The sequence below is a fragment of the Coregonus lavaretus genome (assembly GCF_964263955.1).
Source record: "Coregonus lavaretus genome assembly, chromosome: 37".
Taxonomy (NCBI): Eukaryota; Metazoa; Chordata; class Actinopteri; order Salmoniformes; family Salmonidae; genus Coregonus; species Coregonus lavaretus.
Window position 1 is genome coordinate 12,945,445 of NC_140024.1, and position 144,179 is coordinate 13,089,623.

Consider the following 144,179-nt stretch of genomic DNA (forward strand, 5'->3'; position numbering starts at 1 on the left):
CTATTACATTGTGTATGTAACTACTTCACACAGCATGATAATGCAGTCATTAGGGCAGACTGCTTATCTGCTACAAGGACACCACAACATTGGCTCAGACATATCAGCCTATGGCCACTGGGCAGTGTTCAGTGCCAGCAGAACAATACAATTTAGAGATCATCCTTATCGCTGGATTACTGCTAATTATGTGTGGGCTTCCAGTTTCCCAAACTATTAATTACGTTCCTGTTGGATAGAAGAGAGAGTTTGTGTTGGATGGAGGGAGGGGCTTAGCAAAGAAACGGACAGAATAGAGAGGACAGAATTGGTTACTTGTTACTTGCTGAGGCCCTTATACTGTAGTTTATGTAACCTAGCACAATGTAGAACTATGGTTGACTGCTACTGAAGGTCTTTGGCTAGCATGAATGGGCTTCTTTTCAGACTTTTCAGGAGTGGATTTGATCAGTTTGTGCTCCTTGACGCCTCCACTTCTGTACATAATTCCCTTTTTGTCCCATATATTACAGTCTCCTGTTCAGTTCAAAATGTCTATAATATCATTTTCTGGCAATAAAAGATGTGTGCCACGCTGATGTACAGTGGGGGAAAAAGTATTTAGTCAGCCACCAATTGTGCAAGTTCTCCCACTTAAAAATATGAGAGAGGCCTGTAATTTTCATCATAGGTAAATGTCAACTATGACAGACAAATTGAGAAAAAAAAATCCAGAAAATCACATTGAAGGATTTTTAATGAATTTATTTGCAAATTATGGTGGAAAATAAGTATTTGGTCACCTACAAACAAGCAAGATTTCTGGCTCTCACAGACCTGTAACTTCTTCTTTAAGAGGCTCCTCTGTCCTCCACTCGTTACCTGTATTAATGGCACCTGTTTGAACTTGTTATCAGTATAAAAGACACCTGTCCACAACCTCAAACAGTCACACTCCAAACTCCACTATGGCCAAGACCAAAGAGCTGTCAAAGGACACCAGAAACAAAATTGTAGACCTGCACCAGGCTGGGAAGACTGAATCTGCAATAGGTAAGCAGCTTGGTTTGAAGAAATCAACTGTGGGAGCAATTATTAGGAAATGGAAGACATACAAGACCACTGATAATCTCCCTCGATCTGGGGCTCCACGCAAGATCTCACCCCGTGGGGTCAAAATGATCACAAGAACGGTGAGCAAAAATCCCAGAACCACACGGGGGGACCTAGTGAATGACCTGCAGAGAGCTGGGACCAAAGTAACAAAGCCTACCATCAGTAACACACTGCGCCGCTAGGGACTCAAATCCTGCAGTGCAAGACGTGTCCCCCTGCTTAAGCCAGTACATGTCCAGGCCCGTCTGAAGTTTGCTAGAGTGCATTTGGATGATCCAGAAGAGGATTGGGAGAATGTCATATGGTCAGATGAAACCAAAATAGAACTTTTTGGTAAAAACTCAACTCGTCGTGTTTGGAGGACAAAGAATGCTGAGTTGCATCCAAAGAACACCATACCTACTGTGAAGCATGGGGGTGGAAACATCATGCTTTGGGGCTGTTTTTCTGCAAAGGGACCAGGACGACTGATCCGTGTAAAGGAAAGAATGAATGGGGCCATGTATCGTGAGATTTTGAGTGAAAACCTCCTTCCATCAGCAAGGGCATTGAAGATGAAATGTGGCTGGGTCTTTCAGCATGACAATGATCCCAAACACACTGCCCGGGCAACGAAGGAGTGGCTTCGTAAGAAGCATTTCAAGGTCCTGAAGTGGCCTAGCCAGTCTCCAGATCTCAACCCCATAGAAAATCTTTGGAGGGAGTTGAAAGTCCGTGTTGCCCAGCGACAGCCCCAAAACATCACTGCTCTAGAGGAGATCTGCATGGAGGAATGGGCCAAAATACCAGCAACAGTGTGTGAAAACCTTGTGAAGACTTATAGAAAACGTTTGACCTGTGTCATTGCCAACAAAGGGTATATAACAAAGTATTGAGAAACTTTTGTTATTGACCAAATACTTATTTTCCACCATAATTTGCAAATAAATTCATTAAAAATCCTACAATGTGATTTTCTGGATAGTTGACGTGTACATATGATGAAAATTACAGGCCTCTCTCATCTTTTTAAGTGGGAGAACTTGCACAGTTGGTGGCTGACTAAATACTTTTTTTCCCCACTGTATGATAAGATCTAATGAATTAACCATCCCACCTCCTCCACTTGCAAACATTTATAGAGAGAATAACAAAATGAGAACACAGACAGTGATGTCCTCATTTGATTCCTCCATGATGACATCTGTACCCTGTGCTGCTGGAGCTCTTTCAATAATGCAGGTTTGTCGTTCCGCCTCAAAACACGCACTCACACACACTAACACGTCAGTGAGTGACAGGAATCACCATCTGATTGACAAACATGATGCACTCGGTGCTCCGTGACAAAGCCGGCAGACAGCAAGGCGTCCTGATGGGCTCAGTCCCCCGGAGAGAGGATGTCAGGACTAGTTAGCATTTAATAATCCAGGTCCAACACCTGCTGCTACTGCTCATCCAATGATCTTCACTAACAACCCCATCAACTAGCAGAGGGCTTGTCATGTTATACATCACTCAGCATTTCGTCATACCTGCCATTGGAAATGGAGAAGCAGAAGATAAGAACCCACTGGGTACAGACGTCAGTTCAACGTCTATTTTGGATTTACATTTGGTTGAGTTGTCAACTAATGTGAATTCAACGTGAAATCAGCCAAACATTTCACCATGACATTGGATTTGGGTTGAAAGTTGGGTGAAGGAAGGGCGAAATTCCCTTACATTGATGACTTTTTGCAAATCCAATCAGTTTTCCATGTTGATTCAACATTATCACATTTAATTGTTTTTGTTGAAATGACGTGGAAACAATGTTGATTCAACCAGTTTTTTTTCAGTGGGAAGTGACCTTTGTCTATTCCAAATGAATCGTGATCTTCACTACACCCCTTTGTCATCTAGCTACCTCACAAGAAATCCATCTGCCTAGATAAGAGAGAAACTCCATGTCTTCATTAGTGATGCGGCACCCTCCCAAGAGGGTAGACGTTCACTTTGCGCTCTGCCAGTTTGTTTTGTGACCTGAATTTGCACTGCTCGAGCAAATGTTCCTCGTCTAAATAGGTTTGACATTTCAAAGATGTGTGTGTTTATTCCTTCAAAAGGGATCTCGTAGAATGGTTTTGTTAAAGCCTCAACATGAAAATAATGCAGACTTCCATAACTGCCATATGGACATTCTGCTTTAGAAGATACACTAGATAACTAAGATGCACTTAATGTGTTCATGCATACGGTTTGTTATCCTCCAAAGTCTGTCTCTACCCCTCTCTATCCCTACCCACATACATACTGTATTACCTCAATTACCTCATCTACTTGGTACCCCTGCACATTGACTCAGTACTGACTCCTTCTATATCGCCTCGTTATTGTTTTTATTGTGTTACTTTTTTTATTTAGCAAATATTTGTCTTACTTTTAATTAACTTTGTACTGTTGGGAATGGGCTCATAAGTAAGCATTTTGCTGTAAAGTCTACACCTGTTGTATTCAGCGCATGTGACCAATAATATTTTATTTTATTTTGATTTGAAAAGGTCTCGTATAGCTACCAAAATGTATCAGATTCAGTTAGTAGCATAAATCAGAATCAGGCATAACATACAATGCCTCATGTACACATGATAGTGTCATTGTTGTTCGCAGTGCTTGACTTGGACTGAAATAGGTTCCGGTACTCATTTTGGCTGCAGATACTATTTATATTTAGGTGCAGGAGCTTCACAGTACTTTGAGCTAATATTCTATAGTAGGAACAGGAGCTCAAGCAGAACATATGAGGTGCCGGTGAGCTCCTGCCCAAGTCAAGCACTGGTTGTTCAGTTCAATAATATCCCCCATGCACATGGGTCAAAACACTAATAATCTGTTCATGTAATTCTATCCCTGCTCGTGGGTCTATCTTTATTGTGTTAGTAATTCAGAGACTCAAAAAGCATCAATCTAATGGGCTAAATCATTAAACTGGCGAGGAGAATCCTCACAATTGATTTTCCTCTTAAGTGTTACTGCTATGCCTGTACTTAGATGCTATTACCGCTCAAACCCATAGGCTATTAGATTATCAAAGACCATGGTGACCTGATCAGGAAATACAGTACATTTCTCAGGAAAATGCTATTGTTGTTCAATTCTCCCATAGCCACTTGGTCACGATCTGTATCCTCGAAATGGGATTTTCCTTTAGAATTGCATTTAAATATACTCACCATGGCTACTGTGTGTTCAGTCAAAGACAAAGTGTTCTCTTCACACAGATTTGTAAAAGCCTCAGTTTTCTGCTGCCCACAGAGAACATGGAGATAAGTGACAGTAACAAATTGGTAAGAGAGATGAAGTGGCAGACACAAGGACTAGAAGGCGGGCGGCAAGCACCGACCGATAGGCTGTCCTAAAAGCTTTTGTTTCACGAAGGCGTGTTGCAGACTTCTTAGTCACAGTTCTCAAGCTTTACAAGCTTTCCACAATATGTAAAGAGCTTTTCAACAGCAAGCTAGCTAATCACCATGCCGTGGTGATTACAAAGAGACTCACTCAAGATAAATGAGTGATATCATCTATAATATTGTCAAACATTTATATTAATATGCTATATGGACCTTATCTGTATGTCATTAGCTTTATAGGTCTATGGAGAAATTAAAACAAGTTCCGCTGAGAAGGATCTGAGTCACGGTGGATGCAGCAATAACAGTGAGGTACAGCTTTATTAGAACAATTTTACATTTACCCTGACCCCTGGGTGCCTAGAAATGACTGAGGTAAGATTTAGGAGTGAGATAGGGTAAACTTGACCAGGGCCTTGGAAGGTCACTCTCAAATAGGCCTAGTGTAAAATATCTGGTAAAAATGTATTTTCGCCCTTGTGGAGATAGCGATGCATTAGGCATGAGGCAGAAGTGTTCCTTTCCTGTCTAAATGTCTCTACTCTATAGAAAACCCCCATGCAGTCATCATCACTGACATGATGACCTATCTCCTAAAGAGCTCCTCTTGACGATGGTCATTTCCTCAGATGAGGCCAATAGGGGTCTGAAGAGAGGTCAGGGACTGATGATCATGGGAGGTCAGGAATTAGACCCTGATCTACTCTGACCACATGATACCTGGCTGCTCCTTGCACTGCTGATACGTGACTCACCGCTCACCCTGACATGTTAGTGAAAATGTGAGAGGCAAAAGTACATTCAAGAGCAGACTGTGTCCTCTTCTCAGAGTATTGTCAGTGCTCTTCTTACTGTATACCCCAGAGAAATGGAGTGGAATTGCTGCCTCCGCCTGCAACTCCAACTGAAAAAGTGGGGCAAAGGGATTTTCTCCCGAGTATTAGTCCACTACTATTATCATGTTATTATTGCCACTTTCTGGTTACTGGGAGAGAGCAGAGCAGAATTTTTACAACATTTGGGAATGCAAATTTCGCATTAACTCATGAACGGCCATAAATGGTAAAGACCTGCAGTATCAGCAAGAACCACAAGCTATAAGCACAGCAACTATCTATACATAACATTCCAGCATTGGTGATGACTGAGAAGGGAAGAAAACATTATATCCCAACTAAACATGTGCCCTCAGCAAGCCAAGCTTGATCCTATTTTCTAACCTCATGGATGTAAGTTATGTCTCATATTGTAGTTCAAGAAGAATGTTTCTCGAAGTCAAAATGTATTTCAGGTTTAGCCTGGCATCATGTCTCTCTCTGTCCTCAATTTTTTTTTCAGCAACTCAGAGGGCTTCAAAAATGTTCAACTCAGTCAACTAGGATTAGGGACTTACCTTATGAAATGAATGAAATAAAGAGACCATTATGATTCGACGTACTTTGCTGCAGCATTGTCCCACTAACTCGAGCACAGTGATAAGTTATCCTTGTTTGACTCCTGACTGCCTGCAGAGAGAAAGGCCCCAGACTTTTGTTCCAGGGGACCCAACTATGCCCGTTAATCTTATTACCTCTCAAATCCCTGCGACATCACAGACAATTCTCTTCACATATTAATTTTCCTGCCTGTTGTTACTCCTTGTTTCCTGATTATTTTCCAGAATCAGAAGCAATTATTTTTAAAGGCTCACATCTGGCCCCACTGAGCTTTCCTAGCATGCAGCATGATGAGAAAATTAAAACATGTCCCCTGCTAACTCCCCCTCGTTGGTGACCTACAGTGTCTGTTCCTCCTGTCTGAAGGCCTCTGTTTCCCTCCATTCTCTGGGCCCATTTATTGTGAATGTATCTGATGCCAGTGAAGTCAGAAGAGACTGGCCAAGGGCAGGAAATGTAATATCCCTGTTCCACCTTAATCTCATCTGTGACCACCCATCCGACGGGTCATCAGAATGGGGCACGGACAGTAATGAAAAACAAACAGACATTCTCCTCTGGGTCCATTTACAGCTTAGAACCAGATCAAGTAAAGTTCAGAGCTCTGCCTCTGATCCTATTATAGACTTATGACATGCATGTGAATTTTGCATAAAAAAACATATCTCTAAACATTGCAACAGCAGTTTACAAGTATGCCAGGCTTCCAAAATACACATACACACACACACACTGTACTATACTGTCCAAAGAGGAAATTGGAGTCCATCTCCCAAAGACCTACCATAAAGACCAATAAAACTGCTTAGCTATTCAAACACCCTGCAGATCTCTTTAAAGGTTTTAAGGAAGATACTGTATAAAGTGAATTAGTTATGTATGCCAAATGCAGCGCTGTAATCCCTGCAAACGCACTAAAGGTACACAGAGCAGCTGCCTCCTTCCTGCTGCCTTTAAGTTTTGCACGCTGTAATAACCTGTGAGCTCATTAACATGGAGCTGTGTGTTTGTGTTTACTATTAAGAGGATCCATTTCAAATCTTTAAAACCTCCATATAAAACCCTAGTCCACTCTCAACAATTAATATGCACAGTGTGGAGACATTTTGAAAGAATGATTCAAGCTCCTTGAGTTTATGTATTTCATCTGTGCCTGTGGCCTGTAAACTGTGTGGATTGTGCATGCATGCAGAGAGGGGATTAAAAGCATGAGTCCCATGAATTATTCTACAAATCACCCCACCACCACATTCCCTAGCTAAGAATCAATCGCTTGATTACTAGAGGGACTCATGGGTCCCCAGAGCTTCCATCACAGTGTTGGGGATGCCATAAACCGTCAAAGTATTGATCATGGAGATTGGCCATCACTGAACATTTTCTGACATGATAACGGAGTATGAGCGTTCTCTGGGGCTCAGATGAAGGAGAGTGTCTGCAGACCAGCAGCCAGAGGAATACATTTACATCAGCACCGTTCACATCAGTGGGACTTATCAAGTATCATACTGTCAGTGGTGTAAAAAGTACCCAATTCTCATACTTTAGTAAAAGTCAAGATACCGTAATAAAAAATGACTCAAGTAAAAGTGAAAGTCACCCAGTAAAATACTACTTGAGTAAAAGTCTAAAAGTATTTGGTTTTAAATATACTTAAGTATCAAAAGTAAATGTAATTGCTCAAATATACTTAAGTATAAAAAGTAAAAGTATAAATAATTTCAAATTCCTTATAGTAAGCAAACCAGACTGCACGATTTTCTAGGTTTTATTTTATTTTACAGTGTCACGGATTCTGCCGAGGCTGCTCCTCCTCCTTGCTCGGGCAGGCTTCGGCGTTCGTCGTCCCCGGAGTACTAGCTACTGCCGATCGATGTTTCGGTGTTTGTCTTGTTTTGTCTTGAGTGGTTACACCTGTTGTCTATTATGTTTGATTGTAGATCCTATAATTACCCTTGTCTCACGTTTGGTATTTGTGTGTTATTGTTTGTGTCTAGGCGGTATCGGCATCGCTTTTGTCATATTACGTGTATGTTGTTTTTTCCCTCCCGGTTCGGAGGTTTTGTTTTGTTCTTTACTATTAGTAAAGTACGTCTGCTAGTATCTCTGTGTCCTGCGCTTGACTTCACTCACCGCATACACGTCGCTCCTGACAGAATAACACACCTCACCATGGAGTCAGCAGGATCAGCGGTGCCAACGGGATCACTGGAGGAACGTGTAATCCACCAAGACGCCATGATCCAGAAACTGGGCACCGCCATGCAAGATGTAATGAACACCTTGAGCCGATGGGAGAGAGGAGGTTTGCCCACACCTCCTCCAACAATACCACCACCCTCAGCCATACCCATCGTTCCATCTCCGGAGTCCAGTGGGATTCGGCTCTCGCTCCCGAGGGCTTATGATGGCCAGGGGCACACTCCAACACTCAGACATCATTTACAAATTAAGCATTTGTGTTTAGTGTGTCCGCCAGATCAGAGGCAGTAGAGATGACCAAGGAGGTTCTCTTGATAAGTGTGTGAATTGAACCATTTTTCTGTCCTGCTTTGCATTCAAAATGAAATGTGTACTTTTGGGTATCAGGATAAATGTATGGAGTAAAAAGTACATTGTTTTCTGTAGGAAAAGTCGATGTTGTCAAAAATATAAATAGTAAAGTAAAGTACAAATACAGTGCATTCGGAAAGTATTCAGACCCCTTGACTTTTTCCACATTTTGTTACGTTACAGCCTTATTCTAAAATGACAAAGCGGAAAAAACACATTTTTATTACATTTTTTTCACATTTATTAAAAATAAAAAACATAAATACCTTATTTACATAAGTATTCAGACCCTTTGATATGAGACTCGAAATTGAGCTCAGGTCCATCCGGTTTCCATTGATCATCCTTCACCTTCGAACAGGATAACGACCCTAAGCACACAGCCAAGACAACGCAGGAGTGGCTTCGGAACAAGTCCAGACTTGAACCCAAACAAACATCTCTGGAGAGACCAGAAAATAGCTGTGCAGTGATGCTCCCCATCCAACCTGACAGAGCTTAAGAGGATCTGCAGAGAAGAATGGGAGAAACTCCCCAAATACAGGTGTGCCAAGCTTGTAGCATCATACCCAAGAAGACTCGAGGCTGTAATCACTGCCAAAGGTGCTTCAACAAAGTACTGAGTAAAGGGTCTGAATACTTATGTAAATGTAATATTTCAGCTATGTTTTTGCTTTGTCATTATGTGGTATTGTGTGTAGATTGACGACGTGGGGAAAAAACGATTTAATACAATTTAGAATAAGACTGTAACATCACAAAATGTGGAAAAAGTCAAGGGGTCTGAATACTTTCCGAATGCACTGTACCCCAAAAAATGACTTACTTTAAGTACTTTAAGTACTTTACACCATTGCATACTGTAGTTTGACAAGCATATTTTAGTTAAGTAGAGTTCTGTGTCTTGCAAGACTATTTAGTTTTGTAATATTCCTCTGTAGCAATTATTCACAAAGAGGAAATTAATTTCAGCTAGAAGCACTATGGGTTGAGTCACATCCATCTTTGTAGGCTACAGTTCAGATTGCATCCTTGGTACTTAGACAATAGACATACAACTTCCTAAATCCATTCACAGTGAATCATTGTTCTCTCTGCAATGTAAAGACTCTATAAATATACAGCACCTTCTCCAGTGTAAGGTTTGTTGATTAATAGACCCTGTCTTTACTGGCTTAGTTTCTCTGGACCCCCGCAAAGTCGTAGTCTCTGTGGGAACTGGGAGGCTGCTAGTGCTAGCTACTGCATAACTAGGCCTACTAGCTTCCACCTGCGATGGTGTTTTGTTAGACGAGGATGAGGGTTAGACGAGGATGAGGTGGTAGCTTTGCTTTGCTGATGTGGTTATCTTCTGTAATTTGGCACGAGCTTGATCAGATAAAGCTTTTTTGTGGAGTTTTTGTGCACCACTTTGTCTTGCCTTTTGTTTATCCATCTTGAACAACTCACTCACTCTCCATCTGAGTCAGACCTGATTCACCAAACCTCTTTGAACTTGATAGGCAATTAGGTAATGAGGCCGAGGCGGGCTGCCGCCGGCGCTGCTGAGAAATAGGCTAATTAAAGATTCATGAAAACGATATTGTCTGACTCACGTACTGTAGATTGGACAACACAAAAACTCTGCTTGCTACATGTGGAAATGAAAAAGGAGGGTTACTGTCAATTTTTTAAATAAATAAAAAATATATACAATTTAGACATAGGTGTGAGATGACGGGCGCATGGGCCCCCAATCTGAGGGCCATCTGTCAGTCATGTCTGTAATCAGAGTGATTAAAGACAGAGAATATCATATTAATAATATGCTGGTCTAAACCCAAGGAGAGTTGCCACCTGCTTTCTATACGCTTTGATTAAAAAGCTAATGGCATTACTTGAAGCAGGAGAGCTTAATGCCAGTTCTGTACCTCGCTACAAACTGTGCAGGGTTAGAAATGAGTTAATAAGCACTTCAACTGACCTGGACAAATCCAAGTCAATGTTTTCAGGATGGTCTGAATACTCCAAGATTTCCAAGACACATACTGTAGTGTAGATAGATATGGCAACGTTAAATTAAAGGAATGGAGGCTGGGCTGGAGTAGTGGGGTTGACATTAATTCTGATGTAAGTGTAAATAAGCAGAGCCAGCTGAAAATAAGCACTGCCATTTTACATCACACCCAGGTAGCCCTACAAACTGCTGCCTCCACACTGTAGGAAATCACAGATATGCAGTGGGCTGTATGCCTGTTAGCTGGGAGGAATGGACCACACTGATCATACTGTATAAGGACGTGATTCATTCTCCCATAAGTGTGAAGCTGATGAGATGGAGCAGCAGAGGAGACCAGTGGTTGTTTGTCATGTCACCTCAGGGCTTACACAGGGAAGGGGGAATGGAAAGCAAATGGATCCCATCTTGTTTATCAAATATATTTCAATAACAATTAATGCCCTCTTTGTTCAAATGTGATGTGATTCTAATGGGATTATAAAGGAATACATTTTATATCAAATGGTAAGCAGATGGTATTACATCTTCTAATTGTGTTTGCATAATGTCTTCCCCTACTGATCCTTACAAATGTCCCATCAATGCAATTGTTCAAGCCTTTTAATTCCCAGAGATGCTGAGGCTGCTTGGTGCTCTCTACTTGTGGCATCCTCGCTCTAATCAGGTTTGTAATCGAGGCCAGCCACAGAGGCGGCCAGTAATTCATTCTGTTCTGGAGAGGCAGGGACTGTGAGTGTCCCACAGCGAAGGTTGAGAGGGCACCCGCCACCTCCCTGCTGTGGCATAAATATGTTTGGTCAAACTCCTTAAGCAATGCAGACGTCTGTAAGGGGCAAAGATCTGTCATAATTATCCGCCTTTAATTCGGTGCTGAAAACACAACTGGCCTGCTGGGGCAACATTCCCCTCCTCTCTTTCATCACATCTATTGTGAGTCTGGCCCTGCTGCCATCTTTGTCTGGTGCTTCTGATGACTAAGACACTAAGTGCAAATTACCCTGTAGCTCTCCTTCAGATCATATTGAGAAATGTCGTTTTAGGTCAGATGCTGATACCTGCCATTTATGCCCATTAGGAATCCTGAGCGAGAGGAGGCACAGAAACCCTGTGCTTTAGCAATAGGGAGCTACACAAAAGTAATGTTCTGGTCACACTGCAACAAACCTGACAAGAGAACCATGGGGCCAGCGGGATTTATGAATACAACGTATAGAGTGGACTGACCTGTAAAAAAAGTATAAATTAGTTCCTCTTGATTGGCGATCGGAAAGGGGCTGTTGGAAGCTGCTGGTATCAGAGGAACACTTGAGGCATTACACAGATGTCTCTCATCTCTAAAAGCAGCCAGCATGAAGAGCGAATCAGAATGGGTGTTGGGGGCGTTTTATTCCAACTGGCACACAAACAGAAAATCCATTGGCCCCACTGCACCAACAACATTATATTCCAGCAGATATGAGAATTACAGCATGGTACTTTGGACTGAGATTTTTACAAAACCCTCTCCACTCTGACTAGGTTCTGCGGAATAAAACCGGCTTTCTGCTGTGCCCCTTAATTGAGTCTCCATCCTCTCCCACAGCTGCAGTGTGCTTGGCACTTACAAAACTGGCACTGAAGCCATTCACAAAGGGCCTGCACTCTAGGCAGACGCAAATACCAATTTTCCAAATTAAAGTTTCATATGACTAGATGATTTGAAATCCATTAACAGCCTCACAACAAAAAAGGAAGCCCAGAAAGGCAATTAACGTACAGTGGGGCATGTCATTCAGGAAGGAGGATGCATTGTTGGAGTGGAGGATGAGGAATGAAGGGACGTGACGGAGGAGGTACAGTGCCCCCAACCTTTATTAGTCTTTCACCTCTGACCAATGTCATATACATAAAGGTTGGATATAGATAGATGAGTCTCATAGAAAAAGACAATGCAAAACCATGCAACAATAAATGGTTATGGTACTTAATATGTTATCTTTGCTTTACTGTAAATCCATTACCTTAAAAAATAATGATGCCATATTGTTCAAGCATTGAATCACTCGTTAGAGGGGAGGAAATAATGGCTTTGCACCAGCACATTTGCATCCCTATGATGCATAAAACCAAAGTCTCAATGTTCCACTGGCATCAGAGATCAATAGCCTTCTCAACCTTACAATACAATATTGCATATCCATCTTCCATGATGCCCCCCCCATTGAGCGGCTGCTGAGATGTTTCAGTGCTTATTACCGTTTTTAGGCCTGAGGGGTGACATTTCTCACATGCTTTCATGTTCCAGAGGAATACAGGGGGGGAGGGATCAAGGCCCTGTCTGATGCACACAGCAGGAGCAACTGGGTACACTGGGTTCCCCCCAGAAGGAGCCACTGTGCATGATGGGGTCAGTTCTAAGGCCACTGAAGGAAGGACTGGGCCAAATGCTTTCCCCATGGTCCCCACCCAAACAGTTGTGGCCTGTTTCAAGTAGGCTTCTCACTCAGGGACACCTAAATGCACACAGCAAAGATTGATTTCTGTGCCATTGTGCAATGAAATATGTTGTTGCGCATGCAGGGAAAATGTGTATTCAAACAACTTTGATTATAGTAATAATGATGATGATTATGAAAATAGGAATGTGTTTCAGCGCCTTATTGTTTTGTCTGTCTGTCTGTCTACTCCACAGTGTCCTCACACAGCGTAACTGTGATGATCAATAGACATGCAGTAATTGGGTTGTCCAGTGTTCCCCCCTTTGGAGAGAGAATAGGCTTAATCTACGAGCAACAAGCAGGATACTGTTATGAGATAAATGTGTTCATTTTCTAACATTAAACTCTCCTGTTTAACTGATGAAGTAGTGTGTGCAAACCCTTATAATACACCTTACCATTTAGGTCCCATTGTCTCTGTCTTGTGGCTTGATAAAGTATTGCAAGTGCTCTCTCATGCTCTACCTCAGTGCAGCATCCTTTGGAAACCAAGTTGAACGTTCAATTTTCAGGGAGAGACACTATAAAAAAAAATAGGTCAATTATTTATTTGGATACAGAAACCATTGGTTGTCAAAAATTACCATAAGCTTGTATGGGGAAATTTTATCACTGATTATGAACAAAACATCACATACCAACTGATTCCACTTTTCAAAATGAGGAGTGCTTTCTCCAAGCCAGTCAGTCTGATTGTCTGCAAAGGTGGCAATATTTAATATGCTGTCATCTCTAGGATATGATTACTAGGCCTACTCTTAGTATGTGACATGTTGTAGATGACAAGAATGCATGTGACAATAAATAAGTATTTGGGAAGAATGTAACCGTCACATTTCTTTATGTAAATTGTAGACTAGGTTTAATCTATTCCTTGATTGAAAAACAGTAAAGTCAAATTTGAATCATTGTATGACTTCTTGGACTGTACCGTAGCCTACCTTTATGTAAAAATAGGAAATTATTGAAACAATTACAGTTAATAATTGTTGCGACATTGTAAACGTGTAATTACTGTCTATTCATTATTATCACAAGTGAAAACTTTCACAATAAAACCCTCCCGCATTCTAATCTAAATGGATAATTGTGGAAATGAATGCACAGTAGCCTATTTCACAATTTCACTATCGTATCTCATTGGACAGTGGTTACACGCAGGTTCCACACGCCTTCTGTCGGTCGGTGAAATCGCGACTGCTGTGGACTTGCAAATAAAGCGAAATAGGGAGCGTTCGTCACCAAGACAATCACCTTTACTTTCCAACGACTGTGATATTTTTTTCATCTTTGACCTACCTATTTGGATTAAATCATAGCCTTCTGCGCGTGAAGGCAGAGTGTGGTTATTGGATCCGGAGGCGCTGGTTGGCCGCGTTTGCAGAACGAATTGCATCGTTGTGGAATTGTAGTAATTTATCCAGGTTGCTCTCAAGTGACGCGCATAGCACATTCTAGGATTTTGGTGGGCGACAGTCGCACTTGTCCTCTGGTGTACTGAATTTCGTTGGCTATATGGAGGGGTGTCGGGATGGCTTGCACAAGGAGAACCAAAACTTTGGTGTCTACATGCGTGATCTTGAGTGGCATGACCAACATCGTGTGTCTGCTCTATGTTGGATGGGTCACTAATTATATCGCGAATGTATACATCAAAGTCCCTATGCCTGTCCCAGTGAAAAAGTTAGAAGGCGACAAGAAGGGGGACACCCTACGGATCATAGAAAGACTTGATCGACTTGAGAATGTGGTCAACCAGCACATACAAGGTAAAGTAACCGCTAGACTGAGCAGTATCCTTTACTTACCATTTGATAGATTCTGAGTTGCATATGTTTAATTGTATTGAATGGATGGTTTGTGATATATTAATGATATCGACCTATTTGAATTAGCCTATATCTCCAAACTCAGCAAATAATTACATTGTTGATTTATAACATAAGATGACCCTAACATTTTCCTTTATGAATAATGTGACCACCATTTGTCATCTCCTTACTTCGAATGGTGTGCCTGTCTGGACCATGTGACATAAAGGACAAAGGACAATGAGAACATTGCAAAGGCCATTCAGTCTCTCTGGAGGCAAAATGTCTGGTAGTCTATGCATTATAATTGGAACAGTGTTGGTGACCTTAATTGCTTCTCCAACCACATGAAATATACATATAATAAATGTACAGCTGCAGTTATATGCAACATAATTGTTCAGCACATGCTGAAGCTTAAAACCTTATTTTTAAAAACCCAAGTCTGTCTCCTTATACATTTTGACATAATTGTATATTTATGTTGCATCTGCTCATCAGTTTTATTATGACTGCCTATTGTGAAACTCTTGAAGTTTGTTTGTCTGTTAGGCCAATAGTAGAAAACTGTCTAATTCTCTCAGACTGTCTCATGAGAACTGTAGTGTAGACTGTGAATGTGAAAACTAGCCCAGAATACTGTACCTATCTGCTACAATGTCATCTATTTTGAGCTATAAACTCAATGTCAAATGTACTGGGACTATATTTTGAAGGATGTTATATCAATGTAATACAGCACACACAGTACATACTCTACCCTAACAGAGGTTTGTCTGTTTTCCCCAGACATTAGCGTTGGAGATACTGTTGAGCTTACAGTGAGTGAATTTCCATAGACATTTATTTTTTTATACTATACTTTATAGTATTATCTCAGAAGCTCAATTGCTACAGAATGGGGCCATTGATTCAATTAATCAAAAAAATACATTTTGTTGTAGATCATATTGAATATCCTTTTGACTTTGGATTAATTAAGGATAAAATAAAATTTGATTTGATTTGATTACTCTTGTGTTCTTGGGAATGTCTGGAATTCCCTTCTCAAAATCCTTCAGGCTTTGCCCCTCGCTACAGCATACAGTTACTCCATAATCATACTGTAATTCTCTCCCTCCCTTTCTGTGTCATGATTTGAGCTTTACTCTTGTCAACACAAGAGAATAATGTTACCCAGGCTCTGATTTGAAACTGTGTAGGACAGGTAGAGTATGAGTTACAGGCAGACAGGGAGGCACCCATCCCTAGGTGGACTTCACTGAGCTGTGAGGCACTGTACATATTCAAACCTGGCTGGTCAGTTGAGTAAACATTCTTTGTGGTGCCAAGACTACATTTCACTGTTTGGCACTGACAGAGAGTAACCTGTTGAACAGCGCTCTGTACGTTTTCTGTGTAAGAGTGTCTGCCTAACTGCCTTATCTCCTCAGGAAATTTTAGGAGTATTTGTGTTACTCAAAAGGGGCAATGTCGCATTAGGTCAGATTGTAAAGATCAATTCAATGTGGCACAGAACACGGCTGGAAGGACAGAATGCCCTCTGTCTATAGCACTATACTGGATGGATGGAGGGTGGACTGATAAAACATGCACTGTAACTCAGCTGTGCATGCATGTTGATTTGGAATGTATCACCAATCAGCCTATTAGAGGTGGGCCTCAGATTTGAGCATAGTAAAACAAAACCACACACACTCCTCATGGAGCTTTGCACTGAGTTTTAGCGCTGCTTGAAATGTAAAGATAAAGCCCCATGTCCCACAGTGTATCACTGCATGTGGGAAGGGAACATTTCCACCGGTGCACAGCAGGTGTGGCATCACCATGTTGGACACAGACAGTCCGTTAAAACATGTTGGACACAGACAGTCCGTTAAAACATGTGTCTGGCTGATGTCACCTCCATACTCAATATAATAAGGCTTGTAAACTCCTCATATCAGTATTTGTCTAAAGAGCGGGATAAGGCAGTGCACACAACCCTTGATTTGTATTACGCACAGTCACTGAATGAGGCTCGCCTGGGTAGCTGACAAGTCCACACACGCCCACCGTAAGTGCTGTTACTGCACTCTACAGCTTTCCTTGTGCTCCCAAAAGCCTGCTGTACTAAATGGACAACAACTTACATAGTCCTCTATTAATAAATACGCTGCCATGACACTTGTTTACCCTGAACAAATGACTATCGTTCTAAGCCAATTAGTATGTGACAACCAAATATGGACGGAGTGTTCTTGTACAGAGACATAGAAATGTGTGTTGCACTGTATAACACTGGGCATCACTCAGGCATCAATCACTCCGAATGATGGTGTTTGTATTGTAAGTAGGAAGTCTTTCCTCCTGCAATGTGTTTACCTGGCTTTTTATGAGCATACCAGCGCTCACATTTCGAGCCGCTCAGTGTTCCTCTACACAGGAAACTGCAAATTCACTTGAGAGGTCTTCCTAAGTCATCAAGAAGTTTATATGAATTTAGACATGACAGATCTCAAAGGAGTTTTCTTCCGTAAAGTACATCTGGGCCTCAGAGACTTTATTATAGATCTCCCCTCTGAACATGAGGAAAGCAATGACAAAGTATGGGTCTATTTAATGGCGATTGTTTTTGTGAGAAGGCTGTGGTCCTCTGGTTGATTTGACCTCTGGGGCTGTATATTACCCCTGGGGATAACTAATAATATGGTGCTGATTCAGAGGGAGATGATGATGCTATTTCATTGGAAGTCCTCAATCAAACAACCCGTCAAATCAATTGAAAAGCCCTCTAAATCACAATGAGTGTTTACTCTTGAGAAGAGGAGCGAGAGAGGGGACAGGGGACGTGTGTGTGTGCACGTGTGTGTGTGTGTTATACACTCCTTGCTGGAGGGCCAGTAATAAATGTTATATAATGGAACAAGAAATGTATAGCCGATGGTCTTGTCTTTTTGCATGGTTTTGGCTATAGAGCACTTATCTGCCTTGTTGCTTCCACTAAAATATCACTCCCCGTATTCTGCCATGCCAAGTTAGTTTGCCCCCACATCCTGTCAATGAAATGTTGAATGACATAATGGCTGCAAGAGGCTGCAGGCATTGACCAAGTGTCATAATAATACGTAATGCTTAACTTGCTGAGTATAGGTTAAATATGGATTGCAAACAAGTGGTTCACTTGATCTAACATTAGGGCTGAACAGGTCGCTGCCCAAAATATTAATCAAATCATTGGCAATGCCAGATTACTTTTGTATTTGTAATCGTTACTTAATGCCTCAAATACTAATATTTGATTGACAGACTGGCAACTCTGTCTGAGAAAGTTTTCAATAGATATTTAGTTAACTACCCTGCCTTGCACTGACAGTCTTTATGTAATCTTAAGGGACCAATGAATATCCTCATTTCAGAGCAGAAATGTGGTGAGTGATTTGAAGGAGTCAGGCGCAGGAGGGCAAATCACAGAATAAAAGGTTTATTCTGTAAACACAGCGGTACACAGCAATGCGTCAAACACTCCAGTGAGGAATACAGGCACACTGGAAAACAACGAGGCACACGGGTGAATATCCCAGCGATACAAAATACAAGGACCTCCACGAGCTAATCTAACCTCCACAATAAACAATCACACACAAAGACAAGGGGGCAGAGGGAACACTTATACAGGTACTGATGAGGGGATATGAACCAGGTGTGTGTAATAAATAAGACAAAACAAATGGAATGATGAGATGAGGAGCGGCAGTGGCTAGAACGCTGAAGCCTGCCCAAACAAGGAGAAGAGGCAGCTTCGGAGGAAGTCGTTACAGTACCACCCCCTTGACGCACAGCTCCAGCAGCGCGCTGACACCGGCCTCGGGGACGGCCAGGAGGACGCGGATCAGGGCGAGCCGGATGGCGACGGTGGAAATCCCGCAACAGGGAGGGATTGAGAATATCCCTCACCGGGACCCAGCACCGCTCCTCCGAACCGTACCCCTCCCACTCCACGAGGTACTGAAGGCCCCCCCCCCAACGCCTCGAATCCAGGATGGAACGGACAGAGTACGCCAGGGCCCCCTCGATGTCCAGAGGGGGCGGAGGGACCTCCCACACCTCAGACTCCTGGAGCGGACCAGCCACCACCAGCCTGAGGAGAGACACATGGAACGAGGGGTTAATACGGGAATCTGGATGGAGTAGTAACCTATAGGTAACCTCGTTGATTCTCCTAAGGACTATGAACGGCCCCACAAACCGCGGGTTCAGCTTCCGGCAGGGCAGGCGGAGGGGCAGATTCCGGGTCGAGAGCCAGACCCGATCACCCGGTACAAAGACCGGGGCCTCACTGCGGTGGCGGTCAGCGTTGGCCTTCTGGCGACACACAGTGCGCTGGAGGTGGACATGAGCAGCGTTCCACGTCTCCTCCATGCGCAGAAACCAGTCATCCACTGCAGGAGCTTCGGTCTATCACACATTGAAATGGTGATAGGTTAGTGGAGGAGTGGCAGAGAGAGTTCTGGACATATTCGGCCCATGGCAACGACCACTCCCCCGGCCGGTCCTGGCAGTAGGACCGCAGGAGCCTACCCACATCTTGATTCACCCGTTCCACCTGCCCATTAGACTCGGGGTGAAACCCAGAGGTCAGGCTGACCGAGACCCACAGACGTTCCATGAACGCCTTCCAGACCCTGGATGTAAACTGGGGACCCCGGTCAGACACTATGTCCTCTGGCACCCCATAGTGCCGGAAGACATGAGTAAACAGGGCCTCCGCAGTCTGCAGGGCCGTGGGGAGACCGGGCAGAGGAAGGAGGTGGCAGGCTTTTGAAAAGCGGTCCACAACGACCAGGATGGTGGTGTTAACCTGAGAGAGGGGAAGATCAGTTGGAAAGTCAATACACAAGTGGGACCATGGCCGTTGTGGAACTGGTAAAGGATGTAACTTACCCGCTGGGAGGTGCCTAGGTGCCTTACTCTGGGCGCACACCGAGCAGGAGGAGACATACACCCTCACGTCCTTAGTCAAGGTAGGCCACCAGTACTTTCTGGTCAGGCAGCGCACTGTACGGCCGATACCTGGGTGACCAGAGGAGGGGGACGTGTGTGCCCAATAGATCAGACGGTCACGGACAAGAGACGGCACGTACTGCAGCCCAGTTGGGCACTGAGGTTGAGATGGCTCTGTGCATAACGCCTGCTCTATGTCCGCGTCCATCGCCCACACTACTGGCATCACAATGCAGGAGGCCGGGAGTATGGGGGTGTTGTCTATGGGCCTCTCCTCTGTGTCGTACAGCCGTGACAGTGCATCTGCCTTCACAATCTTCGTACCCGGTATGTAAGACAGTGTAAAATCAAATCGGGTGAAGAATAGGGCCCACCTGGTCTGGCGAGGGTTCAGCATCCTCGCTGACCGGATGTACTCCAGGTTACGGTGGTCAGTCCAGACGTGGAAAGGGTGTTTCGCCCCTCGAGCCAGTGCCTCCACACGGTCAGGTCTCTGACAACAGCCAACAGCTCCCGATAACTAACGTCGTAGTTCTGCGCCGCCGGGCTGAGCTTCTTGGAGAAGAAGGCACAGAGGCGGAGCTTGGGTGGCGTGCCCGAGCGTTGAGATAGGACAGCGTCTATCCCTACCTCGGACGCATCCATCTCCACTACGAACGGTAATGATGGATCGGGATGGGCCAGTACCTGGGCTGAGGTGAACAGAGCCCTCAGGTTACTGAAAGCCCTGTCAGCCTCAGCAGACCAGCAGAGCCGGCACGGCCCACCCTTCAACAGAGCAGTGATGAGAGCTGCGACCTTGCCAAATCCCCGGATAAACCTCCGATAGTAGTTGGCAAAGCCAATAAAGCACTGCACCTCCTTTACCGTGGTTGGAGTCGGCCAATTACGCACGGCTGAAATGCGATCTCCCTCCATCTCCACACCTGAGGTGGTGATGCGGTATCCGAGGAAGGAGACGGACTGCTGGAAAAACAGACACTTTTCTGCCTTGGCATGAAGGTCATGTTCCAACAGTTGGCCCAGCACTTTGTGAACCAGGGACACATGAACACCAGAATGTCATCGATGTAGACCACTACACTGCGACCAAGCATGTCACAAAACACCTCGTTCACAAAGGACTGGAAGACGGATGGAGCATTCATCAAACTGCACGGCATCACCAGGTATTCGTAATGCCCCGTGGTTGTGCTGATTGCTGTCTTCCACTCGCCCCCCTCTCGGACACGCACCAGGTTGTACGCACTCCAGAGATCTAATTTTGTGAATAAGCGCGCCCCATGCATTGACTCGATTACAGATGGAATGAGGGGTAGAGGATAACTATAACATATTGTCCCCTTGTTCAGTGCTCGGTAATCAATGCAAGGGCGCAGACCTCCGTCTTTCTTCTTCACAAAACATAAACTTGAGGAGGCTGGTCGAAGTGGAGGGACGTATGAACCCCTGGCGCAGGGACTCGGAGACGTATGTCTCCATCGCCTCCGTTTCAGCCGGCGACAGGGGATATACATGACTCCTGGGAGGCACAGCGTCTACCTGGAGGTTTATCGCACAATCCCCCGCCCGATGAGGTGGTAATTTGGTCACCTGCGTTTTGGAAAACGCGTGTGCCAAATCGAGGTATTCGGGGGGAATGCGCACGGTGGAGGTAGTGTCTGGACTTTCCACCGTCGTTGCACCAACGGAAACAGCTAGACACCTATCCTGACACTCTCGCGACCGCCCCATGAGAACCCTCTGCGGCCATGAAAAGGTGGGGTTGTGTAGTGCTAACCAGGAAAGACCCAACACAACAGGGAAATCGAGAGACTCGAGAGGTCTTTTGTGTAACCATCGTGACTGGTGCTGTAACTTCCCTAACGGACCCTGACCCTAATGGTCAACTGTCAAGTGCATTGATGGGCAGTGGAATGGATAGGGGAACCAATGGAATACCTAGACTATGAGCTAAGGACCTGTCCATAAAGTTCCCAGCTGCGCCTGAATCGACCAGCGCCTTACACTGTGAAACTACTGTGTAATCAGGGAATGTGATGTGTATGGTGCAGTGCGCAGCAGAGGGCTCTGAACGAGTGTGGGTTTGCTCTACCTGGGGTGACGCGAGAGTGCCCTGCCTGCCGCCTCCAGACCCGGAAGAACCCTGACGACATTGTGCAGCAGAATGTCCTCTCCTGCCACAAGAGTGACACTGGAGCCGTCGTCCTCCGTTTTCCCGGATCGCTGCACCACCCAGCTCCACCCAGTTGAAGGTGGGTGAAACGGGCAGGCCACTTTCAGGACGTCCTCTTGCAGCTAGCAGGTTGTCCAACCGGATGGCCGTGTCCACCAGCTGGTCGAAAGTCAACATGGCATTCCGGCAGGCTAGCTCCCTTCGGACGTCCTCTCACAGGCTGCACCGGAATCCGTCGATGAGGGCCCGCTCGTTCCACCCGGACCCAGCCACTAGCGTACGAAACTCCAGGGCAAAGTCCTGCGCGGTCCTCGTCCCCTGCCCCGTAGTTGTCCAACGCGGCTCCTCCTTATCTCCAGACCGCGTTGGCCCAGTCCAGGGCTTTCCCCGAGAGGCAGGAGACAAGGGCGGACACCTTCTCCCACTCCGATGGAGCCGGGCTGATGGTTGAGAAGTACATGTACAGCTGCAGGAGAAATCCCTGGCAGCGGGAAGCTGTCCCGTCATAATCCCTTGATCGGGATAGATAAATCCCTCTGGGTGCTAGGGTGTGGGTGGCTGGATACGGTCGCTCAGCTGGTCCCGAAGGGTCGGGTCCTCTCCTCTCCAGGCGTTGGATGACCTGGAGAACCCGATCCATCGCTTCTCCCAAGCTGGCTAGCATCGTAGAATACTCCCGGACCCGCGCCACGACTCCAGGCATGTGCTCTTCTCCTGCTAACTCCATGTCTTGGTGTGTGATTCTGTGGTGAGTGATTTGAAGGAGTCAGGCGCAGGAGGGCAAATCACAGAATAAAATGTTTATTCTGTAAACACAGCGGTACGCAGCAATGTGTCAAACACTCCAGTGTGGAATACAGGCGCACTGGAACACAACGAGGCACATGGGTGAATATCCCGGCGATACAAAATACAAGGAGTTCCACCGAGCTAATCTAACCTCCACAATAAACAATCACACACAAAGACAAGGGGGCAGAGGGAACACTTATACAGGTACTGATGAGGGGATATGAACCAGGTGTGTGTAATAAACAAGACAAAACAAATGGAATGATGAGATGAGGAGCGGCAGTGGCTAGAAGGCCGGTTACGACAAACGCCGAAGCCTGCCCAAACAAGGAGAGGAGGCAGCTTCGGAGGAAGTCGTGACAAGAATGCAGATATTTCTGTAACCCTTTTCCCTCAAAGGGAAGTGGAGATACAGTATCTTATTCTCCCATGCTTCTATTTTACTCTCACAATTCCTCTTAGCAACTCCCACAGTTAATTACCTCAGCAGGTTGTGGATTGGTAGAATGTTGGTGTCAGGGTAACATTGGTGTCAAGGTAACAGAGTAGAAATGTTGAGCATTTCTCTAAAGGGTGTCTGTTCTTTACAGAGCACAGCCTCAATGTATGTAGTGGTTTTAAGATTGTGAACGTACTGGAATGACAATAAAGATCTACCAGTCCTAAGTGAATGTGGTGTCAGTGAAAGTGTGCTGAAGCAGGGGTGAAGTGTGAGAGTGTGGATAGGGAGGGGAAAGGGAGTCTCCAGAATGTTGATTTTCCAGTAATGGAACGATTATTGAATTACAGATAAACAAATGCACTGGAGGACGATTGCAAATGAAAACAATTAATTACAAAGAATCCAGAGGGCAAAAGCATCATGAGGAAAATCTGAATTAATTAGAAATGTTAACCTCCCTTGCAGGTATTTCCCCCTGACAATTTACTCTAAACAGGAAAATATCTCTGGCACTTATTCAAGGCTACTGTGCCATGTTTATTTGAATTAACTGATAAAATAGTGTCTTCATGTAATTGATGTTAGTCACTACTGTGATTCTGAGGTAGATTCATGTCTCATTGCTGGAGAAGTGTAAGGAGGGGGTTATTTTTATGGTTTACTCCGTATCTGCTAGAATATCTAGAAAGCAACGTACAGATACTTCAGGACAGCGTTTAGAAGTGTCCCACTGAAACAAAAGCATTTGACAGCCCTCTCTGGCTATACTGTGATTAAGATGGTCCCATGCAGACTCGGCCTCTCCTCTATACCCCACCATCATCCCAAGCAATTTGTCTCAGTCCCTCATATCTGCCCAGTCTATTTGCTAAGTGCACACATGGGCACAAAGACAGCTTGTGTTCCACCAGACAGGCTTTTTAAGGAAGGCTCATCTCCATGTGGCGAAACGAGGAAGCTGAGTGAAGGTGACAGTAACTTAGAGAAATTGGCGTGCTTTGTTTTTACATGCTAGATTGTCTACCCATATTCATCTGCTGTCCTATTTACTTCATAATTCATAATTCATGCCTCTGAGTAAGAAAGGAACATTTTGGTTTGAGCAGAAAAAAACCTTTTATTTCTGGAGTTCTAGAGTCTTTCTATTCTAATACTGTATTAGTCTTTGATGTATTGATTTATGAGTAGGACTGCTTTCTCATAGAGCAGGAAACATACCAGGATATACTACACAGGGGAAATGCACAAGCACATTTTCTTATTTAGGAATTCATATAGAAACTCCCTGACTGTCATAAGCGTCAGTGAAATGCGGTGGGCGAAGTCAAACGCAGGACACAGAGCTTACTGGAAACATACTTTACTAGAAAGTAAACTGAGTACATACAACCTCCACACAGGGAGGAAAATAACCCGCACACTAACGACTGCCGATGACGAAAATACAATCACACACAACACACAATGAAAGACAGAGGGTTAAATAGGGAAGACAATACAACATAATGGAAAACAGGTGTAGACAATCAAGACTTAACAAGTCAAACACAGAAACATAGATCGGTAGCAGCTAGTACTCCGGGGACGACGAACGTCGAAGCCTGCCCGAGCAAGGAGGAGGGGCAGCCTCGGCTGAATCCGTGACACTGACAAGAATGAAGGAAGAGTTGGCACAGTGGTGCAAATCGAGGTCATGCAGAGCACAGCACAGTCGATGGCTGCATTCGAAAACAGGTCTGGAGATATTTACAGATGTAGGATCTTAATTTGAGCCAGTTCGCTACAGCAGGAAAATAATCCTGCAGCAACAGGAAATGTGAAGTATTATTTGGATTATAATGAATGGACATTTTTGTAGGGGTTGATACATTTTTCGTAAGGGAAAATGAAGTCTGACATTTTTAATGTCAAACTTCAGAAGCCTTTTTAAACCTCAAATACACTACAAGTTTTACATTTCCTGCATTTCAGGAAGGTTCAGCAGACTACAGATGTAGGATCTTAATTTGATCACCCTGTTGCAGGATAACTTTCAAACATAGTGTATCTGAGGTTTAAAAAGGCTTCTGAAGTTTGACATTTTCACATAGACATTTCAGACTGGATTTTCCCATACGAAAAATTTATCAACCTCTACAAAAATGGCTATTAATTATAATACACATAATAATTCACATTTCCTGTTGCTGCAGGATTCTTTATCCACTGTAGCAAATTGGCTCCAATTAAGATCCTACATCTGTATCCTGCTAAAGGTTGGTGTAAACTGTGGATTGATAACCCAGAGACTGTGTCACAAGCCGGGCTAGAACTCCGGTCTCAGATGTGGAAAGCTGGGGGTACTACCCCTTAGCCACAGAGGAGGTGTTGTAGGACCCAAATGAAACACCCAAGGCAATACTCCAGGTAAGTTGATTTAATGTTCCAAAACAGGAGGCAAAACAAAACAACTCCACGAGGGGAGAAAAACAAACTAAAGATAACTTCGAACAGCTTACTAGGACAGACACGGTGGGACACAGCAGGAGACACATAGTCAGGACGCAATAACCAAGTGAGAAACAAGGGGAAAACACACAGCTAAAATACTAAAGGGCAAACAAGGCACAGGTGACCTGGATCAAACTAATGAGGACACACGAGGAAGAACTAAGGCAGAGGGGAACACAGCTGACCTCTAGAGGCCCGGAGACAAACAGGAGAAGCAGGAAGCTGACAGGACCCCCTCCTCTAGGAACGACTCCTGACGTTCCTTCCAGAACACCCTGGCCCCCGGGTGCGAAAATCTCGGATCAACCCTGGGTCCAGGATGTCCCTGACTGGAACCCAGGAGCGCTCCTCTGGCCCGTAGCCCTCCCAGTCCACCAGATACTGCAGAGAGTTCTGGACCCTCCGGGAGTCCAGTATCCGGCGGACTGTGTAGGCTGGCTGGCCGTCAATGATCCTGGGAGGTGGCGGGGGTCTGCGTGGGGGGGCAAAGGGAGAAGACAAGACAGGTTTAATAAGTGAAACATGGAAAGTGGGGTTAATTCTAAGGGAACGAGGGAGAACCAAACGATAAGACACAGGGTTAACCTTTCTAGCAATGCGGAAAGGGCCGATGTATCTCTGGGAAAGCTTCTTGGACTCGACCCGGAGGGGCAGGTTCTTGGTGGCCAACCAAACTCTCTGACCAGCTCGGAAACTAGGGGCCGTCCGGCGGTGGCGATTAGCCTGACTTTGGTATCTCTGGGAGGTCCGAAGGAGGGCACGCCTGGCCTTCTTCCAGGTCCGCCTACAGCGTTGGACAAAGCGCTGGGCCGAGGGAACACCAACTTGCGCCTCCTCCTCTGGAAATAATGGAGGGTTGTAACCGAACTGGCATTCGAAGGGGGACAATCCGGTGGCTGAGGACTGGAGGGTGTTGTGGGCATATTCAGCCCAAATGATATAGGTGGCCCAAGACGTGGGATTACTGGCCGCCATACACCGCAGGGTGGTCTCCAGATCCTGATTAATCCGTTCCGTTTGACCATTAGACTCTGGATGGAACCCTGACGATAGGCTGGCTGTGGCCCCAACAAGCCTGCAGAAGGCCCCCCAAAACCGGGACGAGAATTGGGGACCTCGGTCAGAGACCACGTCCAGGGGAATACCAAATATCCGGAAGACATGGTTCATGAGGAGCTCAGCAGTCTCCTTAGCCGAGGGCAGCTTGGGCAGGGGAATAAACCGGGCAGCCTTAGAGAAACGGTCTACCACCACTAGGATGACGGTGTTGCCCTGGGATAGAGGAAGTCCCGTAACAAAGTCCAGAGACAGGTGTGACCATGGCCTTCGAGGAACAGGTAAGGGATGGAGCAGTCCCTGGGGTCGCTGGCGTGTCGACTTTCCCTGGTTGCACACCGGGCAGGCCTCCACATAGACCTGCACGTCCTTCTTGATGGACGGCCACCAAAACCGCCGTCGGAGGAACTCCAGTGTGCGAGCACTGCCTGGATGGCATGTCAAGGGCGACTCATGACCCCACTGCAAGACGCGGGCCCGAACAGAGAGAGGAACGTACAGGCGACCGGCAGGACCACCGCCTGGATCGGGCTCATGGACAAGAGCTTCTCGTACCCCTCTTTCTAGTTCCCACTGAAGAGGTGCGACGATCCTAGACCTCGGAATAATCGATGCCAGGGGCTTCTCTCGTACCTCGGGAGAATAGACTCGAGACAGGGCATCCGGCTTGACGTTCTTGGTGCCAGGTCGGTAAGACAGGAGGAACTGGAATCGATTGAAGAAAAGGGACCATCGTGCTTGCCGAGGGTTCATCCGCTTAGCCTGTTGGAGATATTCCAGGTTCTTGTGGTCTGTGAGAACCTGGAAAGGGTGCTGAGCCCCCTCAAGCCAATGGCGCCACTCCTCCAAGGCCAGTTTTACCGCAAGCAACTCTAGATCCCCCACGTGGTAGTTGCGCTCGGCCTCAGACAGGCGGCGAGACATGAAGGCACAAGGGTGTAATCTCCCATCCGCACCCCTCTGTGACAGGACGGCTCCCACCCCCACCTCTGAGGCGTCCACCTCCACCACGAAAGGTCTTTCTGGGTCAGGGGTCACCAGAATCTGAGCAGAAGTGAAGCGGCGCTTGAGATCCTCGAAGGCCCCTGCTGCTTCCGGACCCCAGTGAATCCTGGTCCCTCCTCCCTTGGTAAGCGTCGTCAAGGGGGCTACCACCGAGCTGAAATTCTTGATGAACTTCCGATAGAAGTTAGAAAAGCCAATGAACCGTTGAACCTCCTTGACCGTGGCAGGTGTGGGCCAATCGTGGACCGCCTTGACCTTCTTGGGATCCATCTCTAGGTGCCCAGGAGTGACAATAAACCTGAGAAACTGAGTCTGAGAAACATGAAATTCACACTTCTCAGGCTTAACGTAGAGGTGATTGTCAAGGAGCCTCTGGAGAACCCGGCTAACATGCCCCTCATGCTCCTTCAGTGACCTCGAGAAGATGAGGATATCGTCCAGGTACACGAAAACGAACAGATTAAGCATATCCCGGAGAACATCATTAATCAGGGCTTGGAATACTGCGGGGGCATTGGTGAGCCCGAACGGCATCACCCGATATTCATAGTGCCCCGTGGGCGTGTTGAACGCCGTCTTCCATTCGTCTCCTGGCCGGATCCGCACGAGATGGTAAGCATTGCGGAGATCCAGCTTAGTAAAAATGGAAGCCCCTTGAAGCAGCTCAAAAGCAGTGGCCATGAGAGGAAGGGGGTATCGATTCCGAACCGTGATCTTGTTGAGTCCCCGGTAATCAATACAAGGCCTAAGACCCCCGTCTTTCTTTTCAACAAAAAAGAAGCCCGCCCCAGCCGGGGAAGTAGAGGCATAGATGAGGCCGGCTGCCAAGGACTCCTTAATGTAGGTGTCCATAGCTGCGTGCTCGGGGGAGGACAAGGAAAAGATCCGACCTCTAGGAGGGCAGCACCCAGGGAGTAGATCAATGGCACAGTCATACGTGCGATGAGGCGGTAAGGCAGTAGCCCGGGCCTTGCTGAACACTGCCTTGAACCGATGGTAAACACTGGGGACTCGGGAGACGTCAACAGACTCTTGAAACTGGGTACTAGGGGCTGAGGGACTCTGAAGCATGCAGGTGAGTTGGCAAGTGGGACCCCAGCTAAGAATGGTGCCAGTAGGCCAGTCGATCTGGGGATTATGTCTGCATAGCCAAGGGTGACCCAGGATAATAGGATACTCGGGAGAGTCAATGAGATAGAAGGTCTCCTCCTGCTGGTGTTGAGAGATGGTAAGTCGCAGGGACTGAGTCGCCTCGGTAACCTTTCCTGGTTCCAGAGGTCTGCCATCTAAGGCTGTAACGGCCTGGGGTTGAGGAAGTAGTTGGGTAGGGATCTTAAGTTCCTTAGCCAAGGTTACATCCAGGAAATCACCTGCGGCACCGGAATCGATCATAGCCTGGACCCGATGCTGGTGGCCCCCCCAGGACAGAGTGGCTGGAATAGCCAGGACAGCGTTAGTAGGAGGCGCTCTAATTCTCCCCATCACAGCCCTCCTGTAGCTGGGCGGGGACAGGCGTTTCCCGAAAGCTCGGGGCAAGTGGAGCGGAAGTGGCCGGCAACCCCGCAGTAGAGGCACCGACGCTCCCTCATGCGACGTTCCCTTTCGTTGGGAGAAAGCCTGGAACGGCCTAACTGCATGCTCTCCGGGGAATCCTGGAGCAGTTCAGGAGCCGGGGAAGCTCTGAATGACGGAGTCCAAACAGGAGAAACAGAGCTGCTCAGAGGAACTTGGGACTGAGACACCTGACGGCGAGCCGTTCTCCGCTCTCTTAGACGATTGTCCAGGCGGATGGCCAAGGCTATGAGGGACTCGAGATCTCCAGCTGGTTCCCGGGTGGCTAACTCATCTTGAAGGGGCTCAGATAACCCTCCCTGAAAGCAGACCCTCAGCGCTTCATCATTCCATCCGCTCCTTGCTGCTATGGTCCGGAACTCAATGGCAAAATCTGCCGTGCTTCGGGGGCCCTGACGGAGAGACAGTAGGCGCTTGGAAGCCTCCCGCCCACTGACAGGATGATCGAACACCCGCTTGAACTCTTCTACAAATGCAGCGTGGGAGTCACAACAGGCCTCCTGGGACTGCCACACCGCAGAAGCCCAGGCGAGCGCCTTGTCTGAAAGAAGGGTAATGATGTAGGCAATCTTGGAACGGTCTGTGGGAAAACTTGAGGGTTGGAGCTCGAAGGTGAGGGAGCATTGGGTGAGGAAACCCTGGCAAGAGCTTGGATCCCCAGAAAAGGGCTTGGGAGGTGGTAGTCGGGGCTCCGCCAACCGAGAAGGCCGGTCGTCACTGGGGGGTGACCTGGGGGAAGGGAGAGGACCAGGGAGGCGTTCAAAGAGCTGGCGGAGGGAACTCATCATTTCGGCCAGGAGTTGAGAATGACTAGCCATCAGCTCCTCTTGTCGGCTGAGAACGGCTTCATGGCGCTGGAAAGAAGCCTCATGTCGAGTGATCACCGCCAACAGGTCCTGGGAACTGAGTGTTTCTGGGTCCATGAGTGACTTGGTTATTCTGTCACAAGCCGGGCTAGAACTCCGGTCTCAGATGTGGAAAGCTGGGGGTACTACCCCTTAGCCACAGAGGAGGTGTTGTAGGACCCAAATGAAACACCCAAGGCAATACTCCAGGTAAGTTGATTTAATGTTCCAAAACAGGAGGCAAAACAAAACAACTCCACGAGGGGAGAAAAACAAACTAAAGATAACTTCGAACAGCTTACTAGGACAGACACGGTGGGACACAGCAGGAGACACATAGTCAGGACGCAATAACCAAGTGAGAAACAAGGGGAAAACACACAGCTAAAATACTAAAGGGCAAACAAGGCACAGGTGACCTGGATCAAACTAATGAGGACACACGAGGAAGAACTAAGGCAGAGGGGAACACAGCTGACCTCTAGAGGCCCGGAGACAAACAGGAGAAGCAGGAAGCTGACAGACTGATAGAAGTGAGATGGAGAGAGATGATGACAGGAAGGAAGGAAGGAAGGAAGGAAGAGACTCGGTAGGAGGCTGCATCACCAGTGGCCTGCCCGGGGATTCATCACTGTTAACCCTAATTGGGATGTTAATCAAAACGCATATGTCTCATCATGTCCCCTGCTCACTGGCTCCCAGGGCTCATAACACATTAATAATCCCATCACTGATCCAGGAGTGAACCGAATGGACCTAACTAACTGTCATACTGTGGGTCATTGTGTGTTATTCTATAATAGTTATTCATTGGCACATGCGTAGCTGTGAGACTATTGAGGTTGTTAGCTATGTCATTGTTGTTGAACCGTCAGTGAGTGAAACAACTCCCTACTGCATCAGTGTTCTTATTATGGAGTGTACCGAGTGGAGAGGCTTTCTAACTTATACTAACTATTGAGTATATGAAGCAGCTAATTACAGAGGAGCCACTTTTTTTCTCCCATATCTTGAGCAGGGGATTCTAATTAGCGGCAATGGGACCTAATTGCTAGTTAATTAGAGGGAATGAAGAACCTGTGAGGAGCTATGAGTATAGGCCCAATCAGCCAGAGTTGAACATTCCCTGAACCTGACAGAAATTAGCGCTCCACTGCAAACTGGCATGTGTGATGATGTATTGGGAGAGAGTACTACTAATGCATTTCATATCCACAGGATGTTGAAAATCAGCCTCAATTATCACCATGTCTCATTTTATTACTTTTTATCCTGGAACTTAATTACTTTGTGCCGCTAAATTCTCCTGTTATCTAATTGTTTTTCAGTGTTCATCACAAACCACCTGAAGGCAACACACACACCACACAGGTTTATTTTCAGATGTTCATTAAAATCGCTATAGCAATTAGCATCTGGTCACATTCGTCCACTGGGCTGCAACACGTCCTGTCATTCAAAATAGTTATCACCAATCCATATAATCACAATCTGCCCTGTTCACATTAAAACATGCCCCATTCATGCTGTCATGTTTTCTTATAGTGCACATTAGTACAATCAGTTATAGTAATGTGCTTTCCTGTGTAGGCTATCATTATATTGATTCATTCATCATTAAATTGAACATATTCCAAGTAGGGCTGTGGCGGTCAGTGATTGTCAAGCAAATAACTGCCGGTCTCACGGTAATTGACTGTTAATTAATATAAACACGTTTAGTATCTCCTGGCATCCACGCATAGAGTACAAGCCACTGATGCAGACTTTTGGAACATCTCAATTTAAAAAAGTCTAATAAATCCATTTAATATTGCCTACACCATCACAATAAATCCATTATTTATTTTAGACAGGTTATTAAATGTAGTCTATTTCTGAAGAACAGAAAAGCATAATGAGTTGTCCTTCTGTTAGGCCCTGATGTGGCTATACCATATGGCTGTGGGCTACACTAGTTCATTTAGCAGACAAGATTTGCTTAGAATTCCACATAATTTTGTATTATTTTATAGTATGAAGAATACAATTGAACATAGCTGAATAAAATAGAAAGGATATTTTCTCCAAACGATTTCCAAGGAAGTGCGCACATGTGGCTATTCTGTGTTGAGTGGTTAACAAAGAAACAGGTCCTCCTATATGCTTAATTTCAAGTTATTTATGCAACCTTAGTTGTGACACAAACGTTGGCTATATGTTTTGATTTTTAATACATTCTAAGGCTGCATGATGCAACTCTAATGATGATTTGAAAAAAGTTGCATGAAAGGCATGAGCTCTGAGTTGTTTCTTGTGCAGGCTTTACATACTTCATCAGTCTCTCATTCACAATTTGACAAGCACTTGATAATATTCTCACCAGGCCTTATCCCGGCGGTATCCCCCTTGTGTGGCCGTAATGCCCCCTAAAAAATGCCTTTTGCGGTGGCCGTTGTGCCCTTGGGCTGAATATAACAATTGTAATTCCCTTATCCCAGCTCCCGCGCTCCGAAGCACCTCTCACTCACATGGCTCTCTCAAATATCTCAATTCTTATTAGCCAATGCCCGTCACGTGAACGGGTCCTTCTCACAGGCATCTCAGCTAAGAAGTAGGCTACAAGTGAAGACAGACACATCGGGGACGCAACTGCGTGCGTCACTCTTATCAAATTTCCGAGGCCGATATTGAAGATGTTATAAGAACTGTCCACATTTAGCCTACTTTTCGTCAGCCAACAAGATGAGTAGGCCTAACGAACAGCAAAAGCACTAGCCTATGTCAATCTGCTATCCCCCATAGTACAAAAGTTTACCTATTCTATTGGTCAACTTGTCCTTCTGTGCAATAAATAAATATTCCAAACATACACTGGTACAGTTGTAGGATGCGATAGATCCCAAATTAATACAACCACTCGCATCAAAATACCTTTTAAAAGCAATGAGGCTGATGCAACAGATGAGAACGTTTAGCTTAAAATGTTTATAAACTATTAGGCTATTTCTTCACATTATAAGTGCAGCAATGCGCACATGGCAGTAGGCTATAAGCGCAAATATTCCAAAATGCAATCAATTAGCGGGAAAACACTGTTCTCAAAGGTGACCGCAAATGCGATTATGCATGTAATGCTTTATTATACTGAACAAAAATATAAACGCAACATGCAACAATTTCAAAGACTTTACTGAGTTACATTTCATAAAAGGAAATCAGTCAATTGAAATAAATTCAGAAGGCCCTAATCTATGGATTTCACATGACTGGGCAGGGGTGCAGCCATGGCTGGACCTTGGAGGGCATATGCCCACCCACTTGGCAGCCAGGCTCACTCACTGGGGAGCCAGGCCCATCCAATCAGAATGAGTTTTTCCCCGCAAAATGGCTTTATTACAGACAGAAATATTCCTCACAATTGCATAGCCTATAGAAATGTTGCACAACATGAGCTCATGGGCTCTCATGAAGTGTTTGATTTGATTTTCAAAAACATTTGCATTGATGTCAGAGTGGTTAGAGGGACAATAGAGTGCTGAGTACCAGGCAGTTAGCAAATTTGGTAGGCTACTAATGACCATCAGCAGCATCAGAGCTTGGAGAAGCCTAGTTACCGTGACTAAACGGTCACGTGAAATTTGACTGCGGTCATGACCCATGACCGCCGGTGTGGCGGTAATACGGTCACCGTAACAGCCCTAATCCCAAGCATGTTCCACTGTCACTGGGCATTAGTGATGTCCATCATTTTTCATACTAGTTGTATTGACGTGTGGGCATATAGACATGTTGTAGTAAAACTAGTAATGACTAACGTACAGTATGTCTTCTTTTATTGATTGCAGTTTAGACGTCAAGTTGTCATATACTGAAAGGGAAGTTAAAACAGCAGCCTTCTGTCTGTTTCAAGGCCAGAAGTGACAGTTGCAGGTGAAGACAAAGAGTCATTCTGGCCTCATTGTGTCAGAAGGAGTTCTTGGCTGAAGCCAAAAACATTTGCAAGCAACGATGTCCTTTGAAATGCTGTTACAGTCGTAAAAGCATGCAGGTACAAAGCCTGGAAGTGATGATTTGTTTTGAAGCCAGAGAGTGTGTACGGTTGGGTTGACGCCGATTGAGTGCACCCGCTGTTGTTGTTGTTTTTTGTTGTAAACCACAGACGACTCAAAAGATGAACTATGAACAGACGTTATTATGAGGGGGAAATCATCCATGCCTACACTACCAAACCGCTCCATTCCGGCCAGTGGGCATAGGGCAGCAGTTTAGTCATCTCTGTCTCATAGACTGACTAATCTCATAAGGAAGAACAGCGCTGTAGAAGCAGAAAGTGGCCTATCAGACACTACAATTCAGCGTAGCTCTCTCAAGAGGCTGTTGTCTTGAAAGAAAACGTTGGATACATTTTAATAGTTGTGCTTTAAAGATTTTTAAAGCAGTTGTCTATGAATGGTTCAGGTAGGCTTCAAGGCAAGCCCCTAATCTGCTCTGCTCAAAAAGAAGACCCAATGATGTGTAAATCTTCCCACTGTGTAAACTTTGCCACCTGTGTCGGGGTGTTTCCCCTCTGGCATTACCATGTAGGCCCGTCTTGTAACCTTTTAATCGAGAGAAAATTGCTTCAAAGAATATCAACCACTCTCATTATCCCATCCTCTTTTGATTACTTCATTCACCTTGCATCAGAAAGAAACCCTCATTATTTTCACTTTAAGTTGTGACATTACCATGAAAGACAGTAGCCTTAAATTCTTATTTTATGAGAATGATAATATATTTACCCTCCAAGTTCAACTCACTCTTCCTCTTCTCTCCAGTTGAAATTGAAACCCACTGTGACTTTGGCATTAGCATTAGCATTAGCATACATCAGATGTGAGGACAGATAGCAGCTTGTCCTCTGCTGTCTCAGTAAACTCTTAGACTTGGAGTGTCTGTGTCAGATGCCTCATGTTGAAGAGCACAGACCACAGGGCTGGAGGAGGAGAGCCCTTTATATGTCTGTTTTCACAGGGAGCCAATAAGAGATGACTCTGTGTTTCTGTTACTGTAGGATGTGATGCTAGGTGAAGTTATCAGGGCCTTTGAAGCTCAGAGCTTGCACCTGAGTTGCATCAGTGTCACAGGGGACATTTCCACATCTGACTATAGCAGGTGCATCAGCAGAAACAATGTGTGAGTATTTATCATCCACAATATTCAGGAGTATAAAATGTTTTCTGTTTTAAATGTTGTCTGAAAACGTATTTTCAACTTGTCAACACTAGTTAAGTCCTGTCCACCTCTCTAGAGCTGTCACTGTGTCACTGCAGGCAATACCTGAAGGAATGCCCAGAGAGATGAGTGGTGTTCTGAAACATGCCATCTCTACTCCTGAAATAGTCTGAGTGACGTATTACTTGTTCCCACAAATGCCTCTGATACACAAGCATCACAAATGTGTGCACAATCAGCATGAGGTTTTGCACATTTGAGAGGCATGGATCTGTAAACCTCATTACTGATATATTTAGCATGTGTGGTTTCTATACTCCACTTCCTCATGAAACCTTCACATTCTACAGGCGTTCTTTTTGTTTTCTAAACCTTGTCTGTGACTGTTCGGATCTCAAAGAGCTGCTATTCTTTCTATTGATTTAGAATATCTCCTCTGTTCTTCATCAAGGCCATCAGCTTGTATAGAGAAGTAGCCAACGCCAGTCAGAGGCTGAAGTGGAGACATAATCTTTGGTCATAAGAGGAGTTTATGCCTGGAGTGCTCTGCTCTGCTCTGCCAGCCTCTCTCCTCTACTTCTCTGTTCCGCCTCCTCACTGCACAAGTGCAAGCCATCAAATATGCACTGCTGCCTTTAGAATGCAAATGCAAAGTGTAAAAATAGATCCAATATGTTTTAAGGTGGTGATACTGGAAGGAATTAAGTCATTACACATTCTCCCAAAAGATGCTTAAAATGCTGTTTGTATTTGCATCCGACCGCCTCCACTGAATTGTGTGCGGAACTCGAATGAACTCAGGTTGAGCATTCCAACACCAGTAGTGTTGGCTTGCTGCAGTCTGATTCTGTTGGACCCACAAAAGGCTCCTTGAAATGCTAGTGGTGCATTAATCAAAGAGGATAGCCTGAAGTGTATGATGTGCATCTGCTAGTACTTCACACACACATGACATGACCCCTCAGACCTCAGGTCACAGGTTCAGGTTCAGCCTCATTAGCTACTCCCACTCTCTAGCAATTATTCAGAGAAATATCCATGTGAAGACAAATAGCAGGCCATGGAGAAGACTAGAGGAATGTTAAGAACTATCCTGATGCAGGTATTACTTTCTAAAGTTAGTTCCACAACAGCGTATTGTATTCTCTTATTACATGTTTATATCAACTCTGATGTCAATTCCACAATGTAGAAAGGATAGTACAGTACTGCTCTGTAATAAAACAACAGTTTGTCGGCTACATCTGCTGCAGAAGGACAAGAGTGAGCCATGGAAATAAAAGTGCTAAAAACAAAATGGCTGCCTATTTAAAAATGAGATGGAGAACAAGCTATGAAGGAGAAATACTGGAGTTTTGGTGCAGGTACAGCCAACTAGTGCAAAAATAATATTGCGATATATTCAAAACAATACGATACGATACCATATATCATAACATATTATATCCTGATATTTAACTGTATAGATGTTTTCCCCCATCTCTAGTAATAACTCTACAGCAGGCATGATGCACACAAGCACAATGTAAATAATTCCTATTTAGTAACAAGATAATCTTTCTTAAGTCACAGCTTTCAATGTCTTCATGCTATGGTTGGGGAATATTGTCCTGTCCCAGCAGCTTGAGAAGAACAGAAAAGAAAATGGTCTTGAATTGAAAGGCTACAGGACATTGTGTGTTACTTCTGAAAGCTCTAAGTGGATGCTTCTGAGCTGCCTTTTATAAAAACCCAGTTTGAAGCTTTGGAAAACAGATATTCTGACAAAACATGATAGAAGGAATATAGCCACCAGGCAGCGCTTTGTCAGTCTGTCACAGAGGGCAATGGCAGCCGTCAGCGGCCAACCACTCTGTCTGACCTGAGGTGTTAGCGAAGTGGCACAGCGAAAACCTTCCCTCTCATGTGCTTTAGTGGGGCATCTGCAGAGCAGTGATAAGGAGTGGACTGCTAAAAATGTTCCCTCACTGCAGACACTTTCGAGTCAATTAAATCTCTCATAGCACAATCTGGAATTTAAGTTAGGGAAATTGTTTTGTTCAAAATTTATGAATTTGCAACCCCTGTCGTGATAATGATAGCACATGTTGTAATATGATAGCTGGGTTTATTATCATAAACCCCTCAAACAGTAAGGTAAGCATGGATGTGCTTTACTCTGATTACAGAGTTATTGAACATCTAAGCATTTCTTCCTCTCACAGTGTTGGATATGCCAGGAGACTCTGCCATTTTCTTTGAATTAGAGCCACAGTTGAAACTTAATCTTATCGCATTTGAGTATCAGTGTTACTGCCAATTCCACATCCCCTAGTCAATTTCAATTCATCAAGTTCACCTCACATGGGAGTTTTACTCCGTTTAATGATTTTGAAGGTAACATTTCCTTCTTTAATAGTATAAGAATAATGGCTCTAGTGTTTTCTATGCCAGAAGACATAAACAGCATAGACGTGCGTGATGTACAACGCATATTCTCCAAAATGCAGAGACTTCCAGGGACTACATACTGTCGAAAGTTTCATCATTGAATTAGACTGTAAAGCGTAGGCGATTCACCTTAAAGTCATGTCAACAATTAAAATCTATTTTCTTCTTTGGTTATCTATTGTTTTCTTGAGACGTAGGCTGTGGATGAATATAAGCTAGTTGTTTTCATAACTGTTCACAAACTCTTCAGCACTCCCATAATCTAATGCCGCGTTCATGTGCTAGTCGGAACTAGGAAACTCGTACATTTCCGACTTGCTAACAGGTTGTAGTTATACACATGCCGCGTTCAACCAGTTAGCAAGTCGGAAATGTACGAAAGCACGCAAACGTGGAATGAACTGGTGGTCCATGCAGCTGCCGTTCCCTGTTGTGATTCACTCTTAAGAATGAGAATGTGTTGTTTGTGTCTGAGAAAAACTTTGCTAAGCAGAGAGGCCAAACCCTCCAGCTTTGAGATAAATAAAAGCGCTTTGCTGTAGCAAGGTTGTTGAATAGTAATTATCACAAATGAGAAAGCTTTTACCTTGCCATAAATATTTAGAGAGGAAAAACATCAATGAAAAAAATATAAGACATCTGAATGCACATCTTTGTAGCCTCATTGAGTAGCCTTCCACCTCAGGCAAACAAAGCGTAATGGTGTTTGTCTGGTACACATAAGTCAGCCAAGCACTTCTCCCTCTGAGAGGAGCCTAAAGCTCCCTGCTGGATGTCTGTCTCTGCAGCACGCAGACTGAACACGCTCAGGAGCACAGGGCCCTCCAGTCAGTCAGGCCATGTTTAAAGGCCAGTCTCATCCAGTCTCCCCCAGCCTCCTCCCTCTTCCTTCCTGCTTCAGCCACTTCCTTCCTGCTCCAGCCTCCTCAGTCTCCTTCAGTCTTCCCAAGCCTCTTTCAGCCTCACTCAGCCTCCCCCAGTCTCATCCAGTCTCCTTCAGTGTCCTCCAGTCCTGCTCCCTCTGGTTAGAGAGCTAATAGCTTCTGGAAGAGGAGGGGATCTGGGCCTAATTGAGAAGGACGGGCCTTTTCATTTGGGGGAAATGGAAGTGCTCATGGGTCCACTGGTCCTGTCACGTGGTTTCCACAGTCACCAGAACATTCCTTAAAGTGGCTCTGTGGTAGAGGGGAGGGGGCAGGTTCATTTGGAGAGGGGTAACCATTTAAATCCTGCTCTCCTTGTGCCCATATTACTCCCTCAGACAGAGTGGGAGGATGTGGAGGCAGGACTCAAGAGAAAGCTGTTTATTTTCAGACTGCAGTTTAACTGGAGTGGAATGGAAGTGATGAATAAAGGGAAGGGGAGGACAATAGATAACAACAGATGACTGACTTTCCCTTCACTTCCATTCAGCTGTTGTTTGTCATTTCTCATCATACATCTATTCTATCAATGCGTGGGAGCAAAAGGCTGTGACTGTATTCGAGCTGGAGAATAGAACGATGGTGGACATATTTCTTGCTGTTTGCATGTGGGATGGTACGGTACATAAAATACCTCTTATAATAGGTAGGCTCACCATCTATTTTGTATTATTCCCAGGCTCCCATCTTGATGTCTTGAATTTGGTTGGCAGCCTGTTTCCATCATGCACCCTTATGGAATACTTATTGGGCTCTGGGGCTTGTTTTCCACCTTCAATGGCTGGTGACACATTCAGCCAGCTGGTTCAGTTAAAGAGGCTCTGCCATTAAACAACAACAACACTACTACCTCAGGCTATTGTTCCACCCATCCCATCTCTCCCTGATGCAGCACCCCTGTTCACACCGGCAGCAGAACAGAGGAGGCTGGTTCACCAGAGCTGGGTTAGCAGGATATAATGCCAGACAAATAAGTCACACACTTATTGTACTTCCATCAACTCTGTGCTTTGGTGAAGAAGGGCGGTGTACGTGTGATCCTAGCCTCTGCCACAGTGTCATCTATTCCATTAGGAGTTAGGTGCAGCCTAGGAACTTATGTTCCTAGCCTGCAGCCAAAAGCCAAGCTCAAAGAGAGCAGCAGCTTATCTGATTGAAGTACTTGCAAAAGGCTCAGGCTGGACTGACCTGTGCCAGATTCCCATCAACATTCCCTCAGTAAAAATCTGAGCGCTCCCAACGTGAATAATTAATTGAAAACCAACACCAGCTGGAATAACTGTGATGTTATGATGATGAGAGATCCCAGTGTTTGGGCCTTCATTCCAAATCTATGTGGACCTAGTGTTCCAGTATATAGGCCAGTGAAGTCTGTTTTTAGTTGCAGTGAGAAACAACTCAAGCTCAGGAGCACATCACAAGTGGTTGGTGTGACATCTGTAGAATGGCTGTTACTGAAATATTTAAAAAAGCAGATCGAAAGAAACCTTGAGTCTTCTCAAGTTCCTCTTCACTTTATCTACTGGTCTTCATGGATTGTTACGGGTAAAGGTATAGGCTTTGGTGGAGCATGACTTGAATTCTACTCCGTTTTGGAGATTTTTCAGTTTTCTTTCTTTCTGTTGTTCAAAGTTTTCTTTAGAAAATATTATGTTGTCTCGTTTGCTTGATACAATAATTAAGATTCAGATATGGTTTAGATATCATGGCAGACAAGCAGACCCATTATTTAAATGATGTCACTCTCACAAACAAAAAGTTATCAAGCAGCATAAGTCTGTACTTATCATAGATTTTGACCAGATAACTCTCTATTATCATCAGATAGATAAGCAGCTTTAGCCGCCTTGATCTAATTTAATTTGGCTCAGCCAAGTATTTATTTCCTGAATCTTACGATCCAATGTAAAAGGTAAGGGAAGGGGAAATGTTATGGGCATGATAATCATTTTCTGTCTCTTTCCAGCTTCAGAGTCTTATTATCATACAGGAAAATATTATAAATGGAGGCGCATCACACATCTCTCTCTCTCTCTCTCTCTCTCTCTCTCTCTCTCTCTCTCTCTCTCTCTCTCTCTCTCTCTCTCTCTCTCTCTCTCTCTCTCTCTCTCACTCTCTCTCTGTCTCACTCTCTTGCATGCAGTGAAAAAACATTCAAGCATGCGCTGTCATTTGTTATCGGGTAAAATCTTTAACTTATCCTCCCAGCATTATATTACATTGATTAATGTTGATTAATTGGCTATAATTGAAACTTTAATTAAATGTTATGATGTGACATTCAGATTTATGTTCTAAATTTTGAAAAAAAGTGTTTTGAATTCCATTACAATACTTAATTTGTGGCTAAGGAGAAACATTTTCAAGGAGGTTTAGTTTAGGTGGTGAGCAATCAAGGCAAGTAATAGCTTACTGGAAATCAATGTAGTCAAACATTAAGGTGCACACACTATAACTTAATTTGATACAAAGTAAATGTGAGCCATGTTGACTTTTTATAGGTCTTACATTGAGGAATATTCAGACAGTGTGTCCCTAGAGCTTATTGTATGTCATTACACATTCTCCCAAAATAATTGTAATTGCTCTAGCCCTGCCAAACTTGTTAGCTGAGTGATGCGCTGTGAGTCAGACTGTCTGGCAACTGAGGACATTAAATCAGATAGATGATTCCCAACAGGCTAGTATAGATCTTAGCAAATGAGACACAGTATCATTTACATAAGAAATTAGACTTTTGGGGGATATGCCTGTCCCATAAAGTTAGCAGTGTTTGTTGATACCCCTCTAGGTTTGCAGTTTTGTGGAATAGCCAAAGGAAATTAGAGTTTAAAATGTAAACACACCTCCATGCTAATTTGCACTCACTAAAGCATGCTCAGTGCTCGCCATCTGTGACCATGTGACATTTAACCTAATGAATGATTCAAGGAGATATAAATATCACCAGTGCAACAGCTTTTTAACAACGCACACACACATTATCCCACACCATCCATATTTCATTTACATTTTCAATGTACTTCTTTTAAATGTCCTCCTACATTTAGTAGGTAGTAGTTTGTAACATACTCAACTCCTCGTCTCTCAGAATACACTGAGCTGCTATATCTGATATTAGACATAGATTTTGGGGTTATAAACTTCAGACCGGCCATCTGATACTGCTGAATATTTCTTCTTTAGTTTCTAGAATGGATCAATGTATGAGGGTTTTGTAGCAATTTTGTAAGACTGGTCAAATGGTGAAGAAATAGTTGCCTGATTATTTCCTGAAGAATGCATCTGTCACTGTATTTCCTGGTCTTTGTCCTAAAATAAACATGTATCGATCTGAAATACATTTCTCTGTTTGAAAAAATATCACCCGCTTGTTGATTTCTATACAAACATTGATCAAGGGATTTTACTGTGAAAACCTTTGCTTAAGTGGCTGCTCTACCATCGAAAACAGACAAGAGGCAATCATCAATGGTACTTAAGATATGTACTGTAAAGATGCCTGTGCTTAGATAAGAAGATGCACAGTATTTTCATATTGATTCCTGACTATGTCTTTGCCTGCCTTTGGCAACCACGGTTGTTCAGCCACTGTAATGTGTTGCTTTGAAATGTTTTGATTTGTTTCCTGCGGTGGTGAGTTTGTTCCTGAACAGAGGCAATACTCTACACTGAAAATAGAAACCCTTCAGGAGAAATCATGCTCAGAGCGCTGTGCAGATGAGACTCACAAAGCAAAAACAGAATCTCTTTTAAAATCTCCCCTCTTCAGAGAGTGAGCACTAATCCACAGGCACCAAGTGTAGTGGGAGTCAGATCAACATGATAGGAGGCAACAGGAGACGCACCTCCACTGACTGGTTTAATAGAGTGACACATCTAACATCTAGTCTCTCAAAGACTGCTGTCTACCTCATTGAAGAGACTGAAAAATTTACACAAACATAAAAAACTAAACAAGGTTTTTGTGCTGTTTTTTAACATGTACTTTATTTTGGGGAGAGAAAAAGGTCCCCTTCTGATGTTCTCTTGTTTTTTACGTTATTTTTCATTTCCTAGCCTGGAATTGTTGGAATAGGCCATATTTATCATCCGTGAACCACCCATTGGTTTCCTAAGGGATGTCAGGGATGGAAATGTGAGTGCCTTCCTGAAGGGCCTAGTGATTGTATTACTTTAATGAGCAGAAAGGAAGCAGAAGCAGGGACAACAAAAGGTTGTGGGGAGTAGAGGCAACCCTACATCCAAACTCTTCCAGTGTGTATTTCCTCTCTCAGGAATAAACCCAGAGAGTAGGCCTACTCCCCACCACACCCTTCTTCCTCCCCTACTCTCAGAGAAAGAACAATGTCAGGAAGACGTGTCAGCCACTGATATGTTCTAATGAGAGAGTGCCCCCTTTACAGACACAGCCAGAGAACTCTATCAGTCTCCACTGGGCCCTAGTATGACAGAGTACACAGCCTCCCAACCTGTGAGCAAGCTAATTGGCTATTAGCTGTAATATGTGCTGTCAAGCTAGCGGGCGCTGGCACCAACCAAACTACAGTCGTTGAGAGAGAAGTGATACAGTATGTCACGGCACTGAGCTGAGCCGTGTGGAGTTGGAGTGTAAGTTAATTGTGCATTTATTTATTTTCACAGGAGAAGTCTTGTTCTGTGAATATGTGAGTTGTAAAGGGCTTTGACTGTTGACAAGACACGATTATGCAGTACATTAAAATAGCAGCACCATTGGTTCTTTATTTAAGCGGCAATTTAGCATGTTGAAAGTAATAATTTCTGGCAGTGTGCATAAGCCAAGGTATTCCATCTGTCTATCCACACGGTATGCTGACGCTGTTCAATGGGCCAGGTGCCTCTTTTGTCTCAGTAGCAGACTAGTGTCTATTCAAGACCCCAGCTCACCTGAACACCTGCATAGCCAAACACACATATTAAAGGAAAAATCCACCCAAAACCACTCATTCCTTTAATTTACAGTGTTAAATAACACTAATATGTGAGAACAATGTTTTTTTGTGTAGAAATGTTTCATTTTAGCATTATAATAAGGTTGGTAGCAACATGGAAAATCTGTTGTGGAAAGCTTAAGTCAACTACAAAATCCACAATCCCTACCTCTTTAAGGAATACCTGGAATAGTATAAAAATAGTATAAAAAAAACAAAGTGGTTGTCCCACTGGCTATCATAAGTTGAATGCACCAATTTGTAAGTCGCTCTGGATAAGAGCATCTGCTAAATGATGTAAATGTAAATGTAAATAAGTCTAAAACTGTCAAGGGTTTCTGGGTAATAAGGGCTACACAGGAGGGCAATTTATGAGGGCCTAAGGTGTGTACTGAGGGTGGCCATTTTCCTATATTTTCTGTCGACAGGTAAAGATTTACAGTGTTTTTGTCAACACAACTTTGCCTCAGTGAGTTACCATGTATGCAGGGCCTCACCTTGGAGGTGTCAAAGACAAACAGTTCCTGGTTGAAATATGTTCCCCCTGCAAGGCCACCGGTAGATGTAATGTGATTTCATCAGTTTATCTCTTTTCATCTTCAGAGTACTCTTATCACACTTATTCAGATAGGATACTGTTAGTGTTTTGTGGGGGAAAATGTCATTTAAAATGATGGCATGATATGATAGCTTTAAAAATATAATAATACTTGATAAAAACTTGATTTAATTGGGTTGAAAAGGGGATGTAAAGGGTTAATGTAGATCTTCAGTGTGTTTTCTTCCCTCACTCTGCTGGAGAGCAGCTTTAATCCATCCTGGTGTAGATCATCTGATAGTCTTTGATATGGTGCCTCATGGTACAGCAGCACAGATGAGAGCTGTTGAGTCTTAATTACCTATTATACCCCAGACAAGACATTCATCTCACTGAACAACTGAGGAGAACAGTGATAGGCAGGCAAGAGTGGAGCTCTGGTGCAATGTGTCTTATTGTTCTGAAATCCTTGTTTTCCTATAATACAGCAGAAATCCTCCCTCGTACAGTTCGCCCTGGGTTGATTCTGTGTGTTCTGTCATGGAGGTTAGCATAGGGAACACATACTGTTTTGCTGCAGCATACAGACCTGTTCACTGTATCTAACTTTCTCTCCCTCTGCGGTGGACATCCTTTTGTAAACCTCCCCCTCGCCTCTCGTTGCCATAATCCCTTTGCTATATTGTGCTGTTTGCCTTCCTGAACCAGGAATAAAGGCACTTTGTGTGTCCTGTTTCCCTCTTCATGTTGTCTCTCAGCCTTCCTCCTCTGTGGATGTGCCACAGTAAGCACATGGCCCTAACTGACTTGTCCTGATGTGCACACAATGGAGCACACTGACTGACTCACTTCACCAGGCTGGGCTGCTGCTGATAAGCTCTGGGCCTGTGTTGCTGCTCTCTGTGTCGGGAACAGAGCCATCACAGTTTAAAGCAAAACCCCACTGGGTCCCCACTCCTGAGCCCTTCAGAATCCACCGCATACACACACACACGCACACACACACACACACATACACACTCCCACACACACACACTCCCACCCACAGAGAAACAAGCCAGGAGAGAGAGACAGGCAGGGTGTTCCTCTTCCTATTATAGGAGGTGCTACTTAAATGGAACCGCTCAGATGTATTGACAAGTATTAGCTGAGGAACGCTCAACTCTGCTCTCTATATCGAGACGGAGTTGAGTTTTGATAACTGGTCGCGCGATTTGCTATCAAAAACATTGAGCCACCATCAGTCGATACTTGTCCTTCCGCGGGGTGCTTAAATTCATACTTTTAATTGAAACATTTATTGAATACCACCAACTTTTTCCTCATTTGTGTTGCTCATCTCAGTGTGAATGCGCTTGGTAAATCAGTGTTATTGCTAGCAAATCACACGACCAGTTATCAAAACTCAACTCCGCCTGGAAGAGAACAGTTGAGCGTTCCTCAGCTAGACATGTATTGACATGCATCCTCCTTTCCTTCTACTCTCCCTCTCCTTCCATCCTGTCATGTTTTTGAGATACGTTTCTTCTGCCTTCTACATGTTTTAAGTCTTGTTTTGAGGCCAGAGTGCTGTGAGCTGTTGAACTCCGATTGGGACTTGTGCGTCAGAAGAAAGTGGGATAATAAGACTAGCTATAAGCATTTATAAACATATTAATGCATTCATTTATAATTCATTACACAGACTTGGTTCATAGTGTTACTGAGTTTTCAACACTATATTTTGTCTTAGAGGCGATCATTACTGAATTACTGTACCATGTCTGTCAGAGAGCACTGAGCATGCAGCCTTTGAGTGGTTCCTCTACTGTGTTCAATAGACATGAGAGGCTGCCTACATATTTTAGGGGCTTCTGGGTTCTTCTCCCAACAAAAGAGCCTTTGGACGACACACTGCCCAGACTAAGCCAATACAAGTTGCCTAGGTTACCCTGTCTGCAAAACAACAACCCCTGACCCAGCCGGCGCTCTTGCCTTTCACTCCTGAGGAAAGCGTCTCAGAAGGCCTAATTAATCACCAGCACAAGTAGTCACATGAATGAGCCTGGAGGCACGTTTGCTGGGATTGGTAGACTTTTAGAACTTCATTGTATTCTTCTCCCATCAAGAATGGAGGCATTCCTTTCTTCATCAAAGCAACTGAAACTTTCAATGCTGTATGTTTAACTTAGGGTACACAGCTCCAGGCATTACGGTTGCTATCAGTGAACACTGCACTTTGAGTGGCTGACCATATTGTGTTAATTTCAGCAGTTCTAATCAAATCAAATCAAATTGCATTTGTCACATGTGCCGAATACAACAGGTGTAGACCAACAATGCAGTTTTAATAAAAATAAGTGTTAAGTAAAAAATATATAACAAAAAAAACAAAAAAACAAAAAACAAAGAAATAACAAATAATTAAAGAGTAGCAGTAAAATAACAGTAGCGAGGCTATATACAGGGGGTACCGGTACAGAGTCAATGTGTGGGGGCACAGGTTAGTCGAGGTAATTAAGGTAATATGTACATGTAGGTAGAGTTAAAGTGGCTATGCATAGATAATAAACAGAGAGTGGCAGCAGCGTAAAAGAGGGGGGGGGGTGACAATGCAAATAGTCCGGGTAGCCATTTGATTAGTCTTATGGCTTGGGGGTAGAAGCTGTTAGGAAGCCTTTTGGACCTAGACTTGGCGCTCCGGTACCGCTTGCCGTGCGGTAGCAGAGAGAACAGTCTATGACTAGGGTGGCTGGAGTCTTTGACAATTTTTAGGGCCTTCCTCTGACACCACCTGGTATAGAGGTCCTGGATGGCAGGAAGCTTGGCCCCAGTGATGTACTGGGCCGTACGCACTACCCTCTGTAGTGCCTTGCGGTCGGAGGCCGAGCAGTTGCCATACTAGGCAGTGATGCAACCAGTCAGGATGCTCTCGATGGTGCAGATGTAGAACTATTTGAGGATCTGAGGACCCCATGCCAAATCTTTTCAGTCTCCTGAGGGGGAATAGGCTTTGTCGTGCTCTCTGTCTTGGTGTGTTTGGACCATGATAGTTTGTTGGTGATTTGGATACCAAGGAACTTGAAGCTCTCAACCTGCTCCACTACAGCCCCGTCGATGAGAATGGGGGCATGCTCGGTCCTCCTTTTCCTGTAGTCCACAATCATCGCCTTTGTCTTGATCATGTTGAGGGAGAGGTTGTTATCCTGGCACCACACGGCCAGGTCGCTGACCTCCTCCCTATAGGCTGTATCATCGTTGTCGGTGATCAGGCCTACCACTGTTGTGTTGTCGGCAAACTTAATGATGGTGTTGGATTCATGCCTGGCCATGCAATCATGGGTGAACAGGGAGTACAGGAGGGGACTGAGCACGCACCCCTGAGAGGCCCCCGTGTTGAGAATCAGCGTGGTAGATGTGTTGTTACCTACCCTTACCACCTGGGAGCGGCCCGTCAGGAAGTCCAAGATCCAGTTGCAGAGGGATGTGTTTAGTCCCAGGGTCCTTAGCTTAGTGATGAGCTTTGAGGGCACTATGGTGTTGAACGCTGAGCTGTAGTCAATGAATAGCATTCTCACGTAGCTTTTGTCCAGGTGGGAAAGGGCAGTGTGGAGTGCAATAGAGATTGCATCATCTGTGGATCTGTTGGGGCAGTATGCAAATTGGACTGGGTCTAGTGTTTCTGGGATAATGGTGTTGATGTGAGCCATGACCAGCCTTTCAAAGCACTTCATGGCTACTGATGTGAGTGCTACGGGTCTGTAGTCATTTAGGCAGGTTACCTTAGTGTTCTTGGGCACAGGGACTATGGTGGTCTGCATGAAACATGTTGGTATTACAGACTCAGTCAGGGACAGGTTGAAAATGTCAGTGAAGACACTTGCAAGTTGGTCAGCGCATGCTCGGAATACACGTCCTGGTAATCCATCTGGCCCTGCGACCTTGTGAATGTTGACCTGTTTAAAGGGCTTACTCACATCGGCTACGGAGAGCGTGATCACACAGTCGTCTGGAACAGCTGATGCTCTCATGCATGCTTCAGTGTTGCTTGCCTCGAAGCGAGCATAGAAGTAATTTAGCTCGTATGGTAGGCTCATGTCACTGGGCAGCTCGCGGCTGTGCTTCCCTGCCACATTCGACGAGCGTCGGAGCCGGTGTAGTACGATTCAATCTTAGTCCTGTATTGACGCTTTGCCTGTTTGATGGGTCGGTGGAGGGCATAGCGGGATTTCTTATAAGTGTCGGTGTTAGAGTCCCGCTCCTTGAAAGCGGCAGCTCTACCCTTTAGCTCAGTGCAGATGTTGCCTGTAATCCATGGCTTCTGGTTTGGGTATGTATGTATGGTCACTGTGGGGACGATGTTATCGATGCACTTATTGATGAAGCCAGTGACTGATGTGGTGTACTCCTCAATGCCATCGGATGAATCCCGGAACATATTCCAGTCTGTGCTAGCATGACAGTCCTGTAGCTTAGCATCTGCGTCACCTGACAATTTCTTTATTGACCGAGTCACTGGTGCTTCCTGCTTTAGTTTTTTCTTGTAAGCAGGAATCAGGAGGATAGAATTATGGTCAGATTTGCCAAATGGAGGGCGAGGGAAAGCTTTGTATGATTCTCTGTGTGTGGAGTAAAGGTGGTGTAGAGTTTTTTTTTCCTCTGGTTGCACTTTTAACATGCTGGTAGAAATGAGGTAAAACGGATTTAAGGTTCCCTGCATTAAAGTCCCCGGCCACTAGGAGCGCCGCCTCTGGATGAGCGTTTTCCTGTTTGCTTATGGCCTTATACAGCTCATTGAGTGCGGTCTTAGTGCCAGCATCGGTTTGTGATGGTAAATAGACAGTTACGAAAAATATAAATTAGATTAAAACTCTCTTGATAAATAGTGTGGTCTACAGCTTATCATGAGATACTCTACCTCAGGCGAGCAAAACCGTGAGATTTCCATAATATTAGATTTAGTGCACCAGCTGTTGTTTACAAATATACACAGACCACCACACCTTGTCTTACCGGAGGCGGCTGTATGTTATCAATGTCTTCGTTCAGCCACGACTCGGTGAAACATAAGATATTACAGTTTTTAATGTCCCGTTGGTAGGATTTTCGTGATCGTAGCTCGTCTAGTTTGTTATCCAATGATTGTACGTTGGCTAATAGGACTGATGGTAGAGGCAGATTACCCACTCGCCGTCGGAACCTTACAAGGCACCCCGACCTACGTCCCCAATATCTCTGTCTCTTTCTCCTGCGAATGATGGGGATTTGGGCCTCGTCGGGTGTCTGAAGTAAATCCTTCGCGTCCGACTCGTTAAAGAACAAATCTTCGTCCAGTACGAGGTGAGTAATCGCTGTCCTGATATCCAGAAGCTCTTTTCGGTCATAAGAGACAGTGGCAGAAACATTATGTACAAAATAAGTTACAAATAACGCAAAAAAACACACACAATAGCACAATCGGTTAGGAGCCCGTAAAACGGCAGCCATCTCCTCCGAAGACATTGTTCAAGCGTCTCTCGTGATTATTCATAATCATACTGTCACGGTTTCGGCCGAGGCTGCTCCTCTTCCTTGTTCGGGCAGGCTTCGGCGGTCGTCGTCTCCGGAGTACTAGCTGCCACCGTTCTATGTTTCATGTTCGTTTGGTTTTGTCTCTTTGTAACACCTGTCCCTTGTTTGTGTTTGATGATGTCCCCTATTTAGTTTCATTTGTTTGGGTCAGGTGTTATGCGTAATTGTTTATTGTCAGACTGCCTCTGTATGGTATTATTCTCTCGTTGTTGCTGGTCCCGAGAGTTCGCACTGCGTGCGCTTTTCTTGTATATTTCGCACTGTGTTTGTGCGTAATTGTTTTGCGCCACCCGGTTGGGTTGGCGACTATTGTTGTTCACGTGTTTTTGAACGTTACTAAAGGACGGTTGAAGTCATCCTGGTTCCTGCGCTTGATTCCTTCCACTCATCTACACACACCACTCTGACAGAATTACGCATCATCCATGGAATCAGCAGGAGCGACCGCGCAAACAGCCGGGATGGAGGAACGTCTTCGTGGGCAGGAGGATCGTATTAACCAGGTCTGTCATGCCCTGGAGGGGGTGATGAACACTCTTCACCGATGGGAAACCAGCGGGGTACCCACGCCCCCACGAGCCGAACCATCCCCATCGGCCAGTCCTCCTGCCTCATCTCCGGAACCCAGTGGGATTCGGCTCTCGCTCCCGGGGGCGTACGACGGCTCCACTGCCGGGTGTCAAGGGTTCCTGCTGCAAGTGGAGCTCTACCTCGCCACCGTACACCCGGCGCCCTCGGGACACGAGAGCGTCTCAGCCCTCATCTCCTGTCTCACCGGCAAGGCGTTGGAGTGGGCCAACGCCGAATGGAGGAGAATGGACGCCGCTACCACTAACTATGCGGAGTTCTCCCGCCGCTTCCGTGCTGTGTTTGACCATCCACCAGAGGGGAAGGCGGCGGGGGAGCGTCTGTTCTACCTCCGACAGGGGATGAGGAGCGCCCAGGACTTTGCCTTGGAGTTCCGGACCCTAGCGGCCGATGCAGGGTGGAATGAGCGGGCCCATATCGACCACTTCCGCTGCAGCCTCCGGGAGGACGTCCAGCGAGAGTTGGCGTGCAGGGACACCTCGTTGACCTTTGACCAGCTTGTCGACATGGCCATTCGGCTGGATACCCTGCTCGCCACCCGTGGACGTCCCGGGGGGGGTTCGCCCATTCCACTCTCCAGCACCTCCGAGCCGAGCCCTATGGAGCTCGGGGGTGCTGGCGCTAGGGAACGGAGGAGTAGGAACCCGAGGGGGCCCGTTCCCTGCACTAACTGTGGCCGTGGAGGGCACACCGCGGCTAGGTGTTGGGGAGGGTCCCCCGGTGAAGGAGAAGGCAGGTCACGCATTGGGGGGTCCCCCCAGGTGAGTAGGCGCCCTACTTACCCAGAGCTTTCTGTCGTGCACCTAACCTTGCCTGTTTGTTTTCCACAGGTTGCACCTCGTTCCCAGCATAAGGCGCTGGTAGATTCAGGCGCAGCTGGGAATTTTGTAGATCGCCAGTTCTGTATAGAGTTAGGGATTCCCCTCCTTCCAGTTGATAAGCCTTTTCCCGTTCATGCCCTAGATAGCCGTCCGTTAGGGTTGATTAGGGAGGTCACAGCACCCCTTCAGATGATGGCGCAGGAGGGTCATGAGGAGATAATTCAGCTCTATCTGATTGACTCTCCTGCGTATCCGGTAGTGCTGGGTCTTCCCTGGTTGATGACCCATGACCCTACTATTATGTGGCGACAGAAAGCTCTTAAAGGGTGGTCTGCCCAGTGTGAGGGGCGGTGTCTGGGTGTTTCCATAGGGGCGACCTCGGTGGAAAGTCCGAATCTAATGACAGCACTGCATATTCCCCCCGAGTATGAGGATTTGAAACTGGTGTTTAGTAAGACTAGGGCGGCGCAGCTGCCGCCTCATAGACGGGGGGATTGTGCGATAGATCTCCAGTCAGGAGCAGCTCTCCCGCGGAGCCATGTGTATCCCTTGTCTCAAGAGGAGAGGAAGGCAATGGAGACGTACATCGCTGAGTCTCTTAGACAGGGATACATACGGGCCTCCACTTCACCCGCTTCCTCGAGTTTCTTTTTTGTGAAGAAAAAGGATGGAGGTCTGCGCCCGTGTATTGATTACCGCGGTCTCAATCAGATCACAGTGAAGTACAGCTATCCACTTCCTCTGATTGCGACTATGATGGAGTCACTGCACGGTGCGCAGTTCTTTACAAAATTGGATCTCAGGAGCGCATATAACTTGGTGCGCATTAGAGAGGGCGATGAATGGAAGACAGCGTTTAGCACGACTTCCGGACACTACGAGTATCTAGTCATGCCATATGGGTTAATGAATGCTCCCTCAGTCTTCCAATCCTTCGTCGATGAGATTTTCCGGGACATGCAGGGACAGGGAGTAGTTGTGTACATCGACGACATTCTGGTGTACAGTCCTACCCGTGCAGAGCATGTAGCCCTGGTGCGCCGAGTATTGAGGAGGCTGTTGGAGCATGACCTATATGTCAAGGCAGAGAAATGTCTGTTTTTTCAGAAGTCGGTCTCCTTTCTGGGTTACCAGTTGTCTGCGTCAGGGGTGAAGATGGAGGTAGACCGGGTGTCAGCTGTGCGTAATTGGCAGACCCCAACCACTGTGAAGGAGGTGCAACAGTTCTTGGGTTTTGCGAATTATTACCGGAGATTTATCCGGGGTTTTGGACAGGTGGCAGCTCCCATAACGTCTCTGTTAAAGGGGGGTCCGGTGCGCTTGCGGTGGTCAGCTCAGGCGGACAGGGCATTTGGGAGACTGAAGGACCTGTTTACCTCGGCGCCGGTGTTGGCGCATCCAGATCCCTCTTTACCGTTCCAGGTAGAGGTGGACGCGTCAGAGGCCGGGATAGGGGCCGTTCTTTCCCAGCGTTCTGGCACTCCACCTAAACTCCGTCCCTGTGCGTTTTATTCAAAGAAGCTCAGTCCGGCGGAGCGGAATTATGACGTAGGAGACAGGGAGCTGTTAGCCGTGGTACAGGCCCTAAAGGTGTGGCGGCATTGGCTCGAGGGGGCTCAACACCCTTTCCTCATTCTAACTGACCATCGTAACCTGGAGTACATCCGGGCAGCTAGGAGACTGAATCCTCGCCAGGCCCGCTGGACTATGTTTCTAGCCCGGTTTGTGTTTAAGATCACATACATCCCTGGGTCCCAGAACGGGAAGGCAGATGCTCTGTCTTGGCGGTATGACGCGGAGGAGAGGTCCGTTGAGCCCACGCCCATACTACCAGAGTCTTGTCTGGTTGCACCGGTGGTGTGGGAGGTTGATGGCGAGATCGAGCGGGCGTTACGCACCGACCCGAGTCCTCCACAGTGTCCAGTGGGTCGGACGTACGTTCCGCTCGAGGTACGCGATCGCCTCATTTGTTGGGCTCATACGTCCCCCTCCTCTGGCCATCCGGGTATCGGCCGGACAGTGCACTGCCTTAGCACGAAGTACTGGTGGCCAACGTTAGCTAGGGATGTGAGGATTTATGTCTCCTCCTGTTCGGTGTGTGCCCAGTGTAAGGCGCCCAGACATTTGCCCAGGGGTAAGTTACAACCCCTGCCTATTCCACAACGACCCTGGTCCCACCTCTCGGTGGATTTTGTTACCGACCTTCCCCCCTCACAGGGGAATACTACCATCCTGGTCGTTGTGGATCGGTTCTCGAAGGCCTGTCGTCTCCTTCCCATGCCGGGTCTACCCACTGCCCTACAGACCGCAGAGGCTCTGTTCACCCATGTCTTCCGGCATTACGGGGTACCCGAGGATATAGTGTCTGACCGAGGCCCCCAGTTCACCTCCAGAGTGTGGAGAGCATTTATGGAACGGTTGGGGGTTTCGGTAAGCCTTACCTCGGGTTACCACCCGGAGAGTAATGGGCAGGTTGAACGTGTGAACCAGGATGTGGGTAGGTTTCTGAGGTCATACTGTCAGGGCCGGCCGGAGGAGTGGGCGAGATATGTGCCCTGGGCCGAGATGGCACAGAACTCTCTTCGCCACTCCTCCACCCAACTAACCCCTTTTCAGTGTGTATTAGGGTACCAGCCGGTTCTGGCACCATGGCATGAGAGCCAGATCGAGGCCCCCGCTGTGGATGAGTGGGTGCGGCGCTCGGAGGAGACGTGGGACGCTGCACACGTCCATCTGCAGCGTGCCATACGTCGACAGAAGACGAGCGCCGACCTACACCGCAGTGAGGGGCCAGTGTACGCACCTGGAGATCGACTCTGGCTCTCAACCAGAAACCTGCCCCTCCGCCTGCCCTGCCGGAAGCTGGGTCGGCGGTTTGTGGGGCCCTTTAAAGTCCTGAGGAGATTGAACGAGGTGAGTTACAGGTTGGAACTACCTATTGATTACAAGAATATTAACCCCTCGTTCCATGTGTCTCTCCTCAGGCCGGTGGTAGCTGGTCCACTCCAGGACTTTGAGATTGAGGAGACTCCTCCACCCCCGTTGGACATCGAGGGGGCTCCGGCGTACACCGTGAGGTCCATCCTTGATTCGAGACGCCGGATGGGGGGTCTTCAATATCTCGTGGAGTGGGAGGGGTACGGTCCGGAGGAGCGGTGCTGGGTGCCAAGGAGGGACATATTGGACCAGTCCCTGCTGACCGAGTTCCATCGGGGTCATCCTGCGCGCCCTGCTCCGCGTCGTCCGGGTCGTCCCCGAGCCCCGGGTCGGCGCACGGCTGGGGCCGCGCGTCAAGGGGGGGGTACTGTCACGGTTTCGGCCGAGGCTGCTCCTCTTCCTTGTTCGGGCAGGCTTCGGCGGTCGTCGTCTCCGGAGTACTAGCTGCCACCGTTCTATGTTTCATGTTCGTTTGGTTTTGTCTCTTTGTAACACCTGTCCCTTGTTTGTGTTTGATGATGTCCCCTATTTAGTTTCGTTTGTTTGGGTCAGGTGTTATGCGTAATTGTTTATTGTCAGACTGCCTCTGTATGGTATTATTCTCTCGTTGTTGCTGGTCCCGAGAGTTCGCACTGCGTGCGCTTTTCTTGTATATTTCGCACTGTGTTTGTGCGTAATTGTTTTGCGCCACCCGGTTGGGTTGGCGACTATTGTTGTTCACGTGTTTTTGAACGTTACTAAAGGACGGTTGAAGTCATCCTGGTTCCTGCGCTTGATTCCTTCCACTCATCTACACACACCACTCTGACACATACACCATATTTCACCATGTTCTCTGTAATTAGCATGTGACCATATAGCATGTGACCATATACAGTACTTACAGTAGATACTATTAGTATTGAGAACAAGGTTGTTTGTTTCATAGGAAAGTCCAATGCCGCTCTGCATGCATACATACCACTGACTCAAGTAATAAGATTAAATGCTATACTTTGTCACCATAGCAGGCTAGCAAAGGCAGAGATGCTGCACTGATTTATGATGCAGCACTGTGTTCCTGATAGCACAGGAGGTTGGTGGCACCTTAATTGGGGAGAACGGGCTCGTGTTAATGACTGGAGCGGAATTAGTGGAATGGTATCAAATACATGTACATCAAACACATGCTCCGTTCCAGCCATTATTAAGAGCCGTTCTCCCCTCAGCAACCTCCTGTTCCTGATAGAGACCTTTACCAAGCTATACAGAGGACATAGACAGGCTATTGGAGGTAGTGTTTCCTTTCTCAGACAGTATACCATTCAATCTTGCAGTGGTCTAAGGCACTGCATCGCAGTGCTAGCTATGCCACTAGAGATCCTGGTTCGAATCCAGGCTCTGTCGTAGCCGGCTGCGACCGGGAGACCCATGGGGCGGCGCACAATTGGCCCAGCGTCGTCCAGGGTAGGGGAGGGAATGGCTGGCAGGGATGTAGCTCAGTTGGTAGAGCATGGCGTTTGCAACGCCAGGGTTGTGGGTTCGATTCCCACGGGGGGCCATTATGAAAAATAAAATAATGTATGCACTCACTAACTGTAAGTCGCTCTGGATAAGAGCGTCTGCTAAATGACTGTGATGAGGTGAATCAACCATCTGCTGTGTTTATTTTGAGTTTTAGATAATTCATTAAAATCTCATATTTCCTTCTGAATTTGTTGGATGTATAACTATAGCATTACTTGTTCATGTTTGACTATTCATGGTTTGGAAAACACATCACATTTTTTATACCTGGAAAATAAATGGAAAAGATTTTTACCTACTGTCTAGCTTCATTTTCTTTTAATCAGTAACAGTGGGTTTCTGTGAAAGGGTAATGGTTCATTGTCGTGCTGCCATCAAACCGATTCTCATAGTGCTGTTGTTTCAAGTTTAAACTCTAGTCTAATTCTCACCCCATTTTTTTTTTATATGACCTCATGTTAGGGGAAATTTAATTTGGCTTGTCAGAGCAATTATTTTAGTCTGCTGAGTTGAACTGGAAATACCTGGAGGCAATCTAGATTTGTTGGCCCATTGACATTTTGTTTGCTTTCATTTTAAGTATCTCATGTTTTTCTTACAGTATGTTGTTACCCAGGTTTCTGAATAAAACACTGTATAATAGTAACATTTGCATATGAATTACCTTATTTTTCCTTCATGTAGTTGTCTGGAGAGTGTGCATCATATCACATGCCCACATCTGACAGACCAGGTTTTCATTCAGCCCAGGGACCTCCCTGACTCCACAGTCTCAGTTTCCTTACTGGTCTAATTTACAATGGCCTTACACACTCTGCCTTGTTTTGTGTATAGAAACCAATGACTACTCAGTGACATTCCCAACTCCCCTGTGTTACAAGGTATTGGCTAAACCCCTTAAACAAAGACTGTCCTCCTGGTAAACTTGAGCCCCACTGTGGTCACCATGTGAGATGTGTGTTTGAGAAGAAATGGGAGACCTTGTAGGCTTAACGTCATCACAGCAGCCAGAACAAAATGAGCAGATTGAAAACCTACAGCACTTCAGCTTGATTTCCTGCAGTTTTCTCTAAGATCATTCTGGATCCATTCAAAGCTCCTAGATAGACACACTACACTGAACCATCGTAAAATAACCTTTTTCAATGATCCCCTTCAGAGTAACAGAAGTGACATTCAAGATTTGCACAAATATATTGAGTCTTTTTTCCTTGTGTCTTCACAGCGATCATAAATGTCATCGAGCTGTACAACAATGTCACATTCAAATCACACTGCAGAGCTTTACAGAGCTTTAAGATGTATCATTCTATCCTCACTCTGACAGTGTAGAATCCCTCCACACTGGGATTTAAAGGAATGAGTGCATTAAATGAAAGCCCTGGGACATACTGTGTGTGGCTGTGAGTCATAGAGGAAGGACACAGGATCTAGTTAAATTCAATTGGATTCCAGGAGTAAACACTGTAATCACATGTACAAACGCCGAGTCTGTTTGACAGCTTTAATGTTTCACTTTGTCATGCTCACTGGAGCCTTCATTTCTATCGACTTCGTTAAATGTGTCTTTGGTTTACAAACCACTAGCCCGTGGCTGCGTTCTGCGAGGGCTCACATCACAATGCTTGACTACATCTTTCTCAGTGACCATGGAAATCTATTATCTTGAAAAGTTGTATAAATGGATAGTCTATTTTCTATCATTGTATATGAGTGTAATACCATACAATTATTTACTCAACAATTAGAATTGTATATGGATATTAATATTGTTACTGCTTTCTAAGGTGTGATAGCTGTGTGGACATAAGCAGTGTAACATCAATTAATGTATTAATGAAAGAGCTCTACCAAGTGTCCTAACGGCAGTTACATTGACCTTGTTATTGAAGCGTTCCTCTTACCTCTCATGCGCCCTCAGTAACAGGCAGGGACTATGTGTGGCTGGCTGGCTTATACAAATATTCTAGCTTTTTCTCTCTCTCTGGCTCACACAGAAACCCCACTGAAAGGAGAGGATGTTCTAGGAGACAAATCGTTTTCTGACTCGTCCCTGTTTGCCCACTGGGGTCAGGAGCTGAGCGCTGACAGCCGCAGGGTGGCCCTGAAGATGTTCCAGTATTATGGCTACAACGGCTACCTCAGTGACCGCCTCTCCCTTGACAGAGCCATCCCAGACCTCAGACCTGATGGGTAAGCTGAGCTCTCCTAATAAAGCACACAAAAACACTGAGAATATCACCCACTCCCCCCAAGTCATACCAGCAGCCCAGGGGCTAACAGGAACTTCATATCCAGACTGTCTGATTTCACTATGGTCTGACTATAACACACTAGTTGTGATAGTTTTGGATACAGACTATACGGAAGAGCACACATTAGAGTCCCCCCTTGTTTGACTGTGTAGAGCGCATAAAAAACAAACTGCCTAGTGGGTTTTCATGTTGAGAATATGCCTCTGCATTTGACTCAAGCCCTCACTGTTTTGACAGGCAACAGAGGACGAAAGTGTTACTTCAAAACAGTGGGGTGCAATTTTATCTCCCATAATTACCATCTCTTGTCTACCCAGTAGGTGCATAAAAGACCCTCACTCCCCCTCTCTGTCTATCTGTGGTTCTCACACAATAAAGATACATTGTGAAAAGTGTCATATCTTATCCATCTGCTGTTGGGTTTAGAAGTCTGCCAGGGACATTAACATAACAACCACCTCAACATTGAGACCACAAATTGCCCAGGCGTCTGAGAAACAGCCAGATCTTTTTAATATAGCTAGAATGTTACTGCTATGAATGTCCACTTCTCTAAACCAGGTCCATTCTTTCCACACTCCACTCACAACAGGTATATTTTCTTCCCAGGTGTAAAAACATCACGTATCCCTCTAACCTCCCTCAAGTGAGCATCGTGTTTATCTTTGTGAACGAGGCCTTGTCCGTCATCCTGCGTTCCATCCACTCTGCAATGCACAGGACCCCCTCCCACCTCCTCAAAGAGATCATCCTGGTTGATGACAACAGTGACAACGGTGAGTATCATTAGACTGTATATAACTGAAATTACCCATGATTAAAGTGTATTGCAACAAAGTGTTTTGTCTGAAGCAGCCATAGCTTGCTCATATTTTGTTTGATTGCCTTTTCATTTGAGAACTTGAGTGGTGGTACTTTTCTTTCGCTCCTGGTGGCCTCCAGTTTATCAGTGGGAATCTTCCAATCTTAGTAATTACCCCTTTGTTTCTTGTAGACTCTCTTTCTATAATCTAGCTCTTTAATGTCCTTAATTAGGGGATGTGCTCACTGGATTTAAAGGATAGGTGGAAGAATACTAATTAGCAGGAAAAGCAGGGAGATCTGCCTGTAGATTACCATCCGGAGAGGTAATTAAGTATTTTGAATTTATGGCCTCCCAGCTCTGTGAGCCCACTGGTTCTGAGATCTGTCTCAAACTGTGCCTGGTTTAAAAGAAGAACACCAGCTGAGCCTATGGAGTCCCACCACAAGCACACAGTCTTTTAAGACAGCGCTGCCGTATCTGTGAGCGACCTGTGTCTACTGTTACTAATGGCCACCGTCACACAGTCTGGTGTGGAGGGGAAGGCTGATTAAAGATTAAGCCAGCTGTGAGATGTAGGCAAACATCCCACTGTTGTAGAGTTTGTGCAGGACTATATCACTAAAAGTCAATATGGCCAGCTATCAGTTGGTGCAGACTGACAGTCAGTGGGTTGGGTCAGCCAGAAGAACCTCATACTCTCCCTGCTGGGATAAGAACTCATTTAAAGATACCCCTCTTTCCTTTTCTCCCTAGTCTCTTCTCTCCTCTCTATCCTGCTGAGCACTCAACCTCCTGCACCCTTCTGCTAAACCCTAGGTACCTGAGGCACACTTTATTGCCTCAGCGAGTTGTCAGCCTCATGGGACAGTCCATTATTACCTGGGTACGGGGGGTAGGCTGAGTGCCCCTATCTGGAGATGCCATCTGTTTCCCCTAAGTGAGGTGAAAATCCAAAGGTTGTTGCCGTCCTCTCTCAGCTCAAGTGGATTACCGTGTCCCATGGAGGCTTTGATTTTATCACGTAATTGGGAGGCAGAGAGCAGCCCCTGAGGTCCCTCAGGAAAGCTAGTCACGCCGTGACATTTTGCTAATGGCATTGCAACCTGTTTGCCAGAGCATTCTGTCAGATTCACTCTGATAGATTTACCCTTATCATTATCGCCATGATTGCTAATCTTATCTCTACTAAATGTTGTCAGCCTGTTGACCCGTGGTGCTGCCGAGGCTGTTTCAGGGGGTCACCAACTAGCTGCTGTCCTCCAGCACCAGGAGCATCATAATGGGAATCTCTCTCTGCAGAGAGTTCACCTCCACCTCCACCCAGCATTAAATTTGCAGGAGAAACTGTGACCATTGAGGGAAAGAAGGGCCAATTTATCTGGCTGATTGGATGATGTCCCCGACCTGAGGAAGACATGTCTCCATGCCACAGGGACTCTGACAGGTGTCCAATCACCTGACTGATTGGAGGAAGGCTCAAGATTTCATAGCAAGCCAAGCAGAATTTGGAATGGCTGCCAAGGACTGCCCAGTGTTTCAACATTGTGCTACACTCTACTGTATTTAAGGATAATTGTAAACAGCAGAACTTATATTGTTTGGAATGTTGTCAGTCCTTAGTTGAACCTGTCATCTTGTGTATTTCTCTGTATTCATTTCAGCATGAGGTCATCTGACAGGGTTGTATCACAGAGTGAGTTTCCAAATGATTATCCTTACGAACAGGCAATGAGGACCCATTAGGCACATCCTAACAGACAAAGAGTAGAATATCTAAGAGGGTGTCATGCCTTGTTATCCAGCTACTCTCCATTGCAGGGAGAAAGGCTGAATATCACAGGCCTAGAGCAAGAAGCATGAAGGAGTATCCATCTTTGTCCGTCCACTCTCTCTGTCTCAGTCTCTCTCTGGTTCCGCATCATCTTCTCTCAGACTCCATACATCAGTCTACCCCTCTTTTATATCTATTTGTTTCTCTTTCGTTCGCCTTTTCTCTCTCTCTCTCTCTCTCTCTCTCTCTCTCTCTCTCTCTCTCTCTCTCTCTCTCTCTCTCTCTCTCTCTCTCTCTCTCTCTCTCTCTCTCTCTCTGTCTCTCTCTCTCTCGCTCTCTCGCTCTCTCTCTTTTCTCTTTCCATCACTCTCTCTTGGTCTGGGCAGAGTGACGAGGATTTGTTCATGTATTACATTCACAGCCCTGACAGAGTTGCCAACCCAGGCTCATTTTGAGTGATGGACGGCAGCCTCTGTGTCTCTCCAACTCCCAGCTCATTACATTTACATTTACATTTTAGTCATTTAGCAGACGCTCTTATCCAGAGCGACTTACAGGAGCAATTAGGGTTAAGTTCCTTGCTCAAGGGCACATTTACGTCATTTAGCAGACGCTCTTATCCAGAGCGACTCACCAATTGGTGCGTTCACCCTATAGCCAGTGGGATAATCACTTTACAATTTCTTTTTTTTTTTTTTTTTTTTTTTTTTTGGGGGGGGGGGGGGGGGTAGAAGGATTACTTTATAGCTACAATACATACAGAGACTTTGACTAAACAACAAGGATTGGGTCCATCCCCCCTGGATTATAAGCTCCTCAGCTATGCCCGATTTCGAAAGACACATTTTGAATATAGGAAACGGCATAATGATACAGTGAGTTCCAAAAGTATTGGGACAGTGATACATTTGTTGTTGTTTTGGCTCTGTACTCCAGCAGTTTGGATTTGAAATTATACAATGACTATGAAGTTAAAGTGCAGACTGTCAGCTTTAATTTGAGGGTATTTTCATCCATATCGGGTGAGCCGTTTAGAAATCTACAGAGGCATAAATATCATACCCCACCAAATTTCTAACCTCCCCTGTTATTGTAATGGTGAGAGGTTAGCATGTTTTGGGGGTATGATATTTGTGCATCTCTAACTTTCTCACTCATCATTATTCACAATTCATTCAGGACAGTCCGTAGTCATGGTGGCATCCACGTTAATGTAGAAGTGTTTAGAAACATATTATATTCTTATTTACAATAAAAGTGACTCCAAAATGACACAATACATGATTTACCATTCATTTCTATTGGGCACAAAATAATCTTTTTATTTTTATTTTTATGTAAGAAAATGCATCCAACAACTTTGTAGAGTCACAAGCTTGATGTAATCATTGCGTGCTAGGAAAATGGGACCAAATACTTAACATTTGTCTACTTTAATAAACATATACACTACCAGTCAAAAGTTTGGACACACCTACTCATTCAAGGGTTTTTCTTAATTTTTACTATTTTTTACATTGTAGAACAATAGTGAAGACATCAAAACTATGAAATAACACATATGGAATCATGTAGTAACCAAAAAAGTGTTAAACAAATCAAAATATATTTTATATTTGAGATTCTTCAAAGTAGCCACCCTTTGCCTTGATGACAGCTTTGCACACTCTTGGCATTCTCTCAACCAGCTTCATGAGGTAGTCACCTGGAATGCATTTCAATTAACAGGTGTGCCTTCTTAAAAGGTAATTTGTGGAATTTCTTTCCTTCTTAATGCATTTGAGCCAATCAGTTGTGTTGTGACAAGGTAGCCCTATTTGGTAAAAGACCAAGTCCATATTATGGCAAGAACAGCTCAAATAAGCAAAGAGAAATGACAGTCCATCATTACTTTAAGACAGTCAATACAGAACATTTCAAGAACTTTGAAAGTTTCTTCAAGTGCAGTCGCAAAAACCATCAAGTGCTATGATGAAACTGGCTCTCATGAGGACCACAACAGGAATGGAAGACCCAGAGTTACCTCTGCTGCAGAGGATAAGTTCATTAGAGTTACCAGCCTCAGAAATTGCAACCCAAATAAATGCTTCACAGAGTTCAAGTCACAGACACATCTCAACATCAACTGTTCAGAGGGGACTGTGTGAATCAGGCCTTCATGGTCGAATTGCTGCAAAGAAACCACTACTAAAGGACACAAGCAATGGACATTAGACTGGTGGAAATTTGTCCTTTGGTCTGGAGTCCAAATTGGAGATTTTTGGTTCCAACCGCCGTGTCTTTGTGAGACGCGGTGTGGGTGAATGGATGATCTCTGCATGTGTAGTTCCTACCGTAAAGCATGGAGAAGGAGGTGTTATGGTGTAAGTGTGCTTTGCTGGTGACACTGTCTGTGATCTATTTAGAATTCAAGGCACACTTAACCAGTATGGCTACATTTACATTTACATTTACATTTTTGTCATTTAGCAGACGCTCTTATCCACAGCATTCTGCAGCGATACGCCATCCCATCTGGTTTGGGCTTAGTGGGACTATCATTTGTTTTTCAACAGGACAATGACCCAACACACCTCCAGGCTGTGTAAGGGCTATTTTACCAAGAAGGTGAGTGATGGAGTGCTGCATCAGATGACCTGGCCTCCACAATCCGCCAACCTCAACCCAATTGCTATGGTTTGGGATGAGTCGGATGGCAGAGTGAAGGAAAAGCAGCTAACAAGTGCTAAGCATATGTGGGAACTCCTTCAAGACTGTTGGAAAATAATTCCAGGTGAAGCTGGTTGAGAGAATGCCAAGAGTGTGCAAAGCTGTCATCAAGGCAAAGGGTGGCTATTTGAAGAATCTCAAATATAAAATATAATTTGATTTGTTTAACACTTTTCTGGTTACTACATGATTCCATATGTGTTATTTCATAGTGTTGATGTCTTCGCTATTATTCTACAATGTAGAAAATAGTAAAAATAAAGAAAAACCCTTGAATGAGTAGGTGTGTCCAAACTTTTGACAGTACTGTAAGTGAATTTGTCCCAATACTTTTGTTCCCCTAAAATGGGGGGACTATGCACAAAAAGTGCTGTAATTTCTAAACGGTTCACTCGATATGGATGAAAATACCCTCAAATTGTTTGACCAGCCGGGATGTCCTTGTCCCATCGAGCTCTAGCGACTCCTTGTGGGGGCCGGGCGCATGCACGCTGACTTCTGTCACCAGTTGTACGGTGTTTCCTCCGACACATTGGTGCGGCTAGCTTCCAGGTTAAGCGAGCAGTGTGTCAAAAAGCAGTACGGCTTGGCTGGGTTGTGTTTCGGAGGATGCATGGCTCTCGACCTTCACCTCTCCCGAGTCCATACGAGAGTTGCAGCGATGGGACAAGACTGTAACTACCAATTGGATATCACGAAATTGGGGAGAAAAAGGGGTAAAAAAATGAAAAATAAAACTGCACTTTAACGTCACGGTTATTGTATCATTTAAAATCTAAAGTGCTGGAGTACAGAGCCAAAACAACAACAAAATTGTCACTGTCCCAATACTTTTGGAGCTCACCGTATATCATCACCTATTCATTATGCTTCTTATACAGATGTAGGATCTTAATTTGAGCCAGTTTGCTACAGCAGGAAAATAATCCTGCAGCAACAGGAAATGTGAATTATTTTGTGTGTTATAATTAATGGACATTTTTGTAGGGTTAATACATTTTTCATAAGGGAAAATCAAGTCTGAAATTTCAAAGTGGAAATTACAAACTTCAGAAAACGTTTTAACCTCAAATACACTACACGTTTGAAAGGAAAGTTATCCTGCAACAGGGTGATCAAATTAAGATCCTACATCTGTACTGTGCATTTGCTTTTATAACAACCTATTATGTCCATGATTCTGCAGTTGTCTTCATTAGCTTTTTCCACATATTTACAAAACGGAATAATCTTTATGAAAGGAACTTTACATTTACATTTACATTTTAGTCATTTAGCAGACGCTCTTATCCAGAGCGACTTACAGTTAGTGAATACATATATATTTTTTTTATACTGGCCCCCCGTGGGAATCGAACCCACAACCCTGGCGTTGCAAACGCCATGCTCTATCAACTGAGCTACATCCCTGCCGGCCATTCCCTCCCCTACCCTGGACAACGCTGGGCCAATTGTGCGCCGCCCATGAGTCTCCCGGTCGCGGCCGGCTGCGACAGAGCCTGGATTCGAACCAGGATCTCTAGTGGCACAGTTAGCACTGCGATGCAGTGCTTTAGACCACTGCGCCACTCAGGAGAGTATATGAATCTATATGAAAAAGACTTTGCACTTGATGACTTTACAATAAGAGAGGATGTTGCAGTTTTGTACAGCTGGGTATTCCCACAGCTCTAGCTGTATAACTGTGCCTATTACATTCAAACATGAGAATTTCTTAGGAAGCTTCAGTTAGGATATCAGTCATAAAAGATTTATGTTCTTGGTCATCAGCCGTTCCCAGGGTAATGAACTTGTAACTCCATGTGCTTTATTATGATTAATTAGAAACCATTACACTTCATCATTCTTTTTCTCAATTCACACACATCTGAATCTCTTAATTATTAATTGTATAAAACAAATGACTAAATGAGTTAATGCGGCTGATGAAAAGTCATCAGCACGTGCCCATAAGGTGCCAATTGCTTTCCTGAGGAGACAGATAAAGGGAATGATCTGAACAGAGCATGTCATTTAGCTACTCCCCATTCCATCACTGAACTGATATGTGCCACTCTGAAAGCATTAACACAATTTGTGAAACATCTAGCAGCTTGTAACCAACTCTCATTTTCTGAAATAGAACAGCACCACCATTCACAGCACGTCCAGTTGGGCTATTGAACTTTCCCCAATGATCGATGAGGGACACATTTTGCTCAAGGATAAACCAAACACTAGTGTGCTCAGCCAAACAGAACAACTATTTCAAGGGCAAGGTGTTGTGCTTCAAGGCAGCAAAAAAGGTTTTCTCAGAACACAATCTACTTGACCTGAACTGCATGGGATGGAGTGGTTATTAGAAACAATTGTAACCATTGTATTATAAAATAATCTAATTCAATCATGTAGGATTCATATACTCCACATCATTCTTATATTTGCTGGAAAATGTGTTCTGTCCTTGAAAACACAAGTCTCTTAGGTCTAGTAGAGACCTCATGCTTTTTTATTCAGTGAGATTCTATAGTACATGGAGTTTCACTCCCTCAGACAATGTTTAGTATGCTGCTGTTCACTATGGGAGAAGATTAGAATGGAGACTGCTGCTTGAGGGGAACTACAGCTGCATTATGGGAAACAATGAGGAAGCAAAATGGCCAAGTAGAGCTAACACTCTCCAATCTCTACTTACCTCTCCTTGGGTTGTAATGAAATCAATGCCTCTTTGAGTATAATGACACTCAATGCTTTCCCTCTGAACAGGATGGCCATCAAAGTGTCTTATAAAGCCTTGATAGCTGATAGCTGTGCAGTGTCTACCCAGAATACCACAATTGGTTCTGTGAAAGTTCCCAGAACATTTGTTAGGGTGCGGCAAACATAACATAAACACTGTCCAGTTGTGCTGATGATTATACAATGTTTGTATAAAACATTCGCCTGATGTTGCAAGAACGTTCCCAGAACACATTGTCTTTTTGTATTATTACCTAACTTGGAAACCTAATGAGAATGTTTGGGGAATGTTCTGTGGTGGTTGTTACAGATGTTGTGCACAACATTTTAGTGAATGTTAGGAGAACATTCCAAGGATATTTCATTTAAAACATTTGCTGAAGAAAAACAAAATGTTGTTATCAAAAACATTATTTGAATGAATGCTTTTGGGATGTTATCATCCTAATGTTAGATAAAACCCTAACTAGAACTTAATGAGAATCTTAGCTAATGTTCTAGGAATGTTCCCAGTTTGCTGGGTAGCTACAAATGCTTTCTCATAAAGGTTCTTCAGTCTATCTCGGTGGAGCGCAATCCCCATAGCTGTGTGCTGTACTGAGTGTACTGACTGAAAGGGAACCACCCAAAAAAATGTTGGTAAGGAGGCAGATTCCTCTTGTCCTGTCTGGTCATTCTGTCCCATTCTCTGTGGATCCATTAGTGTTTACAGTAAGTCATTACTCCCAGGTGGACTGTTTGGTGTGGTGTTACACATGGTGAAATGTGTGATTATTGGATTATGGCTGCCAGCCATACACAGCACAGTAGCTGTAGTGTTTAGGGGTCCCTCTGTTCCTGGCCTGTAGTCATACCATCTGGTGAACACTGTGAGAGATGACTGATGGCACGTCAGATGCAAACAAGCAGGTGCCTGGTGGGGGTGTGCAAAGTCATTTACCACATCTCTCTACTTTATAATGATGCAGCAGAACGCTGAGACTTGAACAAGGGCACTTTGGAAGAGTCTAACTAACTGTATCTTCTTTATACTGTAGGCATTTCTCTGGAGGTTTACACAACACAGGTCATTAAAGTGTATTTAATATTCTTTGTAATTGACTGAAACCTTTGGATTGGCTGGCATTTCATTGGCTGCTATTCCCCAATGTGTGATTACTCTGAATGTAAAGAGTTCCTGTCCTGTAGAGTGAATTGTAATGTCTCAGGTTTTTAAGTCAGTGGTACCTCAGAGTTCCAGTTAGCACACAGGTGAAACAACTATCTGTCTGCTGACATCAGTTGATATCAGGTGGTTGACCTCATGTTTCCTTCAGTTGGAGACTTGGCTTGACATAATGTTGATTAGCAGGCCTTTACACTCGTACCCGTATACGAGTTGAAAATGGCAGATTTGGACACTGATAAGCTCCTTAATTGGAACGCAGTGGCTGCACAGTAGCATGACGTCAGAGCTCAGGGTCTTCACAGCTCATTATTACATTTTAGTCATTTAGCAGACGCTCTTATCCAGAGCGACTTACAGTTAGTGAGTGCATACATTTTCATACTGGCCCCCCGTGGGAAACGAACCCACAACCCTGGCGTTGCAAGCGCCATGCTCTACCAACTGAGCTACAGGGGACTATTATGGGTTTTGAATGACTTCCGTTCTGAACTTGAGCACCGCGCGACAATACGTTTTCTTTTCTCATTGACGAAAGTTGAAGGAGAGGCAGCGCGACGACATTTCAGTTTACATAATATGTATATTCACTTTTCAATTCACATTAGCAACGGAACGTCATGTGCTGCAAGAGGGTTCGGCGCTCGGTAATGGACATTTACCGTAAATATTCCTATGAACTATCTCAGTAGGCTATAGCCACAACCAGTATTCTTCAACGATGCAAGCGACTTTTCATCTTAACCAGATTACATGTTTGAAAAATGTAACCAAACCACATTACACTCTTGAATAATGCAACAATTCACAAGCATGTGCAAACAATAAGTTGGGCCAGTAACCGAAAGGTCGCTGGTTCGAAACTTCGAGCCCGCAAGGTGGAAAAATCTGCAGTTCTGCCCTTAAGCAAGGCAGTTAACCCCCAACAAAACTGCTCCCCGGGCGACGATGACGTGGAAGTTGATGAAGTCAGCCCCCCGCACCGCACTGACTCATACATTCAGTTGTGCAACTGACTAGGTATCCCCTTTCCCTACACATTACATTTTAGCTTCAAGACATAAGCACAGTTGCTAACAGCATGTCTTTATCAAGTAACTTTAGCCTATCAAAAATGAACAATAAGGCCTACTACCCCTCTCATACAAATAGACATGTACAGTAGGCTACCTTACAACATTGTCAGGCTTCATTTGTATCAATATCATGCAAATAATGTGGCCTACATGTGATAAAATGCCTCTAGGCCAGTTTAGGACTTTAATGTTGAAAGTGTTTAGTGAGAATTGCAACTGTTTGGATTGAATGTAAATAATTGTATTTGTGGTGTTTGAAGCTGTAGTGTTGATTCTGTAATTTGTAGTTTTATTTGTATTACATTTTTATTGATCATTTTGAATTGTTGTATTGCTGACCTTTTTGTATGATCTAGTATTGACATGATTTATTTTGGTGGTGGGGATGGGCTTCCATAGTTTTACGCGGCTCAGTGCAGTCGGCAATTTCAGAATGTAACAGGCAATATCAGGTAAAAACGAAATAAAATAAGTCTCAAATATTAGGAAAATGTCTATACATTTCAGCGGTTTCAAAATTATTGCTCTGCTATTACCATTTATACTGTAGGAGTGTTGGGCTGAACGAGACAATTCTGTTCACACTGCCCTGCTTCAAGGGGGGCAGCTGTCGGGCGAGTGTCGTGCGATACCTCCGAAGGTAGCGGTAGAGCTGTAGAAAGTTCGCAAGTTCACATTATTAAAAACAGTATAGCCAAGGGTATTCTCTCGAAACATCTAGAGAATCTGTCGTAGTGTGAAAAGGGTCAAAGTTGCTCCCACCACTAACGCAAATTAGGCAACTTTTGCAACTTTTTTTGTTGTTTGAGTGAGGGAAATGGTGTATATTACGAGGACTGTGTATTTTGAAAGATGAGATGTTGAGGATTATAATAAATACCACTTTGCTGTCATACAAGCAAGCCAAATGTGCACTTGACATTTACATATCATAAAACGAATGTAATATACAGTGGTTTATGATCACTATGTTTAATGTACAGTTACAAGATGCCATGCCGTTATACCCAGGGGTGTGCTAAACAGAATGAGCCTGTGTTTGTTGTATTGAGAAGAAAACATTTCCACAGACCACACATCTGAATGCACATCTGAATGCACTCATGACTCACAAAAATTACAATCTGCTTCTCTGAATTGCCTTGTGAAAGCCTAACACTGTAAGATAATATTTTATAATTTAGCTAGTCATGTTGGCAATAGAACAAGCTTTCAAATTATGTCCACCTGACCCAGATTGATTTGTAATGGACTGTGTTTAGATTGAGTAAACAACAGCAATATTTGTGTAAAGGCGGGGATGTAGGGCTGTGTTCCAAAAATATATACAGTGGGGGAAAAAATTATTTAGTCAGCCACCAATTGTGCAAGTTCTCCCACTTAAAAAGATGAGAGAGGTCTGTAATTTTCATCATAGGTACACGTCAACTATGACAGACAAATTGAGGAAAAAAAATCCAGAAAATCACATTATAGGATTTTTTATGAATTTATTTGCAAATTATGGTGGAAAATAAGTATTTGGTCACCTACAAACAAGCAAGATTTCTGGCTCTCACAGACCTGTAACTTCTTCTTTAAGAGGCTCCTCTGTCCTCCACTCGTTACCTGTATTAATGGCACCTGTTTGAACTTGTTATCAGTATAAAAGACACCTGTCCACAACCTCAAACAGTCACACTCCAAACTCCACTATGGCCAAGACCAAAGAGCTGTCAAAGGACACCAGAAACAAAATTGTAGACCTGCACCAGGCTGGGAAGACTGAATCTGCAATAGGTAAGCAGCTTGGTTTGAAGAAATCAACTTTGGGAGCAATTATTAGGAAATGGAAGACATACAAGACCACTGATAATCTCCCTCGATCTGGGGCTCCACGCAAGATCTCACCCTGTGGGGTCAAAATGATCACAAGAACGGTGAGCAAAAATCCCAGAACCACATGGGGGGACCTAGTGAATGACCTGCAGAGAGCTGGGACCAAAGTAACAAAGCCTACCATCAGTAACACACTACGCCGCCAGGGACTCAAATCCTGCAGTGCGAGACGTGTCCCCCTGCTTAAGCCAGTACATGTCCAGGCCCGTCTGAAGTTTGCTAGAGTGCATTTGGATGATCCAGAAGAGGATTGGGAGAATGTCATATGGTCAGATGAAACCAAAATATAACTTTTTGGTAAAAACTCAACTCGTCGTGTTTGGAGGACAAAGAATGCTGAGTTGCATCCAAAGAACACCATACCTACAGTGGAGCATGGGTGTGGAAACATCATGCTTTGGGGCTGTTTTTCTGCAAAGGGACCAGGACGACTGATCCGTGTAAAGGAAAGAATGAATGGGGCCATGTATCGTGAGATTTTGAGTGAAAACCTCCTTCCATCAGCAAGGGCATTGAAGATAAAACGTGGCTGGGTCTTTCAGCATGACAATGATCCCAAACACACCGCCTGGGCAACGAAGGAGTGGCTTCGTAAGAAGCATTTCAAGGTCCTGGAGTGGCCTAGCCAGTCTCCAGATCTCAACCCCATAGAAAATCTTTGGAGGGAGTTGAAAGTCCGTGTTGCCCAGCGACAGCCCCAAAACATCACTGCTCTAGAGGAGATCTGCATGGAGGAATGGGCCAAAATACCAGCAACAGTGTGTGAAAACCTTGTGAAGACTTACAGAAAACGTTTGACCTGTGTCATTGCCAACAAAGGGTATATAACAAAGTATTGAGAAACTTTTGTTATTGACCAAATACTTATTTTCCACCATAATTTGCAAATAAATTCATAAAAAATCCTACAATGTGATTTTCTGGAGAAAAAAAATCTCATTTTGTCTGTCATAGTTGACGTGTACCTATGATAAAAATTAAAGGCCTCTCTCATCTTTTTAAGTGGGAGAACTTGCACAATTGGTGGCTGACTAAATACTTTTTTTTCCCACTGTATATATACAAGTGCGCTTGCTCTAGATCCTCAACGGCACAGCTAGGAAAGCTAATAAAAAACACCTTATAGTTGAAGACTTCTTTGCATCATAAAAGTGCATTGAAATAACTTAGGAACTGTGCACACTTTGGGAAGGTGTGTGGCCATTTTGGTTTTATGTTGCACCTACCCCAAATTTGCCAGGAATATTCTTATCATGTTACTGAATGTATCCATAGTATTTTCAGATTTCGTTATCAACAAATGTGGCAAAAAGCACAGTAAATGTAAAATGCACAAAATCAACAGTGTAATGTTTGGATTCAGCCTTGTGTCAGGTGAACTGTTGTGTCCTCACCTTTAGTCTAATAATGTTCCCATAATCTCCTAACTGTTCCCTTTTAATTGCTACCATGGTTATGCATACAGTATGCTTTCCATATTTCTTCTGGAAGAAACGTTTTAACTTAGCCCTATACATATAGGCCAATGAGTGTAAGGGGTTAAGTCTTTGGTTGACCCCTATAGCAACACTTAAAAAGCCTGTGGCACTATGCCACCATCTTTATTTAGGCCTATTCATTTGCATAAACCTACAGTTTGCATGACTCAAAAGTATAATATTGAACTGATGATGTAGTGACTTGATGGTTAGTCGAAAAGGTATTGAGGCCAAAAGCACACTAACTGTGCCCAATTCCTGCTTTTACTTTCATGCTTTTGATAGAATTGCAGCCTGATTCTTCAGGATTGCAATATCCCCTCATGTACAGCAAGCCCTATGGAGACCTACAACTGGAGGCAAGTTCTTCGGTCTAGTGATCAAAGCAGTGGAGCATGAGTGCTTTTGGCTTCCTCCCCCTACCCTTAAATACCCCAAGGTGGATAAGATGGAGTCTATGGGGTGTGGTGTAGGCTATGTATTATCAGTAGCAGCTCTTACTTACCTCACCAGAGATTATGAGGAAACTCAAGGTTTAATACATTATTAACCTGTGTGTGTGTGCATATGCTTGTGTGCGTGTGATTCTGTGTGTGTGTGCGTAAATCGTGTGTGTTTGCGTGTATTCATGCCGCGTTTGTGTCTTTAGACGAGCTGAAGGAGAAGCTACAGGACTTTGTGTCTGAGACCAACAGCCAGCGGCCCGGCTTCATCAAGGTGGTGCGCCATGATAAGCAGGAGGGTCTCATCCGCTCCAGGGTGAGTGGGTGGAGGGCGGCCACCGCTCCGGTTGTGGCCCTGTTCGACGCCCACGTGGAGTTCAACATAGGCTGGTGAGTCACATGACATACACACATAGTACATTAACACACTTCAATACACTGATTTGTGAATCATATGGATTCTCAGCTACAGCACTCTATGGCCATGCTCAAAGCCACATTTGATTGAAGACTATTGCCTCCTGAGATATAGCTAAGAGTTGCCAGTGTGTTGACATGGCATGTTGTCTATGATGACAGTGTGGCAGGAAGTGTGTGAGGGCTACTGTAGGCCCTACCCATACTTCCCTGGGGTATAGCGATCATTTATCTGACAGTGTTCTCATACTGTCTAATTGTGGTCTCAACAGCCTGACCCAAATCTGTCAGGGGGTTTGAACAGCATCCAAAATATTTCTGTTTTCAATCTGTGCTGATTCGGTATTAAACCTACATAGCACAAATTGCATCCCTCAGGAATGCTTTTACCTAGATGTGCACTTGCTACAGGCTGATTCATTGTTTCAGTCTGAATACTTGGCAGGAGCGCCTACGCACATGGTTTGTTCAGAATACAATAGATTCATTTTCCAACTGAGCTTCTGGCTTCTACAAACAAATCTGTTTTTATTGTCACATACTAGATAGGTACAGTGAAATGTGTTGTTTTACAGGGTCAGCCATAGTAGTACAGCATCCTTGGAGCAAACTAGGGTTAAGTGCCTTGCTCAAGGGCACATCAACAGATTTGTCACTTTCTCGGCTCAGGTATTACGAACTAGTTACCTTTTGGTTACTGGCCCAATGCTCTAACCGCTAGGCTACCTGCCACCCTGTCACTACCTGTAACTATCGATATGTGGCTAATCCAAGCCATTACTGAGCATGATTGCACAATTATTGTATACTGTTTGCATTGGTTTTTGTGCTCATTTGGAGAAGTATGAATCATTAACACATCTATGCTCTATTCTCACATTGCTGTTTTCCCAGTGGCTTATATTTTACATATACATTTTTGTCATTTAGCAGACGCTCTTATCCAGAGTGACTTATAATTAGTGCATTCATCTTAAGATAGCTGGGTGAGACAACCACATATCACAGTCGTAGCAAGTACATTTTTCCTCAATAAAGTAGTTATCAGCAAAGTCAGTGCTAGTATGAAAATACAGACATTTGTATATTTTTAATTTTTTGGACCCTTAGTTACAATGGACACTGGATCTTTTTTAGGAGTTGTTACAGAAGGCTAATTGCAGAGTTTGTACACCCTTTTTATATATTGCACATGGTCCTCATTTACATGTGTGGGGTAGGTAATTGAGATAGCTTCTCATGTACTCAATCTTAATTGCGTTCTACTATGTGTTTGAAGGGCTGAGCCTGTTCTCATGAGAATTCAGGAGGACAGAACACGCATTATCTCTCCGTCATTTGATAACATCAAATACGACACATTTGAGATTGAAGAGTACCCACTGTCTGCTCAGGGCTTCGACTGGGAGCTGTGGTGCCGCTACCTCAACCCACCCAAGTCTTGGTGGCACCAGGCCAACAACAGCGCTCCTATTAGGTAGGTAGAAATATGGGGACTTATGAATATATAGCTTCTTTCAGCGCTTTTGTATGCAGGCAGAATGTTATGGTTGCCGTTGTTTCATAACACCTGTTAAAACATGCAGTGTGTTTTCTGATTTACAAGGCAAATGCATACATACGGTATAAATGCCAATTAAGCATCCAGATGTATTAGAATATACTGTAAGTCATGTGAACACAATATTATTTTGATTGATTGATTGATTTTATTTTGGGTAAAACAATTTGTACAGTTAAAAAAATTCAATATTTAAGTACAAGATACTGAGAGGATGACACATGAAAGCGTAAAATCACTTATTTCCAATGTGGTCCTCCAATGGTCCTCGTGTAGGACAAAAACAGGACATAACACACAGGAAAATACATTGAAATACACATTGATTGATTAATTTGTTCATGCCTCCAAGTTATTTTTCTTTAGCTCAGCAAAGTATCCAGTAGGTAGACTAACACATGTATATTAATTTTGTATCTACTCTATGTGTGATGGTGTAGGAGCCCTTCTCTGATTGGCTGCTTCGTGGTGGACAGGCTGTACTTTGAGGAGATTGGCCTGCTTGACGAGGGGATGGAGGTGTATGGGGGCGAGAACGTGGAGCTGGGGGTCAGGGTGAGTAATGAAGCCTCCTCCAGCAGGCACAGGGCATCGTTAATTTAGGTAATGGCTCTGATCCTGGAGAATTAACAGCGATAATGACCCACACTGTTTTTGGCAGCCCTACCTTTAGAGTTTGGCCTCCCTCTACTTTTTATGTAAAGTGGTTACTTGATTAACTTCATAAGTGTCGTCTGGCTCAAAGCGTTGTGCAGTCTGTAATTTGAACATATTAACAATGTGTAGTAAAAGGACTAGGAGGAGTTATTCCACCCCAAACTCATTTACATTTTTAATATTTCAGTCTTTAAAGGTCCCCTTATTTCCTAGCAAAGAAAGATATGTCTGGTTTAAATCAACACCTTTTATACACTTCAAAGACTGCTTTGGGTTGAGCCAGTTATATTATAGTCATATTTCCAGACTGTCGAGCATACAGTGCCTTGCAAAAGTATTCAACCCCCTTGGTGTTTTTCCTATTTTGTTGCATTACAACCTGTAATTTAAATTGATTTTATTTGGATTTCATGTAATGCACATACACAAAATAGTCCAAATTGGTGAAGTGAAATAAATAACTTGTTTAAAAAAATTCAAAAAAATAAATAACGGAAAAATGGTGTGTGCATATGTATTCACCCCCTTTGCTATGAAGCCCCTAAATAAGATCTGGTGCAACCAATTACCTTCAGAAGTCACCTAATTAGTTAAATAAAGTCCACCTGTGTGCAATCTAAGTGTCACATGATCTGTCACATGATCTCAGTATATATACACCTGTTCTAAAAGGCCCCAGAGTCTGCAACACCACTAAACAAGGGGCACCAACAAGCAAGCGGCACCATGAAGACCAAGGACCTCTCCAAACAAGTCAGGGACAAAGTTGTGGAGAAGTACAGGTCAGGGTTGGGTTATAAAAAAATATCAGAAACGTTGAACATCCCACGGAGCACCATTAAATCCATTATTAAAAAATTGAAAGAAAATGGCACCATAACAAACCTGCCAAGAGAGGGCCGCCCACCAAAACTCACGGACCAGGTAAGGAGGGCATTAATCAGAGAGGCAACAAAGAGCCCAAAGATAACCCTGAAGGAGCTGCAAAGCTCCACAGCGGAGGTTAGAGTATCTGTCCATAGGACCACTTTAAGCAGTACACGCCACAGAGCTGGGCTTTACGGAAGAGTGGCCAGAAAAAAGCCATTGCTTAAAGAAGAAAATAAGCAAACACGTTTGGTGTTCACCAAAAGCCATGTGGGAGACTTCCCAAACATATGGAAGAAGGTACTCTGGTCAGATGAGACTAAAATTGAGCTTTTTGGCCATCAAGGAAAACCCTATGTCTGGCGCATACCCAACACCTCTCATCACCCCGAGAACACCATCCCCACAGTGAAGCATGGTGGTGGCAGCATCATCCTGTGGAGATGTTTTTCATCGGCATGGACTGGGAAACTGGTCAGAATTGAAGGAATGATGGATGGCGCTAAATACAGGGAAATTCTTGAGGTAAACCTGTTTCAGTCTTCCAGAGATTTGAGACTGGGATGGAGGTTCACCTTCCAGCAGGATAATGACCCTAAGCATACTGCTAAAGCAACACTCGAGTGGTTTAAGAGGAAACATTTAAATGTCTTGGAATGGCCTAGTCAAAGCCCAGACCTCAATCCAATTGAGAATCTGTGGTATTACTTAAAGATTGCTGTACACCAGCGGAACCCATCCAACTTGAAGGAGCTGGAGCAGTTTTGCCTTGAAGAATGGGCAAAAATCCCAGTGGCTAGATGTGCCAAGCTTATAGAGACATACCCCAAAAGAATTGCAGCTGTAATTGCTGCAAAAGGTGGCTCTACAAAGTATTGACTTTGGGGGGGTGAATAGTTATGCACGCTCAAGTTTTTTTGTCTTATTTCTTGTTTGTTTCACAATAAAACATATTTTTCATCTTCAAAGTGGTAGGCATGTTGAGTAAATCAAATTATACAAACCCCCCAAAAAATCAATTTTAATTCCAGGTTGTTAGGCAACAAAATATGAAAAATGCCAAGGGGGGTGAATACTTTCGCAAGCCACTTTACCTCCAGTCAAGTATATCCCCTGTATGTGTGAGTGACGGTCCATTCCCCTGCATCAAGTCTGTCTCCGAGGCAGAGTCAGTGTGATCTCAGCAGTACAATGAGCAGATGGGCCAGAGGAGGCACGACTTCCCCAGGGAGGTCTAATAATAACCCTGTTACACTCACTGTACATATACCGCCACTAATACAGCAATCAACTCCAACAATAATACCCAGAGACAGGGGACAAACACAGTCTTCCTCCAGCTGTACTCTGTAGATTACAGTGCAGCCACAGACAGAGACAGAGAGAGAGGGCTTACCATGTGATGCCAACGTGGGGAAATATCCATCCTCGGTAATGACAGAGATGTAATCATCAGCCACTCTTTAGGAAAGAGGAGGAGATTAGTCCCGTAAGTCATTTTCCTCCAAAAAAATGCTTTTAGGATTTGGGGCTTGATAATGGCCACGCTGATTGCTTTATGCTGAAGACATTGGTGATTCTATCACCTACATAATAAATCAGTGTCCTGCATACCGCTATGTACAAGTAGTTGATGAATAATTTCAGTTAACTCTACCTCTAAAAATAGAGACAAAGGAAATCTGTGCCTCCGGATGTGCTGCTTGTGCCCTGTGCTGTTTTAATGGCTGGGGTCTTTAGCTGGACAGTCCTATAGGAAGTGACCCCTGGTCCCTGGTTGTAGGGTTAATGTGGCGTAGCCTGCAGCCCTGTTCTGTGTCCTGGCTGTGTGGGACTGATGGGAGACGGTCTGACAGAAGGTGATGCAGTGAACTGAGAGCTGCAGGACTGGAGCCCATAGAGACCCTGGCACTGGCCCCAGATCAGCAACTCCACTGAGCTCCAGCAGGGCTGGTCTGCTGCAGCATATTGATCCTTCCTGCAGACCACCTGCCTGCACACACTCTGGCTGACACCAGAACAGCACTAAGGGACACTCACAGAGATACTCACACACGAAGCCAACACTGCTGCACAGCGCAGGGGACCTCTCTGGTCCAGGCTTGCGCTTAATCTGTAGGAGGATGTCCTGGGTGTATCAGGGTGACAGCTGCACCATCTTCACATTCTGTCACTGGAAGAAAATATACAATGATCATGAAATGTCATGTGAATGGCATTTACAATGAATAGTGTTCATTTATTTATTGTATGTGTCAGAGTTTTAACATAACTGTCCCTTGTGTGTTGCTTTAGCTTGCAGAATGTGTTGCTAGGGAATGTGTTGTTGGAGCTAGAGGGCACAACATGTTTATGTCCTTTCTGATGAAAAACGGCCAAATCTCAAATATATTTCTGAAAGATAATCTCTCAAGTCTAATTCGGTAATAAAACACAAAGCAGAGATTTACTTTGTTGTGCTAGAGGGTGAGAATTAGGGTTGAATATTTTCCCGGTATTTTCCATCCTGAGAATAAATCACTTTTCTCCCGGGTAAACCGGTATTTCCCGCCAAAACAGGAAGTGTCATTCAAAAGCATTATAAAGCAGACGCTGGGAGACGAGAAGCAAGTACAGGGTAAGGGTTTAATAATAAATAAACATAGAACAAAACAAGAACAGCGTCTGGACATGAGAAACATAACATCAATGCTGACTGGGGAATGAACCTGAGGGAGTGACAGATATAGGGGAGATAATCAATGACATGATGGAGTCCAGGTGAGTCCCATAATTAAGTGCAGGTGCGCGTAACGATGATGGTAGGTGTGTGTAATGATGAGTGAACTGGTGACCTTGAGCACCGGAGACGGGAGTAGACGTGACAGTAGGTGCATTTTTTTCATACTAGCCCCCTGTGGGAATCGAACCCACAACCCTGGCGTTGCAAACACCATGCTCTACCAACTGGCCCTGCCGGCCATTCCCTCCCCTACCCTGGGCCAATTGTGCGCCACCCCATGGGTCTCCCGGTCGCGGCCGGCTACGACAGAGCCTGGATTCGAACCAGGATCTCTAGGGGCACAGCTAGCACTGCGATGCAGTGCCTTAGACCACTGCGCCACTCGGGAGTAAAACAACAAACATGGAACGAGACAACACAGCAGTAGCGTCTACGCATAACCACAGGAATAAGACTGACTGGGGAAAGAACCTAAGGGAGTGCCAGATATAGGGGAGTTAATAAGTGAGGTAATGGTCCAGGTGTGCCTCATGATGACGTGCAGGTTCGGGTAATGATTGATGCCAGGTGTGCAAGGGGACCAGGAACCACCGGCCTGTTTTGATGTCTTCACTATTATTCTACAATGTATAAAATAGTAAAAATATAGAAAAACCCTGGAATGAGTAGGTGTGTCCAAACTTTTGACTGGTACTGTGTATATACAGTGGGGGAAAAAAGTATTTAGTCAGCCACCAATTGTGCATGTTCTCCCACTTAAAAAGATGAGAGAGGCCTGTAATTTTCATCATAGGTACACGTCAACTATGACAGACAAAATGAGAAAAAAAAATCCAGAAAATCACATTGTAGGATTTTTAATGAATTTATTTGCAAATTATGGTGGAAAATAAGTATTTGGTTACCTACAAACAAGCAAGATTTCTGGCTCTCACAGACCTGTAACTTCTTCTTTAAGAGGCTCCTCTGTCCTCCACTCGTTACCTGTATTAATGGCACCTGTTTGAACTTGTTATCAGTATAAAAGACACCTGTCCACAACCTCAAACAGTCACACTCCAAACTCCACTATGGCCAAGACCAAAGAGCTGTCAAAGGACACCAGAAACAAAATTGTAGACCTGCACCAGGCTGGGAAGACTGAATCTGCAATAGGTAAGCAGCTTGGTTTGAAGAAATCAACTGTGGGAGCAATTATTAGGAAATGGAAGACATACAAGAGCACTGATAATCTCCCTCGATCTGGGGCTCCACGCAAGATCTCACCCCGTGGGGTCAAAATGATCACAAGAACGGTGAGCAAAAATCCCAGAACCACACGGGGGGACCTAGTGAATGACCTGCAGAGAGCTGGGACCAAAGTAACAAAGCCTACCATCAGTAACACACTACGCCGCCAGGGTGTCATGCTGAAAGACCCAGCCACGTTTCATCTTCAATGCCCTTGCTGATGGAAGGAGGTTTTCACTAAAAATCTCACGATACATGGCCCCATTCATTCTTTCCTTTACACGGATCAGTCGTCCTGGTCCCTTTGCAGAAAAACAGCCCCAAAGCATGATGTTTCCACCCCCATGCTTCACAGTAGGTATGGTGTTCTTTGGATGCAACTCAGCATTCTTTGTCCTCCAAACACGACGAGTTGAGTTTTTACCAAAAAGTTCTATTTTGGTTTCATCTGACCATATGACATTCTCCCAATCCTCTTCTGGATCATCCAAATGCACTCTAGCAAACTTCAGACGGGCCTGGACATGTACTGGCTTAAGCAGGGGGACACGTCTAGCACTGCAGGATTTGAGTCCCTGGCGGCGTAGTGTGTTACTGATGGTAGGCTTTGTTACTTTGGTCCCAGCTTTGTCTGTCACAGTTGAAGTGTACCTATGATAAAAATTACAGACCTCTACATGCTTTGTAAGTAGGAAAACCTGCAAAATCAGCAGTGTATCAAATACTTGTTCTCCCAACTGTATATAGGGCTATATATCTATCTAGAACAGAATTATCTACTGTATTTTGGATGCAATTTGAAGCCAGATGGAGATGTATATATTAGACGCGCATTCAGTCTTTATATTACTGTAGCAGGCCTACCTGTCACAAGAAAAAAAGTCACCATGATGAGATGATAGGTCTACATGCATTGTGAGATGGTCTGTCCCCACCCTGAACGTTGATTCATCATGCAGAGGCCGTAGAGAAACCAGGTATAGACATCGCATATAATTTAACAGTTCCATTTCACTCCATGCTGTTCATATAAATAATTTATTATCATTTACCGGTAACCAGGTTCCCGCTATTCAACCCTAGTGAGATTGTATGGCGTTGCATACATATTCTTTCATAACACCTTCACATTTTGGAGATGCAGCCATTGTGACTGTAAGTCTGCCAAGCAGTTTTGACGGAGAAATTGGAATCATTGAACACTGTGAAGAAGCATATACATCAGTTATGCAAATGTTATACGCTCTATAAGAATGTTTATGAAAAACCCAATTGGTATATATGGAAAGCATGAAAATGTTCATAATAAACCATAACTAGCTTTAGACTGATTTATATCCTCGCCCTATCCTATCCCTATATTCTGTATACAATACAATCATGTTGTGTATAAACAGGAGACATGGCATGCACCTATGTTCTGCAACAGGTATCTCTGGTTGATAAGTACTTGCTGGAACTGCAAATGTATTTGCAGACTGCATGGAAAATCGACACGTACTGTGCAGAATGAATATTAATGTAGCCTATGTGTCACACAAGTAATTGACTGTAAATGTCAGGTCAAAAAAGTATATACTTTTTATTAATGTTAAGCTCCATAGGCTTTGAGACTGTTTTACTATATTAGTTATTGTAGGCAGGAAATATTCCATAGATTCCAAAGCCACTTGTACGGAGTATGTTATGCTATTCACAATGTTGACGCAATACGCTAATGGCTGGAAAACTATGTCATAACACATGTTCAGTGATGCTTGGTATACACAGCTCCTGTAACATGACATTTCTTCTTGACATGTGGGAGAGAGAATGAGTGGGTTGTGAAATGGTTTTCCTGCAGAAGGTGCACTGAAGTCATGTGTCTGTCATCTGTCTGTCTGAGGTCATCCTCTGTCTGTATCTGGCGTGTCCATACTCTGCCCCATGCCATAAGGGCTGAGAAGATCGGAGGATGATGATGATGAGGATGATGATCATGATGATGAGAGCAGTTTGATGGTCTTGACGACTTGAGGACCTATACTGCACCTCTCCAATCAAAGACTGATGAAGAGTTCTGTCTGTTCTCTGTCTGTAGTGTGTTAACACCAGTTCACTCAGGTCAGGGGAAAATATTGACATACGTGACTTTGTTAACACCAATTCACTCAGGTCAGGGGAAAATATTGACATACGTGACTTATTCACAGATGCCTGTTTTGCCCCTTCAGTTTGTTTAGCAGGAACTCCAGATGGGGCAGCAGGACTGTGGGTGTTGACATAGCCAGTTGGTTAGTTTGCCATGGAGAAATGAGTACAGCAAACAGAGGAGAGGAGGTGACTCTGGAAAGCAAGACTGAACGCCTCTGTGAGAGAATGTGACAGAGTGCCTCATCCTTGGAAGTAGATCACAGCATAGCAGTCACAGACATCATCAATTACAGGACTTGCGTCATTGAGTTGTATCACTCCTATAACACTGTAGTCTGACTGATGTGGTCTGTAAATGTGTGTTGTTCTGTGTGCGCTTGTTTCTTTTTCTGTGTCTGTCTGTGTGTCAAATCAAATCAAATTGTATTTGTCTGATGCGCAGAGTACAACAGTTGTAGACCTTACCATGAAATTGTTACTTACAAGCCCTTAACCAACAATGCAGTTCAAGAAATAGAGTTAAGAAAATATTTACTAAATAAACTAAAGTAAAAAATCTAATAAGTAACACAATAAAATAACAATACCGAGGTTATATACAGGGGGTACCGGTACCGAGTCAATGTGCGGGAGAACAGGTTAGTCGAGGTAATTTGTACATGTAGGTAGGGGTAAAGTGACTATGCATTGATAATGAATAGCGAGTAGCAGCAGTGTAAAATCAAAGGGGGGGGGGTTCAATGTAAATAGTCCGGGTGGCCATTTCATAATTGTTCAGCAGTCTTATGGCTTGGGGATAGATGCTGTTAAGGAGCCTTTTGGACCTAGACTTGGCGCTCCGGTACCGCTTGCCGTGCGGTAGCAGAGAGAACAGTCTATGACTTGGGTGACTTTGACAATTTTTTGGGCCTTCCTCTGACACCGCCTAGTATATAGGTCCTGGATGGCAGGAAGCTTGTCCCCAGTGATGTACTGGGCCGTACGCACTACCCTCTGTAGCGCCTTACAGTCAGATGCCGAGCAGTTGCCATACCAGGCAGTGATGCAACCAGTCAGGATGCACTCGATGGTGCAGCTGTATAACTTTTTGAGGATCTGGGGGCCCATGCCAAATCTTTTCAGTCTCCTGAGGGGGAAAATATGTTGTTGTGCCAGACCCCTGAGGGGCCCCTGTGTTGAGGATCAGCGTGGCAGATGTGTTGTTGCCTACCCTTACCACCTGGGGGGAAGTCCAGGATCCAGTTGCAGAGGGAGGTGTTTAGTCCAGGGTCCTTAGCTTAGTAATGAGCTTTGTGGGTACTATGGTGTTGAACGATGAGCTGTAGTCAATGAACAGCATTCTCACATAGGTGTTCCTTTTGTCCAGGTGGGAAAGGGCAGTGTGCAGTGCGATTGAGATTGCGTCATCTGTGGATCTGTTGGGGTGGTATGTGAATTGGAGTGGGTCTAGGGTTTCCGGGATGATGGTGTTGATGTGAGCCATGACCAGCCTTTCAAAGCACTTCATGGCTACCAAAGAGCTTTCTGTGGCTGTCCCTGAGTGCTATAGATAGACAGAGGAAGGTAAACTCCTTGCAGACAGCAGGGGCGGATCTACTCTCGATGCCAGTTCAGGCAGTGTTCTGTGCTGTGGGCAGCAATGGAGGAAATGATAACATTATGGAATGAGCATTACCTCTCCAGAAACTCTGGAACTACATCAGAGCTTTGAAGTGAATGTTTGCGCGTTGAACCTGACAAGAGGAGATGTGGAATGAATGTCGGTGTGCAGGAATTCTCAGGATGGAATGTTAGCCCGTTGGAGCCCGGTTAGATGTCAGTTACTGCTGTGCTGTGGAGGGAGTCAAGATGAGAAGAGAGACTCCTGACTGGAGGCTATGAGCTCTTCAGGGCCAGAGCGGAGAGATAAAAGCAGGTAGAGCACAGATACACAGAGCCACAGGGGACAAAGAGCAGACAGTTTTATCACAATATAGTGAATCACAGCATTACACTACATCTAAGAAAGAACAGGAGATATGGCCATACTGTAGGAATTTCGTTACTGACATACTCTGTATTCTCCCTCTCCCTTTTTCTCATTCTCATTCTCTCACACACTCTCTCACTCTTCCTCTTCCTCTCTTTCTCACTCTCTCGCTCTCTCGCGCTTGCTGTCTCTCTCTCTCTCTCGCTCTCTTTCTCACTCTCTCTCTCTCTCTTGCTCTCCTAGCAGCCATTAATCATGACATTAAGCATAAGGCACTGGGACTCCAAATGTCATCTCACATCAGCAATTAAAACTGTTAGACCACTAAGTCAGACATAGCATGTTAGATGTCAGTGAAGACATGGTGCTCCTTTTTGATGAGGCTTCTGGCACCCTCAGTACTGTGAGGTGTTATCTGGACCAAGGAGAGGTCACTGTTTCCCTGCAGTCTCCAGGTTTCCCTCTTCCTGGCTTGATCTGACAGGCTTTTTGGATAAAGTAGAGAGGAGTGAAGCTCATGTAGCCCTGTCAGCCTCAGAGTAAGAGGCTTCAGATGTGAGTCTTTCTCCTGGAGCACCCTCTGGGTCTTTTCCTGCCCGGAAACATGATTTTAGCACGACTGATGATTAACCAAGTTTTTCCCTCTGTCTTTTATGTGTAATACCAGGTGTGGCAGTGTGGGGGCAGTGTGGAAGTCCTGCCCTGTGCCCGTATTGCCCATATAGAGCGTGCCCACAAGCCCTACACTGAGGACCTGACTTCTCACGTGAGACGGAACGCCCTGAGGGTGGCGGAGGTCTGGATGGACGAGTTTAAGAGCCATGTCTACATGGCCTGGAACATCCCCCAGGAGGTAAGAGTCTGTTAGTTGCCAACTGGACCATGTCTACTGAACCATGTCTACTGGAGGGTGGGCAAGTAGTCAGGGTGGGGAATATTAATATTAATATTAAATAAAGCGTGATGTATAGTGTAGTACGTTAGTGTAGAGGTTTAGGATCTTAATTTGATCACCCTGTTGCAGGAGAACTTTCCTACAATGCAGGACATTTTAAACTTGTATTTGAGGTTTAAAAAGGCTTCTGAAGTTTGTAAATTCCACTTTGAAATGTCAGACTTGATAGTCCCTTATGAAAAATGTATCAACCCCTACAAAAATGTCCAATCATTATAATACACATAATAATTTAAATGTCCTGTTGCAGCAGTATTATTTTCCTGCTGTAGTGAACTGCTCAAATTAAGATCCTACACCTGTATTGTGAAGAGAACTGTTACTAAAGTTATTTTTGTAAATCCCGATTTGATATGGCATTGACATGTAGATATATAACATGTAGATGTTGTAATACATTAGCAGAGATGCCTGGTGTTTCTTAGTACAAAGGCTGAGTTGATTAGATGCTTAATAGCTTTCCTATTTGCACTCAATACTCACAATTATGTAAAAACTCATTTGAAATAGATGAGCAAATAGATGAGCATCAGCAGACAAATCTCTAAATTGATATTGATACACTGAGTTCTGCAATTCTAATCAACTAGCTTGGAGGGAAATTTGGCATCAGGAATAGCCTCGTTAATTTCTTTTGTCCAAACGTATTATAAACCTACTTCATTTCACATCACAGCTGTTGTTATTGTCTATTATACTCTCGGTAGTCCATTTATCATATCTCAGTAGGCTGCAAGTTGCCTCCATTGCAGTTGATGTTGAATCTATCAGGTCTGCTTCAGCTTTTAAATTTGTCAGCGAGGCAGCAATTAAGATAATTAGGGTAGAGTGGACAAGAGCGGCAGCTTGCTGCAGAAGGAAGGCTGGGCCAAAGCGTGACTGTGGCAGCATGAGGACTCAGAGGAAATGGCAGATGATGTTAAAATCAGTCACTTAGTCCTGTGGTTCTTTATACAGGGAACATGAAGGGCTCTCAGGAGTTATGGCACATTGAAACGGACGATAAGTATTCCTCAGTGAGTCTTGCCTCTCTGAAATCAGGGAAACTGGGAATCTGATTCGCCTTTCCACCTAAGAGCTTGGCACATATGCCCTTGCCTATGCATGATATCTTAATGCATTTGTATCTTTACAGCAATCACTGTCAAACTGTTTATCTCTGTGTTTGCATGGCTGTGTGTGCGTGTGTGTGCAGGACTCAGGGATAGACATTGGAGATATCTCTGAGAGGAAGGCCCTGAGGAAGAGGCTCCAGTGTAAGACGTTTCGGTGGTACCTGGTCAACATCTACCCAGAGATGAGGATGTACATAGACACCATTGCATATGGAGTGGTAAGCAGCATGCCCTCTGCAAAAATGGTAATACTATGTAAAGTAAAGCCTCCACAGAATAAACCATGCGGTCCATGCCTGAATAAATAATCATAATCCATTGAGTTACGATTTGGATGACTGCAGTTAGGAACACATTAATTTCACAGAGAGATGCATTTCTGTGGCAGCTTGGCTCTAAAACACGTGGACATGCCTACCGTAGCCTCAGTCCTTGTGTGCAGTGCCAGGGTTGGCACGCTAAAGCCTGGGCAATGTGGGCATGATGTGGAAAAGGTGCAGGAACTCAGACTCTGGGAGAAGACAGAAGACTTGCTGGAGATTATACAGTACACAGACCTGCCCAAGTGCTAAAGATTTATTTTTCCATTCTACTCAGAGGAATCTGACCATTGTGTATGCACATAGAGTAAAGTCTATTGTTTACACACACATACAGTAAAGGACAAACCATTGTGTAGTATGCACTTACACTGAGTATACAAAACATTAAGAACCTGCTCTTTCCATGACATAGACTGACCAGGTGAATCCAGGTGAAAGCTATGATCCCTTATTGATGTCACTTGTTAAATCCACTTCAATCAGTGTAGATGAAGGGGAAGAGACAGGTTAAAGAAGGATTTTGAGACAATTGAGACGGATTGTGTATGTGTGCCATTCAGTGGATGAATGGGCAAGACAAAATATTTAAGTGCCTTTGAACGGGGTATGGTTGTAGGTGCCAGGCGCACCGGTTTGTGTCAAGAACTGCAACACTGCTGGGTTTTTGACGCTCAACAGTTTCCCGTGTTTATAAAGAATGGTCCACCACCCAAAGGACATCCAGCCAACTTGACACAACTGTGGGAAGCATTGGAGTCAACATGGGCCAGCATCCCTGTGGAACGCTTTCGACACCTTGTAGAGGCCATGCCCCGGTGAATTAAAGCTGTTCTGAGGGCAAAAGGTGGGGTACAACTCAATATTGTTTGGTATACTCAGTGTATAAAAGGTTGTCTATTGTGTAGTCTATGCACACACGACCAGAGCATTGTGCACGCTGATGTAAGAAACAGTGAAATGTGTATTTATGAGGGTATACCGTTGAGTATGCACATATTGCTGTGCAGTGGTGGGGCTGGTGAGCTGTGCGTGTTTTATGTCACCTCCTCTCACAGAGATCTGCCTGTGTGGCCAAATGGAATTCTCAGCAATGCTAGACAAATGTTTCTGAATTTGTATTATGGCCATGAGGGCACGCTGGCAGTATTTATATTAGCAATTCATGTTCAACACAAACAGCTTTATTTCTGTGTGGCCACAGTGCATCAGTGCAATATGCCTGGATCTACAGTGACACACCCAAAAAGCGGTCTCATTGGAGTACGGTCTTCATTTTATGGTTGGTTTCCTTCTCTGTATTTCCATATTATTATGAAAGGTAGAAAGATACAGAGAGGAAAATAGGTCAGCCATATTAAAATTAACTCAAGGAGTAAATGGGTTCGAAAATAGCATGTCCTCATTACTCTGCATTTGCTAGGTGCATTTCATGAACTTGTCAATCATTTTTGTCAGAGAATTCATTATCCAGAATGCAGACTGTGTTCAGAATAGCATTTGAGGTCAAAGGTCATGCTACACACCACACTGACAAGCAGCCCCAGGTTTTCTTCACTCATACAGGAACCTTGCACGTTATTATTTTTTCACTTCATGGAACCTGAGTGACATTTTTATACGTTGTCTGTCAGACTTTATTCCATCATGTACAGTCCCTGAAGAGTATTTTAGGTGCTGCCTGGCTTTTTAATGACCAGCTGACGGAATCAGACATATCCTGTGCCAGTGGGGAGTTGACAGGCACAGTCTCTGGCTGTGTCCTTGTAATGTCATGTCTGTACCTAATCCTGTCCTCACGCACAGCAAAGGCAAACACATTAAATCTGCCCAGCCACCCATCCCAGTCTCCAGAGTACCTCCCCTCTCCTCACACAAACCTGTTGATTAGATCTTTAAAAGATTGAAATAACTGTGCAAACACAAGGCTTCATGTTTGGATTACAAGTCCCATTTATGTTCTATGTCATGTTGTTCTGCAAAGAACAGAAAAGTGTTCCCTCTGTGTTGTTTTGAAGTTATACTGGAAACCTGCTCTCTGGTTTGATTGAATAGGGCGCTGTGATAGCAGGAATATTTGAATCATCTCAAGGTCTCATCGATTCTCTGTCACACAGCTAACCTTTCCCTGAACTAGCCGATTGAGTGACATATCAAATTATGACCCCCTTTGTGTTCATTTCCTCCCTCAGCTGAAGAACTCTCTGAAGAGTGACCTGTGTCTGGACCAGGGGCCGGACACCGACAACGTCCCCATTCTGTACCTCTGTCATGGGATGACACCTCAGGTTAGAATCCCCTCAAGCCCTCTTCAGTCCACATCACTACATAATCATTTCTGTCTCTGTGTCAAATCTCCCACATGTGTATAGCCCACCTTTTCTTATCCCTCCGTTTCACCCTTTCTTATCTTGCATGAGTCTTACCAGTGAAGTTCAGTCCACGACTCTGCTACAGTACATGACTGGTCCCTTTAAAGAGCTATTATTGTATGAAACATGTGCTTGGTCTCTTTTATGGCCTACTAATGGCAGCACCCTTCATGATCTACCAGCTGACCAGCAGGACTCCACTTATCATTCACCTCACTGCCAAGGGCCCCTATCCACCATGGGCTTTATGTCTCTGAACTTCAGCCTAAGCTGCATTTGTCTTGTATTGACAGACTGCAAAGTGGAATCCATTTGTCTTGTATTGACAGACTGCAAAGTGGAATCCATTTGTAGATATTTACTACTTCAAAAGTGACAAGTCTGCAGGAAGCAGTAAACTTACAGGAAGCTTCCTCAGAGATTAGACAAAACTTTTCTCTTTCTTCACTTTGTGTTTGTATTTGTTGTCATCAGAGGGAGAGAGAAAAAACTGAATCCAATAGTGTTTATAAAAGGTATACTTTCCCAGTCTCCAGACAGGCATTAGCAGATAACTCCAGGAAGCCACTACAGTGCTGTTGAGATGGAGAGCATCCCCTGACACTGTCTCTATCTGGGTCAGGCTGGCAGCCTGATACAGCCCTATCTCAGCACAACTGCTGCCTCTGCACTATCAGCCTCACCTTCTCTAACAATTTCCATAATGTTTTGAAAACGGAAATACCATGGACTATGTAAATGTTAAGCCAAAACAAAAATGGAAACTCAAATAACTTTCTACAATGGCTACCTACAAAAGTTGGATATTTTTCTGGCATGAATATGCACTGCGGTAATTTCTTATTAGATATTTGGTTCTATTGTTTCTGAGTAGACTTCTCTCAAGTTTGCAGAAGGTGAGATTGTAGCCCTGGGTTTAGGGAGATTGTAGCCCGGGGTTTAGGGAGATTGTAGCCCGGGGTTAAGGGAGATTGTAGCCCGGGGTTTAGGGAGATTGTAGCCCGGGGTTAAGCGAGTGTTCACACTTGCACATTCTAAAGTCTAGGAGCAGAGCTAGCTGGTCCTGCTACTAGAATTCTCACTGTCCATCACAAAAGCTGCACTGTCACTGATGATGCCTCTAATGCATTCTGCACATTATTTAGTAAATTCATACTATTTCAACCTTCCATCTGAGGACAAAACCCAAAATACTTTTCATCTGTGCAAAAACATTGGTTGCTATGCCAACTAAAGCAACAAACTCTACAGCTGGAAGGGCAGCAAATGCTCAATTTTCGTCATTTTTTATTGACATTTAATTGGATATATCCATGATAATATATTGTTGCATGATTTCGCCTGGATCAGAAAAGTTATTTTGATGTTTCGTTCGTGCACAGCATTCTCTGTAGACCTGCAGGGACGAGATCGAATTTCAAAAGTAAAACATTGTTTCCGAGGTTAGACAGGCAGACCGCAAGGTTTATACAAACCATCACTGTTGGAAAGCAAATGCTGGACTAGAAGCAAGAGGAAATCATGTGGTAATAAATGTCTTATTGCTTATAACATTGGCCGCATGTCATAGATATAATGTTGGTTGCATGTTGTGTTTGTCCGTTAGCCCAGGGCTTTGGAATACAAGTGTGAATCCTTAGCCGGGGCTAAAGCTTAGCCCAGGGTTAACAAATGCTTGTGTGAACACAGGCTAAGCTAGTCCAGGGCCAGTCTAGCCTGCGGCTAAGATAGCCCGGGGCTAAGAACAATGCCTAGAGAGTTTTATGTGATCCTTAACCTGACTAGTATTTGTAAGGATCCCTATAGTCCGAGTCGGTATTCACGTAATAATAAGGAATTCCCCTCGACCACGCCCACAAATTGGGGAAAACCAACATTATTTATATTGACCCCCATTGTAAGAGAGGGGAAATATACAGAAATAACAAAATCATGCCGAAAAGCTGCCATGTTGTTCAATGTACATGTAGCCAGGTCAAAAATCACAACCTACGGTTCGCAATGCTCCCACGTAGAGAAATAGTGCCTTCGAGAAGAGCCCTGTTTCTTGAGGTTATTCGGTGTGGGAGAGTGGGAAATGTAGGGTCACGGTGTCCAAGTAGGCTAGTCATAGCTATGTGTGTAGAAAACATTTAATCACAGGTAAGACATTTAACTTGTTAAGTACAGTCAGTTTGTAACTCCACTCACTACTTGTAGCTGTATAGTCTATTTGTTTGTGTTGTTGGTCTTGGCTAGCTTAATGTTTCGGTCGGTAGCTAGCTAGCTTGCACTCACTCAAGTGGATGCAAGCACCGTCATAAAAAGGGGCTTGAGGGAAGCCCGATAATAATATGTTTTAATGAGGAGTGAGAACACTAGGGAGCAGGCAATATTAAAAAGTAATCTTTAGACATGTTGTACTTTTCTTAAATGTAGTTTTGTAATTGACTAAAACAGACAACAAGAACATTTTGTTTGAAGAAGGTCAAGTTTTTGCTGTGAGCCAATGGGGTAACCTAGGTAACCACATGTTGTTTTCCCAACAGGTGGTCAGAGTCACAATGTTCTATCTAATACAGACTGGGTCTATTCGCTGCCGCCCAGGCAGCAGCTAATCTTCCTGGGGTCCAAACAAGATTAAGGCAATTACATCACACAAAAAAAACAGTACATCATACAACACATTATTACACCACTACTCTACCACTACATATCTACAATACAAAATGTATAATACCACAATACAACAATATTACAACATTACAGTATACATGTGTGTAGAGTGTGTGTGTTAGCGTGCGTGTGTGTGTGTGCGCCTATGTGTGTACATTGTTCCATAAGATGTAGTTTTATCGGTTTTTTAAAATCAGATTTTACTACTCGCTTGAGTTACTTGATGTGGAGTAGAGTTCAATGTAGTTATGACTCTATGTAGTACTGTGCATTTCCCAGAGTCTGTTCTGGACTTGGGGACTGTGAAGAGACCCTTGGTTGCATGTCTTGTGGGGTATGTATGGGGGTCTGAGCTATGTGCTTGTCGTTTAACAGACAGCTCGGTGCTTTCAACATGTCAATACCTCTCACAAAGACAAGTAGTGATGCAGTCAATCTCTCCTCTACTTTGAGCCAGGAGGGATTGACATGCATGTTATTGATGTTAGCTCTCCGTGAACATTTAAGGGCCAGCCATGTTTCTCTATTTTGGGCCAACTGTAATTTGCCTATGTCCCTCTTTGTGGAACTTGACTATATGACTGGGCAGTAGTCCAGGTGCGATAAAACTAGGGCCTGTAGGACTTGTTTTGTTGATAGCGATGTCAAGAAAGCAGAGCAGTGCTTTATTACAGACAGACCTCTCCCCATCTTAGCTACCATTGCATCAATATGTTTTGACCATGACAGTTTACAATCCAGGGTTACACCAAGCAGTTTAGTCTACTCAACTTGCTCAGTTTCCACATTATTCATTACAAGATATAGTTGAGGTTTAGAGTTTAGTCACTTATTTGTCCCAAATACAATGCTTTTAGTTTTTGAAATATTTATGACTAGCGTATTACTTGCCACCCATTCTAAAACTGACTGCAGCTCTTTGTTAAGTGTTGCAATGATTTCACTTGCTGTGGTATCTGACGTGTATAATGTTCAGTCATCAGCATACATGGACACACAAGCTTTACTCAGTGCCAATGGCAGGTCATTAGTGAAAATAGAAAAGGGTAAGGGGCCTAAACAGCTGCCCTGGGGTATTCCCGACTCTACCTGGACTATGTTGGAGAGGCTTCCATTAAAGATGATGTAAAGCCATAACACATACTTTTTTTCAGCAGCAAACTATGACGATAATGTTAAAAGCTGCACTGAAGTCTTAACAAAACAGCTCCTACAATCTTCTTATTATCAAATTTTTTCAGCCAATCATCATTAATTTATGTAAGTGCCGTACATGTTGAGTGCCCTTCCCTATAAGCGTGCTGAATGTCTGTTGTTAATTAGTTTACTGTGAAATAGCATTGTATCTGGTCAAACATAATCTTTGCTAGCAGGCTGATTGGTCGGCTGTTTGAACCAGTAAAGGGTGCTTTGCTATTCTTGGGTAGCGGAATGACTTTTGCTTCCCTCCAGGCCTGAGGGCACTTACTTTCCTGTAGGCTTATATTGAAGAGTGGCAATATAGTCTGCTATCATCCTCAGTAATTTTCCATCCAAGTTGTCAGTCCCAGGTGGCTTGTCATTGTTGATAGACAACAATAATTGTTTCACCTCTTCCCCACTCACTTCACAGAATTCAAAATTACGATGCTTGTCTTTCATAATTTGGTCAGTTATGCATGGATGTGTATGTTCAGAGTTTGTTGTTGGCATGTCATGCCTAATTTTGCTAATCTTGCCAATGAAAAAATAATTAAAGTAGGTGGAAATATCAGTGGGTTTTTGTGATGAGTGAGCCATCTGATTCAATGAATGGTTTGCCTTTTTGCACAACATTTAATTTAAGGTGCTCCAAATCATCCTTTATATATTTGTTTCATAGTTCAGTTTCTTCTTCTTTTTGTTTAGTTTAGTCACATAATTTCTCAATTTACATTTGCCAATCGGCTGTGCAGGCAGCCAGACTTATTTGCCGTTCCTTATGCCTCGTCCCTGTCAGCGATAACATTTTTCAATTACAAATACAGTCATTTCTTAATGGGTGCATGCTTATTAGTAACTGGAATAAGCAATTTCATAAATGATTAAAGTTCAGTGTCTGGTTGCTCCTCATTAAAAACTACAGACCAGCAAATATTATTTACATATTCAACATAGGAATCACTACAAAACCTCTTGTAGGATCTCTTATACACTAACTTTAAGCGTCAGTTGTCAGAGCACCTTACCGATCACTGCACCTGTACACAGCCCATCTGAATTTAGCCCACCCAACTACCTCATCCCCATATTGTTATTTATTTTGCTCATTTGAACCCCAGTATCTCTATTTGCACATCATCTCTTGCACATCTATCATTCCAGTGTTAATACTAATTGTAATCTGGGACGGCAGGTAGCTTAGTGGTTAAGAGTGTTGTGCCAGTAACTGAAAGGTCGCTGGTTCTAATCCCCGAGCAGACTAGGTGAAAAATCTGTCGATGTGCCCTTGAGCAAGGCACTTAACCCAAATTGCTCCTGTAAGTCGCTCTGGATAAGAGCGTCTGCAAAATGTAAATGTAATTATTTTGCACTATGGCCTATTTATTGCCTTACCTCCATAACTTGCTACATTTGCACACACTGTATATATATTTTCTGTTGTATTTTTGACTTTATGTTTTGTTTTACCCCATATGTAACTCTGTGTTGTTGTTTTTATCGCACTGCTTTGCTTTATCTTGGCCAGGTCGCAGTTGTAAATGAGAACTTGTTCTCAACTGGCTTACCTGGTTAAATAAAGGTGAAATAAAAAATAAATAAAACATATTAGGCCCAGACTTTGGTTTCCTAGATATGGCTACTATGATCACTACATCCAATTTAGAATATTTCTGTAAATACCCTGGTAGGTTGATTGATTACAGTTTGAAGCTTTTTTTGGAGTGGACAGCTTGATGAAATACAGTTAATATTTAGGTCACCCAGAAAATATATCTCTCTATTGATATCAAACACATCATCAAGCATTTCACACATATTATCCAGATACTGACTGTTAGCAGTTGGTGGTCTATAGCAACTTCCCACAAGAATAGGCAATAGGTGAGGCAGGTGAACCTGTAGCCATATTACTTCAACAGCATTTGACGAGATTCTCTCTAAGTTTTAAAGGAATATGACTCTAAATATAAACAGCAACACCTCCCCCATTGGTATTCCTGTCTCTTCTGTAGATGTTATAGCCATGTATTGCTACCACTATATCATCAAAGGAATTATCTAAGTGAGTTTCAGAAATAGCCAGTATATGAATGTTATCTGTTGCTAGCAAGGTATTGATTTCATCAATCTTGTTTCTTAGGCTACATATAGTATGGTAATGTGGGCTATTTTCAGCACTTTTCTGTGTTGCGTTATTGTTTTTATTGCTTTACTGGGAGGCTTATCAGAGGTAGACATTATATTTATATTTGAGCTGATAGTGCAGGGTGAATTACTCACAGTGGGCTTCCTACTAGGGCAAACCGTATCAGTGCAAACAGTATAACTCAGGTTCATAGGCACATGATTACTGCTGACAATAGCTGTCGGATTGACAGAGGCATTCAGGGGAGTTAGAGGAATGTACATTTGGTTACTTACATTATGACTGATAACACCCCTGGGAAACTGTACATTTGCAGCAGCACTACGAAAACTCAGCGACACAATGATAGGGATTATCTGAGCAGGGCTTGGGTCACTGATATGTCATTGTCTCAACGCAGCCTTGAAATGGGAGGACAGGGTCCAAGCACCAAGATAATTTGGATGGACTCCGTAATTCCTGTAGAGTATCTTCTGTTTCCAAAAGGTGTCAACGTTATCTATAAAAGGTATGCCAACAGAGCTACAGTCATCTTTTAGCCAGATGTGTAGTAAAAAGTGGTCTAATCCTTGAAAGTGAAGCTAAAAGTTGCATCCACTATCATCCTTGCCTATTCAAACATCTCCATGGTAAACCATTCACACTCATTGCACCTGTATTGATGTTTACGCTGGTTTACAAATTAAAGCTCTGGAGGAACCTCCTGTGATCTCTTACAAGAAAGAAAGCCAGTCGGAGCTGATCTTTCCCAAGATGCCTTGCACATTTTTCTTAACAAACAACTCCAGAAAAAACATAACACCCAATCTCACGTCCCGAGAGCAGGCTAATTTAAGAACTCATTACTGTTAGAAATCTGTTAGAATGTCTTTGTCGAACGGTTGTAGGGTTACAGTGCTGTTACTCCTTTTAGAATCCATTTTAATTTCACACCACTACTGATGCCGTTTTCTTCCTGCTTTACCTCCCACTGATAGTGAGGGACTAAAGGATAGTTTTATTTTTTTTATTATAATATTTTAATTGTCCATTTCTTTTGATTTATTTTTACAAACATATACATATGAACATCAATTTACAGACACACACAAACAATGGCTACATCTCATCTGCCGAGACCCGCATGCTCACACCCCCAACCCTAGTGCCTACATTATTCGGGGCTCCCGAGTGGCGCAGCAGTCTAAGGCACTGTATCTCAGTGCTGGAAGCGTCACTACAGACCCTTGTTCAATTCCAGGCTTTATCACAATCTGGCACAATTGGCCCAGTGTCGTCCGGGTTTGGCCAGGGTAGGCTGTCATTGTAAATAAGAATTTGTTCTTAACTGACTTGTCTAGTTAACTGACTTGGCCTTAAATTGTACCAATTCGTTTTTGTCGGTCACCCATGCTATTTCAATAATAAATCATTACATTTTTTCCATTGTGTCAGTGATGGCAGATTGATTGACTTCCAAGTTTTTAGTATACTTTTTTTCAAGATGAGTGATGAGAAAATAATCATCCAGTAAAGAACAGGAATGCCCGCACACTGTTTATGCTCCCAATTCACCTCTTTATTGACTACGTTTCGATCCGAAACTGATCTTCGTCAGGTCAAACAGACTGAGTGCTCACATCCCAAAATATACACATTTCACCTCACATGACCATTACGCACATGACATATGGTGGGTGTGGAAACAATTAAAACAACTTGTGTACCTCTAGTAATTTGATCAGTGAGATGGGCACATGTAGTAGTTACAGAATCTAATATATATGTACAAAATGACCAAGTGGAGACCTGGATGGCAGGACAAATCAACATGACATATTCATGTCAAAAATGGTCTGATATCAAACTCTTTGTTCAGACCTTTAGGAGACATGGCGGACAAACGGTGAATCCAATACAATTCTCTTCTCAGTCAGATTATCAGTATCCCCCCCCCCTAAGAGTCTTAACATGTTCAATACCAATGTATCTCAGAGAGCGCTCCATGAAATGCGCAGCCACAGGGTTTCTCTGATCAAGAGTCCTGATATTACTCCTGTGTTCTGCTATCCTTGTTTTCAGAGCTTGTTTTTCCTACATAGCATAGACCACAAGAATACACTTGATCAGGTATACCAAATTATTTGTGGAACACGTAATGATGCCCTTAATCTTAATGGCCTTGCCCGTGATAGGGTGATTGAACATTGTGCCTTTGTTCGTAAAGTTACACTGGGTACATCAGCCACATCTGTAATTACGTGGCACTGGTGGAAGATCAGACGTCACCACCATTTGACTGATGTTGGGGGTGCTACCGGCGGGGGGTTCTTTAAACGTCATTTCCAGTTGTGGATCAGGGCTCAAGATGTGCCAGTGTTTTTTTATGATATGGTCAAACTGTTTGTCAAGTGGGGAGTATTGAAGGAAGCACTGAACTCGTTGGTCAGGGGGGCGGGGTGGTTTGGGTGTGAGGCTGTCATCCTGGGTCATATTTTTTGTAATGATCCCTTGCGTCATGCAGCCATTCCTTTGGGTAACCCCGCTGTCTGAAATACTCACTCAGACAGTCGGCTTGTTTGTCATAGTCTGTGTACTACAGATCCTGCGTATGCAAATGTATTGGCTGATAGGGATGTGAGCATTCAGTCTGTTTGACCTGACGAAGGTGAATTGGGAGCATGAACAGTGTGTGGGCCTTCCTGTTCTTTACAGGTATTCTTTATTAGCCCAGCACCTACAGTGGGGAGAACAAGTATTTGATACACTGCGATTTTGCAGGTTTTCCTACTTACAAAGCATGTAGAGGTCTGTAATTTATATCATAGGTACACTTCAACTGTGAGAGACGGAATCTAAAACAAAAATCCAGAAAATCACATTGTATGATTTTTAAGTAATTAATTTGCATTTTATTGCATGACATAAGTATTTGATACATCAGAAAAGCAGAACTTAATATTTGGTACAGAAACCTTTGTTTGCAATTACAGAGATCATATGTTTCCTGTAGGTCTTGACCAGGTTTGCACACACTGCAGCAGGGATTTTGGCCCACTCCTCCATACAGACCTTCTCCAGATCCTTCAGGTTTCGGGGCTATCGCTGGGCGATACGGACTTTCAGCTCCCTCCAAAGATTTTCTATTGGGTTCAGGTCTGGAGACTGGCTAGGCCACTCCAGGACCTTGAGATGCTTCTTACGGAGCCACTCCTTAGTTGCCCTGGCTGTGTGTTTCGGGTTGTTGTCATGCTGGAAGACCCAGCCACGACCCATCTTCAATGCTCTTACTGAGGGAAGGAGGTTGTTGGCCAAGATCTCACGATACATGGCCCCATCCATCCTCCCCTCAATACGGTGCAGTCGTCCTGTCCCCTTTGCAGAAAAGCATCCCCAAAGAATGATGTTTCCACCTCCATGCTTCACGGTTGGGATGGTGTTCTTGGGGTTGTACTCATCCTTCTTCTTCCTCCAAACACGGCGAGTGGAGTTTAGACCAAAAAGCTCTATTTTTGTCTCATCAGACCACATTACCTTCTCCCATTCCTCCTCTGGATCATCCAGATGGTCATTGGCAAACTTCAGACGGGCCTGGACATGCGCTGGCTTGAGCAGGGGGACATTGCGTGCGCTGCAGGATTTTAATCCATGACGGCGTAGTGTGTTACTAATGGTTTTCTTTGAGACTGTGGTCCCAGCTCTCTTCAGGTCATTGACCAGGTCCTGCCGTGTAGTTCTGGGCTGATCCCTCACCTTCCTCATGATCATTGATGCCCCATGAGGTGAGATCTTGCATGGATCCCCAGACCGAGGTTGATTGACCGTCATCTTGAACTTCTTCCATTTTCTAATAATTGCGCCAACAGTTGTTGCCTTCTCACCAAGCTGCTTGCCTATTGTCCTGTAGCCCATCCCAGCCTTGTGCAGGTCTACAATTTTATCCCTGATGTCCTTTACACAGCTCTCTGGTCTTGGCCATTGTGGAGAGGTTGGAGTCTGTTTGATTGTGTGTGTGGACAGGTGTCTTTTATACAGGTAACGAGTTCAAACAGGTGCAGTTAATACAGGTAATGAGTGGAGAACAGGAGGGCTTCTTAAAGAAAAACTAACAGGTCTGTGAGAGCCGGAATTCTTACTGGTTGGTAGGTGATCAAATACTTATGTCATGCAATAAAATGCAAATGAATTACTTAAAAATCATACAATGTGATTTTCTATAAATTTTTGTTTTAGATTCCATCTCTCACAGTTGAAGTGTACCTATGATAAAAATTACAGACCTCTACATGCTTTGTAAGTAGGAAAACCTGTTAAATCGGCAGTGTATCAAATACTTGTTCTCCCCACTGTATGTTTTTAAGGATGTGCGTATGACCACAAACTTTTCAAAAGAATCGTCCAGCCCATTGGGTATCTCACTACACCCCCATATGCAGACAGATGGATTAAAAGTAAGTTTACATTGTAATACCTCTGACAGCCAACTTTCTAGCCCCGCCCACAACTTCCGGACTTTATAGCATTCCCAGAAAGCATGGATTATTGAGTCATTATTAGTTTTACACTTGAGACATGACTCTGCCGTTGTGCTGTAGAATTTGTGAATTTTGTATCTTGTATAATACATTCTATACATTAGTTTATACTGGATTAAGCGTACATTTCAGTTAACTGTAATTTCATTAGTTATGCTCCAACTTTCCCTCCATCTTGTGCCAACATCAGTTCTTTTTTAATCTTGGTTCCAATAGTTTATATATATTTTTAAGAGATTGTCAGTTGGATATGGTCTTTGCAAGGTTTTGTATATCTTCCCTATCATATGAACATCCTTTTCTGACTCAAATAAGATTTCCTGAAGGTTGCTCTGATGTCCAAAAGATTTCAAATAGAAATTTCGTAATATGTAACTTTTAAGTTGCATGTATTTGAAGCTATCTACATTGGTCAGTCCAAAATTACTTTTTAATTCTGTCATGGAAATAGATTTATTTCCTGTTAAGAAGTCATTTATGGTTTCTCTGCCTTTAGTTTTCCATGTGGGCCAATTTATCGATGAATTCTGAAAAGCTATCCAAGGATTGTTCCATAAGGTTGTGTTTCTAGAGAGTGATATTGGTTCTTGTAAAATACGTTTCATTTTCTTCCATACTGTTATAGTGTTCTTAACTATGAAGTTGTTAATGTTCTTAGCTTTATCCTTTGAAAATAGACACGTAAAAAGATTCTGGAGATGTACCCATTGTTCCTCTTTAGTGCATTTAACTATATGTTGCAAGTAAAAGCCTTGGGTTGCGAGTTGATACAATTCCAAGTCTGGAAGGTTAGAACCAACCTCAGATGTAACGCTTTCATTTTTATTCTATGAATTGTATTTGCCCATATGAAGTCTGTTATAACCGAGTATACTCGGTGGGGTAATTGGTATTACCGAAAATAAATACAAAAACTTTGGCAGCCATGTCATTCTAAAGAGATTTATTCTACCTGTAAGATTTATGGGATCATTTTCAAGGTGCCATACTCAGTGTATTTATGCCAACTGTTTGCGAGCGGCAAGGTAGCAGTATATCCCTCCTAATGTAACCCCGTGCTCCCAACCAACTTCGTCCCCACCCCTATCCAGCTATGATATCCTCCCTCCCCTCCAGCTGTTACATTCCCCCGCCTCTCCCAGGGTTCTAGCTACCCCACATGTGTAGACAAGCCTCCTCATCCCTCATATGCACGGCAATAGAGTCACAGCAGATGCAGCTGCCATCTGTAGCACACACCACTACCTCTGCTGCTCCGCTCAGTTCAAACAGATGCTTTTTCCTGCCACTGGTGTTTTACGGCCTGTTAGCTAAATATGGGCACTTAAATGCCCTTGGAAAATACGGGCTGGAAGGACCGTATCAGAGAGTGCAGTTAGAAGTGTTTGGGCTACCTGGTCGATTTGCGTTGTTTATGGAGAGCACTCCTCTCCATAAACAATAAGCCATTTCCTGCCCTGTGCTTCAGTTCAGTGAGGGTAGCTGCATGCTCACTGCCCCGCCGGGCCGTAGGATGGGCCACGCAGGTGCCATCATCGCAGGGGGCAAGGACGGTGCCAAAGAGAAGATTGCCGCCCTACAGCAGGCGGGCGTTGTGGTCAGCATGTCCCCCGCCCAACTGGGCAGCACCATGTTCAAGGAGTTTGAGAAGAGGAAGATGTTGTAAATGGGGAAAGGAAACACCCCTCAACAACAACCCCCCCCCCCCTACTACGCAGTGTTTTTAAGATGTTTTTGATTTCAGCTATGAATTCATACCTTTACACAAGAGAGTAATTATATCAGTATGTCTTGATGGTTTCTTTTAAATAAGTGATAACATGCTTGTTATAGACTTAAGTAAAAGCGTATTTTAGAGGACAGTTATTGCCATCTGTTATGGTAGCTTCTGATGTGTCTAGCTTAGTTTGACTACAGAGGGATGCCATGGTTAACGAGGTGATCCGGGGGCGGCAGGTAGCTTAGTGGGTAAGAGCATTGTGCCAGTAACCGAAAGGTCGCTGGTTCTAATCCCCGAGCTGACTAGGTGAAAAATCTGTCGATGTGCCCTTAAGCAAGGCACTTAACCCTAATTGCTCCTGTAAGTCGCTCTGGATAAGAGCGTCTGCTAAATGACTAAAATGTAAATGTAATGAATAGACATGTCATATGGGTGAAGTAAGCTCAGCCTTAACAAGTCCTAGTGAAAAGCGAAAAACATTTTGTGAAATGCTTGAATGCCTCCAGCTCTCAGTGGTTTATGTATGTGCTGTCTATTCTGTCATTCCAGAATGTGTACTACACCAGCACTCAGCAGTTACATGTAGGGGTGCTCAGTCCCACCATCGATGACGATGACAACAAGTGCCTGGTGGATGTGAACAGCCGACCGCGCCTCATCGAGTGTAGCTACGCCACAGCCAAGCGCATGAAGCTCGACTGGATCTTTACTCAGGTAAGAAACCATACAGACCTGACCAACACACTCAGACTGCACACTGAAAATAGACCAGCAAGCGATAGAAAATGGTAGGTCAAAGATAAAAATGTATACTTTGTTGCAAGGGAGTTGGATCATTAGTAAATGTGGCACCAGTGGAGGTAGGTATCTTCAGTCCATTTTAGGGGGTAATGTTTGCGGAAATCCATGGCTCAGTGCTCAGTGTGGTTGTGTTGGTCTCATTAAGGAGTGTCACAGATATAAGAGAGTTTTACGGTTCACAGACCTCTCCACATTCCTCCAAGCCGTCTAGACGTGAAAAGTAACTACATCATAATGACTCTCTTTGTCTTCATTATTGGACTGGCTCTCTGAGCACAGTGGCCTGTAATGAGGGCCACATCAACATGGCCTGAAGAGTGCTTCACCCATCTGAAGTTTTGAAGGTGCAGTTAAAACCATTCTGATTATGTTCAGTATATCGTCATAATGTATGCACTCAAAATATCCATTTAAAATAGTGGGGTGCTAACCTTGAATTCAACTTCTAGGAATTGTGTTTTCAGATAAAGACATACAGTTGAAGTCGGAAGTTTACATCCACAACCTGAAGTTTACATCCACAACCTAAGTTGGAGTCATTAAAACTCGTTTTTCAACCACTCCACAAATGTCTTGTTAACAAACTATAGTTTTGGCAAGTCTTTTATGACATCTACTTTTTGCATGACACAAGTAATTTTTCCAACAATTGTTTACAGACAGATTATTTCACTTATAATTATAATTCACAATTTACATACACTAAGTTGACTGTGCCTTTAAACAGCTTGGAAAATTCCAGAAAATTATGTCATGGCTTTAGAAGCTTCTGATAGGCTAATTGACATAATTTGAGTCAATTGGAGGTGTACCTGTGGATGTATTTCAAGGCCTACCTTCAAACTCGGTGCCTCTTTGCTTAACATCACAGGAAAATCAAAAGAAATCAGCCAAGACCTCAGAAAAATAATTGTAGACCTCCACAAGTCTGGTTCATCTTTGGGAGCAATTTCCAAACACCTGAAGGTACCACGTTCATCTATACAAACAATAGTGCGCAAGTATAAACACCATAGGACCACGCAGCCGTCATACCGCTCAGGAAGGAGACTCGTTCTGTCTCCTAGAGATGAACGTACTTTGGTGCGAAAAGTGCAAATCAATCCCAGAACAACAGCAAAGGACCTTGTGAAGATGCTGGAGGAAACAGGTACAAAAGTATCTATATCCACAGGAAAACGAGTCCTATATCGGCACAACCTGAAAGGCCGCTCAGCAAGGAAGAAGCCACTGCTCCAAAACCGCCATAAAAAAGCCAGACTACGGTTTGCAACTGCACATGGGGACAAAGATCATACTTTTTGGAGAAATGTCCTCTGGTCTGATGAAACAGAAATAAAACTGTTTGCCCATAATGACCATCGTTATGTTTGGAGGAAAAAGGGGGTAGCTTGCAAGCCGAAGAACACCATCCCAACCGTGAAGCACGGAGGTGGCAGCATCATGCTGTGGGGGTGCTTTGCTGCAGGATGGACTGGTGCACTTCACAAAATAGATGGCATCATGAGGAAGGAAAATTATGTGGATAAATTGAAGCAACATCTCAAGACATCAGTCAGGAAGTTAAAGCTTGGTCGCAAATGGGTCTTCCAAATGGACAATTAGCCTACGCATACTTCCAAAGTTGTGGCAAAATGGCTTAAGGACAACAAAGTCAATGTATTGGAGTGGCCATCACAAAGCCCTGACCTGAATCCTATAGAAAATGTGTGGGCAGAACTGAAAAAGCGTGTGGGAGCAAGGAGGCCTACAAACCTGACTCAGTTACACCAGCTCTGTCAGGAGGAATGGGCCATAATTCACCCAACTTATTGTGGGAGGCTTGTGGAAGGCTACCCAAACCGTTTGACCCAAGTTAAACAATTTAAAGGCAATTCTACCAAATACTAATTGAGTGTATGTAAACGTCTGACCCACTGGGAATGTGATGAAAGAAATAAAAGCTGAAAGAAATAATTCTCTCTACTATTATTCTGACATTTCACATTCTTAAAATAAAGTGGTGATCCTAACTGACCTAAGACAGCGAATTGTTGCTATGATTAAATGTCAGGAATTGTGAAAAACTGAGTTTAATTGTATTTGGCTAAGTGGTATGTAAACTTCCGACTTCAACTGTATTTGCTTCTCCATTGGTGGAGCAATTATTTATTTTGATGCCCTCAAAGGTTACAAACTAGTAGGTTCTGTACCGTATCCAAAAACAATTAATAACAAGGAGTGAGACATTGAGAACGTACTATACAGTAGTATGTACTGTATGTCATATGCCTGTATTGGTTGAATCACTATCACTAAGACTCCTAGTAGTCAAGGTATTGTCAATTTTGGATTCAACCTATTTGCGTCTATAGCTTTGACATTAGTGTGATGCCTTGTAAACTCACTGAGAAAGAAATCATGTTGTATGTTCCGTTCAAAGGTTTATTGAAATGCTGCCAAGTAGAGTTTTACATCTTAATGCAATTTTCCTTTGATCATGTTGGAGAGATCATTGTTGTTTGAACTGTGTCAAATTCTTAGTTGGAATGTACCGACCTGGTTTCACTGAAGTATAGGTAGCCCTGGAGTGTAAAAGGTTTTAAATGCTTGATCTCATGTGTCACATATCTACATGGCTCTTCTGTAGGTGGTTTCTTGGTTTAGCATTGTATAATTTAAGAAGGAATGGAGTTAGACACCATGCATTATTGATCCCATTTCTGCCAGACATGGTGTGAAATGTGTTTTACCTCAAAAGAAAATAGTATGCATCAACTCAAGCATAGGGTTGGACAGTGCTGTAGTGAGGAGGAATGTTCCTATTCCCATTCTAGCTTAAGCATTACCACACTTAAATTCTACAAGATGGAGAGGAGGAGAAGAGCAGCAATCAATGAATCTCTCTGTGGTTTAATGTGCCTGACAATTTTGTGAAATTTCTTAGCTTTAGAGCCTTATAGTGGAAATTCAACATGCTCTCCTCAAGTGAAATAAGTGTGATGTATCTTGGGAAGTAGAAGAAAATAAGTGGGTGTTTGTATTTGTAAAGATTTTGTCAGCAGTTAAGGTGGCTGTAGCGTGGGCTGTAGCATGGAGACACAGAGGGTTTATATGTAAAGAGCCCTGCTTGGGAGACAGTCTTAACACGGCGATTAAACACATCTAATTAGCTTTCTGTTCATCCTCAGTGCTTTCACTGACTCGATGACATCACCTTCCCAAGTGCTCCTGTTTTCTACTACCCTTTGTGTATCCTCTACAGTGAGGGAGAAAAGTATTTGATCCCCTGCTGATTTTGTACATTTGCCCACTGACAAAGAAATTATCAGTCTATAATTTTAATGGTAGGTTTATTTGAACAGTGAGAGACAGAATAACACAAAAAAATCCTGAAAAACGCATGTCAAAAATGTTATAAATTGATTTGCATTTTAATGAGGGAAATAAGTATTTGACCCCTCTCAATCAGAAAGATTTCTGGCTCCCAGGTGTATTTTATACAGGTAACGAGCTGATTAGGAGCACACTCTTAAAGGGAGTGCTCCTAATCTCAGCTTGTTACCTGTATAAAAGACACCTGTCCACAGAAGCAATCAATCAATCGGATTCCAAACTCTCCACCATGGCCAAGACCAAAGAGCTCTCCAAGGATGTCAGGGACAAGATTGTAGACCTACACAAGGCTGGAATGGGCTACAAGACCATCGCCAAGCAGCTTGGTGAGAAGGTGACAACAGTTGGTGCGATTATTCGCAAATGGAAGAAACACAAAATAACTGTCAATCTCCCTGGGCCTGGGGCTCCATGCAAGATCTCACCTCGTGGAGTTGCAATGATCATGAGACCGGTGAGGAATCAGCCCAGAACTACACGGGAGGATCTTGTCAATGATCTCAAGCCAGCTGGGACCATAGTCACCAAGAAAACAATTAGTAACACACTACACCGTGAAGGACTGAAATCCTGAGGCGCCCACAAGGTCCCCCTGCTCAAGAAAGCACATATACATGCCCGTCTGAAGTTTGCCAATGAACATCTGAATGATTCAGAGGAGAACTGGGTGAAAGTGTTGTGGTCAGATGAGACCAAAATCGAGCTCTTTGGCATCAACTCAACTCGCCGTGTTTGGAGGAGGAGGAATGCTGCCTATGACCCCAAGAATACCATCCCCACCGTCAAACATGGAGGTGGAAACATTATGCTTTGGGGGTGTTTTTCTGCTAAGGGGACAGGACAACTTCACCGCATCAAAGGGACGATGGACGGGGCCATGTACCGTCAAATCTTGGGTGAGAACCTCCTTCCCTCAGCCAGGGCATTGAAAATGGGTCGTAGATGGGTATTCCAGCATGACAATGACCCAAAACACACGGCCAAGGCAACAAAGGAGTGGCTCAAGAAGAAGCACATTAAGGTCCTGGAGTGGCCTAGCCAGTCTCCAGACCTTAATCCCATAGAAAATCTGTGGAGGGAGCTGAAGGTTTGAGTTGCCAAACGTCAGCCTCGAAACCTTAATGACTTGGAGAAGATCTGCAAAGAGGAGTGGGACAAAATCCCTCCTGAGATGTGTGCAAACCTGGTGGCCAACTACAAGAAACGTCTGACCTCTGTGATTGCCAACAAGGGTTTTGCCACTAAGTACTAAGTCATGTTTTGCAGAGGGGTCAAATACTTATTTCCCTCATTAAAATGCAAATCAATTTATAACATTTCTGACATGCGTTTTTCTGGATTTTTTTTGTTGTTATTCTGTCTCACTGTTCAAATAAACTTACCATTAAAATTATAGACTGATCATTTTTTTGTCAGTGGGCAAACGTACAAAATCAGCAGGGGATCAAATACTTTTTTCCCTCACTGTACCTCTCATGTCGGCCTAACACTGTAAATACTTCCTAAATATCTCCTTATGTAACACAACACATAAACACATGCACACACACATGTTCATATGCATGCACACACACACACACACAGACTACCAAACTGTTCACTCAAAAAGGATCAATTAGATGAAAGAACACAGGAGAGTTGGTTAACCTTTCACCACTGCTCGTGAACCCAGGACCATTATCATTCTGGCTCTCTGGTTCACTCTCTATAGCAAATCAATATGTTGGTTTGGCAGCAGCCCACGGGATCAAGCACAGGGAGCAAACAGGACTGGTCCTCTGCCAGTACAGAATTCAACCTCACGCCTCATTCTGTAATGTAGCCTCTCCGCAGGCTTTTTAAGCACCCTGAAGGTTATAATGGTTGTTGGTGTTTAGCATCTTTTGATGTTGACTTCCCAGATAAGAGAAAGGCTGAGTAATGCTGATATTTGTTCTTGTGTGAAATTGTTCTGAAGTGTTCAGTGACTCACTGGAATTCAACTGCCTCAGATTTTCTTTGCTATTTAGCCATGTATGGCCAAAACATCAGGTTAAGAACATTATGCCGAAACCCTGGGGTAACTTGTCAGGCTTCCTGCTGCAAAATGGTAATCTTGCAAATAAGATTAGAATCAGGATGAAATTATTAAATAAATACGTGTTTTTGCAACTTGGTAGATGCCTCGTAAATATTTCAGGAAGCGCCTCTGGAAAAGTATGATAATGACAGAATGAAAAATGAATTAATTATTGTTTTATATTTTGAAACAACTTCAGATGTGTAGACACAGTCTTAACAATTGATGAGCTGAAATAAATACATCAGCAATGATAACAACATAAACGTACATGTACAACTCACCAGAAAGGGACTTTTTTCATAAGGGGGACGTTTTGATTCTACTGCATTGTGTATTTCTATTTGTTTTATTTGTCATATCTTATTTTCTTTGTCATATCTTATTTTCAGGTAATGTTGTTTTCCTTGTACTCATTCCAGGCTATTTGCACCATGTGACCAATGAGGTGTATCTAATGGCTAATGGTTCTTTAATTTGGTTGAACATGTGGAATCCACCATGTTATATTTCATGCTACATCTGACAACCATTACTACACGTGGAGATGTTGATTACTGATGAAAAACAATTACAGTGAATATGTAAACTGTATCTGTCCCCCATGTATTTTACAGAATGCACTCAAGCATATAATTGTTTAATTCCATAGCTTTTAGGCATGCTAGACCTGACAAGCACTCTAAACTAAACAGACAGTATTCTATATTAATGAAAACCTATCTTATCATGAATCAGAGTGACATCAACTAGACTCCTTGTTATTTTGATTCATTCACTTTCAAATGAACCTGACCAAATCATCAGTATTCTATATGTGCAATAAAACATTGATGACAAGTTGACAATGGGATTGCTTAGAGATGGTTGTTGACGCCACGTATAAATAGTAATCCCTCATAAAATGTTCTGTTAATTATTAATTGGTTAGTGCAAATCTTAAGGATGTGTATTGGGCTGAATTTTTCGAACCTTAACATGCCCTAGCCTCTTTTTTTATAGAGCATCTAGTCTTGAACTAAAACAAAAGGCCATTTTAATACAGTAGCCTTTCCAGCTTGAGTCGTCCTCTTCCTGACTGAGAGGTGACAGGGGAGATTCTCTGATCCCAGGCCCTGAAGTTACACAGAGATAGTGAGCTTATCTGATCTGTGCAGTGACTCCCATCACACTGGTCCCAACAGTTGAGTCCAACCCAAAGCTTCTAGGCCTCCACTTACATGTGAGAGACTCTCAGCTCTAACAGATTGGAAAGAGAGATGAGATGGAGAGACACTTCGAAGCACACAATTCCTTAGGTGACAAAGATTGAGTTTTTTCCCGTAAGTGTGAGGGTTGTTTTCTCAGGTGACGTGTGAAAATGTTTTCTTCTCATCTAATGTTATCTTCTGTATTCCCATTTTGTTATCACATAATCTTGGCATTCCTACTGAGAGTGCTACTGAGTATAATGGTAGATAGATTGTTGTTCTTGCTTCGTGAGCATGCTGATGCTATCTGGGAAGGCCCCAGTGCTGGCGTCGAAGGGAAATCAGTACGAAACAGAGCTGCGGGTGCTTGTTAAGCTATACACATCCATCCCATCCATTCATTCATAGCACTGTGGGGTTAAGGTGACACAGCAATCAACGACATGCACACCAATGATGCTGTGTCGCATCACACTGTAATTTGATCTACCAGTTTTTTATTTCAGGGAGGTTCCATTCAGAACAGGAAATCGAAGCGATGCCTTGAGCTGGTGGCCAGCAATGACAACGAGTTTGGGTACCAGCTGGCCCTTCAAAAATGCACTGGACAGAAATGGTCCATCACCAACACACTGCCTGGCAGTGCCCTATGATGGGCTCCTCTGAGAAAACACTGGCTAGATATACTGTAGCACACTGGACTGGATGGGGGGCTAACTCTGTTACTCCTCTGGACTTTCTGTTGTGGATAAAGGAGAATGGTGCATGGTTAATGACAGTCATTGGAGCACCATGATGTCTTGTTCACCAGTTGACATCACATGATAAATGTTAAACATTTTCTTTAGCCTATGGATCAGCCATAGATGGTTGATATTGTGCATTATGAGATACTACAACGTTATGGAACATATTTTGTGAAGAGTGTAGTTGCTTTTCTGTTGACTTGAAGGTTGTACTGGGTCCTATATGTTCATTGTTGTACTTGATACATAACTGCTACTGTGTAGCAAGCATTACGAAAAGTTCCTTGCTGTTTTATTTTCTTCTAGTGTCTCAGGTTTGTAGGATAAGTTTATTATGCGATTAAGCTGTACAGTTTTGGGGAAATGCCAACATGTTGGAAAATAATATACTATTTTCTAAGTGTAAATATTCAAAATATTTATAATATATGCCAGTAAAAGAACTGATGTTATATGAATGTGTGGTAGTGTGTTTTTTTCCAATGGTACAATATTGAGTGTACCCTTTCCATGTAAACCGTCACCTGCTGTCCCGTATGTGCGTCTGTCCCATGTGACACAAGGCAAATGTCATGTTATCAAAATGAATGTGTCTCATTCCCCTTAAGCTCATGCCTTTAAGGTTATAGCTCTCTCAACATACAGAAGTTAATAATTTATGTTCACTATTTAATGGTAGCTGATTACACAAATTATATTAATGATCACATACAGATGTAGGATCTTAATTTGATCACTTTTGTTGCTGAGAATTTTCCTGCACAGCAGGAACTTGTAGTATATTGAAGGTTTACAAAAGGCTTCTAAAGTGTGTAATTTCCACTTTAAAATGTCAGACTTGATTTGCCACACGAAACATTATCCACATAATAATTCACATTTCCTGTTGCTGCAGGATTATTTTCAAATTAATATCCTACAACTGTATCCTCCTTTTTATGGTTTTGTGCAGTAATGTATCAAAAACATTTCACAAGCGCGTACACACACACACATACACATAAACACATACACACCGGGAGAAAATTGGAGAAATGGCATCTAGTCAGTTTCTCACAGTGATATCAGTAGAAGCAGACAGCAGTCTAGAATCAGGGTTTGTTTCTGTCAAAGCCTTTCTCTTCTGACTGTTGTGTGTACCAGGGGAGGAGAGGAGTGGCACATTCGGTTTTCAACATGCCAGTCCTCATTAGCATCCACATTCATGCCGGGAGAGGGGAGGCGTGCCATTAAATATACATGTAAACACACTTTCGTCAGAGCTTCCTTCGCCAACAGATTTAAATCAGGAAAATATTTTTGTGCGTTCTCAAATTCAAAACGGAATTGATTTTCCAAAGGTTGGGAATTAATATGCACAAACCTTCTCATATGTGGAAAACCATATTCATCATCTCAAATTTTGCCGCAGTCACAGTAGTTGTATTGCTCTAAATTCATAAAATAATGTGGAAACACATACAGTGAACTCTTCAAACAGATCTCACATACAGTGAGATATTCACATCTTTGAATCTGTCACGAGTGCTGTAGGTGGGTGTAGTGGTGGAATCAAACGCAGGACACCGAAGTATAGTCCAACAGACTTTAGTAAATCTCCAACAAGGAAAATACGACACGACTTGCCCGAAGGCGAATAATTACGCACGAAGGCGAACAAACAAAAGCGCACAAAACAGGTGCGTAAACACTCCAACGCAGTGGAGGAAAGCTCAACCGAGCGAAATAGCGAAATAAGCCCAACACACGACAGACCAAAATCAATAACACACAACACTAGACAAACACAACGAGAAACTTATAGGACACTAATTACGCTAAACGAGAACAGGTGTCACAACAAACAGACAAAAGCAAACGAACATGAAACATACAACGGTGGCAGCTAGTATTCCGGAGACAACGAACGCCGAAGCCTGCCCGAACAAGGAAGAGAGGCAGCCTCGGCCGAAACCGTGACAGTACCCCCCCCTTGACGCGCGGCTCCAGACGTGCGCCGACTCCGGACTCGGGGACGACCCGGAGGACGCGGAGCAGGGTGCGTCGGGTGCCCACGATGGAATTCCGTCAGGAGAGACGGGTCCAAAATTTCTCTCCTCGGCACCCAGCACCGCTCCTCCGGACCGTACCCCTCCCACTCCACTAGATATTGGAGACCCCCCATCCGACGTCTCGAATCCAAGATGGACCTCACGGAGTACGCCGGTGCCCCCTCGATGTCCAATGGGGGCGGAGGAGTCTCCCTGATCTCACTTTCTTGGAGTGGGCCAGCTACCACCGGCCTGAGAAGGGACACATGGAACGAGGGGTTAATACTTTTATATTCAACAGGTAGTTGTAATTTGTAACACACCTCGTTCAACCTTCCCAGGACTTTAAATGGCCCTACAAACCGCCGACCCAGTTTCCGACAGGGCAGGCGGAGGGGCAGGTTTCTGGTAGAGAGCCAGACTCGATCACCAGGTGCGTACACCGGTCCCTCACTGCGGTGGAGATCGGCGCTCGCCTTATGACGTCGGAGGGCCCGCTGCAGGTGGACGTGTGCAGCGTTCCAAGTCTCCTCAGAGCGCCGCGCCCACTCATCCACCGCAGGAGCCTCGATCTGGCTCTGCTGCCAAGGTGCCAGAACCGGCTGGTAACCTAACACACATTGGAAAGGGGTTAGGTTAGTGGAGGAATGGCGTAGGGAATTCTGGGCCATTTCGGCCCAGGGAACGTACCTTGCCCACTCCTCCGGCCGGTCCTGGCAGTATGTTCTAAGAAACCTACCCACATCCTGGTTCACACGTTCCACCTGCCCATTACTCTCCGGGTGGTAACCCGAGGTGAGGCTCACCGAGACCCCCAACCGCTCCATAAAAGCTCTCCAGACTCTGGAGGTAAATTGGGGACCTCGATCAGACACAATATCCTCGGGTACCCCGTAGTGCCGGAACACATGGGTGAATAGGGCTTCGTCAGTTTGCAGGGCAGTAGGAAGGCCCGGCATGGGGAGCAAACGACAGGCCTTAGAAAACCGGTCCACAACGACCAGGATAGTGGTATTCCCCTGTGAAGGAGGAAGGTCAGTAAGGAAATCCACCGAGAGGTGGGACCATGGTCGTTGTGGAACGGGCAGGGGTAGTAACTTACCCCTAGGCAGATGTCTAGGCGCCTTACACTGGGCGCACACCGAGCAGGAGGAAACATAAACCCTCACATCCCTTGCCAACGTGGGCCACCAGTACTTGGCACTAAGACAGTGCACTGTCCGGCCGATACCCGGGTGTCCAGAGGAGGGTGAATTGTGAGCCCAATAGATAAATCGATCCCGAACCTCGAGCGGAACGTACTTCCGACCCTCCGGGCATTGCGGAGGACTAGGGTTGGTGCGTAACGCCCGCTCGAGCTCAGCATCGACCTCCCACACTACCGGTGCCACCAGACACGACTCCGGCAGTATGGGAGTGGGCTCCACGGACCTCTCCTCCGTGTCATACCGCCGAGACAGCGCATCTGCCTTACCGTTCTGTGACCCAGGGATGTACGTGATCTTAAACGTAAACCGGGTCAAAAACATATTCCATCTAGCCTGCCGAGGGTTTAGCCTCCTCGCTGCCCGGATGTACTCCAGGTTACGGTGGTCCGTCAAAATGAGGAAAGGGTGTTGAGCCCCCTCGAGCCAGTGCCTCCACACCTTTAGGGCCTGTACCACGGCTAACAGCTCCCTGTCCCCCACGTCATAGTTTCGCTCCGCCGGACTGAGCTTCTTGGAATAAAAAGCACAGGGGCGGAGTTTAGGTGGCGCGCCTGACCGTTGTGAAAGCACGGCTCCTATACCGGCCTCAGACGCGTCCACCTCTACCTGAAATGGTAAAGAGGGATCCGTATGCGCCAGCACCGGAGCCGAGGTAAACAGGTCCTTCAGCCTCCCAAACGCCCTGTCCGCCTCGGCAGACCACTGCAGACGCACCGGACCCCCCTTCAAAAGAGACGTGATGGGAGCTGCCACCTGTCCAAAACCCCGGATAAACCTCCGGTAGTAATTCGCAAACCCCAAAAATTGCTGCACCTCCTTCACAGTGGTTGGTGTCTGCCAATTACGCACGGCTGACACCCGGTCTACCTCCATCTTCACACCTGACGCAGACAACTGATACCCCAAAAAGGAGACCGACTCCTGGAAAAACAGACACTTCTCTGCCTTAACATACAGGTCATGCTCCACCAGCCTCCGCAACACTCTGCGCACCAGGGCCACATGCTCGACACGGGTAGGCGAGTACACGAGAATGTCATCTATGTACACCACGACCCCCTGCCCCTGCATGTCCCTGAAGATCTCATCCACGAATTATTGGAAAACTGACGGAGCGTTCATCAACCCGTATGGCATGACCAGATACTCGTAATGGCCCGAGGTGGTACTAAAGGCTGTCTTCCATTCATCGCCCTCCCTGATGCACACCAAGTTGTACGCGCTCCTGAGATCTAATTTAGTGAAGAAACGCGCCCCATGCAAGGACTCAGTCATGGTCGCAATCAGCGGGAGTGGATAACTGTACTTCACCGTGATCTGATTGAGACCACGGTAATCGATGCACGGGCGTAAACCACCATCCTTCTTCTTCACAAAAAAGAAACTCGAGGACGCAGGGGAAGTGGAAGGCCGTATGTATCCTTGTCTCAGAGATTCGTCTATGTAAGTCTCCATAGCTTTCTTCTCCTCCTGAGACAGAGGATACACATAGCTCCGTGGGAGCGCAGCTCCTGCCTGGAGGTCTATCGCACAATCTCCCTGCCTATGGGGTGGCAACCGCGTCGCCCTCGACTTACTAAACGCGATAGCCAAATCCCCATACTCAGGGGGAACGTGCAATGCGGGCACCTGGTTTGGACTCTCCACCGAGGTAGCCCCTACGGAAACGCCCAAACATCGACCCACACACTGGGCAGACCACTCCATCAGAGCCCTCTCCTGCCACGAAATAGATGGGTTATGGGTACTCAACCAGGGCATGCCCAGCACCACCGGATACGCAGGCGAGTCAATCAGAAATAGCTGAATCATCTCCTGATGACCCCCCTGCGCACACATCCTAAGTGGCGCAGTGACTTCCCTGATCAAGCCCGCACCCAACGGACGGCTATCTAGGGCATGAACGGGGAAAGGGACATCAACAGGAAGAAGGGGAATCCCTAAGGCTAAACAAAACTTCTTCAGCCGCGCCTGAATCTACCAGCGCCTTATGCTGGGAATGAGGTGCTACCTGTGGAAAACTCACAGGTATACAGAAATGTGCAACAGAGAGCTCTGGGTGAGTGGGGCGCCTACTCACCTGGAAGGAATCCCCAGTGCGGGACCTGTCGTCCTCTCCCCTAGGAGGCCATCCCCAGCACCTAGCCGCGGTGTGTCCTCCCCGACCACAGTTGGTGCAGGAGATGGACCCCCTAGTAAGCCGACCCCTCCTCTCTCTAGCGCCAGCGCCCCCGAGCTCCATGGGGCATGGCTCGGAGGCGCTGGAGGGTGAAATGGCCGGACCCCCCTCGGGACGTCCTCGGGTAGCTAGCAGGTTATCCAGCCTGATGGACATGTCGACCAACTGGTCGAACGAGAGGCTGGTGTCCCTACAGGCCAGCTCCCGACGGACGTCCTCTCGTAGACTACATCTGTAGTGATCGACGAGAGCCCGATCATTCCACCCTGCATCTGCCGCTAGAGTACGGAATTCGAGGGCGAACTCCTGTGCACTCCTCCTCCCCTGCCGGAGGAAGACCAGACGCTCCCCCGCCGCTTTCCCCTCCGGGGGATGGTCAAACACCACCCTGAAGCGGCGGGAGAACTCGTCGTAAGTGATGGTGTCCGCGTCGATCTTCCTCCACTCCGCGTTGGCCCATTCCAACGCCTTCCCGGAAAGGCAGGAGATCAGGGCGGACACGCTCTCATGTCCCGAGGGCGCCGGGTGCACGGTGGCCAGGTACAGCTCCACCTGGAGAAGGAATCCCTGACACCCGGCCGCGGTCCCATCGTAGGCCCTCGGGAGCGAGAGTCTGACTCCTCGGGGTTCCGGTGCGGGAATGGGCTGACTGGCCGATGGTGCTGGCAGGGAGGGTGGCGGTGGAGGCGTCCCCCAGCCTCGGATGGTGGTGATCACCTCCTGCAGTGCGGTCCCCATCTGCAGGATCTGGTCCTGTTGTTCCCGGACCTTGTCCTCCAGCGTCGCCTGGGCTGCTGCGGCTCCTGCTGATTCCATTCTATAAGGTGTGTTATTCTGTCACGAGTGCTGTAGGTGGGTGTAGTGGTGGAATCAAACGCAGGACACCGAAGTATAGTCCAACAGACTTTAGTAAATCTCCAACAAGGAAAATACGACACGACTTGCCCGAAGGCGAATAATTACGCACGAAGGCGAACAAACAAAAGCGCACAAAACAGGTGCGTAAACACTCCAACGCTGTGGAGGAAAGCTCAACCGAGCGAAATAGCGAAATAAGCCCAACACACGACAGACCAAAATCAATAACACACAACACTAGACAAACACAACGAGAAACTTATAGGACACTAATTACGCTAAACGAGAACAGGTGTCACAACAAACAGACAAAAGCAAACGAACATGAAACATACAACGGTGGCAGCTAGTATTCCGGAGACAACGAACGCCGAAGCCTGCCCGAACAAGGAAGAGAGGCAGCCTCGGCCGAAACCGTGACAGAATCTCAGCGTGACATTGAGTTATTTATGACATTGGAGCTCTTCTTGTTAACGCATACAGTAGGTTGCCTTTTTGTATAATGTTAATCATAAATGATTAAAACCTTTCAGATAAGCATAATGATGGGATACCACCTGCTTTGAAATGTCCTCTTTGTACTGACAGTAAAATCATTAGGATTCACATACAATTTCATGAATTAAAGCCAAAGAAATGGAAGTGTGATTTATTACATCACAATAACATGGTCTTGTTAAATCAATCCCAGTAACAGTGTTTCTAAGATGACTAAAAAACATGTGCATCATATGAGAAATAGTATACAAATAGAAAAAAATTGTACAGATATCGTACAGACTTTACATAAAGATTCTGATTCCATTCCTGGATACGTCACTGAGTAATAACCATCTTGCTTTGACCACTGAAAAATACTTCCAATATCTGAAATGCGGGTTTGATGAGTCTATGAATGGCATCGCTCCTGGTTTTTTATTTCATCTGAAAAACAGAGCATTCTGAGAAGTCTAGAATTCCTAACCCAATAAAGCAGTGGTGTCCTTGGTCTGTGTGCGTGAGACGGTCCCATTGCCCTTGCCAACATCTATAATTCAGGTTTCTGCCTCTTGGGAGAAAGGCAATGAGAGGGCGCACCTCGATAATCATGCACACTCGCAGTTACTGCTGCCCCTGACACAGCCGCAATAAAACAGAGTGAGAAGAGATATATTCTTGGCACAAAACAAGGCCACTATGATAAGGGGAATCATATGGAGGGAGTCGGCGCCTTGTCTGAATTGAGAATTAATAAATGTCCCACAAGACTCACTGGAGGAGAGAGTTTCTCAGTTGTGGATCGTGCAGGTAAGCTACAGGTGGCTAAGTGAAGCAGTAGATCCACCACAGGAGGGCCCAGGGGATACAAGATATATATTGGAACTGGGGCTGGCGATGGGGAGCCAACTTTCAATTGAAAATTCAATTAAATCCTGCTCAAAGTAAAGTCATTTGTCATCTCTATATCACATATATATTGCAAGCCTGCTGAGCTGTAAAAGAGACAGATTTATAGTCAAATAGCTTTACTCTGGTTTTCCAAATCTAAAGCGCATTTTACCCACACCATCTCTTCGAGCATGTTTCATGTTGCCATAGTAACGTGGCTTAATTTAAGTCACCGATTTTCAGATCCCAAGGCGTCACACCAGAGGTGAAAATACAAACTCGACAAATCCACATTTCCTGCTGATACAAGATTAATCTCTGACCTTTTAATATTACGCTTGAATGCCTTGAGCTATGCACAGGAACTGACTGACAAACATCTTATATCTGCATATATTATGGTCTGTGTGTGGTACAAAAGGGACTAGGAGATATTAAAAGAACATTCACGAGACGTGCTGCGTGCTATGCACTGATGGATAGCTTTCCGGAGGTTCACAAGTATTTAAAAAAACAACCACAATAGCATGCAGTACCATCAGCTTGTTTTAGGTTAGGCCCCTTGTACATCTCAGACCAGACTCAAACCATATCTGAAGTGAATTCAAGCCATGCAACTCATCCATGAACTACTCAAAGTATTTCTTTAGTCCTTTCCCATTTCCTCACTGTTTTGACAGTGCTCATTTCGAGTGGACATCCACTAGTGCAACTTAAAAGTTCCTCCAATGCAATTGTCAGGTGGGCTGTCTGTCAGTAAATCGATACAGCATGTTATTGAAGCAGTCAGTGTCAGTTTCTCTGCTCCAGACAGAGCAATGAAGCTGAATAGCACAGCTTTCTGTATTATTATAATAATTTTTTTGTGTGTGTTTGTTTTTTTACAGCTTTCTGTATTTGTCAGTCTGCTGGATCATCACAGAGAGGCAGAGGGAGCCCTGATAAATCACAAAGATCATTTCCTGGGCTGCAATTTCTTTATGCTTATGGATTACAGCAGTTTGATGGATGACAGTGTAAAGTTACATAAGGTACACATACAGTATGTATGTACACTTCAATTACTGCCTAACAACCATTTGGCTGTATGATGGTGCCTGCAGTGACGGATTGTGCCATTGCCCAATGGAATGGTGTTTGAATAAAGAGTTCCAATCCTCTGTCACGCTCTGGCTCCGGGACTGTGTATTTTGAGCCAGGGTGTGTTCATTTGGTGGTGTTTGGTATTGGTTGTGTTGTATTTGGTTGTGTTTCCTTGTTTGGTCGTGTGACTCCCAATCAGTGGTAACGAGTGTCAGCTGTCGGCTCGTTATCTCTGATTGGGAGCCATATTTAAACTGTCAGTGTTCACCTTAGTGTTGTGGGTTTTTGTTCCTTGTCAGTCATTGTAACTGAGGACTTCACGATTCGTCATTGTTTGTTGTTTTTTGTAGTGAGTACTTTAATTTAATAAAGTCATGTTCGCTCAACGCGCTGCGCTTTGGTCTCCCTCATTAGACGATCGTGACAGAAAAACCCACCTTAACCAGATCAAGCAGCATGAAGAAGAGAGAGGATGGACTTGGGAGCAGTTGAGTAGGAGTCTCGACTGGGCCAAGCCAAGAGAAGAGGAGAGAGGTTGGACTTTGGAGCAGTGGGGTGATAGTCTGGCGAGAACGATGGAGGCCTGGTCCACGAAGAGGAGAGAACCCCAGAAAATTTTTAGGGGGGGGCTCACGACGTCGGACCAGCAGGAGGCCGCGATAGAGCGGTCCAGTGGGTTGCCGGAGGAGGCCGTCGGGTTACGGGGGCCACTGGTCGAAGAGGGGATGGAGGAAGTAGAGGCACGGCGAGAGGTACTGGCGTGTGTTGCCAGTCCGGTCCGGCCCGTTCCAGATCCCGGTGTAGGGCCAGTGGTGTGTGTCCCCAGTACAGTCCGACCCATCCAAGCTCCCCGCACCAAGCCAGTGGTGTGCGTCGTCAGCCCTGTCCGGCCCGTTCCTGCTCTCCGCGCCAAGTCTGTGGTGCGCGTCGCCAGCCCTGTCAGACCCGTGCCTGCTCTCCGCACCAAGTCTATGGTGCGTTTCGTCAGCCCTGTCCGGCCCGTTCCTGCTCTCCGCACCAGGTCTGTGGTGCGCGTCGCCAGCCCAGTCCGGCCCATCCAAGCTCCCCGCACCAGGTCAGTGGTGCGCGTCGCCAGCCCTGTCCGGCCCGTGCCTGCTCTCCGCACCAAGTCTATGGTGCGTTTCGTCAGCCCTGTCCGGCCTGTTCCTGCCACTCGCACCAAACCAGGGGTGCGAGTCGCCAGCCTGGTCCAGCCCGTTCCTGCTACTCGCACCAAGCCAAGGGTGCGAGTCGTCAGCCGGATTCTGCCTGTTCCTGCCACTCGCACCAAGCCAAGGGTGCGAGTCGTCAGCCGGATTCTGCCTGTTCCTGCCACTCGCACCAAGTCAAGGGTGCGAGTCGTCAGCCGGATTCAGCCCATTCCTGCTACTCGCACCAAGCCAAGGGTGCGAGTCGTCAGCCGGATTCTGCCTGTTCCTGCCACTCGCACCAAGTCAAGGGTGCGAGTCGTCAGCCGGATTCAGCCCATTCCTGCTACTCGCACCAAGCCAGGGATGCGAGTCTTCAGCCTGGTGAGGCCTGTTCCGGCTCCACGCACCATGCAAAGGGTGCGTATCGTCTGCCAGGTCCGGTCCATTCCTGCCTCACGCGCCAAGCCAGGGGTGCGCGTCGGCAGTCCTGATCCAGCTAACTGGGTCAGATCGGACTGGGGGCACTACGGGGGGATTGTAGTAGGGTGGTGGTCAAGCCCGGAGCCGGAGCCGCCTCCGAGGAGCAATACCCACCCAGCCCTTCCCTATTTGGGGTGTAGGCGCGGTCGGAGTCCGCGCCTTTAGGGGGGGGTACTGTCACGCTCTGGCTCCGGGACTGTGTATTTTGAGCCAGGGTGTGTTCATTTGGTGGTGTTTGGTATTGGTTGTGTTGTATTTGGTTGTGTTTCCTTGTTTGGTCGTGTGACTCCCAATCAGTGGTAACGAGTGTCAGCTGTCGGCTCGTTATCTCTGATTGGGAGCCATATTTAAACTGTCAGTGTTCACCTTAGTGTTGTGGGTTTTTGTTCCTTGTCAGTCATTGTAACTGAGGACTTCACGATTCGTCATTGTTTGTTGTTTTTTGTAGTGAGTACTTTAATTTAATAAAGTCATGTTCGCTCAACGCGCTGCGCTTTGGTCTCCCTCATTAGACGATCGTGACATCCTCTAAATAAAGGTTGGCTTATCTTTTTATACCAGTGCATTTTGCTTTTGTTCTTTTGCCAAGTCTTACTGTATACATTTCTATAGTTATTGTACCAGCCCTCCAATTGCACCAAACCCTCCTGTGGACTGTTGTGAAATTACTTTTCTCTTCTATTTACAGTGGCTTGCGAAAGTATTCACCCCCCTTGGCATTTTTCCTATTTTGTTGCCTTACAACCTGGAATTTAAATTGATTTTTGGGAGGTTTGTATCATTTGATTTACACAAATGTTTCCCCTTAAACCACTCGAGTGTTGCTTAGCAGTATGCTTAGGGTCATTACCAGGACGTGTACTCCGAGCATGTGCTGACCAACTGGCAAGTGTCTTCACTGACATTTTCAACATGTCCATGACTGAGTTTGTAATACCAACATGTTTCAAGCAGACCACCATAGTCCCCGTGCCCAAGGACTCTAAGATAACCTGCCTAAATGACTACCGACCCGTAGCACTGACGTCTGTAGCCATGAAGTGCTTTGAAAGGCTGGTCATGGCTCACATCACAGCATTATCCCAGAAACACTAGACCCACTCCAATTTGCATACCGCCCCAACAGATCCACAGATGATGCAATCTCTATTGCACTCCACACTGCCCTTTCCCACCTGGACAAGAGGAACACCAACGTGAGAATGCTATTCATTGACTACAGCTCAGCATTCAACACCATAGTGCCCTCTAAGCTCATCACTAAGCTAAGGATCCTGGGACTAAACACCTCCCTCTGCAACTGGATCCTGGACTTCCTGACGGGCTGCCCCCAGGTGGTAAGGGTAGGTAACAACACATCTGCCACACTGATCCTCAACACGGGGGCCCCTCAGGGGTGCGTGCTCAGTCCCCTCCTGTACTCTCAGTTCACCCATGACTGCATGGCCAGGCACGACTCCAACACCATCATTAAGTTTGCCGACGACACAACAGTGGTAGGCCTGATCACCTACAACGATGAGACAGCCTATAGGGAGGAGGTCAGAGACCTGGCCGTGTGGTGCCAGGACAACAACCTCTCCCTCAACATGACCAAGACAAAGGAAATGATTGTGGACTACAGGAAAAAAAAGAGGACTGAGCACGCCCCCATTCTCATCGACGGGGCTGTAGTGGAACAGGTTGAGAGCTTCAAGTTCCTTGGTGTCCACATCACCAACGAACTATCATGGTCCAAACACACCAAGACAGTCGTGAAGAGGGCACGACAAAGCCTATTCCCCCTCAGGAGACTGAAAAGATTTGGCATGGGTCCTCAGATCCTCAAAAAATTCTACAGCTGCACCATCGAGAGCATCCTGACTGGTTGCATCACCGCCTGGTATGGCAACTGCTTGGCCTCCGACCGCAAGGCACTACAGAGGGTAGTGCGTACGGCCCAGTACATCACTGGGGCCAAGCTTCCTGCCATCCAGGACCTCTATACCAGGCGGTGTCAGAGGAAGGCCCTCAAAATTGTCAAAGACTCCAGCCACCCTAGTCATAGACTGTTCTCTCTGCTACCGCACGGCAAGCGGTACCGGAGTGCCAAGTCTAGGTCCAAAAGACTTCTCAACAGCTTCTACCCCCAAGCCATAAGACTCCTGAACAGCTAGTCATGGCTACCCGGACTATTTGCACTGCCCCCCCACCCCATCCTTTTTACGCTGCTGCTACTCTGTTAATTATTTATGCATAGTCACTTTAACTCCACCTACATGTACATATTACCTCAACTACCTCAACTAGCCGGTGCCCCCGCACATTGACTCTGCAACGGTACCCCCCTGTATATATAGCCTCCCTACTGTTACTTTATTTTACTTCTGCTCTTTTTTTTCTCAACACTTTTTTTGTTGTTGTTTTATTTTACTTTTTTTGTTAAAAATAAATGCACTGTTGGTTAAGGGCTGTAAGTAAGCATTTCACTGTAATGTCTGCACCTGTTGTATTCGGCGCATGTGACCAATACAATTTGATTTGATTTGATTTGATTGTCCTGCTGGAAGGTGAACCTCCGTCCCAGTCTCAAATCTCTGGAAGACTGAAACAGGTTTCCCTCAAGAATTTCCCTGTATTTAGCGCCATCCATCATTCCTTCAATTCTGACCTGTTTCCCAGTCCCTGCCAATGAAAAACATCCCCACAGCATGATGCTGCCACCACCATGCTTCACTGTGGGGATGGTGTTCTCGGGGTGATGAGAGGTGTTAGGTTTGCGCCAAACATTTTCCTTGATGGCCAAAAAGCTAAATTCTAGTCTCATCTGACCAGAGTACCTTCTTCCATATGTTTGGGGAGTCTCCCACATGCCTTTTGGCGAACACCACCGTGTTTGCTTATTTTTTTCTTTAAGCAATGGCTTTTTTCTGGCCACTCTTCTGTAAAGCCCAGCTCTGTGGCGTGTACTGCTTAAAGTGGTCCTATGGACAGATACTCCAATCTCCGATGCAGCTCCTTCAGGGTTATCTTTGGTCTCTTTGTTGCCTCTCTGATTAATGCCCTCCTTGCCTGGTCCGTGAGTTTTGGTGGGCGGCCCTCTCTTGGCAGGTTTGTTGTGGTGCCATATTCTTTCCATTGTTGAATAATGGATTTAATGGTGCTCCGTGGGATGTTCAAAGTTTCTGATATTTTTTTATAACCCAACCCTGATCTGTACTTCTCCACAACTTTGTCCCTGACCTGTTTGGAGAGCTACTTGGTGGTGCCCCTTGCTTAGTGGTATTGCAGACTCTGGGGCCTTTCAGAACAGGTGTATATGCAGTTAAAGTCGGAAGTTTACATACACTTAGGTTGGAGTCATTAAAACTAGTTTTTCAACCACTCCACACTTTGTGCATGACACAAGTAATTTTTCCAACAATTGTTTACAGACAGATTATTTCACTTATAATTCACTCTATCACAATTCCAGTGGGTCAGAAGTTGACATACACTAAGTTGACTGTGCCTTTAAACAGCTTGGAAAATTCTTTAGACTTTAGAAGCTTCTGATAGGCTAATTGACATCATTTGAGTCAATTGGAGGTGTACCTGTGGATGTATTTCAAGGCCTACATTCAAGCTCATTGCCTCTTTGCTTGACATCATGGGAAAATGAAAAGAAATCAGCCAAGACCTCAGAAAAAAATGTGTAGACCTCCACAAGTCTGGTTCATCCTTGGGAGCAATTTCCAAATGCCTGAAGGTACCACGTTCATCTGTACAAACAATAGTGCGCAAGTATAAACATCATGGGACCACGCAGCCATCATACCGCTCAGGAAGGAGACGCATTCTGTCTCCTAGAGATGAACGTACTTTGGTGCGAAAAGTGCAAATCAATCGCAGAACAACAGCAAAGGACCTTGTGAAGATGCTGGAGGAAACAGGTACAAAAGTATCTATATCCACAGTAAAACGTGTCCTATATCGACATAACCTGAAAGGCCGCTCAGCAAGGAAGAAGCCACTGCTCCAAAACCGCCATAAAAAAGCCAGACTACGGTTTGCAACTGCACATGGGGACAAAGATCGTACCTTTTGGAGAAATGTCCTCTGGTCTGATGAAACAAAAATAGAACTGTTTGACCATAATGACCATTGTTATGTTTGGAGGAAAAAGGGGGTGGGTTGCAAGCCGAAGAACACCATCCCAACCATGAAGCACAGGGGTGGCAGCATCATGCTGTGGGGGTGCTTTGCTGCAGGAGGGACTGGTGCACTTCACAAAATAGATGACATCATGAGGAAGGAGAATTATGTGGATATATATTGAAGCAATATCTCAAGACATCAGTCAGGAAGTTAAAGCTTGGTCGCAAATGGGTCTTCCAAATGGACGTTGGAGTGGCCATCACAAAGCCCTGACCTCAATCCTATAGAACATTTGTGGGCAGAACTGAAAAAGCGTGTGCGAGCAAGGAGGCCTACAAACCTGACTCAGTTACACCAGCTCTGTCAGGAGGAATGGGCCAAAATTCACCCAACTTATTGTGGGAAGCTTGTGGAAGGCTACCCGAAACGTTTGACCCAAGTTAAACAATTTAAAGGTAATGCTACCAAATACTAACTGAGTGGATGTAAACTTCTGACCCACTGGGAATGTGATGAAATAAATAAAAGCTGAAATAAATCATTCTCTCTACTATTATTCTGATATTTCACATTCTTAAAATAAAGTGGTGATCCTAACTGACCTAAGACAGGGAATTTGTACTAGGATTAAATGTCAGGAATTGTGGAAAAACTGAGTTTAAATGTATTTGGCTAAGGTGTATGTAAACTTCCGACTTCAACTGAATACTGAGATCATGTGACAGATCATGTGACACTTAGATTGCACACAGGTGGACTTTATTTAACTAATTATGTGACTTCTGAAGGTAATTGGTTGCACCAGATCATATTTAGGGGCTTCATAGAAAAGGGGGTGAATACATATGGACAAACCACTTTTTTGTTATTAATTTTTTTGAATTTTCTGAAACAAGTAATTTTTTTCATTTCACTTCACCAATTTCGACTATTTTGTGTATGTCCATTACATGAAATCCAAATAAAAATCCATTTAAATTACAGGTTGTAATGCAACAAAATAGGAAAAACGCCAAAGGGGATGAATACATTTGCAAGGCACTGTAACCACATCCTCTCAAGCTCTGCGTGAATAAATCAAGCTGTAAATTACACAGGTATCTTGGGGTCATGAAGATTTGGAGTAAGTCTGCAAATGAATGTATTACATACTGAGAGGAGAGAGAACCTTTTGGAGAGTCAGCATTTACCTGTTAAACTTGAGCTCATCACTTGGAGAGACTATCGTGGGAGGCAATATAAAGAGTGAGTTGATTATTATTGAAATAAATAGACATGCACACAACTCAGAAAACCTCTCAACACAACCAAATATCAATTTAAATTAGTGTGAAGGAATATTTCATGCAAAATACCTTGAGATTTTGATGCTGTATTGAATGTTTGATCTTAAAAAGTGCTATCAAATATGCTGACCTAAATTCAAAATGAATCATAGATTACCTTTTAGGCAAACAGCACCTTTCAAGTTGGAGTTCAATGGTATTTACTTTACAGGGATAAAAAACAATTTTATGACCACCTGGTGGTGAACTTCTCTCGGCAGTGCACACAATACAATAAGCCATAATCCTCTGTAAATTGCCATAGGAAACCCATCAATACTTCTGAATGGCCTTGTGACTCAATTATCAGCTTCATAAAAGACATTGCTTATGGCATTTAAATTCATAATGTGCTTCCTAACAATACATATTGAGTATAGAGTCCTTGTTTGCGCAATGATTTATAAATGTCTGAGTCATTTATCATTTTCAGGGTTTTAATGTGAACCTCATCCTTAAAGTCTGAAAACACAGAAGCATGACCAGAAGCTCTCTGTTCCCCTGCCGTTCCTAGTTTAGTTAATATACTTTTGAACAACATCTGAGCTCAAATTAGTTTTCTGTGCACTTTACCGGTCTGTGTAATGAAATAATTTACATATGAGAGAGGAACTGTCATGATCGTCGTTAAGAGAGGAGGACCAAGGCGCAGCGTTGAATGCGAACATATTTATTTAGATAATGATCACACGAACAAAAACGAAAACGTGACGTCCCTGGTTACATACACAAACCAACACGGAACAAGAAACCACAATGAATGAATGCCTAACGGCTACCTAAGTATGACTCCCAATCAGAGACAACGAGCTACAGCCGTCTCTGATTGGGAGCCACCCTGGCCAACATAGATATACAACAACTAGAACCAACACACATGAAAACTCACACCCTGGCTCAACATACTAGAGTCCCCAGAGCCAGGGCGTGACAGTACCCCCCCCGTAAAGGCGCGGACTCCGAACGCGCCAACCAAATACCACAGGGGAGGGACCGGGTGGGCACTCCGCCTTGGCGGCGGATCCGGCTCGGGGCATGATCCCCACTCGCTCTCTAACCCCCCAAGGTACCCCTGGTCCGGTCTGGCCCTGCTGACCGGAGCTGGACTGCACACCGGTGGAGCGGATTGCTCTAGCTCCGGCGTGAAGAAGCTGACCCGTGCTGAACCAGGCACCAGTGGAACAGGCACGGGCTGTGCCGGACTGACGACGCACACCACTGGCTTGGTGTGGGGAGCAGGAACGGCCCGAGCCGGGCTGACGAAACGCACCCCTGACTTGGTGCGGGGAGCAGGAGCGGGCCGACGAAACGCACCACTGACTTGGTGCGGGGAGCAGGAACGGGCCAAGCCGGGCTGACGAAGCGCACCACTGACTTGGTGCGGGGAGCAGGAACGGGCCGAGCCGGGCTGACGAAGCGCACCACTGACTTCGTGCGGGGAGCAGGAACGGGCCGAGCCGGGCTGACGACGCGCACCATTGGCCTGGTGCGGGGAGCAGGAACAGGCCGGACCGTACTGGGGACACACACCACTGGTCCTACGCAGGGATCTGGAATGGGCCGGACCGGACTGGTAACACACCCCAGTACCTCTCGCCGTGCCTCTACACCTTCCATCCCCTCTTCGACCAGTGGCCCCCGTAACCTGGCGGCCTCCTCTGCCAACCCGCTGGGCCGCTCTGCCGCGGTCTCCTGCTGGCCCGTCGTCCACGGCGTTAGCCCCCCCTAAAAAATTTCTGGGCGTCTCTCCTACCCGTGGACCAGGTCTCCATGTCCCTCGCCAGCCTTTCGCCCTTCTGCTTCCATGTCAAGCCCTTCTCTTCCTCACCCGGCTTGACCCAGTCGAGGAGGCGAAGGAGATCTGCTAGAGATCTCCCTGGCGATGGCTCCTGGACACGCTGCTTGGTCCAGTCTTGGTGCTTTCTTCTGTCATGATCGTCGTTAAGAGAGGAGGACCAAGGCGCAGCGTTGAATGCGAACATATTTATTTAGATAATGATCACACGAACGAAAACGTGACGTCCCTGGTTACATACACAAACCAACACGGAACAAGAAACCACAATGAATGAATGCCTAACGGCTATCTAAGTATGACTCCCAATCAGAGACAACGAGCTACAGCCGTCTCTGATTGGGAGCCACCCTGGCCAACATAGATATACAACAACTAGAACCAACACACATGAAAACTCACACCCTGGCTCAACATACTAGAGTCCCCAGAGCCAGGGCGTGACAGGAACTTCTCCTTTATAGGCAAGGTTGATATTTTATGTAGGCTACTGATCTTCCTCTAAAGTATAAGTTAATGCGATGACAATATGTATTTCTTTATCTACGTCTCTGCTTTGCATGATCAGTAATCTTCTCACTTGAGCTGTAATTCTTACAGTTAAAGACACTTTGACATTACTTCATTTTTCATTTCATTCACAATTTATTTTTCATAAATATTTACAATATAGCCAATGTTGACTTTGCAGCTGGCCCATCTGGCGGAAATCGCTCAGTTCTGCCTCCAGGACAAGACTCATGACAGTGAACGTCAACCTGCAATTTATGACGGAATGAAAAACAGGCTTTTATGATGGATAGATGATAACTTAAAGCCATACACTGCAACTTCAAATAAATCCATGAGTTTATTCATTCAGAGTACAGGGGAGGTCTAGCCTCCCATTAGAAGACTGACAGGTCTCATAGTGGTGGTGGTGGTGGGGGTGTGTGGGGGTAGATAGGGGGTCAGGTCAGCTCAATCACTGAGGCAGTGTTTTCATACAGCTGAGCTAAGGTTTGCTTTGATTGGAAAATTAACAGGGATATGTCAGGAATACATTTGTCAGCAAATCCCCATGTTGTGTCAAGTAGGGATCACAAAACAGTGGGGTGAATAGATACAAAGAGAAGGCAACACTAAATGAGGCCTCCTACTAGGCTGGCCTACTGAGGCTGACCAGACCCGGCGCCAAAACATTTAAACAGAGGTTAGACACTTGGCCTACATTAGAAATTGGCTGCCTGGGTACTGTATGTGTTATATGACTTGATTTAGGTTTAATCTTGGACAGATATTGCAACCTGAGTAATCGTGCTCACTGTGTACGCTAGACAAGGACCAAACCTTACCACAGCATGCTCATTAATCACATTCATATTGTGGTTTGTATTGTCAAACAATATGAACAATTCCACAGACACGGATGCCTCAGTAGGAGCCAGGAGGTGTGTGTCATGAGGTAGTGTGTATATGTGTATTTGCACGCGTGATCACCCCAGGTTCTCTTTCATCCCTTCTCCTGACTTTCGATAATTGTCTGTGTTACGAACCCCGTGGCTCTAAACATCTAGGGTGGATGGACATGAGACCCGTAACATAAATTCATGTAAATTATAAGTGTGGCAGGGAACAGTGAGAACAAAAATGACACAACAACCATGAACTACCGTCAAACATAAAGTGTTTATTTCTGAACACACGGTAAGGGTTTGGGAAAAAGGGCTGAGCAGGACCCAAGAAATGAAACAATAGTGTAAAACCCCCTAAACTGATCTTGCCTGCCTCAAGTACCGCTAGGCTACTGCTACCATACAAAAATACAGTGGGTGGTCCGCTCAGGTCTAACTAGTGTTTTTAGACAGAATTCTTCCTACGGGTAATGTACGCCCAAGGGCAACTAGCTTAAACTCCCCTTTTCCCAGAAACACACAAAGCTACCAAACAGGGTAATCAGCAACAAAGTAAGTACACAATACACAGGACACCACAGTATCCACACTCACATAAAGAAATAGATTCTAATAAAGTTACCAACAGGGTAACCAATAACTTAGTGAGTACACAACACACAGGACACCACCGTGTCCATACTCACATATGGAAAAAGTCTCTCTCTCTTGCAACAAACACAAGTCTGGTTTTTATAAAATGGGATGTGTGATTGAACAAACGAGTAACAGGTGGTGCCATGCACAGGAATGTTCACTGATTGGTCCAATCAGCAGACACCTCCACGACCACCAATCAGGAACATACAGGACACCTGTGATTAGGGCAGACAGAGTAGAAACACACAAAAACACAGGATACCTGTATCCGTAACACTCCCACCCTTAAAAGAGCAAACCAAAATGGTTTGCGACACACGTACCATCACAACATCCAAAATTCAATAATCATCCTACCGGGATAACACAAAAAACCTAGATCATCAAACACGAGACAAAGCATCTGCCAACACATTATCCAACCCCTTTTTGTGGCGGATCTCCAAATTATAATTTTGCACGACAAGTGCCCAACGCATAAGGCGTTGGTTCTGGTTGTACATCCGGTGGAGAAAAACTAAGGGGTTATGATCAGTATACACTATCACTGGTAATGCACTGGAACCAACATAAACTTCAAAGTACTGCAGAGCTAACAACAAAGCTAGAGCTTCTTGTTCAATGGTGGAATAGTTTGTCTGACATTTGTTAAATTTCCGTGAAAAATAACAGACAGGATGGTCCACTCCACTCTGGCCCTGCTGCAGTAGAACAGCACCCGCACCTCTGGCACTTGCATCTACCTCCAGTTTAAACGGTCGTTCAAAATCTGGCGCAGCAAGAACAGGAGTACTACATAAGAGTGCTTTAGCAGTGTTGAAAGCAGTACTACAATCTTCAGACCATACAAATTTTCTCGCCGGACTGAGCAAATCCGTTAATGGAGCAACTACCGCAGAGAAATTTTTACAGAAACTACGGTAGTAGCCAACCATCCCTAAAAAGCGGCGGAGCTCTCTTCTGGTGGTAGGTGCGGGAAATGCAGTTATAGCTGAGACCTTGGCATCTACAGGGCGCACCTGACCATGGCCGACCTGTTTACCGAGATAAGTAACAGTGGCCTTCCCAAACTCGCACTTTGCTAAGTTCAGGGTTAGAGAAGCGGTTGCTAGACGTTCACACACTACCCTTAGAGTTTTAACATGATCAGTCCACTCAGTTGAATAAATTACCAGATCATCAAGGTAAGCACTACAATTAGGAACTCCAGCCAATACTGTGTTAACCAGGCGTTGGAAAGTGGCTGGGGCGTTCCGCATCCCAAATGCCATGACAGCATATTGTAGGAAGTGATCTGGGGTCACAAAGGCAGAGATGTCGGAGGCACGTGGGGTTAATGGCACCTGCCAGTAACCTTTTAGAAGATCTAGTTTGGTTACATAAGTAGCAGCACCAACAGTATCAATACAGTCATCCAGTCTGGGTAACGGGAACGAGTCGGGCACTGTGACAGCATTGACCTTCCGATAGTCCGTACATAATCTGGATGTCCCATCAGGTTTAGGAACCAGAATGCACGGAGAACTCCAAGGACTTGAACTTGGCATAGCCAGGTTATTCTCCAGCAAATAACCGACCTCACCCCTCATTATCTTTCTCTTAGCGACGTTGACACGATAAGGATGTTGCTTGATAGGTGCAGCGTTTCCAACATTAATGTCATGTTCTAACACATTTGTACATGTAGGAACATCATTAAAAAGACATGGAAAGCTGTGTAATAGTCTCACAATATCATCTGACTGTCTGTCCGTTAAATGAATCAGGCTTGACGGGAGAGACAGCAGCATCTCTGAATTGGGCAATCTAGCACACTGCTGCTGAGTATTGCGCAACTCCAAACCATCTCCGTCCACATCATTAACATGACCTCCCACTACAGCGGTAGCAGCAACAGAGACAGCCGACTCGGCCAGTTTCTCTGGACTGTCTACCTGAGTGACGGGTCTGGTGTGGTATGTCTTCAACATGTTAACGTGGCACACACGAGATTGGCGTTTTCTATCAGGAGTCTGTATCACATAGTCAGTTTCAGTTAGTTTCTTTTCAATGACATAAGGACCAGAGAAACGTGCTGACAATGACGCTCCTGGCACAGGCAACAACACAAGAACTCGGTCACCTGGCTGCAGTGAACGAGAAACAGCCTGTGTGTCATAGTGTCGTTTCATCCGTTTCTGTGAGGAAGACAGCGCTTCCTTTGCTAGAGCACAGGCAGCATGTAGGCGCTCACGAAAGCGACTAACGTAGTCCAACACATTTTCTTTCACACACAACTCTTGTGACAAAAACTGATCCTTAAGGACTTTCATAGGTCCTCTCATGGTGTGTCCAAACACCAGTTCAGCTGGGCTGAACCCTAGGGATTCCTGTACTGTCTCACGGACAGCAAACAACACTAGAGGAACTCCCTCATCCCAATCTTTCTCAGATTCCAAGCAATATTTACGGAGCATAGACTTCAGGGTCTGATGCCAACGTTCAAGCGCACCCTGAGACTCTGGGTGATATGCGCTTGACACACGGTGTGTAACTGACAAGGATTTTAACACTTGTTTGAAAAGTTTAGAAAGGAAATTCGTACCCTGATCAGTTTGTATCACCTTAGGTAATCCAAAAGTTGAGAAGAATTTGATCAACGCTTTACTCACCACCGGAGCAGTAACCCTTCGCAGAGGAATGGCCTCTGGGTACCTGGTGGCCACACACATAATTGTCAACATAAACTGGTTACCAGATTTTGTTTTTGGTAATGGTCCAACACAATCAACCATCACATGTTCGAAGGGTTCACCTATGGCCGGTATGGGACAAAGAGGCGCGGGGGAAATAACCTGGTTCGGTTTCCCAACTACTTGACAGGTGTGGCAAGTCCGACAGAACTGAGCCACATCTTGTTTTAAGCCAGGCCAAAAGAAATGTCGCAAAACTCGATCATAAGTCTTGGTGACTCCCAGATGTCCGGACCACTGGTGATCATGAGCGAGGGATAAAACATTTTGTCGAAAGGCTGTAGGAATCACTATTTGGTAAACAGCATTCCAATCTTCGCCAGCGTCAACATGGGATGTCCATTTACGCATGAGGAGATTACCATCAATGAAGTATGCCATGTTTTTCTTCTTTAGCTCGTCCTCTGAGACAACACTAGAAAAACATTTAGCCAGGCTAATGTCAACCTTTTGGTTAGCGATTAGCTGCTCACGAGTAACTGGTAACTGTATTGCCTCAGCAACAAGTTCCACATCCTTCTTCCTTTCTCTGGACTGTTGGTCAGACTGCACCAGCTTACCAGAGGTAGCACCCGAACTATCCTCTGGGTCACACTCTCTGAATAGAATCGTGTTCGACAAATCTATCACTTCACCCACTTGTAGTGCTTGAGCACGTGTGACAGCACAAGCGGGGAACACATCTGGATAACCCTGTGCCAGCTCCTCGGAGAGAGACTGGTCACTTTTATCCAATACCTCCAATACGGGTATCACCTTTCCTCCGGCAATATCGTTGCCCATTATAAATGTCACACCTTTTACTGGCAACATAGGACGTACGCCAACTCTGAACAATCCACTGACTAACTCAGAGTGTACGTTCACAAAGTGCAATGGCACTGGGACGAAACCCATTTCAATTCCTTGTACTAACACACTGGAACCACAATATGTATTATTGGACAAGGGCAACACATCAGATAGTATGAACGACTGCGCCGCACCAGTATCTCTGAGGATTCTAACTGGACGCCGAGACGCTTCGTCATCTGATATAGAAACAAACCCCTCAAAAATGAACGGTTCATAACTGTGATCTGGGACAGGGACTTTCAAACCACATTCACTATGAGGCCTCTGTCTTGATTCCGGCCTTACAACCGTACGAATCAGCCCAACACCCGTTGGCGGCCTGGCGTGCTGAGGCATCCCCTGTTTGCGTTTTAGCAGAAAGCAATCATTAACCATATGTCCCACCTTATGACAATAGAAACAGTGACGCACATCTTTTGGGCGCGCTGGATGTACTGCTGGTCGACTAGGACTAAAAGTTAGCAACTCCGCAGCCCTGCTCTCCGTACGAGCCGAAAACACGCTCTTATGCGTCAACACAAACTCGTCTGCCAATACAGACGCTTCCGACAGTGAGGATACTTTCTGTTCGTTCAGATAAACTACAATGCGTTCGGGTAAGCAATTTTTAAACTCTTCTAACAAGATTAACTCCCGTAGAGAGTTAAAATCAGTTACTTTACTAGCACTGTGCCATTTGTCAAACAGATTTCCTTTGTCTCTAGCAAACTCCACATAAGTCTGAGTAGGAGACTTTTTATGAGACCTAAATCTCTGTCGATATGCCTCAGGAACAAGCTCATAGGCACGAAGAACAGTAGCTTTGACCACTTCATAATTCAAACTGTCTTCAAGAGGTAGCGCTGCCAGAACCTCTTGGGCTTTACCTGTTAGTTTACACTGAAGTAATAGGCACCATACCTCTTCGGGCCATTTCAATGCTACCGCTATACGTTCAAACACACTGAAATAGGAATCAACCTCTGACTCCCTGAACACAGGTACCAAGGTGATCTGCCTACTAATATCAAACGTAGCAGATGACACAGCTGGTGAGGATGGCTCACTAGCAGGCATAGTATGAGCAGAGACTAACCTCGCTGTTTCTGCCTCTAGTTCCATTTTACGCATCTCCAGTTCCATCTTACGCGTCTCCAGTTCTTGATCAAGCCTACGCGTCTCCAGTTCTGCCTCTAGCTTACGCGTCTCCTGTTCTGCCTCTAGCTTACGCGTCTCCTGTTCTGCCTCTAGCTCCATTTTACGCATCTCCAGCTTGTCTTGCCTGATTTGTGCCCGCTCTTCCGCCTCCATTTGGAGCCGTGTCGAGCGGACATCGATCCTGGCATCACTGTCAGTCAGTGGGGAGAGTGGGTCATAACGGGGCAATGTGGCTGGAGCCTTAGCCTCGTCCTCAGACACTGATGGGCTTACAGGAACAGCAACCCCATCCCCTACAGGAGCAGCAGACTCAGGCGGCGGTAACTCAAGCACTCGCTCGCTCAACAATATTTCTAACACCGCTTTCCTCACTTCGGCTTTCACTAAAACCCTTGATATCGGTACTGAAAAGTGGTCAGCCAAAGCCTGTAGATCCACTCTACGGCAATTCTCAAAAACCTCCCACGTAGGGTTTTCCAAAAATGCCTCTAACTCAAAAGTAGCCATCCTACTAGCAACACGAGCCGTCGACTACTGAACAAAAAAAAAAAACAGGTAGTTACAGCTGCCAAGCTCAACACTGAACCAGACACTTACTACTTTACATGAGTAACATGGGATAGATCCCAGACGAGCCCCCACTTTATGTTACGAACCCCGTGGCTCTAAACATCTAGGGTGGATGGACATGAGACCCGTAACATAAATTCATGTAAATTATAAGTGTGGCAGGGAACAGTGAGAACAAAAATGACACAACAACCATGAACTACCGTCAAACATAAAGTGTTTATTTCTGAACACACGGTAAGGGTTTGGGAAAAAGGGCTGAGCAGGACCCAAGAAATGAAACAATAGTGTAAAACCCCCTAAACTGATCTTGCCTGCCTCAAGTACCGCTAGGCTACTGCTACCATACAAAAATACAGTGGGTGGTCCGCTCAGGTCTAACTAGTGTTTTTAGACAGAATTCTTCCTACGGGTAATGTACGCCCAAGGGCAACTAGCTTAAACTCCCCTTTTCCCAGAAACACACAAAGCTACCAAACAGGGTAATCAGCAACAAAGTAAGTACACAATACACAGGACACCACAGTATCCACACTCACATAAAGAAATAGATTCTAATAAAGTTACCAACAGGGTAACCAATAACTTAGTGAGTACACAACACACAGGACACCACCGTGTCCATACTCACATATGGAAAAAGTCTCTCTCTCTTGCAACAAACACAAGTCTGGTTTTTATAAAATGGGATGTGTGATTGAACAAACGAGTAACAGGTGGTGCCATGCACAGGAATGTTCACTGATTGGTCCAATCAGCAGACACCTCCACGACCACCAATCAGGAACATACAGTACACCTGTGATTAGGGCAGACAGAGTAGAAACACACAAAAACACAGGATACCTGTATCCGTAACAGTCTGATGGCTGCGATCCAAAACACAATAGAGGAAACTGGGGCACGGAGGAAGGAGCATTACCTTTGTATTAATATGCTGATAGAACTATGTGTGATAACAATCTCCATGCCTCACAGATGCTACAGTATTACCCTCCGCAGTGCAGGTGTTATCATCCTCATCCCGCTAATGCAACCTGGCTGCAGAACTGATGAGGCCGCCTGCAGACAAAACTGCACTCTGACTCATTGTTTCAGATTAGCACAGCTTCCCATGGAGCAAAGTGCCCACAAGTCTGAAAATGATAGCTTGTGATATGGCAAAAAAAGAGGTTCAGATCTTAAACTATTTGTTGCCCGTTGTTACCCATAAATACAATTATATTATAGAATATAATAGCTATTGAGATTGTCAGTGTGTGAGATTGTGTTTTATCACAAAACATACAGTATACAGCATATATTGGACATGTATGACTGTATATTGCTGCACTTGGGGTTAACAATGCAATTGTATTGATTATGAAAATGATTTCTGGTTTGACAATGTTAAAGAAACCAGAAATGGAACTCTCTAAAGGATAAACATTCATTTACAGACATGCTGATCATATTAGTGTTGAGTTTGTTGGGTAGAAGTCTAGAGTCAACTTTGAGAATTCAAACAGACAGTCTCTAGGTCAAAACCATACAAACACTAGGCATAGATTTAATATGCCTCTCACTCCTCCTTCCCCACTGAAACCATTTGACCTGAGTAGCATGAAACACAGAGGCATTAACAGTGAGCAGCTCTGATGTTGTTTCCTTGGCCGGAACAAGGGATGCGACAGATGCTGAGATAGTTTGATATGCTAATGATTGCTGCCAGCACTCTCCCCAGAGAGAAAAAGAACAAGGGGGTGTGAGAGAGAGAGAGAGAGAGAGAGAGAGAGAGAGAGAGAGAGAGAGAGAGAGAGAGAGAGAGAGAGAGAGAGAGAGAGAGAGAGAGAGAGAGAGAGAGAGAGAGAGAGAGAGAGAGAGAGAGAGAGAGGAGAAAAGAAGAAGTCATTACTGTAATTCACTTGGGATGATGTGCTCATATCAGCACTAAGACACAGTAATGGAAGCCCTTGAAGTTTGGACTGTGGAATGACCACAGAAGGAGTGCCAGCCAGGGAAGGATGAAGTGCAGTGCCAAGTGCTGTGAGGTCATTCAGAGCGGTGCTCACAGTGACTGCCTGGGCTTTTGATTTTACCCTGATGAAGTCAGACACTCAACTTGCTGAGTGCTCCAGCAGTTTATCAAACATATTGATCACTGAGCCACGTATTGTGCTACACATTGTGCCCTTGCCACATTTCATGAGAGAGCTCATTTAGATGGGCCAGGATTATTTATTCGCCTGTTGTAGTATTGTGAGAGAGATATTGTGACGGGCATCGCCAGCCTTGACAAACACTCTGTGTGTGTGTTTTTGTGTCACTCTGTGTGTGTGTGTGTGTGTGTGTGTGTGTGTGTGTGTGTGTGTGTGTGTGTGTGTGTGTGTGTGTGCTTGCGCGTGTGTGTGAAGTGGCTGTTTGAAGAGGCAGACACACATGGTGGTCCCTCTGCGTCTGCCTCCTACACCGCCTGTCTGTCTACAGGCATGGAGCACCCAGAGAATTAGGCCACTGCCAGGGGGATGACAGCTCAGTGACACACCACTCCAACAGCATAACAACACCACGTCTGAAAATGTCTTATTCTGTCAAACAATCTGTGTGTTGTACTTGAATGAACTCTAATATGCGACTTTTGGAATGTTTTGGGTTGAGTAATAATCAAGGTAACAGACACATCTCAGGGGTTTCTTTTGAGTAGAGTTAGGTACAGTGGGGAGAACAAGTATTTGATACACTACCGATTTTGCAGGTTTTCCTACTTACAAAGCATGTAGAGGTCTGTAATTTTTATCATAGGTACACTTCAACTATGAGAGAGAGAATCTAAAACAAAAATCCTGAAAATCACATTGTATGATTTTTAAGTAATTCATTTGCATTTTATTGCATGACATAAGTATTTGATACATCAGAAAAGCAGAACTTAATATTTGGTACAGAAACCTTTGTTTGCAATTACAGAGATCATACGTTTCCTGTAGGTCTTGACCAGGTTTGCACACACTGCAGCAGGGATTTTGGCCCACTCCTCCATACAGACCTTCTCCAGATCCTTCAGGTTTCGGGGCTGTCGCTGGGCAATACGGACTTTCAGCTCCCTCCAAAGATGTTCTATTGGGTTCAGGTCTGGAGACTGGCTAGGCCACTCCAGGACCTTGAGATGCTTCTTACGGAGCCACTCCTTATTTGCCCTGGCTGTGTGTTTCGGGTCATTGTCATGCTGGAAGACCCAGCCACGACCCATCTTCAATGCTCTTACTGAGGAGGTTGTTGGCCAAGATCTCGCGATACATGGCCCCATCCATCCTCCCCTCAATACGGTGCAGTCGTCCTGTCCCCTTTGCAGAAAAGCATCCCCAAAGAATGATGTTTCCACCTCCATGCTTCACGGTTGGGATGGTGTTCTTGGGGTTGTACTCATTCTTCTTCTTCCTCCAAACACGGCGAGTGGAGTTTAGACCAAAAAGCTCTATTTTTGTCTCATCAGACCACATGACCTTCTCCCATTCCTCCTCTGGATCATCCAGATGGTCATTGGCAAACTTCAGACGGGCCTGGACATGCGCTGGCTTGAGCAGGGGGATATTGCGTGCGCTGCAGGATTTTAATCCATGACGGCGTAGTGTGTTACTAATGGTTTTCTTTGAGACTGTGGTCCCAGCTCTCTTCAAGTCATTGACCAGGTCCTGCCGTGTAGTTCTGGGCTGATCCCTCACCTTCCTCATGATCATTGATGCCCCACGAGGTGAGATCTTGCATGGAGCCCCAGACCGAGGGTGATTGACCGTCATCTTGAACTTCTTCCATTTTCTAATAATTGCGCCAACAGTTGTTGCCTTCTCACCAAGCTGCTTGCCTATTGTCCTGTAGCCCATCCCAGCCTTGTGCATGTCTACAATTTTATCCCTGATGTCCTTGCACAGCTCTCTGGTCTTGGCCATTGTGGAGAGGTTGGAGTCTGTTTGATTGAGTGTGTGGACAGGTGTCTTTTATACAGGTAACGAGTTCAAACAGGTGCAGTTAATACAGGTAATGAGTGGAGAACAGGAGGGCTTCTTAAAGAAAAACGAACAGGTCTGTGAGAGCCGGAATTCTTACTGGTTGGTAGGTGATCAAATACTTATGTCATGCAATAAAATGCAAATTCATTACTTAAAAATCATACAATGTGATTTTCGGGATTTTTGTTTTAGATTCCATCTCTCACAGTTGAAGTGTACCTATGATAAAAAGTACAGACCTCTACATGCTTTGTAAGTAGGAAAACCTGCAAAATCGGCAGTGTATCAAATACTTGTTCTCCCCACTGTACATACATACAGTATCACTGCTAAGTGCACAGAGTATCCTATACTAGGTTAGACTAAAGTGTATTATAATGCTTTATTCATCTCTCCTCTACTCTTCCTCAGTTTAACAGCATGAGTCTTGTCATTATTTGCTTCCTGTTCAATTCCCATTTGCTTAAAAATGTGTTCCCTACTGTAATGTATTTTTTTTAATGATCCAGGAATCACTCAAAATAGTATCTGAAACAATATATTTAATGACACAAGAAACGTCACTTACTTGTTGGAGAAAAAAGCCTAAGCTGCAGTAAATTGTTTCCTAAAGGCAAACACACTGAGCAAAATTAATTATACAGTGACTGCACACAGCCCAGAAGAAAGTGAGATACAAGCCACCCACGGAATGAGTCCACAAAACTTTCCACACTTCTCCTCTGGAATCTCATTTGAATGTAACCTTAGCACCCATCAGTCTCAATCTCGAGGAAACAAAATCAATAGGAACTGGGCAAAGCAAATTGAACCAAAGAGGAAAGAGGAGTGTTAAATTGTCTTAAAGCTTTGTTTCTCTTACATAGTACTTCACCAAACTGGATCCGTGTTTAAAGTGTTGAGGATGTCTCTGACTGTGAGTAAGGTGCCCGAATTGGAGTGTGCAGATTTGTAATTGACTTCATTAGATAAGGAATTAGGTAAAATCTTAAATGTTTTCCACATCTAATTGGGAATATGAATTTCAACATATTTTATCTACCCAGAAATTGCTTTATTCCATTTTTCATTGTAATACATCCCATAAATGTCAGCTGATGGCCACTAGAGACAGGAGTTATCCACTAGATTCTTATTTTTACACATTTTCCATTACAGAGTCTGTGTATTCTTCATTATAATTGGATGAAGCTACTGATGTCTATGTTACTCCAGAATTGTGAGGGAATATTGGGATCACTTTAGTACTCAGGCAACAGGGGGGAGAGAACATGTTAATGAATATATAAACATGAGAGGAGAATTAGAATAATCCTAAAATTCTCTCACAAAAGTTTGTCATTTCCTGTTTTACTTCTGGGGGTAATGCCTTTAAGTCATTACAAAGTCTCCTCCCTCGCAAACTGAAACTCTCGCCAAACCCCTCCCTTCCGCTAATTTCACCTGGGTTTATCATGGTCAAAAATAAATGTTTGTTTTCATGAATTTTTACGATATAGCCAATTTTGACTTTGTGGCTGTGGAATTCAGTGAGAACCGTTTATCATCCACACACAGGCTTGAAAATCACTGCAGCAGTTTAAGCACTGCCTTCGCCCAATCCTGATTCGTCCAAATAATCAATAACGAAAACCCAAAACCAGGAACTACTGCTGCTCGTAATCAAATAATTAAAGGTGAGCCATAACAGATTCTCGCCATTTCATCTGTCCACGAGAATCTGTCCTTGAGAGATTCAAATAAACTAACAAAAAAACACTACAAAGTACTATAGTGTAAGTCTTCATTAGAAAGTGGCTGGGGGCACATCTACTGTATATCGGCAAGAGCCAAGAGAAACAATCCACCCTCTTAATGATCTAAAACCAATATATTGATTTGAAATACAATGTAACTCACTAACACAGAAAACTGATAGCCAGTGTTTAGATGCACCAAGCAAGCTTGGCCTCCTGGCTGCCTACAATGATGGACGGCTGTATATGGTCCCTTGGCAACCATTGCTCTGATTGTTTAGGTATGGACTTGGAGGGGATACTAAATCATTTTCATTCTGTTTTATGCATATAATCTTCCATAAAGAAGCCTATATGTTTTCCTCAATGGAATCAGATGTTAACAAGTAACAACTTGTAAGCCCCCCATCAATAAAGACATGGAACATAGAGCATCTTCTCCTATACATAAAATTTACATTGTATTGACATAGAAGGCACATATACAGTTGGAGGGGAGAGTAGCATTCTGATTCCCAGAATAAGTACATGTCATTGGCTATCACAATAGAAAAGTGACCTTGTCCTTGATGAGACAGTCGGAAAGGTGAGAGAGTTTGATTTGACCCAGAAATACAGTTCAATATAGCTGTGGATCAGCCTATCATAAACAATTATGCATGCACTTGACTGCTAGTGCAGTTTAGCCAGGGACAAGGACAAGATTAGATGCTGCTATGGGACTGAAGGACAACTCGCCCCAAAAGACAATCAGTCATCCATAATAGTCACACCTCGGTGGCAGGCAGATAACGAGGGAGAGGAGCATGGCTGGGTAGAGATCACAGGAGGATGAAAGCTGTCTGACAGGACAGAGATAGTGGTCAATAGAGGGGTTGCAGTGATAACAGTGGGCATGTGGCCACAGGAGTGTTTTCCTTGTGTTGCATCTGCTCTGATTGACTCTAATAGTTATTGTGAGGCTCAATACAATGCTGAATAGCAGCTTCTTGTGAATGTCTCACTGTGGAGCAAACAATTCCTGTTCAATGGCAAACATTATTGGCAACCAGGGACACAACTTTGGTTTTAGTGGGTGGGTCTGGGGGTCCTCCCACAGAATTGTTGGCCATCTAAAGCTAATTTCCTGCATTTCTACACAATCTAATATGACCCTTTAGGGGTAATTTTGGGGTCACTTTTACTGTAAAGAAGAATAGAATATGTTTCTAAACACTTCTACATTAATGTGGATGCTATGGATAATCCTGAATGAATCATGAATAGTGATGAGTGAGAAAGTTATAAACACACAAATATCATGTCTTTGGGGTATGATATTTGTGCGTCTCTAACTTTCTCACTCATCATTATTCATGATTCATTCAGGATTATCCGTAATCATGGTAGCATCCACATCAATGTAGAAGTGTTCAGAAACAGTATATTCTTAAAAGGGACTCCAAAATGACACAATACATTATTTACCATTCATTTCAATTGGGCACAAAATAATCTGAAACACATTTCAAATCCAAACTTTTGGAGTATAAAAGAAGAAAAAATGCTTCACTGTCCCAATAATTACGGAGGGCAATGTAATTCATATCATAGGCCTAATAGTACAGTAGAGCTTATTTTACTGGATCGCCCCGTCCTGCCCCTAGGGGTCCACCGCCCTGCAGTGCCCCAACCCAACACACCCCACTCTTAGTGAAACATTCATTATTGGTTTCAGGTGTGTTATGCCAAGGCTAAAGTGACAACCAACAGTACGGCAGACCCCCCAGGGCCAGTGTCGTAGAAATTACCACCAGGGACACCTGAAGTCAATTTTAATTGAATCCTTCTTTATTATCAGCAAGCTGATGAGGTTCCAACAAACTTAATGCACCATAGTACACGTCGGTTGGGAGCTCCGTCAGGGCTTGTCCCGTTAGTTCTCTTATATACTGCCTACACAGACAAGTTATATTTGCATGATTTACATTAATCATTATTCATCATTAATTAATCATTAACGTTTGGTTCATGCATGTGACAGACCAATACCTCACAAGGCTTCTTCTCTCCAAGCTGACACCTTGAAACTGAGACACCCCTTTCAGTTCTCAAAACAATGTTCTGGGCATACTGCCAAATTGCTTATAGTGATTGTGAGAATTCCTCCCAGGCATGATCAATCAGTCACTTGCATGAACCCAGTCAAATTGGTTATTAGAAAAGCACAAACATAAAATGTTCCTTCACATTCCCTCCTCTTATCACTCTGTGATAATTATCGTAACATTTTAAGGTAATCATTAGATTTTAGCTTCTATGAAAAGGAGGTTCTTCTATTAAAGTAAGTGAAATCAACACATAAAACCAGACACTTCATCCTTTCAAACCCTTCACTCTGGGTTGTACAATCTAAAATACACACAAGGGATCTGTAGACTCAGATTGTTTCCATAGCTGTTACCTATAAAACCATTGCATTAGAATGTTTTAACTTAAGACCTTCGCTTCATACAGTTACACATACAGTGCTTTGGAAAGTATTCAGACCCCTTGACTTTTTCCACATTTTGTTACGTTAAAGCCTTATTCTAAAATTGATTAAATAAAACATTTTCCTCATCAATCTACACACATTACCCCACAATGACAAAACAGGTTTTTAGACATGTTTGCAAATGTATAAAAAATGAAAAACATAAATACCTTATTTACATAAGTATTCAGACCCTTTGCTATGATTCTCGAAATTGAGCTCAGGTGCATCCTGTTTCCATTGATCATCCTTGAGATGTTTCTACAACTTGATTGGAGTCCACCTGTGGTAAATTCAATTGATTGGACATGATTTAGAAAGGCACACACATGTCTATTTAAGGTCCCACAGTTGACAGTGCATGTCAGAGCAAAAACCAAGCCATGAGGTCGAAGGAATTTTCTGTCGAGCTCCGAGACAGGATTGTGTCGAGGCACAGATCTGGGGACATTGAAGGTCCCCAAGAACACAGTGGCCTCCAGCATTCTTAAATGGAAGAAGTTTGGAACCACCAAGACTCTTCCTAGATCTGTGTGTCTGGCCAAACTGAGCAATCTGGGGAGAAGGGCCTTGGTCAGGGAGGTGACCAAGAACCCAATGGTCACTCTGACAGAGCTGTAGAGTTCCTCTGTGGAGACAACCATCTCTGCAGTACTCCACCAATCAGGCCTTTATGGTAGAGTGGTCAGACGGAAGCCACTCCTCAGTAAAAGGCACATGACCGCTTGGAGTTTGCCAAAAGGCAGCTAAAGACTCTCAGACAATGAGAAACAAGATTCTCTGGTCTGATGAAACCAAGATTGAACTCTTTGGCCTGAATGACAAGCGTCACGTCTGGAGGAAACCTGGCACCATCCCTACGGTGAAGCATAGTGGTGGCAGCATCATGCTGTGGAGATGTTTTTCAGTGGCAGGGACTGGGAGACTAGTCAGGATAGAGGCAAAGATGAACGGAGCAAAGTACAGAGAGATCCTTGATGAAAACCTTCTCCAGAGTGCTCAGGACCTCAGACTGGGGCGAAGGTTCACCATCCAACATGACAACGACCCTAAGCACACAGCCAAGACATTGCAGGAGTGGCTTTGGGACAAGTCTCTGAATGTCCTTGAGTGGCCCAGCCAAAGCCCAGACTTGAACCCGATTGAACATCTCTGGAGAGACCTGAAAATAGCTGTGCAGCAACACTCCCCATCCAACCTGACAGAGCTTGAGAGGATCTGCAGAGAGAAATGGGAGAAACTCCCCAAATACAGGTGTGCCAAGCTTGTAGCGTCATACCCAAGAAGACTCGAGGCAGTAATTGCTGGCAAAGGTGCTTCAACAAAGTACTGAGTAAAGCATCTGATTACTTATGTAAATGTGATATGTCCGTTTAAAAAATAATAATAATATGCAAACATTTCTACAAACCTGCTTTTGCTTTGTCATTATGGGGTATTGTGTGTAGATTGATGAGGGAAAAAACTATTTAATGTTAGAATAAGGCTGTAACGTAACTAAATCTGGAGAAAAAAAAGTAAAGGGGTCTGACTACTTTCCAAATGCACTGTACGCTTCATTACACAATTTAATTTATGGATTCTGGCAATGACATTTCAGCTGGAGCTTTTGTCGCGAGTGGCATGTTAATGACAGATCGGTATCTCAATGAATTTTTTGGTCTAAATTACTATACATTTCGCAGTGTGCAGACCTCCACAATCATCCTGATACCCCAAAAAAAGCCTAAATCAATTACGGGCACGGTTGACCCCCCCCCCCCCACCCTCCCGGCACTTATTCTTCTGGCGTTTCTTCATTTTCTTCTTCAGATAGTGTTTCAGTTTGTCCTCCCAATGGCACATGTTCAAAGTGGATGGCCCTTGATAATGTCCCGATCCCAATATCTGGGGAATAATCTGATTTTTCCAAGCAGACGAATCTCTCACCTGAGCTGCCACCATCCTTTACCGTCCATTATGTCTTGTCCATTTTCCGACCAGTACACCAGCAGCCTGAGAGAAGATTGGATGGGATCTCTCTCCATGTTCACTCCACATGCTCAAGTCGCACTCCTGAGAGAAAAGGCATGAGAGAAAAGACAGTTGATAGCTTCGACTGGATGCTGTGCACAGGTTGCTGGCTCGGACTCAGGTAGAAGTGGTGAAGGCCAGGGCCATAGTAAATGCCATTGTCACCATTACTTCAGCCGGTTAGAGGGGGTGAGGCTCACACTGTTCTTGGTTGAATTATCCCTTCCGTGCATCTAGATACCGTCTTTGGTCACCTTTGCCATAACCTCGAGAGAGGACAGACCAGAGCAACAGTTTAGTTTAGGGCATTTCTGATTCAGGAAATCCAGACAAACTATTTACTGTATGACAAATTATTACTACTACCAATATTCTTAATACAAATTTCTAAGACAAATGTCAAAGAGAATAACAACACACAGTTGAAACCATTTTTGCAAATTGGCTTATACTCCCCTATC

The 144,179-nt window shown here is 44.5% G+C and overlaps 1 protein-coding gene across 2 annotated transcripts; it reads left to right on the top strand.

Annotated features, from left to right (window-relative positions):
• The first annotated feature begins 14,070 nt into the window (after positions 1-14,070).
• On the top strand, positions 14,071-117,658 carry LOC311111168 (polypeptide N-acetylgalactosaminyltransferase 18-like). Of its 2 annotated transcripts, none has more exons than XM_084153857.1 (11): positions 14,071-14,700; positions 57,542-57,737; positions 58,409-58,575; positions 72,049-72,232; positions 73,539-73,736; positions 74,261-74,375; positions 84,066-84,251; positions 85,549-85,686; positions 87,981-88,076; positions 100,927-101,091; positions 108,309-108,999. In XM_084153857.1, the coding sequence occupies exons 1-11, from the start codon at positions 14,463-14,465 to the stop codon at positions 108,453-108,455; spliced, it is 1,830 nt and encodes a 609-aa protein (XP_084009983.1). In that variant the 5' UTR covers positions 14,071-14,462; the 3' UTR covers positions 108,456-108,999. The 2 variants fall into 2 exon arrangements, with proteins under 2 accessions (XP_084009983.1, XP_084009982.1); XM_084153856.1 differs by lacking the exon at positions 108,309-108,999 and adding an exon at positions 117,079-117,658 and having other exon boundaries at positions 14,112-14,700.
• Positions 117,659-144,179: the final 26,521 nt, after the last annotated feature.

Excerpts from the sequence above, each read along its gene's own strand:
- LOC311111168 (XM_084153856.1), top strand. The coding sequence starts at position 14,463 with ATGGCTTGCACAAGGAGAACCAAAACTTTGGTGTCTACATGCGTGATC. Across the intron at positions 57,738-58,408 it reads CCAGACCTCAGACCTGATGG|GTGTAAAAACATCACGTATC; the intron begins GTAAGCTGAGCT and ends TTTTCTTCCCAG. Across the intron at positions 72,233-73,538 it reads GTGGAGTTCAACATAGGCTG|GGCTGAGCCTGTTCTCATGA; the intron begins GTGAGTCACATG and ends ATGTGTTTGAAG.